Source organism: Colletes latitarsis, unplaced genomic scaffold (assembly GCF_051014445.1).
Source record: "Colletes latitarsis isolate SP2378_abdomen unplaced genomic scaffold, iyColLati1 scaffold0007, whole genome shotgun sequence".
Taxonomy (NCBI): Eukaryota; Metazoa; Arthropoda; class Insecta; order Hymenoptera; family Colletidae; genus Colletes; species Colletes latitarsis.
The window spans coordinates 11,269,457-11,413,635 of NW_027488367.1; positions in this window are offsets into that span (position 1 = coordinate 11,269,457).

The following is a 144,179-nucleotide window of genomic DNA, read 5'->3' on the forward strand; positions in this document are numbered from 1 at the left end:
ATGTGGGACCACACTGAAACAGTCAATTAAACCTGGTTTCGATCAATATTTTAGAGAATAATTCATGTTAGGTCTAGTTTAGGTCCGGGATTTACTCTCATCAGGCTCATTCTTTCGCATATTACTCATACTTGATGGCTAGATCCTGGGTTTTTTCGGGTTTGGATCACGTAGCAATGTGGTACCACACTGAAACAGTCGATTAAACCTGGTTTCGATCAATATTTTAGAGTATAACGCATGTTAGGTCTATGTTAGCCCTGGGATTCTCACTCATCAGACTCATACTTTCGCATTCTTCACATACTTGTTGAACTGATCCTGGGTTTTTTCTGGTTTGGATCACGTAGTAATGTGGTACCGCACTGAAACAGTCGATTAAACCTGGTTTCGATCAATATTTTAGAGGATAACGCAAGTTAGGTCTGGGATAGGTCTGGGATTTGACCTCATCAGACTCATACTTTCGCACACTTCACATACTCCTTGAACAGATCCTGGGTTATTTTCTGGTTTGGATCACATAGTAATGTGGTACCACACTGAAACAGTCGATTAAACCAGGTTTCGATCAATATTTTAGAGGATAACGCATGTTAGGTCTAGGTTAGGCCTGGGATTTTCACTCATCAGACTCATACTTTCGCATTCTTCACATACTTGTTGAACAGATCCTGGGTTTTTTCTGGTTTGGATCACGAAGCAGTGTGGTACCACACTGAAACAGTCCATTAAACCTGGTTTCGCTCAATATTTTAGAGGATAACGCAACTAAGGTCTAGATTAGGTCTGGGATTTGCTCTCATCAGGCTCATTCTTTCGCATATTTCTCATACTTGATGGCTAGATCCTGGGTTTTTTCTAGTTTGGATCACGCAGTAATGTGGTACCACACTGAAACATTCAATTAAACCTGGTCTTGATAAATATTTTAGAGGATAACGCAAGTTAGGTCTGGGATAGGTCTAGGATTTGCCCTCATCAGACTCATACTTTCGCATTCTTCACATACTTGTTGAACGGATCCTGGGTTATTTCAGGTTTGGATCATGTAGTAATGTGGGACCACACTGAAACAGTCAATTAAACCTGGTTTCGATCAATATTTTAGAGAATAATTCATGTTAGGTCTAGGTTAGGTCTGGGATTTGCTCTCATCAGGCTCATTCTTTCGCATATTTCTCATACATGTTGAACAGATCCTGGGTTTTTTCTGGTTTGGATCACGTAGTAATGTGGGACCACACTGAAACAATCAATTAAACCTGGTCTTGATAAATATTTTAGAGGATAACGCATGTTAGGCCTGGGTTAGGTCTAGGATTTGCCCACATCAGGCTCATACTTTCGCATATTTCTCATACTTCAAGGCTAGACCCTGGGCTGTTTCTAGATTGTATCACGTAGTAATGTGGTACCACGCTGAAACAGACGATTAAACCAGGTTTCGATCAATATTTTTGAGGATAACGCATGTTAGGTCTAGGTTAGGCCTGGGATTTTCTCTCATCAGACTCATACTTTCGCATTCTTCACATACTTGTTGAACAGATCCTGGGTTTTTTCTGGTTTGGATCACGAAGCAGTGTGGTACCACACTGAAACAGTCCATTAAACCTGGTTTCGCTCAATATTTTAGAGGATAACGCATGTTACGTCTAGGTTAGGTCTGGGATTTTCACTCATCAGACTCATAATTTCGCATTCCTCACATACTTGTTGAACGGATCCTGGGTTTTTCCTGGTTTGGATCACGTAGTAATGTGGTACCACACTGAAACAGTCGATTAAACCTGGTTTCGATCAATATTTTTGAGGATAACGCAAGTTAGGTCTGGGATAGGTCTGGGATTTGACCTCATCAGACTCATACTTTCGCATTCTTCACATACTTGTTGAACGGATCCTGGGTTTTTTCTAGTTTGGATCACGCAGTAATGTGATACCACACTGAAACATTCAATTAAACCTGGTCTTGATAAATATTTTAGAAGATAACGCAAGTTAGGTCTGGGATAGGTCTAGGATTTGCCCTCATCAGACTCATACTTTCGCATTCTTCACATACTTGTTGAACGGATCCTGGGTTATTTCAGGTTTGGATCATGTAGTAATGTGGGACCACACTGAAACAGTCAATTAAACCTGGTTTCGATCAATATTTTAGAGAATAATTCATGTTAGGTCTAGGTTAGGTCTGGGATTTGCTCTCATCAGGCTCATTCTTTCGCATATTTCTCATACATGTTGAACAGATCCTGGGTTTTTTCTGGTTTGGATCACGTAGTAATGTGGGACCACACTGAAACAATCAATTAAACCTGGTCTTGATAAATATTTTAGAGGATAACGCATGTTAGGCCTGGGTTAGGTCTAGGATTTGCCCTCATCAGGTTCATACTTTCGCATATTTCTCATACTTCAAGGCTAGACCCTAGGCTGTTTCTGGATTGTATCACGTAGTAATGTGGTACCACGCTGAAACAGACGATTAAACCAGGTTTCGATCAATATTTTTGAGGATAACGCATGTTAGGTCTAGGTTAGGCCTGGGATTTTCACTCATCAGACTCATACTTTCGCATTCTTCACATACTTGTTGAACAGATCCTGGGTTTTTTCTGGTTTGGATCACGAAGCAGTGTGGTACCACACTGAAACAGTCCATTAAACCTGGTTTCGCTCAATATTTTAGAGGATAACGCATGTAAGGTCTAGGTTAGGTCTGTGATTTGCTCTCATCAGGCTCATTCTTTCGCATATTTCTCATACTTGATGGCTAGATCCTGGGTTTTTTCTGGTTTGGATCACGTAGTAATGTGGTACCACACTGAAACAGTCGATTAAACCAGGTTTCGATCAATATTTTAGAGGATAACGCATGTTACGTCTAGGTTAGGTCTGGGATTTTCACTCATCAGACTCATAATTTCGCATTCTTCACATACTTGTTGAACGGATCCTGGGTCTTTCCTGGTTTGGATCACGTAGTAATGTGGTACCACACTGAAACAGTCGATTAAACCTGGTTTCGATCAATATTTTTGAGGATAACGCAAGTTAGGTCTGGGATAGGTCTGGGATTTGACCTCATCAGACTCATACTTTCGCACACTTCACAACCTCCTTGAACAGATCCTGGGTTATTTTCTGGTTTGGATCACATAGTAATGTGGTACCACACTGAAACAGTCGATTAAACCAGGTTTCGAACAATATTTTAGAGGATAACGCATGTTAGGTCTAGGTTAGGCCTGGGATTTTCACTCATCAGACTCATACTTTCGCATTCTTCACATACTTGTTGAACGGATCCTGGGTTTTTTCTGGTTTGGATCACGTAGTAATGTGGGACCACACCGAAACATTCAATGCAACCTGGTCTGGATAAATATTTTAAAGGATAACTCATCTTAGGTCTGGGTTAGGTCTAAGATTTGCCCTCATCAGGCTCACAGTTTAGCGTTTTTCACATACTTGTAGAACAGATCCTGGGTTTTTTCTGGTTTGCATCACGAAGTAGTGTGGTACCACACTGAAACAGTCCATTAAACCTGGTTTCGCTCAATATTTTAGAGGATAACGCATGTTAGGTCTAGGTTAGGTCTGGGATTTGCTCTCATCAGGCTCATTCTTTCGCATATTTCTCATACTTGATGGCTAGATCCTGGGCTTTTTCTGGATTGCATCACGTAGTAATGTAGTACCACACTGAAACAGTCGATTAAACCAGGTTTCGATCAATATTTTAGAGGATAACGCATGTTAGGTCTAGGTTAGGTCTGGGATTTTCACTCATCAGACTCATACTTTCGCATTCTTCACATACTTGTTGAACGGATCCTGGGTTATTTCTGGTTTGGATCACATAGTAATGTGGTACCACACTGAAACAGTCGATTAAACCAGGTTTCGATCAATATTTTAGAGGATAACGCATGTTAGGTCTAGGTTAGGCCTGGGATTTTCACTCATCAGACTCATACTTTCGCATTCTTCACATACTTGTTGAACAGATCCTGGGTTTTTTCTGGTTTGGATCACGAAGCAGTGTGGTACCACACTGAAACAGTCGATTAAACCAGGTTTCGATCAATATTTTAGAGGATAACGCATGTTAGGTCTAGGTTAGCCCTGGGAATTTCACTCATCAGACTCATACTTTCGCACTCTTCACATACTTGTTGAACTGATCCTGGGTTTTTTCTGGTTTGGATCACGTAGTAATGTGGTACCACACTGAAACAGTCGATTAAACCTGGTTTCGATCAATATTTTAGAGGATAACGCATGTTAGGTCTATGTTAGCCCTGGGATTCTCACTCATCAGACTCATACTTTCGCATTCTTCACATACTTGTTGAACTGATCCTGGGTGTTTTCTGGTTTGGATCACGTAGTGATGAGGTACCGCACTGAAACAGTCGATTAAACCTGGTGTCGATCAATATTTTAGAGGATAACGCAAGTTAGGTCTGGGATAGGTCTGGGATTTGACCTCATCAGACTCATACTTTCGCATTCTTCACATACTTGTTGAACGGATCCTGGGTTTTTTCTGGTTTGGATCACGTAGTAATGTGGGACCACACTGAAACAGTCAATTAAACCTGGTTTCGATCAATATTTTAGAGAATAATTCATGTTAGGTCTAGTTTAGGTCCGGGATTTACTCTCATCAGGCTCATTCTTTCGCATATTACTCATACTTGATGGCTAGATCCTGGTTTTTTTCGGGTTTGGATCACGTAGCAATGTGGTACCACACTGAAACAGTCAATTAAACCTGGTTTCGATCAATATTTTAAAGTATAACGCATGTTAGGTCTATGTTAGCCCTGGGATTCTCACTCATCAGACTCATACTTTCGCATTCTTCACATACTTGTTGAACTGATCCTGGGTTTTTTCTGGTTTGGATCACGTAGTAATGTGGTACCGCACTGAAACAGTCGATTAAACCTGGTTTCGATCAATATTTTAGAGGATAACGCAAGTTAGGTCTGGGATAGGTCTGGGATTTGACCTCATCAGACTCATACTTTCGCACACTTCACATACTCCTTGAACAGATCCTGGGTTATTTTCTGGTTTGGATCACATAGTAATGTGGTACCACACTGAAACAGTCGATTAAACCAGGTTTCGATCAATATTTTAGAGGATAACGCATGTTAGGTCTAGGTTAGGCCTGGGATTTTCACTCAGCAGACTCATAATTTCGCATTCTTCACATACTTGTTGAACGGATCCTGGGTTTTTCCTGGTTTGGATCACGAAGCAGTGTGGTACCACACTGAAACAGTCCATTAAACCTGGTTTCGCTCAATATTTTAGAGGATAACGCAACTAAGGTCTAGGTTAGGTCTGGGATTTGCTCTCATCAGGCTCATTCTTTCGCATATTTCTCATACTTGATGGCTAGATCCTGGGTTTTTTCTGGTTTGGATCACGTAGTAATGTGGTACCACACTGAAACAGTCGATTAAACCAGGTTTCGATCAATATTTTAGAGGATAACGCAACTAAGGTCTAGGTTAGGTCTGGGATTTGCTCTCATCAGGCTCATTCTTTCGCATATTTCTCATACTTGATGGCTAGATCCTGGGTTTTTTCTGGTTTGGATCACGTAGTAATGTGGTACCACACTGAAACAGTCGATTAAACCAGGTTTCGATCAATATTTTAGAGGATAACGCATGTTACGTCTAGGTTAGGTCTGGGATTTTCACTCATCAGACTCATAATTTCGCATTCTTCACATACTTGTTGAACGGATCCTGGGTTTTTCCTGGTTTGGATCACGAAGCAGTGTGGTACCACACTGAAACAGTCCATTAAACCTGGTTTCGCTCAATATTTTAGAGGATAACGCAACTAAGGTCTAGGTTAGGTCTGGGATTTGCTCTGATCAGGCTCATTCTTTCGCATATTTCTCATACTTGATGGCTAGATCCTGGGTTTTTTCTGGTTTGGATCACGTAGTAATGTGGTACCGCACTGAAACAGTCGATTAAACCTGGTTTCGATCAATATTTTAGAGGATAACGCAAGTTAGGTCTGGGATAGGTCTGGGATTTGCCCTCATCAGACTCATACTTTCGCATTCTTCACATACTTGTTGAACGGATCCTGGGTTATTTCAGGTTTGGATCATGTAGTAATGTGGGACCACACTGAAACAGTCAATTAAACCTGGTTTCGATCAATATTTTAGAGAATAATTCATGTTAGGTCTAGCTTAGGTCTGGGATTTGCTCTCATCAGGCTCATTCTTTCGCATATTTCTCATACATGTTGAACAGATCCTGGGTTTTTTCTGGTTTGGATCACGTAGTAATGTGGGACCACACTGAAACAATCAATTAAACCTGGTCTTGATAAATATTTTAGAGGATAACGCATGTTAGGCCTGGGTTAGGTCTAGGATTTGCCCAAATCAGGCTCATACTTTCGCATATTTCTCATACTTCAAGGCTAGACCCTGGGCTGTTTCTAGATTGTATCACGTAGTAATGTGGTACCACGCTGAAACAGACGATTAAACCAGGTTTCGATCAATATTTTTGAGGATAACGCATGTTAGGTCTAGGTTAGGCCTGGGATTTTCTCTCATCAGACTCATACTTTCGCATTCTTCACATACTTGTTGAACAGATCCTGGGTTTTTTCTGGTTTGGATCACGAAGCAGTGTGGTACCACACTGAAACAGTCCATTAAACCTGGTTTCGCTCAATATTTTAGAGGATAACGCAACTAAGGTCTAGGTTAGGTCTGGGATTTGCTCTCATCAGGCTCATTCTTTCGCATATTTCTCATACTTGATGGCTAGATCCTGGGTTTTTTCTGGTTTGGATCACGTAGTAATGTGGTACCACACTGAAACAGTCGATTAAACCAGGTTTCGATCAATATTTTAGAGGATAACGCATGTTACGTCTAGGTTAGGTCTGGGATTTTCACTCATCAGACTCATAATTTCGCATTCTTCACATACTTGTTGAACGGATCCTGGGTTTTTCCTGGTTTGGATCACGTAGTAATGTGGTACCACACTGAAACAGTCGATTAAACCTGGTTTCGATCAATATTTTTGAGGATAACGCAAGTTAGGTCTGGGATAGGTCTGGGATTTGACCTCATCAGACTCATACTTTCGCATTCTTCACATACTTGTTGAACGGATCCTGGGTTTTTTCTAGTTTGGATCACGCAGTAATGTGATACCACACTGAAACATTCAATTAAACCTGGTCTTGATAAATATTTTAGAAGATAACGCAAGTTAGGTCTGGGATAGGTCTAGGATTTGCCCTCATCAGACTCATACTTTCGCATTCTTCACATACTTGTTGAACGGATCCTGGGTTATTTCAGGTTTGGATCATGTAGTAATGTAGGACCACACTGAAACAGTCAATTAAACCTGGTTTCGATCAATATTTTAGAGAATAATTCATGTTAGGTCTAGGTTAGGTCTGGGATTTGCTCTCATCAGGCTCATTCTTTCGCATATTTCTCATACATGTTGAACAGATCCTGGGTTTTTTCTGGTTTGGATCACGTAGTAATGTGGGACCACACTGAAACAATCAATTAAACCTGGTCTTGATAAATATTTTAGAGGATAACGCATGTTAGGCCTGGGTTAGGTCTAGGATTTGCCCTCATCAGGCTCATACTTTCGCATATTTCTCATACTTCAAGGCTAGACCCTAGGCTGTTTCTGGATTGTATCACGTAGTAATGTGGTACCACGCTGAAACAGACGATTAAACCAGGTTTCGATCAATATTTTTGAGGATAACGCATGTTAGGTCTAGGTTAGGCCTGGGATTTTCACTCATCAGACTCATACTTTCGCATTCTTCACATACTTGTTGAACAGATCCTGGGTTTTTTCTGGTTTGGATCACGAAGCAGTGTGGTACCACACTGAAACAGTCCATTAAACCTGGTTTCGCTCAATATTTTAGAGGATAACGCATGTAAGGTCTAGGTTAGGTCTGTGATTTGCTCTCATCAGGCTCATTCTTTCGCATATTTCTCATACTTGATGGCTAGATCCTGGGTTTTTTCTGGTTTGGATCACGTAGTAATGTGGTACGACACTGAAACAGTCGATTAAACCAGGTTTCGATCAATATTTTAGAGGATAACGCATGTTACGTCTAGGTTAGGTCTGGGATTTTCACTCATCAGACTCATAATTTCGCATTCTTCACATACTTGTTGAACGGATCCTGGGTTTTTCCTGGTTTGGATCACGTAGTAATGTGGTACCACACTGAAACAGTCGATTAAACCTGGTTTCGATCAATATTTTTGAGGATAACGCAAGTTAGGTCTGGGATAGGTCTGGGATTTGACCTCATCAGACTCATACTTTCGCACACTTCACAACCTCCTTGAACAGATCCTGGGTTATTTTCTGGTTTGGATCACATAGTAATGTGGTACCACACTGAAACAGTCGATTAAACCAGGTTTCGATCAATATTTTAGAGGATAACGCATGTTAGGTCTAGGTTAGGCCTGGGATTTTCACTCATCAGACTCATACTTTCGCATTCTTCACATACTTGTTGAACGGATCCTGGGTTTTTTCTGGTTTGGATCACGTAGTAATGTGGGACCACACCGAAACATTCAATGCAACCTGGTCTGGATAAATATTTTAAAGGATAACTCATCTTAGGTCTGGGTTAGGTCTTAGATTTGCCCTCATCAGGCTCACAGTTTAGCGTTTTTCACATACTTGTAGAACAGATCCTGGGTTTTTTCTGGTTTGCATCACGAAGTAGTGTGGTACCACACTGAAACAGTCCATTAAACCTGGTTTCGCTCAATATTTTAGAGGATAACGCATGTTAGGTCTAGGTTAGGTCTGGGATTTGCTCTCATCAGGCTCATTCTTTCGCATATTTCTCATACTTGATGGCTAGATCCTGGGCTTTTTCTGGATTGCATCACGTAGTAATGTAGTACCACACTGAAACAGTCGATTAAACCAGGTTTCGATCAATATTTTAGAGGATAACGCATGTTAGGTCTAGGTTAGGTCTGGGATTTTCACTCATCAGACTCATACTTTCGCATTCTTCACATACTTGTTGAACGGATCCTGGGTTATTTCTGGTTTGGATCACATAGTAATGTGGTACCACACTGAAACAGTCGATTAAACCAGGTTTCGATCAATATTTTAGAGGATAACGCATGTTAGGTCTAGGTTAGGCCTGGGATTTTCACTCATCAGACTCATACTTTCGCATTGTTCACATACTTGTTGAACAGATCCTGGGTTTTTTCTGGTTTGAATCACGAAGCAGTGTGGTACCACACTGAAACAGTCCATTAAACCTGGTTTCGCTCAATATTTGAGAGGATAACGCAACTAAGGTCTAGGTTAGGTCTGGGATTTGCTCTCATCAGGCTCATTCTTTCGCATATTTCTCATACTTGATGGCTAGATCCTGGGTTTTTTCTAGTTTGGATCACGCAGTAATGTGGTACCACACTGAAACATTCAATTAAACCTGGTCTTGATAAATATTTTAGAGGATAACGCAAGTTAGGTCTGGGATAGGTCTAGGATTTGCCCTCATCAGACTCATACTTTCGCATTCTTCACATACTTGTTGAACGGATCCTGGGTTATTTCAGGTTTGGATCATGTAGTAATGTGGGACCACACTGAAACAGTCGATTAAACCTGGTTTCGATCAATATTTTTGAGGATAACGCAAGTTAGGTCTGGGATAGGTCTGGGATTTGACCTCATCAGACTCATACTTTCGCATTCTTCACATACTTGTTGAACGGATCCTGGGTTTTTTCTAGTTTGGATCACGCAGTAATGTGGTACCACACTGAAACATTCAATTAAACCTGGTCTTGATAAATATTTTAGAGGATAACGCAAGTTAGGTCTGGGATAGGTCTAGGATTTGCCCTCATCAGACTCATACTTTCGCATTCTTCACATACTTGTTGAACGGATCCTGGGTTATTTCAGGTTTGGATCATGTAGTAATGTGGGACCACACTGAAACAGTCGATTAAACCTGGTTTCGATCAATATTTTTGAGGATAACGCAAGTTAGGTCTGGGATAGGTCTGGGATTTGACCTCATCAGACTCATACTTTCGCATTCTTCACATACTTGTTGAACGGATCCTGGGTTTTTTCTGGTTTGGATCACGAAGCAGTGTGGTACCACACTGAAACAGTCCATTAAACCTGGTTTCGCTCAATATTTGAGAGGATAACGCAACTAAGGTCTAGGTTAGGTCTGGGATTTGCTCTCATCAGGCTCATACTTTCGCATATTTCTCATACTTCAAGGCTAGACCCTGGGCTGTTTCTAGATTGTATCACGTAGTAATGTGGTACCACGCTGAAACAGACGATTAAACCAGGTTTCGATCAATATTTTTGAGGATAACGCATGTTAGGTCTAGGTTAGGCCTGGGGTTTTCACTCATCAGACTCATACTTTCGCATTCTTCACATACTTGTTGAACAGATCCTGGGTTTTTTCTGGTTTGGATCACGAAGCAGTGTGGTACCACACTGAAACAGTCCATTAAACCTGGTTTCGCTCAATATTTTAGAGGATAACGCAACTAAGGTCTAGGCTAGGTCTGGGATTTGCTCTCATCAGGCTCATTCTTTCGCATATTTCTCATACTTGATGGCTAGATCCTGGGTTTTTTCTGGTTTGGATCACGTAGTAATGTGGTACCACACTGAAACAGTCGATTAAACCAGGTTTCGATCAATATTTTAGAGGATAACGCATGTTACGTCTAGGTTAGGTCTGGGATTTTCACTCATCAGACTCATAATTTCGCATTCTTCACATACTTGTTGAACGGATCCTGGGTTTTTCCTGGTTTGGATCACGTAGTAATGTGGTACCACACTGAAACAGTCGATTAAACCTGGTTTCGATCAATATTTTTGAGTATAACGCAAGTTAGGTCTGGGATAGGTCTGGGATTTGACCTCATCAGACTCATACTTTCGCATTCTTCACATACTTGTTGAACGGATCCTGGGTTTTTTCTAGTTTGGATCACGCAGTAATGTGGTACCACACTGAAACATTCAATTAAACCTGGTCTTGATAAATATTTTAGAGGATAACGCAAGTTAGGTCTGGGATAGGTCTAGGATTTGCCCTCATCAGACTCATACTTTCGCATTCTTCACATACTTGTTGAACGGATCCTGGGTTATTTCAGGTTTGGATCATGTAGTAATGTGGGACCACACTGAAACAGTCAATTAAACCTGGTTTCGATCAATATTTTAGAGAATAATTCATGTTAGGTCTAGGTTAGGTCTGGGATTTGCTCTCATCAGGCTCATTCTTTCGCATATTTCTCATACATGTTGAACAGATCCTGGGTTTTTTCTGCTTTGGATCACGAAGCAGTGTGGTACCACACTGAAACAGTCCATTAAACCTGGTTTCGCTCAATATTTTAGAGGATAACGCATGTAAGGTCTAGGTTAGGTCTGGGATTTGCTCTCATCAGGCTCATTCTTTCGCATATTTCTCATACTTGATGGCTAGAGCCTGGGTTTTTTCTGGTTTGGATCACGTAGTAATGTGGTACCACACTGAAACAGTCGATTAAACCAGGTTTCGATCAATATTTTAGAGGATAACGCATGTTACGTCTAGGTTAGGTCTGGGATTTTCACTCATCAGACTCATAATTTCGCATTCTTCACATACTTGTTGAACGGATCCTGGGTTTTTCCTGGTTTGGATCACGTAGTAATGTGGTACCACACTGAAACAGTCGATTAAACCTGGTTTCGATCAATATTTTTGAGGATAACGCAAGTTAGGTCTGGGATAGGTCTGGGATTTGACCTCATCAGACTCATACTTTCGCACACTTCACAACCTCCTTGAACAGATCCTGGGTTATTTTCAGGTTTGGATCACATAGTAATGTGGTACCACACTGAAACAGTCGATTAAACCAGGTTTCGATCAATATTTTAGAGGATAACGCATGTAAGGTCTAGGTTAGGTCTGGGATTTGCTCTCATCAGGCTCATTCTTTCGCATATTTCCCATACTTGATGGCTAGATCCTGGGTTTTTTCTGGTTTGGATCACGTAGTAATGTGGTACCACACTGAAACAGTCGATTAAACCTGGTTTCGATCAATATTTTAGAGGATAACGCATGTTAAGTCTGGGATTGGTCTGGGATTTGACCTCATCAGACTCATACTTTCGCACACTTCACATACTCGTTGAGCAGATCCTGGGTTATTTTGTGGTTTGGATCACATAGTAATGTGGTACCACGCTGAAACAGACGATTAAACCAGGTTTCGATCAATATTTTTGAGGATAACGCATGTTAGGTCTAGGTTAGGCCTGGGATTTTCACTCATCAGACTCATACTTTCGCATTCTTCACATACTTGTTGAACAGATCCTGGGTTTTTTCTGGTTTGGATCACGAAGCAGTGTGGTACCACACTGAAACAGTCCATTAAACCTGGTTTCGCTCAATATTTTAGAGGATAACGCATGTAAGGTCTAGGTTAGGTCTGGGATTTGCTCTCATCAGGCTCATTCTTTCGCATATTTCTCATACTTGATGGCTAGATCCTGGGTTTTTTCTGGTTTGGATCACGTAGTAATGTGGTACCACACTGAAACAGTCGATTAAACCAGGTTTCGATCAATATTTTAGAGGATAACGCATGTTACGTCTAGGTTAGGTCTGGGATTTTCACTCATCAGACTCATAATTTCGCATTCTTCACATACTTGTTGAACGGATCCTGGGTTTTTCCTGGTTTGGATCACGTAGTAATGTGGTACCACACTGAAACAGTCGATTAAACCAGGTTTCGATCAATATTTTAGAGGATAACGCATGTAAGGTCTAGGTTAGGTCTGGGATTTGCTCTCATCAGGCTCATTCTTTCGCATATTTCTCATACTTGATGGCTAGATCCTGGGTTTTTCCTGGTTTGGATCACGTAGTAATGTGGTACCACACTGAAACAGTCGATTAAACCTGGTTTCGATCAATATTTTTGAGGATAACGCAAGTTAGGTCTGGGATAGGTCTGGGATATGACCTCATCAGACTCATAATTTCGCATTCTTCACATACTTGTTGAACGGATCCTGGGTTTTTCCTGGTTTGGATCACCTAGTAATGTGGTACCACACTGAAACAGTCGATTAAACCTGGTTTCGATCAATATTTTTGAGGATAACGCAAGTTAGGTCTGGGATAGGTCTGGGATTTGACCTCATCAGACTCATACTTTCGCACACTTCACAACCTCCTTGAACAGATCCTGGGTTATTTTCTGGTTTGGATCACATAGTAATGTGGTACCACACTGAAACAGTCGATTAAACCAGGTTTCGATCAATATTTTAGAGGATAACGCATGTTAGGTCTAGGTTAGGCCTGGGATTTTCACTCATCAGACTCATACTGTCGCATTCTTCACATACTTGTTGAACGGATCCTGGGTTTTTTCTGGTTTGGATCACGTAGTAATGTGGGACCACACCGAAACATTCAATGCAACCTGGTCTGGATAAATATTTTAGAGGATAACTCATCTTAGGTCTGGGTTAGGTCTAAGGTTTGCCCTCATCAGGCTCACAGTTTAGCGTTTTTCACATACTTGTTGAACAGATCCTGGGTTTTTTCTGGTTTGCATCACGAAGTAGTGTGGTACCACACTGAAACAGTCGATTAAACCAGGTTTCGATCAATATTTTTGAGGATAACGCAAGTTAGGTCTGGGATAGGTCTGGGATATGACCTCATCAGACTCATAATTTCGCATTCTTCACATACTTGTTGAACGGATCCTGGGTTTTTCCTGGTTTGGATCACGTAGTAATGTGGTACCACGCTGAAACAGACGATTAAACCAGGTTTCGATCAATATATTTGAGGATAACGCATGTTAGGTCTAGGTTAGGCCTGGGATTTTCACTCATCAGACTCATACTTTCGCATTCTTCACATACTTGTTGAACAGATCCTGGGTTTTTTCTGGTTTGGATCACGAAGCAGTGTGGTACCACACTGAAACAGTCCATTAAACCTGGTTTCGCTCAATATTTTAGAGGATAACGCATGTAAGGTCTAGGTTAGGTCTGGGATTTGCTCTCATCAGGCTCATTCTTTCGCATATTTCTCATACTTGATGGCTAGATCCTGGGTTTTTTCTGGTTTGGATCACGTAGTAATGTGGTACCACACTAAAACAGTCGATTAAACCTGGTTTCGATCAATATTTTAGAGGATAACGCATGTTAAGTCTGGGATTGGTCTGGGATTTGACCTCATCAGACTCATACTTTCGCACACTTCACATACTCGTTGAACAGATCGTGGGTTATTTTGTGGTTTGGATCACATAGTAATGTGGTACCACACTGAAACAGTCGATTAAACCAGGTTTCGATCAATATTTTAGAGGATAACGCATGTTACGTCTAGGTTAGGTCTGGGATTTTCACTCATCAGACTCATAATTTCGCATTCTTCACATACTTGTTGAACGGATCCTGGGTTTTTCCTGGTTTGGATCACGTAGTAATGTGGTACCACACTGAAACAGTCGATTAAACCTGGTTTCGATCAATATTTTTGAGGATAACGCAAGTTAGGTCTGGGATAGGTCTGGGATATGACCTCATCAGACTCATAATTTCGCATTCTTCACATACTTGTTGAACGGATCCTGGGTTTTTCCTGGTTTGGATCACGTAGTAATGTGGTACCACACTGAAACAGTCGATTAAACCTGGTTTCGATCAATATTTTTGAGGATAACGCAAGTTAGGTCTGGGATAGGTCTGGGATTTGACCTCATCAGACTCATACTTTCGCACACTTCACAACCTCCTTGAACAGATCCTGGGTTATTTTCTGGTTTGGATCACATAGTAATGTGGTACCACACTGAAACAGTCGATTAAACCAGGTTTCGATCAATATTTTAGAGGATAACGCATGTTAGGTCTAGGTTAGGCCTGGGATTTTCACTCATCAGACTCATACTGTCGCATTCTTCACATACTTGTTGAACGGATCCTGGGTTTTTTCTGGTTTGGATCACGTAGTAATGTGGGACCACACCGAAACATTCAATGCAACCTGGTCTGGATAAATATTTTAGAGGATAACTCATCTTAGGTCTGGGTTAGGTCTAAGATTTGCCCTCATCAGGCTCACAGTTTAGCGTTTTTCACATACTTGTTGAACAGATCCTGGGTTTTTTCTGGTTTGCATCACGAAGTAGTGTGGTACCACACTGAAACAGTCCATTAAACCTGGTTTCGCTCAATATTTTAGAGGATAACACATGTTAGGTCTAGGTTAGGTCTGGGATTTGCTCTCATCAGGCTCATTCTTTCGCATATTTCTCATACTTGATGGCTAGATCCTGGGCTTTTTCTGGATTGCATCACGTAGTAATGTAGTACCACACTGAAACAGTCGATTAAACCAGGTTTCGATCAATATTTTAGAGGATAACGCATGTTAGGTCTAGGTTAGGTCTGGGATTTTCACTCATCAGACTCATGCTTTCGCATTCTTCACATACTTGTTGAACGGATCCTGGGTTATTTCTGGTTTGGATCACGTAGTAATGTGGTACCACGCTGAAACAGACGATTAAACCAGGTTTCGATCAATATTTTTGAGGATAACGCATGTTAGGTCTAGGTTAGGCCTGGGATTTTCACTCATCAGACTCATGCTTTCGCATTCTTCACATACTTGTTGAACGGATCCTGGGTTTTTTCTAGTTTGGATCACGCAGTAATGTGGTACCACACTGAAACATTCAATTAAACCTGGTCTTGATAAATATTTTAGAGGATAACGCAAGTTAGGTCTGGGATAGGTCTAGGATTTGCCCTCATCAGACTCATACTTTCGCATTCTTCACATACTTGTTGAACGGATCCTGGGTTATTTCTGGTTTGGATCACGTAGTAATGTGGTACCACGCTGAAACAGACGATTAAACCAGGTTTCGATCAATATTTTTGAGGATAACGCATGTTAGGTCTAGGTTAGGCCTGGGACTTTCACTCATCAGACTCATACTTTCGCATTCTTCACATACTTGTTGAACGGATCCTGGGTTTTTTCTGGTTTGGATCACGTAGTAATGTGGGACCACACCGAAACATTCAATGCAACCTGGTCTGGATAAATATTTTAGAGGATAATGCATCTTAGGTCTGGGTTAGGTCTAAGATTTGCCCTCATCAGGCTCACAGTTTAGCGTTTTTCACATACTTGTTGAACAGATCCTGGGTTTTTTCTGGTTTGGATCACGAAGCAGTGTGGTACCACACTGAAACAGTCCATTAAACCTGGTTTCGCTCAATATTTTAGAGGATAACGCATGTAAGGTCTAGGTTAGGTCTGGGATTTGCTCTCATCAGGCTCATTCTTTCGCATATTTCTCATACTTGATGGCTAGATCCTGGGTTTTTTCTGGTTTGGATCACGTAGTAATGTGGTACCACACTGAAACAGTCGATTAAACCTGGTTTCGATCAATATTTTAGAGGATAACGCATGTTAAGTCTGGGATTGGTCTGGGATTTGACCTCATCAGACTCATACTTTCGCACACTTCACATACTCGTTGAACAGATCCTGGGTTATTTTGTGGTTTGGATCACATAGTAATGTGGTACCACACTGAAACAGTCGATTAAACCAGGTTTCGATCAATATTTTAGAGGATAACGCATGTTAGGTCTAGGTTAGGCCTGGGATTTTCACTCATCAGACTCATACTTTCGCATTCTTCACATACTTGTTGAACGGATCCTGGGTTTTTTCTGGTTTGGATCACGTAGTAATGTGGGACCACACCGAAACATTCAATGCAACCTGGTCTGGATAAATATTTTAGAGGATAATGCATCTTAGGTCTGGGTTAGGTCTAAGATTTGCCCTCATCAGGCTCACAGTTTAGCGTTTTTCACATACTTGTTGAACAGATCCTGGGTTTTTTCTGGTTTGCATCACGAAGTAGTGTGGTACCACACTGAAACAGTCCATTAAACCTGGTTTCGCTCAATATTTTAGAGGATAACGCATGTTAGGTCTAGGTTAGGTCTGGGATTTGCTCTCATCAGGCTCATTCTTTCGCATATTTCTCATACTTGATGGCTAGATCCTGGGCTTTTTCTGGATTGCATCACGTAGTAATGTAGTACCACGCTGAAACAGTCAATTAAACCTGGACTGGATAAATATTTTAGAGGATAACGCATCTTAGGTCTGGGTTAGGCCTGGGATTTGCCCTCATCAGGCTCATACTTTCGCATATTTCTCATACTTCAAGGCTAGACCCTGGGCTGTTTCTGGATTGTATCACGTAGTAATGTGGTACCACGCTGAAACAGTCAATTAAACCTGGTTTCGATCAATATTTTAGAGGATAACGCAAGTTACGTCTGGGATAGGTCTAGGATTTGCCCTCATCAGGCCCTTACTTTCGCATTCTTCACATACTTGTTGAACGGATCCTGGGTTATTTCTGGTTTGGATCATGTAGTAATGTGGGGCCACACTGAAACAGTCAATGAAACCTGGTTTCCATCAATGTTTTAGAGGACGACGCAAGTTAGGTCTAGGTAAGGCCTGAGATTTTCACTGATCAGACTCATACTTTCGCATTCTTCACATACTTGTTGAACGGATCCTGGGTTATTTCTGGTTTGGATCATGTAGTAATGTGGGGCCACACTGAAACAGTCAATTAAACCTGGTTTCGATCAATATTTTAGAGAATAATTCATGTTAGGTCTAGGTTAGGTCTGGGATTTGCTCTCATCAGGCTCATTCTTTCGCATATTTCTCATACATGTTGAACAGATCCTGGGTTTTTTCTGGTTTGGATCACGTAGTAATCTGGGACCACACTGAAACAATCAATTAAACCTGGTCTTGATAAATATTTTAGAGGATAACGCATGTTAGGTCTGGGTTAGGTCTAGGATTTGCCCTCATCAGGCTCATACTTTCGCATATTTCCCATACTTCAAGACTAGACCCTGGGCTGTTTCTGGATTGTATCACGTAGTAATGTGGTACCACGCTGAAACAGACGATTAAACCAGGTTTCGATCAATATTTTTGAGGATAACGCATGTTAGGTCTAGGTTAGGCCTGGGATTTTCACTCATCAGACTCATACTTTCGCATTCTTCACATACTTGTTGAACAGATCCTGGGTTGTTTCTGGTTTGGATCACGTAGTAATGTGGTACCACACTGAAACAGTCCATTAAACCTGGTTTCGCTCAATATTTTAGAGGATAACGCATGTTAGGTCTAGGTTAGGTCTGGGATTTGCTGTCATCAGGCTCATTCTTTCGCATATTTCTCATACTTGATGGCTAGATCCTGGGCTTTTTCTAGATTGCATCACGTAGTAATGTGGGACCACAGTGAACCAGTCGATTAAACCAGGTTTCGATCAATATTTTTGAGGATAACGCATGTTAGGTCTAGTTTAGGCCTGGGATTTTCACTCATCAGACTCATACTTTCGCATTCTTCACATACTTGTTGAACGGACCCTGGGTTTTTTCTGGTTTGGATCACGTAGTAATGTGGGACCACACTGAAACAGTCAATTAAATCTGGTTTTGATCAATATTTTACAGAATAATTCATGTTAGGTCTAGGTTAGGCCTGGGATTTTCACTCATCAGACTCATACTTTCGCATTCTTCACATACTTGTTGAACGGATCCTGGGTTTTTTCTGGTTTGGATCACGTAGTAATGTGGGACCACACTGAAACAGTCAATTAAACCTGGTTTCGATCAATATTTTAGAGGATAACGCATGTTAGGTCTGGGATAGGTCTGGGGTTAGCCCTCATCAGGGTCATACTGTCGCACACTTGACATACTCGTTGATCAGATCCTGGGTTTTTTTCTGGTTTGGATCACGTAGTAATGTGGTACCACACTGAAACAGTCGATTAAACCTGGTTTCGATCAATATTATTGAGGATAACGCATGTTAGGTCTAGTTTAGGCCTGGGATTTTCACTCATCAGACTCATACTTTCGCATTCTTCACATACTTGTTTAACGGATCCTGGGTTTTTTCTGGTTTGGATCACGTAGTAATGTGGGACCACACTGAAACAGTCAATTAAACCTGGTTTCGATGAATATTATTGAGGATAACGCATGTTAGGTCTAGTTTAGGCCTGGGATTTTCACTCATCAGACTCATACTTTCGCATTCTTCACATACTTGTTTAACGGATCCTGGGTTTTTTCTGGTTTGGATCACGTAGTAATGTGGGACCACACTGAAACAGTCAATTAAACCTGGTTTCGATCAATATTTTAGAGGATAACGCATGTTAGGTCTGGGATAGGTCTGGGGTTAGCCCTCATCAGGGTCATACTGTCGCACACTTGACATACTCGTTGATCAGATCCTGGGTTTTTTTCTGGTTTGGATCACGTAGTAATGTGGTACCACACTGAAACAGTCGATTAAACCTGGTTTCGATCAATATTTTAGAGAATAATTCATGTTAGGTCTAGGTTAGGCCTGGGATTTTCACTCATCAGACTCATACTTTCGCATTCTTCACATACTTGTTTAACGGATCCTGGGTTTTTTCTGGTTTGGATCACGTAGTAATGTGGGACCACACTGAAACAGTCAATTAAACCTGGTTTCGATCAATATTGTAGAGAATAATTCATGTTACGTCTAAGTTAGGTCTGGGATTTGCTCTCATCAGGCTCACAGTTTCGCGTTTTTCACATACTTGTTGAACAGATCCTGGGTTGTTTCTGGTTTGGATCACGTAGTAATGTGGTACCACACTGAAACAGTCCATTAAACCTGGTTTCGCTCAATATTTTAGAGGATAACGCATGTTAGGTCTAGGTTAGGTCTGGGATTTGCTGTCATCAGGCTCATTCTTTCGCATATTTCTCATACTTGATGGCTAGATCCTGGGCTTTTTCTAGATTGCATCACGTAGTAATGTGGGACCACAGAGAAACAGTCGATTAAACCAGGTTTCGATCAATATTTTTGAGGATGACGCATGTTAGGTCTAGGTTAGGCCTGGGATTTTCACTCATCAGACTCATACTTTCGCATTCTTCACATACTTGTTGAACGGATCCTGGGTTTTTTCTGGTTTGGATCACGTAGCAATGTGGGACCACACTGAAACAGTCAATTAAACCTGGTTTCGATCAATATTGTAGAGAATAATTCATGTTACGTCTAGGTTAGGTCTGGGATTTGCTCTCATCAGGCTCACAGTTTCGCGTTTTTCACATACTTGTTGAACAGATCCTGGGTTTTTCCTGGTTTGGATCACGTACTAGTGTGGTACCACACTGAAACAGTCCATTAAACCTGGTTTGGATCAATATTTTAGAGGATAACGCATGTTAGGTCTAGGTTAGGACTGGGATTTTCACTCATCAGACTCATACTTTCGCATTCTTCACATACTTGTTGAACGGATCCTGGGTTTTTTCTGGTTTGGATCACGTAGTAATGTGGGACCATACTGAAACAGTCAATTAAACCTGGTTTCGATCAATATTTTAGAGAACAATTCATGTTAGGTCTAGGTTAGGTCTGGGATTTGCTCTTATCAGGCTCATTCTTTCGCATATTTCTCATACTTGATGGCTAGATCCTGGGCTTTTTCTGGATTGCATAACGTAGTAATGAAGTACAACACTGAAACAGTCAATTAAACCTGGTTTCCATCAATATTTTGGAGGACAACGCATGTTAGGTCTAGGTTAGGCCTGGGATTTGCCCTCATCAGGGTCATACTTTCGCAGTTTTAACATACATGTTGACCTGATCAAGGGTTTTTTCTGCTTTGGATCACGTAGTAAAGTGGTGCCACCCTGAAACAGTCCATTAAACCTGGTTTGGATCGATATTTTAGAGGATAACGCATGTTAGGTCTAGGTTAGCCCTGGGATTTTCACTCATCAGACTCATACTTTCGCATTCTTCACATACTTGTTGAACGGATCCTGGGTTTTTTCTGGTTTGGGTCACGTAGTAATGTGGTACCACACTGAAACAGTCGATTAAACCAGGTTTCGATCAATATTTTAGAGGATAACGCAAGTTAGGTCTGGGATAGGTCTGGGATTTGCCCCCATCAGGCTCATACTTTCGCATTCTTCACATACTTGTTGAACAGATCCTGGGTTGTTTCTGGTTTGGATCACGTAGTAATGTGGTACCACACTGAAACAGTCCATTAAACCTGGTTTCGCTCAATATTTTAGAGGATAACGCATGTTAGGTCTGGGTTAGGTCTAGGATTTGCCCTCATCAGGCTCATACTTTCGCATATTTCTCATACTTCATGGCTAGATCCTGGGCTATTTCTGTATTGGATTACGTAGTAATGAAGTACAACACTGAAACAGTCAATTAAACCTGGTTTCGATCAGTATTTTAGAGGATAACGCAAGTTAGGTCTGGGATAATAATATGGAGTATAAAATTAAAACGGGGATGGGACGGGGTAAGTCAGAGGGGGAGGAGGAAAGCGGTGTTGGGACTGGAGTGACGGCGCTCGCGCCGCCTCCAGCGCCTGGCACGGCTTCGTGGAGGGTGGTGGAAGACGACGAGACTGCGTCAGTCTCGTCCTTCTCCTCCACCAGGAGCCTTATAGGCTCCAAGAGAAAGATGACGGGGCAGGCCGTCATTGAAGTGGGCAGGGCGATTAGCCCGGTTGTCCGGATGAGCTGCCTCAGGGACGAGGTGACCGAGTAGATATCGGAGAGGATATCCTCGTCCCTGAGACGAGTGGAGAAAGTGGCCGCTGCCTGTTCTTTTAAGGGGCAGAAGTGCGGCGGGGCAGAGACTCTGAGGGAGGCTGCCCAAATGATGAGGGACGCGGCGCGGGAGCTAAGCGGGCGGAACGCCCGTCTGCAGCTCCTGTTGGAGGAGGAGCGACGTGGGAGGATGAGGGCAGAGGCGCGCTGGAACAGCGCGGCCCTCCCTCCTGTCCTCCCTCCTCCTACGCCGCGCCCTCCTGCGGCCGTTAGAAAGCGGAGTGCGGCGGAGGTGGTGCGGGCCTCCACGGGCCCTTCCACACGCACTCCGCCCGCGCAGAGATCCCCGTCCTCCTCAGAGGACGATCTCCTGAGGAAGATAGGGGACATGATTGAGAAGAAGCTGGCCGCCTTCCGGGAGGAGCTCCTCCCCGGAAGAGCGGTCGGTGGGAGGGTGGTGCCACCCCGACCAGTGCCAGCACGGCCGGGGAAGGCGAAGGTGGGGGGAGCGATGGCTCCGTCCACCGTGGCGACTGCGGGGCCTCGGATCGTGACCCCCAAGGGGGGAAGCGTACCCGTGGTCCCGGTTCCCGCATCCTCCGCGGCACCGCCCCAAGGGGGGGTGTCGTGGAGCGAGGTGGTGGGGCGAAGGGCGAGGAGGGCGTCGAGGAAGGCCTCGCAGGCGCTGCCTCCGCCCCCGCCACCCGCGGCCAAAGGAAAGGCCGCGAAGGCGCGACTAGGCCGCCCCCCTAAAACAGCAACGGTAGCGCTGACCGCTGCGCAGGGGGGCGACCTGACCCTCGCGGAGGCGATGCTGCTTGCCAGGGACTATGTGTCCCTGAAGTGCTTGGCATCGCTTCCGTCAGGGCGAAGCGGGCCGTGACTGGGGGTCTCCTGCTGGGGATCCCCGGTCCAGACGGCGGCGTGAAGGCCGATCGACTCGCCCAGAGGCTCCGGGAGCAGCTGGGCGAGCGGGGTGTCCGGGTCGCCCGGCCCACGAAGCGCACGGAGATGCGCGTGTGTGGGCTGGCCGGCTCGGCCACCGCGGAGGACGTGGCGCGTGCCCTAGCAAGGGCGGGGGATTGCCCTGAGGGGGATTTGCGGGTCGGGGAGATCCGCAGATCTCCTTCCGGCCTGGGGTCCGTGTGGGCCCGCTGCCCCCTCTCCGTCGCCCATAAATTGGCGGAATCCGGGAGGGTTTTGGTGGGGTGGGTTTCGGCGCGAGTGGAAATCCTCGCGCCGCGCCCGCTCCAGTGTCACCGCTGCCTCGAATTGGGGCGTGTGAGGCAGTGGTGCACCTCGTCGGTGGACCGCAGCGGTCAATGTTACCGTTGCGGGGCAAAGGACCACCGCGCGAGCCAGTGCTCGGCGGCCCTCCACTGCCCGCTATGTGCGGACAGGGGGATGCCAGCCGACCACAGAGTGGGGAGCAGGAAGTGCTCTCCCCCCTCCCGGAAGGAGAGGAAGAGGCGGGCCGTTCTGACTCCGGCGCCGCGGGCGGTGGCATCGTCCACCATAGAGGTGGACGGTGCCACGGGGACGGACAGCCGGGAGGAGGCTGGGGCGGTCGGTAATTAATGGCGCCCCGCCTGGCCTTGGCCTGGCTGTCGCCGCCGAGCCGTACCGCGTCCCTGATCACCCTCATTGGGTGGGCGACGCGGACGGCTTGGTGGCGACGGTATGGGGAGGTGGCGACGGGTCCCCGCCGTTCTCCATGCTGGAACGCGGTCGAGGATTCGTCGCCGTGGTCTGGGGGGGAGTCGCCGTGGTAGGGTGCTACATATCGCCTCGCAGCGGTCACGTCGCTTTCGGGCAGTACCTAGCCGAGGTCGCGGCATGCGTGCAGCGCTGCGCGGCCCGGCCGGTGCTGGTCCTGGGAGACTTCAACGCCAAGTCGGTGGCGTGGTGGTCCCCCAGAACTTCCGTTCGCGGCGGGATCCTGGGCGACTAGGCGGCCGGACTCGACCTTCGGTTACTAAACCGGGGGTCGGAGCACACGTGTGTGCGGCGATATGGGGGGTCTATCGTGGATGTTGGATTCGCGACCCCCAACGCCGTGAGTCGGCCGTCTCCCGGGGAGGGGTGGCGTTGGCGGTATCGCTGGATATTGCCAACGCGTTTAACACCCTTCCCTGGGGGGAGATACGGAGGGGGCTCGAATATCATCGGGTACCCCCGTATCTCAGGGCAGTCGTCGGGCATTATCTCCGCGGCAGGTGGATCGAGTATCCGGGCCGGAATGGTGATATGCGAAGGGAGGTCTACTGCGGGGTTCCGCAGGGGTCGGTCCTTGGGCCACTCCTGTGGAACATCGCGTACGACGCGGTGTTGCGGGCCGACCTCCCCGACGGCGTCAGTGCCGTGTGTTACGCAGATGACACACTGGTGCTGGCCGTCGGGGCTCAGTGGGGGAGGGCCAAGCGCCTCGCCGAGGAGGGGGCTCAACGCGTCGTCGACCGGATCAGGGGGATGGGGATGACGGTGGCGGTCCATAAGACCGAGGTGATAGCGTTCCACTCACCTCGGCAGGATCCGCCACCCCCTCTGATCCGGGTGGGTGGGGCTGATATCGAGGTGAAGCCCCGGATGAGGTTATCTGGGGTTGATCCTCGATAGCCACTGGCGCTTCGAGGAGCATTTCCGCTGCCTAGTTCCCCGGTTGGACAGGATGGTCTCGGCTTTAGGCCGGATCCTCCCCAACCTGGGGGGCCCGGCGGGACGAGTTCGCCGCCTCTATGTGGCAATGGTTCAGTCGGTGGCCCTATACGGGGCCCCCGTCTGGGCGGACGACCTGGCGGCCTCCCGGCGCAGCATGACGATGCTGCGTCGGGTGCAGAGGCAGATGGCGCTGAGGGTCGTCCGCGGCTACCGGACCGTGTCGCATGAGGCGGCGACGGCCCTTGCGGGGATGCCGCCCATGGATCTCCTCGCGCGGTCGCACGCGATGATGTATCGTCATCGTGTCGACCGTCGCGTGGGAGTGGGGGCGGTCCCGGGAGAGCAGGAACCTGCTTGGGGCGATTTGAAGCGCCAGGCCCGGCAGTTCGTGGTGCTCGCGTGGCAGGAGCGGTTGGCCCTGCCAACTGCGGGGCACCGGACAGTCGGGGCTTACTTACCGGATGGCACAGGTATTTTCCGGGCATGGAAGCTTCGGAAGGTACCTGTGCCGGATAGGGAAGGAGCCGACGGCGCGTTGCTGCCATTGTGACGCCGAGCAGGACACGGCTGATCATACCCTCCAGGTATGCCCAGCGTGGGAGGGGGAGCGCCGTGTCCTGGTCGGCGTCATAGGGCGGGATGTCTCGCTGCCGGGTGTGGTGCGCGCCATGCTCGACAGCGAGAGGAAGTGGAGGGCCGTGGCCCTCCTTCTGCGAGACCGTAATGGTGCAGAAGGAGGCCGCGGGAAGGGAGCGCGAGCTTCAGCGGCGCGCTGAGGCTCGCGCTCGTATGGTGGCGCGAGGGCGTCGCCCGGGCGCCAGGCTTCGCGGGCGGCGGCCTTTGCGCGGCGGATGACCCTGGCTGGGAGGGGGGTCCTGAGGGGAGCCTCCTCCCGCCAGGCGGCGATGGGTCGGACCGGGTAGGTTCGGCCCACGGGGAGGCACCCTCGGTGGCCTGGAGCGGCCATGAGCTCCCGGCCGCCGAGGGGTAGAAACGGGGTCGCAGGCGGTTGCGAGTTGGGGCTCGCAGCCCGCCACTAAATGCGGCCCCGGGACGGATCGCGGTGGGATGGAGTGGCCCCGTCCTGCCGCTATGAGACAGAGTGTCTACCGGGTGGACCGTTTGTCCCCCCCCCCCCGGGGATGGGCGCAAAGCGCGGGCACGGGGAGGATACCGGAAGAATGCTTCGAGCGATTCCCGGTATCCTCCCAAATCGTGCGGAAGGGTCACCGTGGGGTTTTTAGTGGGTAGGTACCGTGCCCGTCATTCTACGGGCGCTGGGAATCCCACACAACCTTCCCGCCTCTCCCCAAAGAGGTGGGAGGGAGTCTTTCGAAGATTTTCCCCACGACAAAAAAAAAAAAAAAAAAAAAAAAAAAGTTAGGTCTGGGATAGGTCTGGGATTGGCCCTCATCAGGCTCATACATTCGCGTTTTTCACATACTTGTTGAACTGATCCTGGGTTTCTTCTGGTTTGGATCACGTAGTACTGTGGTACCACACTGAAACAGTCGATTAAACCTGGTTTCGAACAATATTTTAGAGGACAACGCAAGTTAGGTCTGGGATAGGTCTGGGATTTGCCCTCATCAGACTCATACTTTCGCATTCTTCACATACTTGTTGAACGGATCCTAGGTTTTTTCTGGTTTGGATCACGTAGTAATGTGGGACCACACTGAAACAATCAATTACCCCTGGTTTCGATCAATATTTAAGAGAATAATTCATGTTAGGTCTAGTTTAGGTCTGGGATTTGCTCTCATCAGGCTCATTCTTTCGCATATTTCTCAAACTTGATGGCTAGATCCTGGGCTTTTTCTGGATTGCATCACGTAGTAATGAAGTACAACACTGAAACAGTCAATTAAACCTGGTTTCCATCAATATCTTAGAGGACAACGCAAGTTAGGTCTGGGATAGGTCAGGGATTTGCCCTCATCAGGCTCATACTTTCGCGTTTTTCACATCCTTGTTGAACAGATCCTGGGTTTTTTCTGGTTTGGATCACGTAGTAGTGTGGTTCCACACTGAAACAGTCCATTAAACCTGGTTTGCATCAATATTTTAGAGGATAACGCATGTTAGGTCTAGGTTAGGTCTGGCATTTTCACTCATCAGTCCCATACTTTCGCATTCTTCACATACTCGTTGAACAGATCCTGGGTTATTTTCTGGTTTGGATCACATAGTAATGTGGTACCACACTGAAACAGTCGATTAAACCAGGTTTCGATCAATATTTTTGAGGATAACGCATGTTAGGTCTAGGTTAGGCCTGGGATTTTCACTCATCAAACTCATACTTTCGCATTCTTCACATACTTGTTGAACAGATCCTGGGTTTTTTCTGGTTTGGATCACGTAGTAGTGTGGTACCACACAGAAACAGTCCATTAAACCTGGTTGCGATCAATATTTTAGAGGATAACGCATGTTAGGTCTGGGTTAGGTCTAGGATTTGCCCTCATCAGGCTCATTCTTTCGCATATTTCTTATACTTGATGGCTAGATCCTAGGCTTTTTCTGGATTGCATCACGTAGTAATGTGGTACCACACTGAAACATTCAATTAAACCTGGTCTTGATAAATATTTTAGAGGATAACGCATGTTAGGTCTGGGATAGGTGTGGGATTTGCCATCATCAGGCTCATACTTTCGCAGTTTTAACATGCATGCTGACCTGATCGAGGGTTTTTTCTGCTTTGGATCATGTAGTAAAGTGGTACCACACTAAAACTGTCAATTAAACCTAGTTTCGATCAATATTTTAGAGGATATCGCAAGTTAGGTCTGGGATAGGTCTGTGATTTGCCCTCATCAGACTCATACTTTCGCACACTTCACATACTCGTTGATCAGATCCTGGGTTTTTTTCTGGTTTAGTTCACGTAGTAATGTGGTACCAGACTGAAACATTCAATTAAACCTGGTCTTGATAAATATTTTAGAGGATGACGCATGTTAGGTCTGGGTTAGGTCTAGGATTTGCCCTCATCAGGCTCATACTTTCGCATATTTCTCATACTTCATGGCTAGATCCTGGGCTATTTCTGGATTGTATCACGTAGTAATATGGTACCACGCTGAAACATTCAATTAAACCTGGTCTTGATAAATATTTTAGAGGATGACGCATGTTAGGTCTGGGTTAGGTCTAGGATTTGCCCTCATCAGGCTCATACTTTCGCATATTTCTTATACTTGATGGCTAGATCCTAGGCTTTTTCTGGATTGCCTCACGTAGTAATGTGGTACCACACTGAAACATTCAATTAAACCTGGTCTTGATAAATATTTTAGAGGATAACGCATGTTAGGTCTGGGATAGGTGTGGGATTTGCCATCATCAGGCTCTTACTTTCACAGTTTTAACATGCATGCTGACCTGATGGAGGGTTTTTTCTGCTTTGGATCACGTAGTAAAGTGGTACCACACTAAAACTGTCAATTAAACCTGGTTTCGATCAATATTTTACAGGATATCGCAAGTGAGGTCTGGGATAGGTCTGTGATTTGCCCTCATCAGACTCATACTTTCGCACACTTCACATACTCGTTGATCAGATCCTGGGTTTTTTTCTGGTTTGGATCACGTAGTAGTGTGGTACCATACAGAAACAGTCCATTAAACCTGGTTGCGATCAATATTTTAGAGGATAACGCATGTTAGGTCTGGGATAGGTCTAGGATTTGCCCTCATCAGGCTCATTCTTTCGCATATTTCTTATACTTGATGGCTAGATCCTAGGCTTTTTGTGGATTGCATCACGTAGTAATGTGGTACCACACTGAAACATTCATTTAAACCTGGTCTTGATAAATATTTTAGAGGATAACGCATGTTAGGTCTGGGTTAGGTCTAGGATTTGCCCTCATCAGGCTCATACTTTCGCATATTTCTCATACTTCATGGCTAGATCCTGGGCTATTTCTGGATTGTATCACGTAGTAATGTGGTACCACGCTGAAACATTCAATTAAACCTGGTCTTGATAAATATTTTAGAGGATAACGCAAGTTAGGTCTGGGATAGGTCTGGGATTTGCCCTCATCAGACTCATACTTACGCACACTTCACATACTCGTTGAACAGATCTTGGGTTATTTTCTGCTTTGGATCACATAGTGATGTGGTACCAAACTGAAACAGTCGATTAAACCAGGTTTCGATCAATACTTTTGAGGATAACCCATGTTTGGTCTAGGTTAGGCCTGGGATTATCACTCATCAGACTCATACTTTCGCATTCTTCACATACTTGTTGAACGGATCCTGCGTTTTTTCTGGTTTGGATCACGTAGTAAAGTGGGACCACACTGAAACAGTCAATTAAACCTGGTTTCGACCAATATTTTAGAGAATAATTCATGTTAGGTCTAGGTTAGGTCTGGGATTTGCTCTCATCAGGCTCATTCTGTCGCATATTTCTCATACTTGATGGCTAGGTCCTGGGCTTTTTCTGGATTGGATCACATAGTAATGTGGTACCACACTGAAACAGTCGATTAAACCTGGTTTCGCTCAATATTTTAGATGATAACGCAAGTTAGGTCTAGGCCAGGCCTGGGATGTTCACTCATCAGACTCATACTTTCGCATTCTTCACATACTTGTTGAACGGATCCTGGGTTTTTTCTGGTTTGGATCACGTAGTAATGTGGTACCACACTGAAACATTCAATTAAACCTGGTCTTGATAAATATTTTAGAGGATAACGCATGTTAGGTCTGGGTTAGGTCTAGGATTTGCCATCATCAGGCTCATACTTTCGCATATTTCTCATACTTCATGGCTAGATCCTGGGCTATTTCTGGATTGGATCACGTAGTAATATGGTACCACGCTGAAACATTCAATTAAACCTGGTCTTGATAAATATTTTAGAGGATAACGCAAGTTAGGTCTGGGATAGGTCTGGGATTTGCCCTTATCAGACTCATACTTACGCACACTTCACATACTCGTTGAACAGATCCTGGGTTATTTTCTGGTTTGGATCACATAGTAATGTGGTACCAAACTGAAACAGTCGATTAAACCAGGTTTCGAACAATATTTTTGAGGATAACGCATGTTAGGTCTAGGTTAGGCCTGGGATTTTCACTCATCAAACTCATACTTTCGTATTCTTCACATACTTGTTGAACGCATCCTGGGTTTTTTCTGGTTTGCATCACGTAGTAATGTGGGACCACACTGAAACAGTCAATTAAACCTGGTTTCGATCAATATTTTGGAGGATAACGCAAGTTAGGTCTGGGATAGGTCTGGGATTTGCCCTCATCAGGCTCATACTTTCGCGTTTTTCACATACTTGTTGAACAGATCTTGGGTTTTTTCTGGTTTGGATCACGTAGTAGTGTGGTACCACACAGAAACAGTCCATTAAACCTGGTTGCGATCAATATTTTAGAGGATAACGCATGTTAGGTCTGGGTTAGGTCTAGGATTTGCCCTCATCAGGCTCATTCTTTCGCATATTTCTTATACTTGATGGCTAGATCCTAGGCTTTTTCTGGATTGCATCACGTAGTAATGCGGTACCACACTGAAACATTCAATTAAACCTGGTCTTGATAAATATTTTAGAGGATAACGCATGTTAGGTCTGGGATAGGTGTGGGATTTGCCATCATCAGGCTCATACTTTCGCAGTTTTAACATGCATGCTGACCTGATCGAGGGTTTTTTCTGCTTTGGATCACGTAGTAAAGTGGTACCACACTAAAACTGTCAATTAAACCTGGTGTCGATCAATATTTTACAGGATATCGCAAGTGAGGTCTGGGATAGGTCTGTGATTTGCCCTCATCAGACTCATACTTTCGCACACTTCACATACTCGTTGATCAGATCCTGGGTTTTTTTCTGGTTTGGATCACGTAGTAGTGTGGTACCACACAGAAACAGTCCATTAAACCTGGTTGCGATCAATATTTTAGAGGATAACGCATGTTAGGTCTGGGTTAGGTCTAGGATATGCCCTCATCAGGCTCATTCTTTCGCATATTTCTTATACTTGATGGCTAGATCCTAGGCTTTTTCTGGATTGCATCACGTAGTAATGTGGTACCACACTGAAACATTCATTTAAACCTGGTCTTGATAAATATTTTAGAGGATAACGCATGTTAGGTCTGGGTTAGGTCTAGGATTTGCCCTCATCAGGCTCATACTTTCGCATATTTCTCATACTTCATGGCTAGATCCTGAGCTATTTCTGGATTGTATCACGTAGTAATGTGGTACCACGCTGAAACATTCAATTAAACCTGGTCTTGATAAATATTTTAGAGGATAACGCAAGTTAGGTATGGGATAGGTCTGGGATTTGCCCTCATCAGACTCATACTTACGCACACTTCACATACTCGTTGAACAGATCCTGGGTTACTTTCTGCTTTGGATCACATAGTAATGTGGTACCAAACTGAAACAGTCGATTAAACCAGGTTTCGATCAATACTTTTGAGGATAACGCATGTTTGGTCTAGGTTAGGCCTGGGACTATCACTCATCAGACTCATACTTTCGCATTCTTCACATACTTGTTGAACGGATCCTGCGTTTTTTCTGGTTTGGATCACGTAGTAAAGTGGGACCACACTGAAACAGTCAATTAAACCTGGTTTCGACCAATATTTTAGAGAATAATTCATGTTAGGTCTAGGTTAGGTCTGGGATTTGCTCTCATCAGGCTCATTCTGTCGCGTATTTCTCATACTTGATGGCTAGATCCTGGGCATTTTCTGGATTGGATCACATAGTAATGTGGTACCAGACTGAAACAGTCGATTAAACCTGGTTTCGCTCAATATTTTAGATGATAACGCATGTTAGGTCTAGGCCAGGCCTGGGATTTTCACTCATCAGACTCATACTTTCGCATTCTTCACATACTTGTTGAACGGATCCTGGGTTTTTTCTGGTTTGGATCACGTAGTAATGTGGTACCACACTGAAACATTCAATTAAACCTGGTCTTGATAAATATTTTAGAGGATAACGCATGTTAGGTCTGGGTTAGGTCTAGGATTTGCCCTCATCAGGCTCATACTTTCGCATATTTCTCATACCTCATGGCTAGATCCTGGGCTATTTCTGGATTGGATCACGTAGTAAAGTGGTACCACACTGAATCATTCAATGAAACCTGGTCTGGAGAAATATTTTAGAGGATAACTCATCTTTGGTCTGGGTTAGGTCTAAGATTTGCCCTCATCAGGCTCACAGTTTCGCGTTTTTCACATACTTGTTGAACGGATCCTGGGTTTTTTCTGGTTTGGATCACGTAGTAATGTGGGACCAAACTGAAACAGTCAATTAAACCTGGTTTCGACCAATATTTTAGAGAATAATTCATGTTAGGTCTAGGTTAGGTCTGGGATTAGCTCTCATCAGGCTCATTCCTTCGCATATTTCTCATACTTGATGGCTAGATCCTGGGCTTTTTCTGGATTGCATCACGTAGTAATGAAGTGCAACACTGAAACAGTCAATTAAACCTGGTTTCCATCAATATTTTAGAGGACAACGCAAGTTAGGTCTGGGATAGGTCTGGGGTTTGCCCTCATCAGGCTCATACTTTCGCGTTTTTCACATACTTGTTGAACAGATCCTGGGTTTTTTCTGGTTGGGATCCCGTAGTAGTGTGGTACCACACTGAAACAGTCCATTAAACCTGGTTTCGCTCAATATTTTAGAGGATAACGCATGTTAGGTCTAGGTCAGGCCTGGGATTTTCACTCATCGGACTCATACTTTCGCATTCTTCACATACTTGTTGAACGGATCCTGGGTTTTTTCTGGTTTGGATCACGTAGTAATGTGGGACCACACTGAAACAGTCAATTAAACCTGGTTTCGACCAATATTTTAGAGAATAATTCATGTTAGGTCTAGGTTAGGTCTGGGATTTGCTCTCATCAGGCGCATACTTTCGCACACTTCACATACTTGTTGAACGGATCCTGGGTTTTTTCTGGTTTGGATCACGTAGTAGTGTGGTACCACACTGAAACAGTCCATTAACCCTGGTTTCACTCAATATTTTAGACGATAACGCATGTTAGGTCTAGGTCAGGCCTGGGATTTTCACTCATCAGACTCATACTTTCGCATTCTTCACATACTTGCTGAACGGATCCTGGGTTTTTTCTGGTTTGGATCGCGTAGTAATGTGGGTCCACACTGAAACAATCAATTAAACGAGGTCTTGATAAATATTTTAGAGGATAACGCATGTTAGGTCTGGGATAGGTCTGGGATTTGCCCTCATCAGGCTCATACTTTCGCACACTTCACATACTCGTTGAACAGATCCTGCGTTATTTTCTGGTTTGGATCACATAGTAATGTGGTACCACACTGAAACATTCAATTAAACCTTGTCTTGATAAATATTTTACAGGATGACGCATGTTAGGTCTGGGTTACGTCTAGGATTTGCCCTCATCAGGCTCATACTTTCGCATATTTCTCATACATCAAGGCTAGATCCTGGGCTATTTCTGAATTGGATCACGTAGTAATGTGGTACCACGCTGAAACAGTCAATTAAACCTGGTTTCGATCAATATTTTAGAGGATAACGCAAGTTAGGTCTGGGATAGGTCTAGGATTTGCCCTCATCAGGCTCTTACTATCGCATATTTCTCATACGTCATGGCTAGATCCAGGGCTATTTCTGGATTGGATCACGTAGTAAAGTGGTACCACACTGAAACATTCAATGAAACCTGGTCTGGATAAATATTTTAGAGGATAACGCATCTTAGGTCTGGGTTAGGTCTAAGATTTGCCCTCATCAGGCTCACAGTTTCGCGTTTTTCACATACTTGTTGAACAGATCCTGGGATTTTTCTGGTTTGGATCACGTAGTAATGTGGTACCACACTAAAACAGTCAATTAAACCTGGTTTCGATCAATATTTTAGAGGATAACGCAAGTTAGGTCTGGGATAGGTCTGGGATTTGCCCTCATCAGACTCATACTTTCGCATTCTTCACATACTTGTTGAACGGATCCTAGGTTTTTTCTGGTTTGGATCACGTAGTAATGTGGGACCACACTGAAACAATCAATTACACCTGGTTTCGATCAATATTTAAGAGAATAATTCATGTTAGGTCTAGTTTAGGTCTGGGATTTGCTCTCATCAGGCTCATTCTTTCGCATATTTCTCAAACTTGATGGCTAGATCCTGGGCTTTTTCTGGATTGCATCACGTAGTAATGAAGTACAACACTGAAACAGTCAATTAAACCTGGTTTCCATCAATATCTTAGAGGACAACGCAAGTTAGGTCTGGGATAGGTCAGGGATTTGCCCTCATCAGGCTCATACTTTCGCGTTTTTCACATCCTTGTTGAACAGATCCTGGGTTTTTTCTGGTTTGGATCACGCAGTAGTATGGTTCCACACTGAAACAGTCCATTAAACCTGGTTTGCATCAATATTTTAGAGGATAACGCATGTTAGGTCTAGGTTAGGTCTGGCATTTTCACTCATCAGTCCCATACTTTCGCATTCTTCACATACTCGTTGAACAGATCCTGGGTTATTTTCTGGTTTGGATCACATAGTAATGTGGTACCACACTGAAACAGTCGATTAAACCAGGTTTCGATCAATATTTTTGAGGATAACGCATGTTAGGTCTAGGTTAGGCCTGGGATTTTCACTCATCAAACTCATACTTTCGCATTCTTCACATACTTGTTGAACAGATCCTGGGTTTTTTCTGGTTTGGATCACGTAGTAGTGTGGTACCACACAGAAACAGTCCATTAAACCTGGTTGCGATCAATATTTTAGAGGATAACGCATGTTAGGTCTGGGATAGGTCTAGGATTTGCCCTCATCAGGCTCATTCTTTCGCATATTTCTTATACTTGATGGCTAGATCCTAGGCTTTTTCTGGATTGCATCACGTAGTAATGCGGTACCACACTGAAACATTCAATTAAACCTGGTCTTGATAAATATTTTAGAGGATAACGCATGTTAGGTCTGGGATAGGTGTGGGATTTGCCATCATCAGGCTCATACTTTCGCAGTTTTAACATGCATGCTGACCTGATCGAGGGTTTTTTCTGCTTTGGATCATGTAGTAAAGTGGTACCACACTAAAACTGTCAATTAAACCTAGTTTCGATCAATATTTTAGAGGATATCGCAAGTTAGGTCTGGGATAGGTTTGTGATTTGCCCTCATCAGACTCATACTTTCGCACACTTCACATACTCGTTGATCAGATCCTGGGTTTTTTTCTGGTTTAGTTCACGTAGTAATGTGGTACCAGACTGAAACATTCAATTAAACCTGGTCTTGATAAATATTTTAGAGGATGACGCATGTTAGGTCTGGGTTAGGTCTAGGATTTGCCCTCATCAGGCTCATACTTTCGCATATTTCTCATACTTCATGGCTAGATCCTGGGCTATTTCTGGATTGTATCACGTAGTAATATGGTACCACGCTGAAACATTCAATTAAACCTGGTCTTGATAAATATTTTAGAGGATGACGCATGTTAGGTCTGGGTTAGGTCTAGGATTTGCCCTCATCAGGCTCATACTTTCGCATATTTCTTATACTTGATGGCTAGATCCTAGGCTTTTTCTGGATTGCATCACGTAGTAATGTGGTACCACACTGAAACATTCAATTAAACCTGGTCTTGATAAATATTTTAGAGGATAACGCATGTTAGGTCTGGGATAGGTGTGGGATTTGCCATCATCAGGCTCTTACTTTCACAGTTTTAACATGCATGCTGACCTGATCGAGGGTTTTTTCTGCTTTGGATCACGTAGTAAAGTGGTACCACACTAAAACTGTCTATTAAACCTGGTTTCGATCAATATTTTACAGGATATCGCAAGTGAGGTCTGGGATAGGTCTGTGATTTGCCCTCATCAGACTCATACTTTCGCACACTTCACATACTCGTTGATCAGATCCTGGGTTTTTTTCTGGTTTGGATCACGTAGTAGTGTGGTACCACACAGAAACAGTCCATTAAACCTGGTTGCGATCAATATTTTAGAGGATAACGCATGTTAGGTCTGGGTTAGGTCTAGGATTTGCCCTCATCAGGCTCATTCTTTCGCATATTTCTTATACTTGATGGCTAGATCCTAGGCTTTTTGTGGATTGCATCACGTAGTAATGTGGTACCACACTGAAACATTCATTTAAACCTGGTCTTGATAAATATTTTAGAGGATAACGCATGTTAGGTCTGGGTTAGGTCTAGGATTTGCCCTCATCAGGCTCATACTTTCGCATATTTCTCATACTTCATGGCTAGATCCTGGGCTATTTCTGGATTGTATCACGTAGTAATGTGGTACCACGCTAAAACATTCAATTAAACCTGGTCTTGATAAATATTTTAGAGGATAACGCAAGTTAGGTCTGGGATAGGTCTGGGATTTGCCCTCATCAGACTCATACTTACTCACACTTCACATACTCGTTGAACAGATCTTGGGTTATTTTCTGCTTTGGATCACATAGTGATGTGGTACCAAACTGAAACAGTCGATTAAACCAGGTTTCGATCAATACTTTTGAGGATAACGCATGTTTGGTCTAGGTTAGGCCTGGGATTATCACTCATCAGACTCATACTTTCGCATTCTTCACATACTTGTTGAACGGATCCTGCGTTTTTTCTGGTTTGGATCACGTAGTAAAGTGGGACCACACTGAAACAGTCAATTAAACCTGGTTTCGACCAATATTTTAGAGAATAATTCATGTTAGGTCTAGGTTAGGTCTGGGATTTGCTCTCATCAGGCTCATTCTGTCGCATATTTCTCATACTTGATGGCTAGGTCCTGGGCTTTTTCTGGATTGGATCACATAGTAATGTGGTACCACACTGAAACAGTCGATTAAACCTGGTTTCGCTTAATATTTTAGATGATAACGCAAGTTAGGTCTAGGTTAGGCCTGGGATTTTCACTCATCAAACTCATACTTTCGCATTCTTCACATACTTGTTGAACGCATCCTGGGTTTTTTCTGGTTTGCATCACGTAGTAATGTGGGACCACACTGAAACAGTCAATTAAACCTGGTTTCCATCAATATTTTAGAGGACAACGCAAGTTAGGTCTGGGATAGGTCTGGGATTTGCCCTCATCAGGCTCATACTTTCGCGTTTTTCACATACTTGTTGAACAGATCCTGGGTTTTTTCTGGTTGGGATCCCGTAGTAGTGTGGTACCACACTGAAACAGTCCATTAAACCTGGTTTGGCTCAATATTTTAGAGGATAACGCATGTTAGGTCTAGGTCAGGCCTGGGATTTTCACTCATCGGACTCATACTTTCGCATTCTTCACATACTTGTTGAACGGATCCTGGGTTTTTTCTGGTTTGGATCACGTAGTAATGTGGGACCACACTGAAACAGTCAACTAAACCTGGTTTCGACCAATATTTTAGAGAATAATTCATGTTAGGTCTAGGTTAGGTCTGGGATTTGCTCTCATCAGGCGCATACTTTCGCACACTTCACATACTTGTTGAACGGATCCTGGGTTTTTTCTGGTTTGGATCACGTAGTAGTGTGGTACCACACTGAAACAGTCCATTAACCCTGGTTTCGCTCAATATTTTAGACGATAACGCATGTTAGGTCTAGGTCAGGCCTGGGATTTTCACTCATCAGACTCATACTTTCGCATTCTTCACATACTTGCTGAACGGATCCTGGGTTTTTTCTGGTTTGGATCGCGTAGTAATGTGGGTCCACACTGAAACAATCAATTAAACGAGGTCTTGATAAATATTTTAGAGGATAACGCATGTTAGGTCTGGGATAGGTCTGGGATTTGCCCTCATCAGGCTCATACTTTCGCACACTTCACATACTCGTTGAACAGATCCTGCGTTATTTTCTGGTTTGGATCACATAGTAATGTGGTACTACACTGAAACATTCAATTAAACCTTGTCTTGATAAATATTTTACAGGATGACGCATGTTAGGTCTGGGTTACGTCTAGGATTTGCCCTCATCAGGCTCATACTTTCGCATATTTCTCATACATCAAGGCTAGATCCTGGGCTATTTCTGAATTGGATCACGTAGTAATGTGGTACCACGCTGAAACAGTCAATTAAACCTGGATTCGATCAATATTTTAGAGGATAACGCAAGTTAGGTCTGGGATAGGTCTAGGATTTGCCCTCATCAGGCTCTTACTATCGCATATTTCTCATACGTCATGGCTAGATCCAGGGCTATTTCTGGATTGGATCACGTAGTAAAGTGGTACCACACTGAAACATTCAATGAAACCTGGTCTGGATAAATATTTTAGAGGATAACGCATCTTAGGTCTGGGTTAGGTCTAAGATTTGCCCTCATCAGGCTCACAGTTTCGCGTTTTTCACATACTTGTTGAACAGATCCTGGGTTTTTTCTGGTTTGGATCACGTAGTAATGTGGTACCACACTAAAACAGTCAATTAAACCTGGTTTCGATCAATATTTTAGAGGATAACGCATGTTAGGTCTGGGTTAGGTCTAGGATTTGCCCTCATCAGGCTCATTCTTTCGCATATTTCTTATACTTGTTGGCTAGATCCTAGGCTTTTTGTGGATTGCATCACGTAGTAATGTGGTACCACACTGAAACATTCATTTAAACCTGGTCTTGATAAATATTTTAGAGGATAACGCATGTTAGGTCTGGGTTAGGTCTAGGATTTGCCCTCATCAGGCTCATACTTTCGCATATTTCTCATACTTCATGGCTAGATCCTGGGCTATTTCTGGATTGTATCACGTAGTAATGTGGTACCACGCTAAAACATTCAATTAAACCTGGTCTTGATAAATATTTTAGAGGATAACGCAAGTTAGGTCTGGGATAGGTCTGGGATTTGCCCTCATCAGACTCATACTTACTCACACTTCACATACTCGTTGAACAGATCTTGGGTTATTTTCTGCTTTGGATCACATAGTGATGTGGTACCAAACTGAAACAGTCGATTAAACCAGGTTTCGATCAATACTTTTGAGGATAACGCATGTTTGGTCTAGGTTAGGCCTGGGATTATCACTCATCAGACTCATACTTTCGCATTCTTCACATACTTGTTGAACGGATCCTGCGTTTTTTCTGGTTTGGATCACGTAGTAAAGTGGGACCACACTGAAACAGTCAATTAAACCTGGTTTCGACCAATATTTTAGAGAATAATTCATGTTAGGTCTAGGTTAGGTCTGGGATTTGCTCTCATCAGGCTCATTCTGTCGCATATTTCTCATACTTGATGGCTAGGTCCTGGGCTTTTTCTGGATTGGATCACATAGTAATGTGGTACCACACTGAAACAGTCGATTAAACCTGGTTTCGCTCAATATTTTAGATGATAACGCAAGTTAGGTCTAGGTTAGGCCTGGGATTTTCACTCATCAAACTCATACTTTCGCATTCTTCACATACTTGTTGAACGCATCCTGGGTTTTTTCTGGTTTGCATCACGTAGTAATGTGGGACCACACTGAAACAGTCAATTAAACCTGGTTTCCATCAATATTTTAGAGGACAACGCAAGTTAGGTCTGGGATAGGTCTGGGATTTGCCCTCATCAGGCTCATACTTTCGCGTTTTTCACATACTTGTTGAACAGATCCTGGGTTTTTTCTGGTTGGGATCCCGTAGTAGTGTGGTACCACACTGAAACAGTCCATTAAACCTGGTTTGGCTCAATATTTTAGAGGATAACGCATGTTAGGTCTAGGTCAGGCCTGGGATTTTCACTCATCGGACTCATACTTTCGCATTCTTCACATACTTGTTGAACGGATCCTGGGTTTTTTCTGGTTTGGATCACGTAGTAATGTGGGACCACACTGAAACAGTCAACTAAACCTGGTTTCGACCAATATTTTAGAGAATAATTCATGTTAGGTCTAGGTTAGGTCTGGGATTTGCTCTCATCAGGCGCATACTTTCGCACACTTCACATACTTGTTGAACGGATCCTGGGTTTTTTCTGGTTTGGATCACGTAGTAGTGTGGTACCACACTGAAACAGTCCATTAACCCTGGTTTCGCTCAATATTTTAGACGATAACGCATGTTAGGTCTAGGTCAGGCCTGGGATTTTCACTCATCAGACTCATACTTTCGCATTCTTCACATACTTGCTGAACGGATCCTGGGTTTTTTCTGGTTTGGATCGCGTAGTAATGTGGGTCCACACTGAAACAATCAATTAAACGAGGTCTTGATAAATATTTTAGAGGATAACGCATGTTAGGTCTGGGATAGGTCTGGGATTTGCCCTCATCAGGCTCATACTTTCGCACACTTCACATACTCGTTGAACAGATCCTGCGTTATTTTCTGGTTTGGATCACATAGTAATGTGGTACTACACTGAAACATTCAATTAAACCTTGTCTTGATAAATATTTTACAGGATGACGCATGTTAGGTCTGGGTTACGTCTAGGATTTGCCCTCATCAGGCTCATACTTTCGCATATTTCTCATACATCAAGGCTAGATCCTGGGCTATTTCTGAATTGGATCACGTAGTAATGTGGTACCACGCTGAAACAGTCAATTAAACCTGGATTCGATCAATATTTTAGAGGATAACGCAAGTTAGGTCTGGGATAGGTCTAGGATTTGCCCTCATCAGGCTCTTACTATCGCATATTTCTCATACGTCATGGCTAGATCCAGGGCTATTTCTGGATTGGATCACGTAGTAAAGTGGTACCACACTGAAACATTCAATGAAACCTGGTCTGGATAAATATTTTAGAGGATAACGCATCTTAGGTCTGGGTTAGGTCTAAGATTTGCCCTCATCAGGCTCACAGTTTCGCGTTTTTCACATACTTGTTGAACAGATCCTGGGTTTTTTCTGGTTTGGATCACGTAGTAATGTGGTACCACACTAAAACAGTCAATTAAACCTGGTTTCGATCAATATTTTAGAGGATAACGCAAGTTAGGTCTGGGTTAGGTCTAGGATTTGCCCTCATCAGGCTCATTCTTTCGCATATTTCTTATACTTGATGGCTAGATCCTAGGCTTTTTCTGGATTGCATCACGTAGTAATGCGGTACCACACTGAAACATTCAATTAAACCTGGTCTTGATAAATATTTTAGAGGATAACGCATGTTAGGTCTGGGATAGGTGTGGGATTTGCCATCATCAGGCTCTTACTTTCACAGTTTTAACATGCATGCTGACCTGATCGAGGGTTTTTCTGCTTTGGATCACGTAGTAAAGTGGTACCACACTAAAACTGTCAATTAAACCTGGTGTCGATCAATATTTTACAGGATATCGCAAGTGAGGTCTGGGATAGGTCTGTGATTTGCCCTCATCAGACTCATACTTTCGCACACTTCACATACTCGTTGATCAGATCCTGGGTTTTTTTCTGGTTTGGATCACGTAGTAGTGTGGTACCACACAGAAACAGTCCATTAAACCTGGTTGCGATCAATATTTTAGAGGATAACGCATGTTAGGTCTGGGTTAGGTCTAGGATTTGCCCTCATCAGGCTCATTCTTTCGCATATTTCTTATACTTGATGGCTAGATCCTAGGCTTTTTCTGGATTGCATCACGTAGTAATGTGGTACCACACTGAAACATTCATTTAAACCTGGTCTTGATAAATATTTTAGAGGATAACGCATGTTAGGTCTGGGTTAGGTCTAGGATTTGCCCTCATCAGGCTCATACTTTCGCATATTTCTCATACTTCATGGCTAGATCCTGGGCTATTTCTGGATTGTATCACGTAGTAATGTGGTACCACGCTGAAACATTCAATTAAACCTGGTCTTGATAAATATTTTAGAGGATAACGCAAGTTAGGTATGGGATAGGTCTGGGATTTGCCCTCATCAGACTCATACTTACGCACACTTCACATACTCGTTGAACAGATCCTGGGTTATTTTCTGCTTTGGATCACATAGTAATGTGGTACCAAACTGAAACAGTCGATTAAACCAGGTTTCGATCAATACTTTTGAGGATAACGCATGTTTGGTCTAGGTTAGGCCTGGGACTATCACTCATCAGACTCATACTTTCGCATTCTTCACATACTTGTTGAACGGATCCTGCGTTTTTTCTGGTTTGGATCACGTAGTAAAGTGGGACCACACTGAAACAGTCAATTAAACCTGGTTTCGACCAATATTTTAGAGAATAATTCATGTTAGGTCTAGGTTAGGTCTGGGATTTGCTCTCATCAGGCTCATTCTGTCGCGTATTTCTCATACTTGATGGCTAGATCCTGGGCATTTTCTGGATTGGATCACATAGTAATGTGGTACCAGACTGAAACAGTCGATTAAACCTGGTTTCGCTCAATATTTTAGATGATAACGCATGTTAGGTCTAGGCCAGGCCTGGGATTTTCACTCATCAGACTCATACTTTCGCATTCTTCACATACTTGTTGAACGGATCCTGGGTTTTTTCTGGTTTGGATCACGTAGTAATGTGGTACCACACTGAAACATTCAATTAAACCTGGTCTTGATAAATATTTTAGAGGATAACGCATGTTAGGTCTGGGTTAGGTCTAGGATTTGCCCTCATCAGGCTCATACTTTCGCATATTTCTCATACCCCATGGCTAGATCCTGGGCTATTTCTGGATTGGATCACGTAGTAAAGTGGTACCACACTGAATCATTCAATGAAACCTGGTCTGGAGAAATATTTTAGAGGATAACTCATCTTTGGTCTGGGTTAGGTCTAAGATTTGCCCTCATCAGGCTCACAGTTTCGCGTTTTTCACATACTTGTTGAACAGATCCTGGGTTTTTTCTGGTTTGGATCACGTAGTAATGTGGTACCACACTAGAACAGTCAATTAAACCTGGTTTCGATCAATATTTTGGAGGATAACGCAAGTTAGGTCTGGGATAGGTCTGGGATTTGCCCTCATCAGGCTCATACATTCGCATTCTTCACATACTTGTTGAACTGATCCTGGGTTTTTTCTGGTTTGAATCACGTAGTAATGTGGTACCACACTGAAACGGTCAATTAAACCTGGTTTCGATCAATATTTTAGAGGATAACGCAAGTTAGGTCTGGGATAGGTCTGGGATTTGCCCTCATCAGACTCATACTTTCGCACACTTCACATACTCGTTGAACAGATCCTGGGTTATTTTCTGGTTTGGATTACACAGTAATGTGGTACCACACTGAAACAGTCGATTTAACCAGGTTTCGATCAATATTTTTGAGGATAACGCATGTTAGGTCTAGGTTAGGCCTGGGATTTTCACTCATCAGACTCATACTTTCGCATTCTTCACATACTTGTTGAACGGATCCTGGGTTTTTTCTGGTTTGGATCACGTAGTAATGTGGGTCCACACTGAAACAATCAATTAAACCTGGTCTTGATAAATATTTTAGAGGATGACGCATGTTAGGTCTGGGATAGGTCTGGGATTTGCCCTCATCAGACTCATTCTTTCGCATATTTCTCATACTTGATGGCTATATCCTGGGCTTTTTCTGGACTGCATCACGTAGTAATGAAGTACAACACTGAAATAGTCAATTAAACCTGGTTTCCATCAATATCTTAGAGGACAACGCAAGTTAGGTCTGGCATAGGACTGGGATTCGCCCTCATCAGGCTCATACTTTCGCGTTTTTCACATATTTGTTGAACAGATCCTGGGTTTTTTCTGGTTTGTATCACGTAGTAATGAAGTACAACACTGAAACAGTCAATTAAGCCTGGTTTCCATCAATATTTTAGAGGACAACGCAAGTTAGGTCTGGCATAGTTCTGGGATTCGCCCTCATCAGGCTCATACTTTCGCGTTTTTCACATACTTGTTGAACGGATCCTGGGTTTTTTCTGGTTTGGATCACGTAGTAATGTGGCACCACACTGAAACATTCAATTAAACCTGGTCTTCATAAATATTTTAGGGGATAACGCATGTTAGGTCTGGGTTACGTCTAGGATTTGCCCTCATCAGGCTCATATTTTCGCATATTTCTCATACTTCATGGCTAGATCCTGGGCTGTTTCTGCATTGTATCACGTAGTAATGTGGTACCACGCTGAAACAGTCAATTAAACCTGGTTTCGATCAATATTTTAGAGGATAACGCAAGTAAGGTCTGGTATAGGTCTAGGATTTGCCCTCATCAGGCTCTTACTATCGCATATTTCTCATACTTCATGGCTAGATCCTGGGCTATTTCTGGTTTGGATCACGTAGTAAAGTGGTACCATACTGAAACATTCAATGAAACCTGGTCTGGATAAATATTTTAGAGGATAACGCATCTTAGGTCTGGGTTAGGTCTAAGATTTGCCCTCATCAGGCTCACAGTTTCGCGTTTTTCACATACTTGTTGAACAGATCCTGGGTTTTTTCCGGTTTGGATCACGTAACAATGTGGTACCACACTGAAACAGTCAATGAAACCTGGTTTCCATCTATATTTTAGAGGATAACGCATATAAGGTCTAGGTTAGGTCTGGGATTTGCTCTCATCAGGCTCATTCTTTCGCACACTTCACATACTCGTTGAACAGATCCTGGGTTTTTTCTGGTTTGGATCACGTAGTAATGTGGCACCACACTGAAACGGTCAATTAAACCTGGTTTCGATCAATATTTTAGAGGATAACGCAAGTTAGGTCTGGGATAGGTCTGGGATTTGCCCTCATCAGGCTCATACATTCGCATTCTTCACATACTTGTTGAACTGATCCTGGGTTTTTTCTGGTTTGAATCACGTAGTAATGTGGTACCACACTGAAACGGTCAATTAAACCTGGTTTCGATCAATATTTTAGAGGATAACGCAAGTTAGGTCTGGGATAGGTCTGGGATTTGACCTCATCAGACTCATACTTGCGCACACTTCACATACTCGTTGAACAGATCCTGGGTTATTTTCTGGTTTGGATCACATAGTAATGTGGTACCACACTGAAACAGTCGATTAAACCTGGTTTCCATCAATATTTTAGAGGATAACGCATGTCAGGTCTAGGTTAGCCCTGGGAATTTCACTCATCAGACTCATACTTTCGCATTCTTCACATACTTGTTGAACTGATCCTGGGTTTTTTCTGGTTTGGATCACGTAGCAATGTGGTACCACACTGAAACAGTCGATTAAACCTGGTTTCGATCAATATTTTAGAGTATAACGCATGTTAGGTCTATGTTAGCCCTGGGATTCTCACTCATCAGACTCATACTTTCGCATTCTTCACATACTTGTTGAACTGATCCTGGGTTTTTTCTGGTTTGGATCACGTAGTAATGTGGTACCGCACTGAAACAGTCGATTAACCCTGGTTTCGATCAATATTTTAGAGGATAACGCAAGTCAGGTCTGGGATAGGTCTGGGATTTGACCTCATCAGACTCATACTTTCGCACACTTCACATACTCCTTGAACAGATCCTGGGTTATTTTCTGGTTTGGATCACATAGTAATGTGGTACCACACTGAAACAGTCCATTAAACCTGGTTTCGATCAATATTTTAGAGGATAACGCAAGTTACGTCTGGGATAGGTCTGGGATTTGCCATCATCAGGCTCATACTTTCGCGTTTTTCACATACTTGTTGAACAGATCCTGGGTTTTTTCTGGTTTGGGTCACGTAGTAATGTGGTACCACACTGAAACATTCAATGAAACCTGGTCTGGATAAATATTTTAGAGGATAACGCATATTGGGTCTGGGTTAGGCCTGGGAATTGCCCTCATCAGGCTCACACTTTCGCATGTTTCTCATACTTCATGGCTAGATCCTGGGCTGTTTCTGGATTGTATCACGTAGTAATGTGGTACCACGCTGAAACAGTCAATTAAACCTGGTCTTGATAAATATTTTAGAGGATAACGCAAGTTAGGTCTGGGATAGGTCTAGGATTTGCCCTCATCAGACTCATACTTTCGCATTCTTCACATACTTGTTGAACGGATCCTGGGTTATTTCTGGTTTGGATCATGTTGTAATGTGGGACCACACTGAAACAGTCAATTAAACCTGGTTTCGCTCAATATTTTAGAGGATAACGCATGTAAGGTCTAGGTTAGGTCTGGGATTTTCACTCATCAGACTCATACTTTCGCATTCTTCACATACTTGTTGAACAGATCCTGGGTTTGTTCTGGTTTGGATCACGAAGCAGTGTGGTACCACACTGAAACAGTCCATTAAACCTGGTTTCGCTCAATATTTTAGAGGATAACGCATGTAAGGTCTAGGTTAGGTCTGGGATTTGCTCTCATCAGGCTCATTCTTTCGCATATTTCTCATACTTGATGGCTAGATCCTGGGTTTTTTCTGGTTTGGATCACGTAGTAATGTGGTACCACACTGAAACAGTCGATTAAACCTGGTTTCGATCAATATTTTAGAGGATAACGCATGTTATGTCTGGGATTGGTCTGGGATTTGACCTCATCAGACTCATACTTTCGCACACTTCACATACTCGTTGAACAGATCCTGGGTTATTTTCTGGTTTGGATCACATAGTAATGTGGTACCACACTGAAACAGTCGATTAAACCAGGTTTCGATCAATATTTTAGAGGATAACGCATGTTAGGTCTAGGTTAGGTCTGGGATTTGCTCTCATCAGGCTCATTCTTTCGCATATTTCTCATACTTGATGGCTAGATCCTGGGTTTTTTCTGGTTTGGATCACGTAGTAATGTGGTGCCACACTGAAACAGTCGATTAAACCTGGTTTCGATCAATATTTTAGAGGATAACGCATGTTATGTCTGGGATTGGTCTGGGATTTGACCTCATCAGACTCATACTTTCGCACACTTCACATACTCGTTGAACAGATCCTGGGTTATTTTCTGGTTTGAATCACATAGTAATGTGGTACCACACTGAAACAGTCGATTAAACCAGGTTTCGATCAATATTTTAGAGGATAACGCATGTTAGGTCTCGGTTAGGTCTGGGATTTGCTCTCATCAGGCTCATACTTTCGCATATTTCTCATACTTCAAGGCTAGACCCTGGGCTGTTTCTGGATTGTACCACGTAGTAATGTGCTACCACGCTGAAACAGACCATTAAACCTGGTTTCGCTCAATATTTTAGAGGATAACGCATGTAAGGTCTAGGTTAGGTCTAAGATTTGCCCTCATCAGGCTCACAGTTTAGCGTTTTTCACATACTTGTTGAACAGATCCTGGGTTTTTTCTGGTTTGGATCACGTAGTAATGTGGTACCACACTGAAACAGTCGATTAAACCAGGTTTCGATCAATATTTTAGAGGATAACGCATGTTAGGTCTAGGTTAGGTCTGGGATTTGCTCTCATCAGGCTCATACTTTCGCATATTTCTCATACTTCAAGGCTAGACCCTGGGCTGTTTCTGGATTGTACCACGTAGTAATGTGCTACCACGCTGAAACAGACCATTAAACCTGGTTTCGCTCAATATTTTAGAGGATAACGCATGTAAGGTCTAGGTTAGGTCTGGGATTTTCACTCATCAGACTCATACTTTCGCATTCTTCACATACTTGTTGAACTGATCCTGGGTTTTTTCTGGTTTGGATCACGTAGCAATGTGGTACCACACTGAAACAGTCGATTAAACCTGGTTTCGATCAATATTTTAGAGTATAACGCATGTTAGGTCTATGTTAGCCCTGGGATTCTCACTCATCAGACTCATACTTTCGCATTCTTCACATACTTGTTGAACTGATCCTGGGTTTTTTCTGGTTTGGATCACGTAGTAATGTGGTACCACACTGAAACAGTCGATTAAACCTGGTTTCGATCAATATTTTAGAGGATAACGCATGTTATGTCTGGGATTGGTCTGGGATTTGACCTCATCAGACTCATACTTTCGCACACTTCACATACTCGTTGAACAGATCCTGGGTTATTTTCTGGTTTGGATCACATAGTAATGTGGTACCACACTGAAACAGTCGATTAAACCAGGTTTCGATCAATATTTTAGAGGATAACGCATGTTAGGTCTAGGTTAGGTCTGGGATTTTCACTCATCAGACTCATAATTTCGCATTCTTCACATACTTGTTGAACGGATCCTGGGTTTTTCCTGGTTTGGATCACGTAGTAATGTGGGACCACACCGAAACATTCAATGCAACCTGGTCTGGATAAATATTTTAGAGGATAACGCATCTTAGGTCTGGGTTAGGTCTAAGATTTGCCCTCATCAGGCTCACAGTTTAGCGTTTTTCACATACTTGTTGAACAGATCCTGGGTTTTTTCTGGTTTGCATCACGAAGTAGTGTGGTACCTCACTGAAACATTCAATGAAACCTGGTCTGGATAAATATTTTAGAGGATAACGCATCTTAGGTCTGGGTTAGGCCTGGGATTTGCCCTCATCAGGCTCATACTTTCGCATGTTTATCATACTTCATGGCTAGACCCTGGGCTGTTTCTGGATTGTATCACGTAGTAATGTGGTACCACGCTGAAACTGTCAATTAAACCTGGTTTTGATCAATATTTTAGAGGATAACGCATGTTAGGTCTAGGAAAGGCCTGAGATTTTCACTGATCAGACTCATACTTTCGCATTCTTCACATACTTGTTGAACGGATCCTGGGTTTTTTCTAGTTTGGATCACGCAGTAATGTGGTACCACACTGAAACAGACGATTAAACCAGGTTTCGATCAATATTTTTGAGGATAACGCATGTTAGGTCTAGGTTAGGCCTGGGATTTTCACTCATCAGACTCATACTTTCGCATTCTTCACATACTTGTTGAACAGATCCTGGGTTTTTTCTGGTTTGGATCACGAAGCAGTGTGGTACCACACTGAAACAGTCCATTAAACCTGGTTTCGCTCAATATTTTAGAGGATAACGCATGTAAGGTCTAGGTTAGGTCTGGGATTTGCTCTCATCAGGCTCATTCTTTCGCATATTTCTCATACTTGATGGCTAGATCCTGGGTTTTTTCTGGTTTGGATCACGTAGTAATGTGGTACCACACTGAAACAGTCGATTCAACCTGGTTTCGATCAATATTTTAGAGGATAACGCATGTTAAGTCTGGGATTGGTCTGGGATTTGACCTCATCAGACTCATACTTTCGCACACTTCACATACTCGTTGAACAGATCCTGGGTTATTTTCTGGTTTGGATCACATAGTAATGTGGCACCACACTGAAACAGACGATTAAACCAGGTTTCGATCAATATTTTTGAGGATAACGCATGTTAGGTCTAGGTTAGGCCTGGGATTTTCACTCATCAGACTCATACTTTCGCATTCTTCACATACTTGTTGAACGGATCCTGGGTTTTTTCTGGTTTGGATCACGTAGTAATGTGGGACCACACTGAAACAGCGAATTAAACCTGGTTTCGATCAATATTTTAGAGAATAATTCATGTTAGGTCTAGGTCAGGTCTGGGATTTGCTCTCATCAGGCTCACTCTTTCGCATATTTCTCATACTTGATTGCTAGATCCTGGGCGTTTTTTGGATTGCATCACGTAGTAATGAAGTACAACACTGAAACAGTAATTAAACCTGCTTTCCATCAATATTTTAGAGGATAACGCATGTTAGGTCTAGGTTAGGTCTGGGATTTGCTCCCATCAGGCTCATTCTTTCGCATATTTCTCATACTTGATGGCTAGATCCTGGGTTTTTTCTGGTTTGGATCACGTAGTAATGTGGTACCACACTGAAACAGTCGATTAAACCTGGTTTCGCTCAATATATTAGAGGATAACGCATGTAAGGTCTAGGTTAGGTCTGGGATTTGCTCCCATCAGGCTCATTCTTTCGCATATTTCTCATACTTGATGGCTAGATCCTGGGTTTTTTCTGGTTTGGATCACGTAGTAATGTGGTACCACACTGAAACAGTCGATTAAACCTGGTTTCGATCAATATTTTAGAGGATAACGCAAGTTAAGTCTGGGAATGGTCTGGGATTTGACCTCATCAGACTCATTCTTTCGCACACTTCACATACTCGTTGAACAGATCCTGGGTTATTTTCTGGTTTGGATCACATAGTAATGTGGTACCACACGGAAACAGTCGATTAAACCAGGTTTCGATCAATATTTTTGAGGATAACGCATGTTAGGTCTGGGTTAGGCCTGGGATTTGACCTCATCAGACTCATACTTTCGCATTCTTCACATACTTGTTGAACGGATCCTGGGTTATTTCTGGTTTGGATCATGTAGTAATGTGGGACCACACTGAAACAGTCAATTAAACCTGGTTTCGATCAATATTTTAGAGAATAATTCATGTTAGGTCTAGGTTAGGTCTGGGATTTGCTCACATCAGGCTCATTCTTTCGCATATTTCTCATACATGTTGAACAGATCCTGGGTTTTTCTGGTTTGGATCACGTAGTAATGTGGGACCACACTGAAACAATCAATTAAACCTGATCTTGATAAATATTTTAGAGGATAACGCATGTTAGGTTTGGGTTAGGTCTAGGATTTGCCCTCATCAGGCTCATACTTTCGCATATTTCTCATACTTCAAGGCTAGACCCTGGGCTGTTTCTGGATTGTATCACGTAGTAATGTGGTACCACGCTGAAACAGTCAATTAAACCTGGTTTCGATCAATATTTTAGAGGATAACGCAAGTTAGGTCTGGGATAGGTCTAGGATTTGGCCTCATCAGGCTCCTACTTTCGCATATTTCTCATACTTGATGGCTAGAACCTGGGCTTTTTCTGGATTGGATCACGTAGTAAAGTGGTACCACACTGAAACATTCAATGAAACCTGGTCTGGATAAATATTTTAGAGGATAACACATCTTAGGTCTGGGTTAGGTCTAAGATTTGCCCTCATCAGGCTCACAGTTTAGCGTTTTTCACATTCTTGTTGAACAGATCCTGGGTTTTTTCTGGTTTGGATCACGAAGCAGTGTGGTATCACACTGAAACAGTCCATTAAACCTGGTTTCGCTCAATATTTTAGAGGATAACGCATGTAAGGTCTAGGTTAGGTCTGGGATTTGCTCTCATCAGGCTCATTCTTTCGCATATTTCTCATACTTGATGGCTAGATCCTGGGTTTTTTCAGGTTTGGATCACGTAGTAATGTGGTACCACACTGAAACAGTCGATTCAACCTGGTTTCGATCAATATTTTAGAGGATAACGCATGTTAAGTCTGGGATTGGTCTGGGATTTGACCTCATCAGACTCATACTTTCGCACACTTCACATACTCGTTGAACAGATCCTGTGTTATTTTCTGGTTTGGATCACATAGTAATGTGGTACCACACTGAAACAGACGATTAAACCAGGTTTCGATCAATATTTTTGAGGATAACGCATGTTAGGTCTAGGTTAGGCCTGGGATTTTCACTCATCAGACTCATACTTTCGCATTCTTCACATAGTTGTTGAACGGATCCTGGGTTTTTTCTGGTTTGGATCACGTAGTAATGTGGGACCACACTGAAACAGCCAATTAAACCTGGTTTCGATCAATATTTTAGAGAATAATTCATGTTAGGTCTAGGTCAGGTCTAGGATTTGCTCTCATCAGGCTCATTCTTTCACATATTTCTCATACTTGATGGCTAGATCCTGGGCTTTTTCTGGATTGCATCACGTAGTAATGAAGTACAACACTGAGACAGTAATTAAACCTGCTTTCCATCAATATTTTAGAGGATAACGCATGTTAGGTCTAGGTTAGGCCTGGGATTTTCACTCATCAGACTCATACTTTCGCATTCTTCACATACTTGTTGAACGGATCCTGGGTTATTTCTGGTTTGGATCACGAAGTAGTGTGGTACCACACTGAAACAGTCCATTAAACCTGGTTTCGCTCAATATATTAGAGGATAACGCATGTAAGGTCTAGGTTAGGTCTGGGATTTGCTCCCATCAGGCTCATTCTTTCGCATATTTCTCATACTTGATGGCTAGATCCTGGGTTTTTTCTGGTTTGGATCACGTAGTAATGTGGTACCACAGTGGAACAGTCGATTAAACCTGGTTTCGATCAATATTTTAGAGGATAACGCAAGTTAAGTCTGGGAATGGTCTGGGATTTGACCTCATCAGACTCATTCTTTCGCACACTTCACATACTCGTTGAACAGATCCTGGGTTATTTTCTGGTTTGGATCACATAGTAATGTGGTACCACACTGAAACAGTCAATTAAACCTGGTTTCGATCAATATTTTAGAGAATAATTCATGTTAGGTCTATGTTAGGTTTGGGATTTGCTGTCATCAGGCTCATTCTTTCGCATATTTCTCATACTTGATGGCTAGATCCTGGGCTTTTTCTGGTTTGGATCACGTAGTAATGTGGTACCACACTGCAACAGTCGATTAAACCTGGTTTCGATCAATATTTTAGAGGATAACGCAAGCTAGGTCTGGGATAGGTCTGGGATTAGACCTCATCAGACTCATACTTTCGCACACTTCACATACTCCTTGAACAGATCCTGGGTTATTTTCTGGTTTGGATCACATAGTAATGTGGTACCACACTGAAACAGTCGATTAAACCAGGTTTCGATCAATATTTTAGAGGACAACGCATGTTAGGTCTAGGGTAGGCCTGGGATTTTCACCCATCAGACTCATACTTTCGCATTCTTCACATACTTGTTGAACGGATCCTGGGTTTTTTCTGGTTTGGATCACGTAGTAATGTGGTACCACACTGAAACATTCAAGTAAACCTGTTTTCGATCAATATTTTAGAGAATAATTCATGTTAGGTCTAGGATAGGTCTGGGATTTGCACTCATCAGGGTCATACTGTCGCAGTTTTAACATACTTGTTGAACGGATCCCGGGTTTTTTCAGGCTTGGTTCACGTAGTAATGTGGTACCACACTGAAACATTCAATTAATACTGGTCTTGATAAATATTTTAGAGGATAACGCATGTTAGGTTTGGGTTAGGTCTAGGATTTGCCCTCATCAGGCTCATACTTTCGCATATTTCTCATACTTGATGGCTAGATCCTGGGCTGTTTCTGGATTGTATCACGTAGTAATGTGGCACCACGCTGAAACAGTCGATTAAACCTGGTTTCGATCAATATTTTAGAGGATAACGCAATTTAAGTCTGGGATAGGTCTGGGATTTGACCTCATCAGACTCATACTTTCGCGTTTTTCACATACTTGTTGAACAGATCCTGGGTTTTTTCTGGTTTGGATCACGTAGTAATGTGGGGCCACACTGAAACAGTCAAGCAAACCTGGTTTCGATCAATATTTTAGAGAATAATTCATGTTAGGTCTAGGTTAGGTCTGGGATTTGCCCTCGTCAGGCTCATTCTTTCGCATATTTCTCATACTTGATGGCTAGATCCTGGGCTTTTCCTGGATTGCATCACGTAGTAATGAAGTACAACACTGAAACAGTCAATTAAACCTGGTTTCGATCAATATTTTAGAGAATAATACATGCTAGGTCTAGGTTAGGTCTGGGATTTGCCCTCATCAGGCTCATACTTTCGCATATTTCTCATACTGCATGGCTAGATCCTGGGCTGTTTCTGGATTGGATCACGTAGTAATGTGGTACCACGCTGAAACAGTCAATTAAACCTGGTTTCGATCAATATTTTAGAGGATAACGCAAGTTAGGTCTGGGATAGGTCTAGGATTTGCCCTCATCAGGCTCTTACTTTCGCATATTTCTCATACTTCATGGCTAGATCCTGGGCTATTTCTGGATTGGATCACGTAGCAAAGTGGTACCACACTGAAACATTCAATGAAACCTGGTCTGGATAAATATTTTAGAGGATAACGCATCTTATGTCTTGGTTAGGTCTAAGATTTGCCCTCATCAGGCTCACAGTTTAGCGTTTTTCACATACTTGTTGAACAGATCCTGGGCTTTTTCTGGATTGCATCACGTAGTAGCGAAGTACAACACTGAAACAGTCAATTAAACCTGGTTTCGATCAATATTTTAGAGAATAATACATGCTAGGTCTAGGTGAGGTCTGGGATTTGCCCTCATCAGGCTCATACTTTCGCATATTTCTCATACTGCATGGCTAGATCCTGGGCTGTTTCTGGATTGGATCACGTAGTAATGAAGTACAACACTGAAACAGTCAATTAAACCTGGTCTTGATAAATATTTTAGAGGATAACGCTTGTTAGGTTTGGGTTAGGTCTAGGATTTGCCCTCATCAGGCTCATACTTTCGCATATTTCATATACTTCGTGGCTATATCCTGGGCTGTTTCTGGATTGTATCACGTAGTAATGTGGTACCACGCTGAAACAGTCGATTAAACCTGGTTTCGATCAATATTTTAGAGGATAACGCAAGTTACGTCTGGGATAGGTCTAGGATTTGCCCTCATCAGGCTCTTACTTTCGCATATTTCTCATACTTCATGGCTAGATCCTGGGCTGTTTCTGGATTGGATCACGTAGAAATGTGGTACCACGCTGAAACAGTCGATTAAACCTGGTTTCGATCAATATTTTAGAGGATAACACAAGTTAAGTCTGGGATAGGTCTGGGATTTGACCTCATCAGGCACTTACTTTCGCATATTTCTCATACTTCATGGCTAGATCCTGGGCTATTTCTGGATTGGATCACGTAGCAAAGTGGTACCACACTGAAACATTCAATGAAACCTGGTCTGGATAAATATTTTAGAGGATAACGCATTTTATGTCTGGGTTAGGTCTAAGATTTGCCCTCATCAGGCTCACAGTTTAGCGTTTTTCACATACTTGTTGAACAGATCCTGGGCTTTTTCTGGTTTGGATCACGAAGTAGTGTGGTACCTCACTGAAACAGTCCATTAAACCTGGTTTCGCTCAATATTTTAGAGGTTAACGCATGTTAGGTCTAGGTTAGGTCTGGGATTTGCTCTCATCAGGCTCATTCTTTCGCATATTTCTCATACTTGATGGCTAGATCCTGGGCTTTTTCTGGATTGCATCACGTAGTAATGTAGTACCACACTGAAACAGTCAATGAAACCTGGTTTCCATCAATATTTTAGAGGACAACGCAAGTTAGGTCTAGGTAAGGCCTGAGATTTTCACTGATCAGACTCATACTTTCGCGTTTTTCACATACTTGGTGAACAGATCCTGGGTTTTTTCAGGTTTGGATCACATAGTAATGTGGTACCACACTGAAACAGACGATTAAACCAGGTTTCGATCAATATTTTTGAGGATAACGCATGTTAGGTCTAGGTTAGGCCTGGGATTTTCACTCATCAGACTCATACTTTCGCATTCTTCACATAGTTGTTGAACGGATCCTGGGTTTTTTCTGGTTTGGATCACGTAGTAATGTGGGACCACACTGAAACAGCCAATTAAACCTGGTTTCGATCAATATTTTAGAGAATAATTCATGTTAGGTCTAGGTCAGGTCTAGGATTTGCTCTCATCAGGCTCATTCTTTCACATATTTCTCATACTTGATGGCTAGATCCTGGGCTTTTTCTGGATTGCATCACGTAGTAATGAAGTACAACACTGAGACAGTAATTAAACCTGCTTTCCATCAATATTTTAGAGGATAACGCATGTTAGGTCTAGGTTAGGCCTGGGATTTTCACTCATCAGACTCATACTTTCGCATTCTTCACATACTTGTTGAACGGATCCTGGGTTATTTCTGGTTTGGATCACGAAGTAGTGTGGTACCACACTGAAACAGTCCATTAAACCTGGTTTCGCTCAATATATTAGAGGATAACGCATGTAAGGTCTAGGTTAGGTCTGGGATTTGCTCCCATCAGGCTCATTCTTTCGCATATTTCTCATACTTGATGGCTAGATCCTGGGTTTTTTCTGGTTTGGATCACGTAGTAATGTGGTACCACAGTGGAACAGTCGATTAAACCTGGTTTCGATCAATATTTTAGAGGATAACGCAAGTTAAGTCTCGGAATGGTCTGGGATTTGACCTCATCAGACTCATTCTTTCGCACACTTCACATACTCGTTGAACAGATCCTGGGTTATTTTCTGGTTTGGATCACATAGTAATGTGGTACCACACTGAAACAGTCAATTAAACCTGGTTTCGATCAATATTTTAGAGAATAATTCATGTTAGGTCTATGTTAGGTTTGGGATTTGCTGTCATCAGGCTCATTCTTTCGCATATTTCTCATACTTGATGGCTAGATCCTGGGCTTTTTCTGGTTTGGATCACGTAGTAATGTGGTACCACACTGCAACAGTCGATTAAACCTGGTTTCGATCAATATTTTAGAGGATAACGCAAGCTAGGTCTGGGATAGGTCTGGGATTAGACCTCATCAGACTCATACTTTCGCACACTTCACATACTCCTTGAACAGATCCTGGGTTATTTTCTGGTTTGGATCACATAGTAATGTGGTACCACACTGAAACAGTCGATTAAACCAGGTTTCGATCAATATTTTAGAGGATAACGCATGTTAGGTCTAGGGTAGGCCTGGGATTTTCACCCATCAGACTCATACTTTCGCATTCTTCACATACTTGTTGAACGGATCCTGGGTTTTTTCTGGTTTGGATCACGTAGTAATGTGGTACCACACTGAAACATTCAAGTAAACCTGGTTTCGATCAATATTTTAGAGAATAATACATGCTAGGTCTAGGTTAGGTCTGGGATTTGCCCTCATCAGGCTCATACTTTCGCATATTTCTCATACTGCATGGCTAGATCCTGGGCTGTTTCTGGATTGGATCACGTAGTAATGTGGTACCACGCTGAAACAGTCAATTAAACCTGGTTTCGATCAATATTTTAGAGGATAACGCAAGTTAGGTCTGGGATAGGTCTAGGATTTGCCCTCATCAGGCTCTTACTTTCGCATATTTCTCATACTTCATGGCTAGATCCTGGGCTATTTCTGGATTGGATCACGTAGCAAAGTGGTACCACACTGAAACATTCAATGAAACCTGGTCTGGATAAATATTTTAGAGGATAACGCATCCTATGTCTTGGTTAGGTCTAAGATTTGCCCTCATCAGGCTCACAGTTTAGCGTTTTTCACATACTTGTTGAACAGATCCTGGGCTTTTTCTGGATTGCATCACGTAGTAGCGAAGTACAACACTGAAACAGTCAATTAAACCTGGTTTCGATCAATATTTTAGAGAATAATACATGCTAGGTCTAGGTGAGGTCTGGGATTTGCCCTCATCAGGCTCATACTTTCGCATATTTCTCATACTGCATGGCTAGATCCTGGGCTGTTTCTGGATTGGATCACGTAGTAATGAAGTACAACACTGAAACAGTCAATTAAACCTGGTCTTGATAAATATTTTAGAGGATAACGCTTGTTAGGTTTGGGTTAGGTCTAGGATTTGCCCTCATCAGGCTCATACTTTCGCATATTTCATATACTTCGTGGCTATATCCTGGGCTGTTTCTGGATTGTATCACGTAGTAATGTGGTACCACGCTGAAACAGTCGATTAAACCTGGTTTCGATCAATATTTTAGAGGATAACGCAAGTTACGTCTGGGATAGGTCTAGGATTTGCCCTCATCAGGCTCTTACTTTCGCATATTTCTCATACTTCATGGCTAGATCCTGGGCTGTTTCTGGATTGGATCACGTAGAAATGTGGTACCACGCTGAAACAGTCGATTAAACCTGGTTTCGATCAATATTTTAGAGGATAACACAAGTTAAGTCTGGGATAGGTCTGGGATTTGACCTCATCAGGCACTTACTTTCGCATATTTCTCATACTTCATGGCTAGATCCTGGGCTATTTCTGGATTGGATCACGTAGCAAAGTGGTACCACACTGAAACATTCAATGAAACCTGGTCTGGATAAATATTTTAGAGGATAACGCATTTTATGTCTGGGTTAGGTCTAAGATTTGCCCTCATCAGGCTCACAGTTTAGCGTTTTTCACATACTTGTTGAACAGATCCTGGGCTTTTTCTGGTTTGGATCACGAAGTAGTGTGGTACCTCACTGAAACAGTCCATTAAACCTGGTTTCGCTCAATATTTTAGAGGTTAACGCATGTTAGGTCTAGGTTAGGTCTGGGATTTGCTCTCATCAGGCTCATTCTTTCGCATATTTCTCATACTTGATGGCTAGATCCTGGGCTTTTTCTGGATTGCATCACGTAGTAATGTAGTACCACACTGAAACAGTCAATGAAACCTGGTTTCCATCAATATTTTAGAGGACAACGCAAGTTAGGTCTAGGTAAGGCCTGAGATTTTCACTGATCAGACTCATACTTTCGCGTTTTTCACATACTTGGTGAACAGATCCTGGGTTTTTTCAGGTTTGGATCACATAGTAATGTGGTACCACACCGAAACAGTCGATTAAACCAGGTTTCGATCAATATTTTTGAGGATAGCGCATGTTAGGTCTAGGTTAGGCCTGGGATTTTCACTCATCGGACTCATACTTTCGCATTCTTCACATACTTGTTGAACGGATCCTGGTTTTTTTCTGGTTTGGATCACGTAGTAATGTGGGACCACACTGAAACAGTCAATTAAACCTGGTTTCGATCAATATTTCAGAGAATAATTCATGTTAGGTCTAGGTTAGGTCTGGGATTTGCTCTCATCAGGCTCATTCTTTCGCATATTTCTCATACTTGATGGCTAGATCCTGGGCTTTTTCTGGATCGCATCACGTAGTATTGAAGTACAACACTGAGACAGTCAATGAAACCTGGTTTCCATCAATATCTTACAGGACAACGCAAGTTAGGTCTGGGATATGTCTGGGATTTGCCCTCATCAGGCTCATACTTTCGCGTTTTTCACATACTTGTTGAACAGATCCTGGGTTTTTTCTGGTTTGGATCACGTAGTAGTGTGGTACCACCCTGAAACAGTCCATTAAACCTGGTTTGGATCAATATTTTAGAGGATAACGCATGTTAGGTCTAGGTTAGGCCTGGGATTTTCACTCATCAGACTCATACTTTCGCATTCTTCACATACTTGTTGAAGGGATCCTGGGTTATTTCTGGTTTGGATCACGTAGTGATGTGGGACCACACTGAAACAGTCAATTAAACCTGGTTTCGATCAATATTTTAGAGAATAATTCATGTTAGGTCTATGTCAGGTCTGGGATTTGCTCTCATCAGGCTCATTCTTTCGCATATTTCTCATACATGTTGAACAGATCCTGGGTGTTTTCTGGTTTGGATCACGTAGTAATGTGGGACCACACTGAAACAATCAATTAAACCTGGTCTTGATAAATATTTTAGAGGATAACGCATGTTAGGTCTGGGTTAGGTCTAGGATTTGCCCTCATCAGGCTCATACTTTCGCATATTTCTCATACTTCAAGGCTAGATCCTGGGCTGTTTCTGGATTGTATTACGTAGTAATGTGGTACCACGCTGAAACAGTCAATTAAACCTGGTTTCGATCAATATTTTAGAGGATAACGCAAGTTAGGTCTGGGATAGGTCTAGGATTTGCCCTCATCAGGCTCTCAGTTTCGCATATTTCTCATACTTCATGGCTAGATCCTGTGCTATTTCTGGATTGGATCACGTAGTAAAGTGGTACCACACTGAAACATTCAATGAAACCTGGTCTGGATAAACATTTTAGAGGTTAACGCATCTTAGGTCTGGGTTAGGTCTAAGATTTGCCCTCATCAGGCTCACAGTTTAGCGTTTTTCACATACTTGTTGAACAGATCCTGGGATTTTTCTGGTTTGGTTCACGAAGTAGTGTGGTACCACACTGAAACAGTCCATTAAACCTGGTTTCGCTCAATATTTTAGAGGATAACGCATGTAAGGTCTAGGTTAGGTCTGGTATTTGCTCTCACCAGGCTCATTCTTTCGCATATTTCTCATACTTGATGGCTAGATCCTGGGCTTTTTCTGGTTTGGATCACGTAGTAATGTGGTACCACACTGAAACAGTCGATTAAACCTGGTTTCGAACAATATTTTAGAGGATAACGCAAGTTAAGTCCGGGATTGGTCTGGGATTTGACCTCATCAGACTCATACTTTCGCACACTTCACATACCCCTTGAACAGATCCTGGGTTATTTTCTGGTTTGGATCACATAGTAATGTGGTAACACACTGAAACAGTCGATTAAACCGGGTTTCGATCAATATTTTAGAGGATAACGCATGTTAGGTCTAGGTTAGGCCTGGGATTTACACTCATCAGACTCATACTATCGCATTCTTCACATACTTGTTGAACGGATCCTGGGTTTTTTCTGGTTTGGATCACGTAGTAATGTGGGACCACACTGAAACATTCAATGAAACCTGGTCTGGATAAACATTTTAGAGGTTAACGCATCTTAGGTCTGGGTTAGGTCTAAGATTTGCCCTCATCAGGCTCACAGTTTAGCGTTTTTCACATACTTGTTGAACAGATCCTGGGATTTTTCTGGTTTGGTTCACGAAGTAGTGTGGTACCACACTGAAACAGTCCATTAAACCGGGTTTCGATCAATATTTTAGAGGATAACGCATGTTAGGTCTAGGTTAGGCCTGGGATTTTCACTCATCAGGCTCATACTTTCGCATGTTTCTCATACTTCATGGCTAGATCCTGGGCTGTTTCTGGATTGTATCACGTAGTAATGTGGTACCACGCTGAAACAGTCAATTAAACCTGGTTTCGATCAATATTTTGGAGGATAACGCATGTTAGGTCTAGGTTAGGTCTGGGATTTGCTCTCATCAGGCTCATTCTTTCGCATATTTCTCATACTTGATGGCTAGATCCTGGGCTTTTCCTGGATTGCATCACGTAGTAATGTAGTACCACACTGAAACAGTCAATGAAACCTGGTTTCCATCAATGTTTTACAGGACGACGCAAGTTAGGTCTAGGTAAGGCCTGAGATTTTCACTGAACAGACTCATACTTTCGCATTCTTCACATACTTGTTGAACGGATCCTGGGTTTTTTCTAGTTTGGATCACGCAGTAATGTGGTACCACACTGAAACATTCAATTAAACCTGGTCTTGATAAATATTTTAGAGGATAACGCAAGTTAGGTCTGGGATAGGTCTAGGATTTGCCCTCATCAGACTCATACTTTCGCATTCTTCACATACTTGTTGAACGGATCCTGGGTTATTTCTGGTTTGGATCATGTAGTAATGTGGGACCACACTGAAACAGTCAATTAAACCTGGTTTCGATCAATATTTTAGAGAATAATTCATGTTAGGTCTAGGTTAGGTCTGGGATTTGCTCTCATCAGGCTCATTCTTTCGCATATTTCTCATACATGTTGAACAGATCCTGGGTTTTTTCTGGTTTGGATCACGTAGTAATGTGGGACCACACTGAAACAATCAATTAAACCTGGTCTTGATAAATATTTTAGAGGATAACGCATGTTAGGTCTTGGTTAGGTCTAGGATTTGCCCTCATCAGGCTCATACTTTCGCATATTTCTCATACTTCAAGGCTAGACCCGGGGCTGTTTCTGGATTGTATCACGTAGTAATGTGGTACCACGCTGAAACAGTCCATTAAACCTGGTTTCGCTCAATATTTTAGAGGATAACGCATGTAAGGTCTAGGTTGGGTCTGGGATTTTCACTCATCAGACTCATACTTTCGCATTCTTCACATACTTGTTGAACAGATCCTGGGTTTTTTCTGGTTTGGATCACGAAGCAGTGTGGTACCACACTGAAGCAGTCCATTAAACCTGGTTTCGCTCAATATTTTAGAGGATAACGCAAGTAAGGTCTAGGTTAGGTCTGGGATTTGCTCTCATCAGGCTCATTCTTTCGCATATTTCTCATACTTGATGGCTAGATCCTGGGTTTTTTCTGGCTTGGATCACGTAGTAATGTGGTACCACACTGAAACAGTCGATTAAACCTGGTTTCGATCAATATTTTAGAGGATAACGCATGTTAAGTCTGGGATTGGTCTGGGATTTGACCTCATCAGACTCATACTTTCGCACACTTCACATACTCGTTGAACAGATCCTGGTTTATTTTCTGGTTTGGATCACATAGTAATGTGGTACCACACTGAAACAGTCGATTAAACCAGGTTTCGATCAATATTTTAGAGGATAACGCATGTTAGGTCTAGGTTAGGTCTGGGATTTTCACTCATCAGACTCATAATTTCGCATTCTTCACATACTTGTTGAACGGATCCTGGGTTTTTCCTGGTTTGGATCACGTAGTAATGTGGTACCACACTGAAACAGTCGATTAAACCTGGTTTCGATCAATATTTTTGAGGATAACGCAAGTTAGGTCTGGGATAGGTCTGGGATTTGACCTCATCAGACTCATACTTTCGCACACTTCACAACCTCCTTGAACAGATCCTGGGTTATTTTCTGGTTTGGATCACATAGTAATGTGGTACCACACTGAAACAGTCGATTAAACCAGGTTTCGATCAATATTTTAGAGGATAACGCATGTTAGGTCTAGGTTAGGTCTGGGATTTGCTCACATCAGGCTCATTCTTTCGCATATTTCTCATACATGTTGAACAGATCCTGGGTTTTTCTGGTTTGGATCACGTAGTAATGTGGGACCACACTGAAACAATCAATTAAACCTGGTCTTGATAAATATTTTAGAGGATAACGCATGTTAGGTCTGGGTTAGGTCTAGGATTTGCCCTCATCAGGCTCATACTTTCGCATATTTCTCATACTTCAAGGCTAGACCCTGGGCTGTTTCTGGATTGTATCACGTAGTAATGTGGTACCACGCTGAGACAGTCAATTAAACCTGGTTTCGATCAATATTTTAGAGGATAACGCAAGTTAGGTCTGGGATAGGTCTAGGATTTGGCCTTGTCAGGCTCCTACTTTCGCATATTTCTCATACTTGATGGCTAGATCCTGGGCTTTTTCAGGATTGGATCACGTAGTAATGTGGTACCACGCTGAAACAGTCAATTAAACCTGGTTTCGATCAATATTTTAGAGGATAACGCAAGTTAGGTCTGGGATAGGTCTAGGATTTGGCCTTATCAGGCTCCTACTTTCGCATATTTCTCATACTTGATGGCTAGATCCTGGGCTTTTTCTGGATTGGATCACGTAGTAAAGTGGTACCACACTGAAACATTCAATGAAACCTGGTCTGGATAATTATTTTAGAGGATAACGCATCTTAGGTCTGGGTTAGGTCTAAGATTTGCCCTCATCAGGCTCACAGTTTAGCGTTTTTCACATACTTGTTGAACAGATCCTGGGTTTTTTCTGGTTTGGATCACGAAGCAGTGTGGTATCACACTGAAACAGTCCATTAAACCTGGTTTCGCTCAATATTTTAGAGGATAACGCATGTAAGGTCTAGGTTAGGTCTGGGATTTGCTCTCATCAGGCTCATTCTTTCGCATATTTCTCATACTTGATGGCTAGATCCTGGGTTTTTTCTGGTTTGGATCACGTAGTAATGTGGTACCACACTGAAACAGTCGATTAAACCTGGTTTCGATCAATATTTTAGAGGATAACGCATGTTAAGTCTGGGATTGGTCTGGGATTTGACCTCATCAGACTCATACTTTCGCACACTTCACATACTCGTTGAACAGATCCTGGGTTATTTTCTGGTTTGGATCACATAGTAATGTGGCACCACACTGAAACAGACGATTAAACCAGGTTTCGATCAATATTTTTGAGGATAACGCATGTTAGGTCTAGGTTAGGCCTGGGATTTTCACTCATCAGACTCATACTTTCGCATTCTTCACATACTTGTTGAACGGATCCTGGGTTTTTTCTGGTTTGGATCACGTAGTAATGTGGGACCACACCGAAACATTCAATGCAACCTGGTCTGGATAAATATTTTAGAGGATAACGCATCTTAGGTCTGGGTTAGGTCTAAGATTTGCCCTCATCAGGCTCACAGTTTAGCGTTTTTCACATACTTGTTGAACAGATCCTGGGTTTTTTCTGGTTTGGATCACGAAACAGTGTGGTATCACACTGAAACAGTCCATTAAACCTGGTTTCGCTCAATATTTTAGAGGATAACGCATGTTAGGTCTAGGTTAGGTCTGGGATTTGCTCTCATCAGGCTCATTCTTTCGCATATTTCTCATACTTGATGGCTAGATCCTGGGCTTTTTCTGGATTGCATCACGTAGTAATGTAGTACCACACTGAAACAGTCGATTAAACCAGGTTTCGATCAATATTTTAGAGGATAACGCATGTTAGGTCTAGGTTAGGTCTGGGATTTTCACTCATCAGACTCATACTTTCGCATTCTTCACACACTTGTTGAACGGATCCTGGGTTATTTCTGGTTTGGATCATGTAGTAATGTGGGACCACACTGAAACAGTCAATTAAACCTGGTTTCGATCAATATTTTCGAGAATAATTCATGTTAGGTCTAGGTTAGGCCTGGGATTTGCTCTCATCAGGCTCATTCTTTCGCATATTTCTCATACATGTTGAACAGATCCTGGGTTTTTTCTGGTTTGGATCACGTAGTAATGTGGGACCACACTGAAACAATCAATTAAACCTGGTCTTGATAAATATTTTAGAGGATAACGCATGTTAGGTCTGGGTTAGGTCTAGGATTTGCCCTCATCAGGCTCATACTTTCGCATATTTTTCATACTTCAAGGCTAGACCCTGGGCTGTTTCTGGATTGTATCACGTAGTAATGTGGTACCACGCTGAAACAGTCAATTAAACCTGGTTTCGATCAATATTTTAGAGGATAACGCAAGTTAGGTCTGGGATAGGTCTAGGATTTGCCCTCATCAGGCTCCTACTTTCGCATATTTCTCATACTTGATGGCTAGATCCTGGGCTTTTTCTGGATTGGATCACGTAGTAAAGTGGTACCACACTGAAACATTCAATGAAACCTGGTCTGGATAAATATTTTAGAGGATAACGCATCTTAGGTCTGGGTTGGGTCTAAGATTTGCCCTCATCAGGCTCACAGTTTAGCGTTTTTCACATACTTGTTGAGCAGATCCTGGGTTTTTTCTGGTTTGGATCACGAAACAGTGTGGTATCACACTGAAACAGTCCATTAAACCTGGTTTCGCTCAATATTTTAGAGGATAACGCATGTAAGGTCTAGGTTAGGTCTGGGATTTGCTCTCATCAGGCTCATTCTTTCGCATATTTCTCATTCTTGATGGCTAGATCCTGGGTTTTTTCTGGTTTGGATCACGTAGTAATGTGGTACCACACTGAAACAGTCGATTAAACCAGGTTTCGATCAATATTTTAGAGGATAACGCATGTTAAGTCTGGGATTGGTCTGGGATTTGACCTCATCAGACTCATACTTTCGCACACTTCACATACTCGTTGAACAGATCCTGGGTTATTTTCTGGTTTGGATCACATAGTGATGTGGCACCACACTGAAACAGACGATTAAACCAGGTTTCGATCAATATTTTTGAGGATAACGCATGTTAGGTCTAGGTTAGGCCTGGGATATTCACTCATCAGACTCATACTTTCGCATTCTTCACATACTTGTTGAACGGATCCCGGGTTTTTTCAGGCTTGGTTCACGTAGTAATGTGGTACCACACTGAAACATTCAATTAATACTGGTCTTGATAAATATTTTAGAGGATAACGCATGTTAGGTTTGGGTTAGGTCTAGGATTTGCCCTCATCAGGCTCATACTTTCGCATTCTTCACATACTTGTTGAACGGATCCCGGGTTTTTTCAGGCTTGGTTCACGTAGTAATGTGGTACCACACTGAAACATTCAATTAATACTGGTCTTGATAAATATTTTAGAGGATAACGCATGTTAGGTTTGGGTTAGGTCTAGGATTTGCCCTCATCAGGCTCATTCTTTCGCATATTTCTCATACTTGATGGCTAGATCCTGGGCTTTTTCTGGTTTGTATCACGTAGTAGTGTGGTACCACACTGAAACAGTCCATTAAACCTGGTCTTGATAAATATTTTAGAGGATAACGCATGTTAGGTTTGGGTTAGGTCTAGGACTGCCCTCATCAGGCTCATACTTTCGCATATTTCACATACTTCGTGGCTAGATCCTGGGCTGTTTCTGGATTGTATCACGTAGTAATGTGGAGAGATAACACAAGTTAAGTCTGGGATAGGTCTGGGATTTGACCTCATCAGACTCATACTTTCGCGTGTTTCACATACTTGTTGAACAGATCCTGGGTTATTTTCAGGTTTGGATCACATAGTAATGTGGTACCACACTGAAACAGTCGATTAAACCAGGTTTCGATCAATATTTTTGAGGATAACGCATGTTGGGTCTAGGTTAGGCCTGGGATTTTCACTCATGAGACTCATACTTTCGCATTCTTCACATACTTGTTGAACGGATCCTGGGTTATTTCCGGTTTGGATCACGTAGTAATGTGGGACCACACTGAAACAGTCAATTAAACCTGGTTTCGATCAATATTTTAGAGAATAATTCATGTTAGGTCTATGTTAGGTTTGGGATTTGCTGTCATCAGGCTCATTCTTTCGCATATTTCTCATACTTGATGGCTAGATCCTGGGCTTTTTCTGGATTGCATCACGTAGTAATGTAGTACCACACTGAAACAGTCAATGAAACCTGGTTTCCATCAATATCTTAGAGGACAGCGCAAGTTAGGTCTGGGATATGTCTGGGATTTGCCCTCATCAGGCTCATACTTTCGCGTTTTTCACATACTTGTTGAACAGATCCTGGGTTTTTTCTGGTTTGGATCACGTAGTAGTGTGGTACCACGCTGAAACAGTCCATTAAACCTGGTTTGGATCAATATTTTAGAGGATAACGCATGTTAGGTCTAGGTTAGGCCTGGGATTTTCACTCATCAGACTCATACTTTCGCATTCTTCACATACTTGTTGAACGGATCCTGGGTTATTTCTGATTTGGATCACGTAGTAATGTGGGTCCACACTGAAACAGTCAATTAAACCTGGTTTCGATCAATATTTTAGAGAATAATTCATGTTAGGTCTATGTTAGGTCTGGGATTTGCTCTCATCAGGCTCATTCTTTCGCATATTTCTCATACTTGATGGCTAGATCGTGGGCTGTTTCTGGATTGTATCACGTAGTAATGTGGCACCACGCTGAAACAGTCGATTCAACCTGGTTTCGATCAATATTTTAGAGGATAACGCAAGCTAAGTCTGGGATAGGTCTGGGATTTGACCTCATCAGACTCATACTTTCGCGTTTTTCACATACTTGGTGAACAGATCCTGGGTTTCTTCTGGTTTGGATCACGTAGTAATGTGGGACCACACTGAAACAGTCAAGTAAACCTGGTTTCGATCAATATTTTAGAGAATAATTCATGTTAGGTCTAGGTTAGGTCTGGGATTTGCTCTCATCAGGCTCATTCTTTCGCATATTTCTCATACTTGATGGCTAGATCCTGGGCTTTTTCTGGATTGCATCACGTAGTAATGTAGTACCACACTGAAACAGTCAATGAAACCTGGTTTCCATCAATATTTTAGAGGACAACGCAAGTTAGGTCTAGGTAAGGCCTGAGATTTTCACTGATCAGACTCATACTTTCGCATTCTTCACATGCTTGTTGAACGGATCCTGGGTTTTTTCTGGTTTGTTTCTCGTAGTAATGTGGTACCACACTGAAACATTCAATTAAACCTGGTCTTGATAAATATTTTAGAGGATAACGCAAGTTAAGTCTGGGATAGGTCTGGGATTTGACCTCATCAGACTCATACTTTCGCGTTTTTCACATACTTGTTGAACAGATCCTGGGTTTTTTCTGGTTTGGATCACGTAGTAGTGTGGTACCACGCTGAAACAGTCCATTAAACCTGGTTTGGATCAATATTTTAGAGGATAACGCATGTTAGGTCTAGGTTAGGCCTGGGATTTTCACTCATCAGACTCATACTTTCGCATTCTTCACATACTTGTTGAACGGATCCTGGGTTATTTCTGGTTTGGATCACGTAGTAATGTGGGACCACACTGAAACAGTCAATTAAACCTGGTTTCGATCAATATTTTAGAGAATAATTCATGTTAGGTCTATGTTAGGTCTGGGATTTGCTCTCATCAGGCTCATTCTTTCGCATATTTCTCATACATGTTGAACAGATCCTGGGTTTTTTCTGGTTTGGATCACGTAGTAATGTGGGACCACACTGAAACAATCAATTAAACCTGGTCTTGATAAATATTTTAGAGGATAATTCATGTTAGGTCTAGGTTAGGTCTGGGATTTGCCCTCATCAGGCTCATACTTTCGCATATTTCTCATACTTCAAGGCTAGATCCTGGGCTGTTTCTGGATTGTATTACGTAGTAATGTGGTACCACGCTGAAACAGTCAATTAAACCTGGTTTCGATCAATATTTTAGAGGATAACGCATGTTAGGTCTGGGTTAGGTCTAGGATTTGCCCTCATCAGGCTCATTCTTTCGCATATTTCTCATACATGTTGAACAGATCCTGGGTTTTTTCTGGTTTGGATCACGTAGTAATGTGGGACCACACTGAAACAATCAATTAAACCTGGTCTTGATAAATATTTTAGAGGTTATCGCATCTTAGGTCTGGGTTAGGTCTAAGATTTGCCCTCATCAGGCTCATAGTTTAGCGTTTTTCACATACTTGTTGAACAGATCCTGGGATTTTTCTGGTTTGGATCACGAAGTAGTGTGGTACCACACTGAAACAGTCCATTAAACCTGGTTTCGCTCAATATTTTAGAGGATAACGCAAGTTAGGTCTGGGATAGGTCTAGGATTTGCCCTCATCAGGCTCATACTTTCGCATATTTCTCATACTTCAAGGCTAGACCCTGGGCTGTTTCTGGATTGTATCACGTAGTAATGTGGTACCACGCTGAAACAGTCAATTAAACCTGGTTTCGATCAATATTTTAGAGGATAACGCAAGTTAGGTCTGGGATAGGTCTAGGATTTGGCCTTATCAGGCTCCTACTTTCGCATATTTCTCATACTTGATGGCTAGATCCAGGGCTTTTTCTGGATTGGATCACGTAGTAATGTGGTACCACGCTGAAACAGTCAATTAAACCTGGTTTCGATCAATATTTTAGAGGATAACGCAAGTTAGGTCTGGGATAGGTCTAGGATTTGGCCTTATCAGGCTCCTACTTTCGCATTCTTCACATACTTGTTGAACGGATCCTGGGTTTTTTCTGGTTTGGATCACGTAGTAATGTGGGACCACACCGAAACATTCAATGCAACCTGGTCTGGATAAATATTTTAGAGGATAACGCATCTTAGGTCTGGGTTAGGTCTAAGATTTGCCCTCATCAGGCTCACAGTTTAGCGTTTTTCACATACTTGTTGAACAGATCCTGGGTTTTTTCTGGTTTGCATCACGAAGTAGTGTGGTACCACACTGAAACAGTCCATTAAACCTGGTTTCGCTCAATATTTTAGAGGATAACGCATGTTTGGTCTAGGTTAGGTCTGGGATTTGCTCTCATCAGGCTCATTCTTTCACATATTTCTCATACTTGATGGCTAGATCCTGGGCTTTTTCTGGATTGCATCACGTAGTAATGTAGTACCACACTGAAACAGTCGATTAAACCAGGTTTCGATCAATATTTTAGAGGATAACGCATGTTAGGTCTAGGTTAGGTCTGGGATTTTCACTCATCAGACTCATACTTTCGCATTCTTCACACACTTGTTGAACGGATCCTGGGTTATTTCTGGTTTGGATCATGTAGTAATGTGGGACCACACTGAAACAGTCCATTAAACCTGGTTTCGCTCAATATTTTAGAGGATAACGCATGTGAGGTCTAGGTTAGGTCTGGGATTTGCTCTCATCAGGCTCATTCTTTCGCATATTTCTCATTCTTGGTGGCTAGATCCTGGGTTTTTTCTGGTTTGGATCACGTAGTAATGTGGTACCACACTGAAACAGTCGATTAAACCAGGTTTCGATCAATATTTTAGAGGATAACGCAAGTTAGGTCTGGGATAGGTCTAGGATTTGCCCTCATCAGGCTCCTACTTTCGCATATTTCTCATACTTGATGGCTAGATCCTGGGCTTTTTCTGGATTGGATCACGTAGTAAAGTGATACGACACTGAAACATTCAATGAAACCTGGTCTGGATAAATATTTTAGAGGATAACGCATCTTAGGTCTGGGTTGGGTCTAAGATTTGCCCTCATCAGGCTCACAGTTTAGCGTTTTTCACATACTTGTTGAACAGATCCTGGGTTTTTTCTGGTTTGTATCACGTAGTAGTGTGGTACCACACTGAAACAGTCCATTAAACCTGGTCTTGATAAATATTTTAGAGGATAACGCATGTTAGGTTTGGGTTAGGTCTAGGACTGCCCTCATCAGGCTCATACTTTCGCATATTTCACATACTTCGTGGCTAGATCCTGGGCTGTTTCTGGATTGTATCACGTAGTAATGTGGAGAGATAACACAAGTTAAGTCTGGGATAGGTCTGGGATTTGACCTCATCAGACTCATACTTTCGCGTGTTTCACATACTTGTTGAACAGATCCTGGGTTATTTTCAGGTTTGGATCACACAGTAATGTGGTACCACACTGAAACTGTCGATTAAACCAGGTTTCGATCAATATTTTTGAGGATAACGCATGTTGGGTCTAGGTTAGGCCTGGGATTTTCACTCATCAGACTCATACTTTCGCATTCTTCACATACTTGTTGAACGGATCCTGGGTTATTTCTGGTTTGGATCACGTAGTAATGTGGGACCACACTGAAACAGTCAATTAAACCTGGTTTCGATCAATATTTTAGAGAATAATTCATGTTAGGTCTATGTTAGGTTTGGGATTTGCTGTCATCAGGCTCATTCTTTCGCATATTTCTCATACTTGATGGCTAGATCCCGGGCTTTTTCTGGATTGCATCACGTAGTAATGTAGTACCACACTGAAACAGTCAATGAAACCTGGTTTCCATCAATATCTTAGAGGACAGCGCAAATTAGGTCTGGGATATGTCTGGGATTTGCCCTCATCAGGCTCATACTTTCGCGTTTTTCACATACTTGTTGAACAGATCCTGGGTTTTTTCTGGTTTGGATCACGTAGTAGTGTGGTACCACGCCGAAACAGTCCATTAAACCTGGTTTGGATCAATATTTTAGAGGATAACGCATGTTAGGTCTAGGTTAGGCCTGGGATTTTCACTCATCAGACTCATACTTTCGCATTCTTCACATACTTGTTGAACGGATCCTGGGTTATTTCTGGTTTGGATCACGTAGTAATGTGGGTCCACACTGAAACAGTCAATTAAACCTGGTTTCGATCAATATTTTAGAGAATAATTCATGTTAGGTCTATGTTTGGTCTGGGATTTGCTCTCATCAGGCTCATTCTTTCGCATATTTCTCATACTTGATGGCTAGATCGTGGGCTGTTTCTGGATTGTATCACGTAGTAATGTGGCACCACGCTGAAACAGTCGATTAAATCTGGTTTCGATCAATATTTTAGAGGATAACGCAAGCTAAGTCTGGGATAGGTCTGGGATTTGACCTCATCAGACTCATACTTTCGCGTTTTTCACATACTTGGTGAACAGATCCTGGGTTTCTTCTGGTTTGGATCACGTAGTAATGTGGGACCACACTGAAACAGTCAAGTAAACCTGGTTTCGATCAATATTTTAGAGAATAATTCATGTTAGGTCTAGGTTAGGTCTGGGATTTGCTCTCATCAGGCTCATTCTTTCGCATATTTCTCATACATGTTGAACAGATCCTGGGTTATTTCTGGTTTGGATCACGTAGTAATGTGGGACCACACTGAAACAATCAATTAAACCTGATCTTGATAAATACTTTAGAGGATAACGCATGTTAGGTCTGGGTTAGGTCTAGGATTTGCCCACATCAGGCTCATACTTTCGCATATTTCTCATACTTCATGGCTAGATCCTGGGCTATTTCTGGATTGGATCACGTAGCAAAGTGGTACCACACTGAAACATTCAATGAAACCTGGTCTGGATAAATATTTTAGAGGATAACGCATCTTATGTCTGGGTTAGGTCTAAGATTTGCCCTCATCAGGCTCACAGTTTAGCGTTTTTCACATACTTGTTGAACAGATCCTGGGCTTTTTCTGGTTTGGATCACGAAGTAGTGTGGTACCTCACTGAAACAGTCCATTAAACCTGGTTTCGCTCAATACTTTAGAGGATAACGCATGTTAGGTCTAGGTTAGGTCTGGGATTTGCTCTCATCAGGCTCATTCTTTCGCATATTTCTCATACTTGATGGCTAGATCCTGGGCTTTTTCTGGATTACATCACGTAGTAATGTAGCACCACACTGAAACAGTCAATGAAACCTGGTTTCCATCAATATTTTAGAGGACAACGCAAGTTAGGTCTAGGTAAGGCCTGAGATTTTCACTGATCAGACTCATACTTTCGCATTCTTCACATGCTTGTTGAACGGATCCTGGGTTTTTTCTGGTTTGTTTCTCGTAGTAATGTGGTACCACACTGAAACATTCAATTAAACCTTGTCTTGATAAATATTTTAGAGGATAACGCAAGTTAAGTCTGGGATAGGTCTGGGATTTGACCTCATCAGACTCATACTTTCGCGTTTTTCACATACTTGGTGAACAGATCCTGGGTTTTTTCAGGTTTGGATCACATAGTAATGTGGCACCACACTGAAACAGTCGATTAAACCAGGTTTCGATCAATATTTTTGAGGATAGCGCATGTTAGGTCTAGGTTAGGTCTGGGATTTGCTCTCATCAGGCTCATTCTTTCGCATATTTCTCATACTTGATGGCTAGATCCTGGGCTTTTTCTGGATCGCATCACGTAGTATTGAAGTACAACACTGAGACAGTCAATGAAACCTGGTTTCCATCATTATCTTAGAGGACAACGCAAGTTAGGTCTGGGATATGTCTGGGATTTGCCCTCATCAGGCTCATACTTTCGCATTCTTCACATACTTGTTGAACGGATCCTGGGTTATTTCTGGTTTGGATCACGTAGTAATGTGGGACCACACTGAAACAGTCAATTAAACCTGGTTTCGATCAATATTTTAGAGAATAATTCATGTTAGGTCTATGTTAGGTCTGGGATTTGCTCTCATCAGGCTCATACTTTCGCATATTTCTCATACTTCAAGGCTAGATCCTGGGCTGTTTCTGGTTTGGATCACGTAGTAATATGGGACCACACTGAAACAATCAATTAAACCTGGTCTTGATAAATATTTTAGAGGATAACGCATGTTAGGTCTGGGTTAGGTCTAGGATTTGCCCTCATCAGGCTCATTCTTTCGCATATTTCTCATACATGTTGAACAGATCCTGGGTTTTTTCTGGTTTGGATCACGTAGTAATGTGGGACCACACTGAAACAATCAATTAAACCTGGTCTTGATAAATATTTTAGAGGTTAACGCATCTTAGGTCTGGGTTAGGTCTAAGATTTGCCCTCATCAGGCTCACAGTTTAGCGTTTTTCACATACTTGTTGAACAGATCCTGGGATTTTTCTGGTTTGGATCACGAAGTAGTGTGGTACCACACTGAAACAGTCCATTAAACCTGGTTTCGCTCAATATTTTAGAGGATAACGCATGTAAGGTCTAGGTTAGGTCTGGTATTTGCTCTCACCAGGCTCATTCTTTCGCATATTTCTCATACTTGATGGCTAGATCCTGGGCTTTTTCTGGTTTGGATCACGTACTAATGTGGTACCACACTGAAACAGTCGATTAAACCTGGTTTCGATCAATATTTTAGAGGATAACGCAAGTTAAGTCTGGGATTGGTCTGGGATTTGACCTCATCAGACTCATACTTTCGCACACTTCACATACTCCTTGAACAGATCCTGGGTTATTTTCTGGTTTGGATCACATAGTAATGTGGTAACACACTGAAACAGTCGATTAAACCGGGTTTCGATCAATATTTTAGAGGATAACGCATGTTAGGTCTAGGTTAGGCCTGGGATTTTCACTCATCAGACACATACTATCGCATTCTTCACATACTTGTTGAACGGATCCTGGGTTTTTTCTGGTTTGTATCACGTAGTAATGTGGGACCACACTGAAACATTCAATGAAACCTGGTCTGGATAAATATTTTAGAGGATAACGCAAGTTAGGTCTGGGATAGGTCTGGGATTTGACCTCATCAGACTCATACTTTCGCACACTTCACATGCTCCTTGAACAGATCCTGGGTTATTTTCTGGTTTGGATCACATAGTTATATGGTACCACACTGAAACAGTCGATTAAACCGGGTTTCGATCAATATTTTAGAGGATAACGCATGTTGGGTCTAGGTTAGGCCTGGGATTTTCACTCATCAGGCTCATACTTTCGCATGTTTCTCATACTTCATGGCTAGATCCTGGGCTGTTTCTGGATTGTATCACGTAGTAATGTGGTACCACGCTGAAACAGTCAATTAAACCTTGTTTCGATCAATATTTTGGAGGATAACGCATGTTAGGTCTAGGTTAGGTCTGGGATTTGCTCCCATCAGGCTCATTCTTTCGCATATTTCTCATACTTGATGGCTAGATCCTGGGCTTTTCCTGGATTGCATGACGTAGTAATGTAGTACCACACTGAAACAGTCAATGAAACCTGGTTTCCATCAATGTTTTAGAGGACGACGCAAGTTAGGTCTAGGTAAGGCCTGAGATTTTCACTGAACAGACTCATACTTTCGCATTCTTCACATACTTGTTGAACGGATCCTGGGTTTTCTCTAGTTTGGATCAGGCAGTAATGTGGTACCACACTGAAACATTCAATTAAACCTGGTCTTGATAAATATTTTAGAGGATAACGCAAGTTAGGTCTGGGATAGGTCTAGGATTTGCCCTCATCAGACTCATACTTTCGCATTCTTCACATACTTGTTGAACGGATCCTGGGTTATTTCTGGTTTGGATCATGTAGTAATGTGGGACCACACTGAAACAGTCAATTAAACCTGGTTTCGATCAATATTTTAGAGAATAATTCATGTTAGGTCTAGGTTAGGTCTGGGATTTGCTCTCATCAGGCTCATTCTTTCGCATATTTCTCATACATGTTGAACAGATCCTGGGTTTTTTCTGGTTTGGATCACGTAGTAATGTGGGACCACACTGAGACAATCAATTAAACCTGGTCTTGATAAATATTTTAGAGGATAACGCATGTTAGGTCTGGGTTAGGTCTAGGATTTGCCCTCATCAGGCTCATACTTTCGCATATTGCTCAGACTTCATGGCTAGATCCTGGGCTGTTTCTGGATTGTATCACGTAGTAATGTGGCACCACGCTGAAACAGTCAATTAAACCTGATTTCGATCAATATTTTAGAGGATAACGCAAGTTAGGTCTGGGATAGGTCTAGGATTTGCCCTCATCAGGCTCTTACTTTCGCATATTTCTCATACTTCATGGCTAGATCCTGGGCTATTTCTGGATTGCATCACGTAGTAATGTGGTACCACACTGAAACATTCAATTAAACCTGGTCTTGATAAATATTTTAGAGGATAACGCATGTTAGGTCTGGGTTAGGTCTAGGATCTGCCCTCATCAGGCTCATACTTTCGCATATTTCTCATACTTCATGGCTAGATCCTGGGCTATTTCTGGATTGCATCACGTAGTAATGCGGTACCACACTGAAACATTCAATTAAACCTGGTCTTGATAAATATTTTAGAGGATAACGCATGTTAGGTCTGGGTTAGGTCCAGGATTTGCCCTCATCAGGCTCATACTTTCGCATATTGCTCAGACTTCATGGCTAGATCCTGGGCTGTTTCTGGATTGTATCACGTAGTAATGTGGCACCACGCTGAAACAGTCAATTAAACCTGATTTCGATCAATATTTTAGAGGATAACGCAAGTTAGGTCTGGGATAGGTCTAGGATTTGCCCTCATCAGGCTCTTACTTTCGCATATTTCTCATACTTCATGGCTAGATCCTGGGCTATTTCTGGATTGCATCACGTAGTAATGTGGTACCACACTGAAACATTCAATTAAACCTGGTCTTGATAAATATTTTAGAGGATAACGCATGTTAGGTCTGGGTTAGGTCTAGGATCTGCCCTCATCAGGCTCATACTTTCGCATATTTCTCATACTTCATGGCTAGATCCTGGGCTATTTCTGGATTGCATCACGTAGTAATGCGGTACCACACTGAAACATTCAATTAAACCTGGTCTTGATAAATATTTTAGAGGATAACGCATGTTAGGTCTGGGTTAGGTCCAGGATTTGCCCTCATCAGGCTCATACTTTCGCATATTGCTCAGACTTCATGGCTAGATCCTGGGCTGTTTCTGGATTGTATCACGTAGTAATGTGGCACCACGCTGAAACAGTCAATTAAACCTGATTTCGATCAATATTTTAGAGGATAACGCAAGTTAGGTCTGGGATAGGTCTAGGATTTGCCCTCATCAGGCTCTTACTTTCGCATATTTCTCATACTTCATGGCTAGATCCTGGGCTATTTCTGGATTGGATCACGTAGTAAAGTGGTACCACACTGAAACATTCAATGAAACCTGGTCTGGATAAATATTTTAGAGGATAACGCATGTTAGGTTTAGGTTAGGTCTAAGATTTGCCCTCATCAGGCTCACATTTTCGAATTTTTCACATACTTTTTGAACAGATCCTGGGTTTTTTCTGGTTTGGTTTACGTAGTACTGTGGTACCATACTGAAACTGTCCATTAAACCAGGTTTCGCTCAATATTTTAGAGGATAACGCATGTTAGGTCTAGGTTAGGTCTGGGATTTGCTGTCATCAGGCTCATTCTTTCGCATATTTCTCATACTTGATGGCTAGATCCTGGGCTTTTTCTAGATTGCATCACGTAGTAATGTAGTACCACACTGAAACAGTCAATGAAACCAGGTTTCTATCAATATTTTAGAAGACAACGCAAGTTAGGTCTAGGTAAGGCCTGAGATTTTCACTGCTCAGACTCATACTTTCGCATTCTTCGCATACCTGTTGTACGGATCCTCGGTTTTTTCTGGTTTGGATCACGTAGTAATGTGGTACCACACTGAAACATTCAATTAAACCTGGTCTTGATAAATATTTTAGAGGATAACGCATGTTAGGTTTGGGTTAGGTCTAGGATTTGCACTCATCAGGCTCATCCTTTCGCATATTTCTCATACTTCATGGCTAGATCCTGGGTATTTTCTGGCTTGGATCACGTAGTAATGTGGTACCACACTGAAACAGTCGATTAAACCTGGTTTCGATCAATATTTTTGAGGATAACGCAAGTTAGGTCTGGGATAGGTCTGGGATTTGACCTCATCAGACTCATACTTTCGCACACTTCACAACCTCCTTGAACAGATCCTGGGTTATTTTCTGGTTTGGATCACATAGTAATGTGGTACCACACTGAAACAGTCGATTAATCCAGGTTTCGATCAATATTTTAGAGGATAACGCATGTTAGGTCTAGGTTAGGTCTGGGATTTGCTCACATCAGGCTCATTCTTTCGCATATTACTCATACATGTTGAACAGATCCTGGGTTTTTCTGGTTTGGATCACGTAGTAATGTGGGACCACACTGAAACAATCAATTAAACCTGGTCTTGATAAATATTTTAGAGGATAACGCATGTTAGGTCTGGGTTAGGTCTAGGATATGCCCTCATCAGGCTCATACTTTCGCATATTTCTCATACTTCAAGGCTAGACCCTGGGCTGTTTCTGGATTGTATCACGTAGTAATGTGGTACCACGCTGAAACAGTCAATTAAACCTGGTTTCGATCAATATTTTAGAGGATAACGCAAGTTAGGTCTGGGATAGGTCTAGGATTTGGCCTTATCAGACTCCTACTTTCGCATATTTCTCATACTTGATGGCTAGATCCTGGGCTTTTTCTGGATTGGATCACGTAGTAAAGTGGTACCACACTGAAACATTCAATGAAACCTGGTCTGGATAATTATTTTAGAGGATAACGCATCTTAGGTCTGGGTCAGGTCTAAGATTTGCCCTCATCAGGCTCACAGTTTAGCGTTTTTCACATACTTGTTGAACAGATCCTGGGTTTTTTCTGGTTTGGATCACGAAGCAGTGTGGTATCACACTGAAACAGTCCATTAAACCTGGTTTCGCTCAATATTTTAGTGGATAACGCATGTAAGGTCTAGGTTAGGTCTGGGATTTGCTCTCATCAGGCTCATTCTTTCGCATATTTCTCATACTTGATGGCTAGATCCTGGGTTTTTTCTGGTTTGGATCACGTAGTAATGTGGTACCACACTGAAACAGTCGATTAAACCTGGTTTCGATCAATATTTTAGAGGATAACGCATGTTAAGTCTGGGATTGGTCTGGGATTTGACCTCATCAGACTCATACTTTCGCACACTTCACATACTCGTTGAACAGATCCTGGGTTATTTTCTGGTTTGGATCACATAGTAATGTGGCACCACACTGAAACAGACGATTAAACCAGGTTTCGATCAATATTTTTGAGGATAACGCATGTTAGGTCTAGGTTAGGCCTGGGATTTTCACTCATCAGACTCATACTTTCGCATTCTTCACATACTTGTTGAACGGATCCTGGGTTTTTTCTGGTTTGGATCACGTAGTAATGTGGGACCACACCGAAACATTCAATGCAACCTGGTCTGGATAAATATTTTAGAGGATAACGCATCTTAGGTCTGGGTTAGGTCTAAGATTTGCCCTCATCAGGCTCACAGTTTAGCGTTTTTCACATACTTGTTGAACAGATCCTGGGTTTTTTCTGGTTTGCATCACGAAGTAGTGTGGTACCACACTGAAACAGTCCATTAAACCTGGTTTCGCTCAATATTTTAGAGGATAACGCATGTTAGGTCTAGGTTAGGTCTGGGATTTGCTCTCATCAGGCTCATTCTTTCGCATATTTCTCATACTTGATGGCTAGATCCTGGGCTTTTTCTGGATTGCATCACGTAGTAATGTAGTACCACACTGAAACAGTCGATTAAACTAGGTTTCGATCAATATTTTAGAGGATAACGCATGTTAGGTCTAGGTTAGGTCTGGGATTTTCACTCATCAGACTCATACTTTCGCATTCTTCACATACTTGTTGAACGGATCCTGGTTTTTTTCTGGTTTGGATCACGTAGTAATGTGGGACCACACTGAAACAGTCAATTAAACCTGGTTTCGATCAATATTTTAGAGAATAATTCATGTTAGGTCTAGGTTAGGTCTGGGATTTGCTCTCATCAGGCTCATTCTTTCGCATATTTCTCATAGATGTTGAACAGATCCTGGGTTTTTTCTGGTTTGGATCACGTAGTAATGTGGGACCACACTGAAACAATCAATTAAACCTGGTCTTGATAAATATTTTAGAGGATAACGCATGTTAGGTCTGGGTTAGGTCTAGGATTTGCCCTCATCAGGCTCATACTTTCGCATATTTCTCATACTTCAAGGCTAGATCCTGGGCTGTTTCTGGATTGTATTACGTAGTAATGTGGTACCACGCTGAAACAGTCAATTAAACCTGGTTTCGATCATTATTTTAGAGGATAACGCAAGTTAGGTCTGGGATAGGTCTAGGATTTGCCCTCATCAGGCTCATAGTTTAGCGTTTTTCACATACTTGTTGAACAGATCCTGGGTTTTTTCTGGTTTGGATCACGTAGTAATGTGGTACCACACTGAAACAGTCGATTAAACCAGGTTTCGATCAATATTTTAGAGGATAACGCATGTTAAGTCTGGGATTGGTCTGGGATTTGACCTCATCAGACTCATACTTTCGCACACTTCACATACTCGTTGAACAGATCCTGGGTTATTCTCTGGTTTGGATCACATAGTAATGTGGCACCACACTGAAACAGACGATTAAACCAGGTTTCGATCAATATTTTTGAGGATAACGCATGTTAGGTCTAGGTTAGGCCTGGGATTTTCACTCATCAGACTCATACTTTCGCATTCTTCACATACTTGTTGAACGGATCCTGGGTTTTTTCTGGTTTGGATCACGTAGTAATGTGGGACCACACTGAAACAGCGAATTAAACCTGGTTTCGATCAATACTTTAGAGAATAATTCATGTTAGGTCTAGGTCAGGTCTGGGATTTGCTCTCATCAGGCTCATACTTTTGCATATTTCTCATACTTCAAGGCTAGACCCTGGGCTGTTTCTGGATTGTATCACGCAGTAATGTGGTACCACGCTGAAACAGTCAATTAAACCTGGTTTCGATCAATATTTTAGAGGATAACGCAAGTTACGTCTGGGATAGGTCTAGGATTTGCCCTCATCAGGCTCTTACTTTCGCATATTTCTCATACTTCATGGCTAGATCCTGGGCTTTTTCTGGATTGCATCACGTAGTAATGAAGTACAACACTGAAACAGTCAATTAAACCTGGTTTCCATCAATATTCTAGAGGACAACGCATGTTAGGTCTAGGTTAGGCCTGGGATTTGCCCGCATCAGGGTCATACTGTCGCAGTTTTAACATACTTGTTGAACGGATCCTGGGTTTTTTCAGGCTTGGTTCACGTAGTAATGTGGTACCACACTGAAACATTCAATTAAACCTGGTCTTGATAAATATTTTAGAGGATAACGCATGTTAGGTTTGGGTTAGGTCTAGGATTTGCCCTCATCAGGCTCATACTTTCGCATATTTCTCATACTTAATGGCTAGATCCTGGGCTGTTTCTGGATTGTATCACGTAGTAATGTGGCACCACGCTGAAACAGTCGATTAAACCTGGTTTCGATCAATATTTTAGAGGATAACGCAATTTAAGTCTGGGATAGGTCTGGGATTTGACCTCATCAGACTCATACTTTCGCGCTTTTCACATACTTGTTGAACAGACCCCGGGTTTTTCTCTGGTTTGGATCACGTAGTAATGTGGGGCCACACTGAAACAGGCAAGTAAACCTGATTTCGATCAATATTTTAGAGAATAATTCATGTTAGGTCTAGGTTAGGTCTGGGATTTGCCCTCGTCAGGCTCATTCTTTCGCATATTTCTCATACTTGATGGCTAGATCCTGGGCTTTTTCTGGATTGCATCACGTAATAATGAAGTACAACACTGAAACAGTCAATTAAACCTGGTTTCGATCAATATTTTAGAGAATTATACATGCTAGGTCTAGGTTAGGTCTGGGATTTGCCCTCATCAGGCTCTTACTTTCGCATATTTCTCATACTGCATGGCTAGATCCTGGGCTTTTTCTGGATTGCATCACGTAGTAATGAAGTACAACACTGAAACAGTCAATTAAACCTGGTTTCCATCAATATTTTAGAGGACAACGCATGTTAGGTCTAGGTTAGGCCTGGGATTTGCCCTCATCAGGGTCATACTGTCGCAGTTTTAACATACTTGTTGAACGGATCCTGTGTTTTTTCTGGTTTGGTTCACGTAGTACTGTGGTACCGCACTGAAACATTCAATTAAACCTGGTCTTGATAAATATTTTAGAGGATAACGCATGTTAGGTTTGGGTTAGGTCTAGGATTTGCCCTCATCAGGCTCATAATTTCGCATATTTCTCATAGTTCATGGCTAGATCCTGGGTTGTTTCTGGATTGGATCACGTAGTAATGTGGTACCACACTGAAATAGTCAAATAAACCTGGTTTTGATCAATATTTTAGAGAGTAATTCATGTTAGGTCTAGGTTAGGTCAGGGATTTGCTCCCATCAGGCTCATTCTTTCGCATATTTCTCATACTTGATGGCAAGATCCTGGGCTTTTTCTGGATTGCATCACGTAGTAATGAAGTACAACACTGAAACAGTCAATTAAACCTGGTTTCGATCAATATTTTAGAGAATAATTCATGTTAGGTCTAGGTTAGGTCTGGGATTTGCTCTCATCAGGTTCATTCTTTCGCATATTTCTCATACTTGATGGCTAGATCCTGGGCTTTTTCTGGATTGCATCACGTAGTAATGAAGTACAACACTGAAACAGTCAATTAAACCTGGTTTCCATCAATATTCTAGAGGACAACGCATGTTAGGTCTAGGTTAGGCCTGGGATTTGCCCTCATCAGGGTCATACTGTCGCAGTTTTAACATACTTGTTGAACGGATCCTGGGTTTTTTCTGGTTTGGTTCACGTAGTAATGTGGTTTCACACTGAAACATTTTATTAAACCTGGTCTTGATAAATATTTTAGAGGATAACGCATGTTAGGTTTGGGTTAGGTCTAGGATTTGCCCTCATCAGGCTCATACTTTCGCATATTTCTCATACTTCATGGCTAGATCCTGGGCTGTTTCTGGATTGTATCACGTAGTAATGTGGCACCACGCTGAAACAGTCGATTAAACCTGGTTTCGATGAATATTTTAGAGAATAATTCATGTTAGGTCTAGGTTAGGTCCGGGATTTGCTCTCATCAGGCTCTTACTTTCGCATATTTCTCATACTTCGTGGCTAGATCCTGGGCTATTTCTGGATTGGATCACGTAGGAAAGTGGTGCCACACTGAAACATTCAATGAAACCTGGTCTGGATAAATATTTTAGAGGATAACGCATCTTATGTCTGGGTTAGGTCTAAGATTTGGCCCCATCAGGCTCACAGTTTAGCGTTTTTCACATACTTGTTGAACAGATCCTGGGTTTTTCTGGTTTGGATCACGCAGTAATGTGGTACCGCACTGAAACAGTCGATTAAACCTGGTTTCGATCAATATTTTAGAGGATAACGCAAGTTAGGTCTGGGATAGGTCTGGGATTTTCACTCATCAGACTCATACTTTCGCATTCTTCACATACTGGTTGAACGGACCCTGGGTTATTTCTGGTTTGGATCACGTAGTAATGTGGGACCACACTGAAACAGTCCATTAAACCTGGTTTCGCTCAATATTTTAGAGGATAACGCATGTAAGGTCTAGGTTAGGTCTGGGATTTGCTCTCATCAGGCTCACAGTTTAGCGTTTTTCACATACTTGTTGAACAGATCCTGGGCTTTTTCTGGTTTGGATCACGAAGTAGTGTGGTACCTCACTGAAACAGTCCATTAAACCTGGTTTCGCTCAATATTTTAGAGGATAACGCATGTTAGGTCTAGGTTAGGTCTGGGATTTGCTCTCATAAGGCTCATTCTTTCGCATATTTCTCATACTTGATGGCTAGATCCTGGGCTATTTCTGGATTGGATCACGTAGGAAAGTGGTGCCACACTGAAACATTCAATGAAACCTGGTCTGGATAAATATTTTAGAGGATAACGCATCTTAGGTCTGGGTTAGGTGTAAGATTTGCCCTCATCAGGCTCACAGTTTAGCGTTTTTCACATACTTGTTGAACAGATCCTGGGTTTTTTCTGGTTTGGATCACGTAGTAGTGTGGTACCACGCTGAAACAGACCATTAAACCTGGTTTGGATGAATATTTTAGAGAATAATTCATGTTAGGTCTAGGTTAGGTCTGGGATTTGCTCTCATCAGGCTCATTCTTTCGCGTTTTTCACATACTTGTTGAACAGATCCTGGGTTTTTTCTGGCTTGGATCACGAAGTAGTGTGGTACCACACTGAAACAGTCCATTAAACCTGGTTTCGCTCAATATTTTAGAGGATAACGCATGTTAGGTCTAGGTTAGGTCTGGGATTTGCTCTCATAAGTCTCATTCTTTTGCATATTTCTCATACTTGATGGCTAGATCCTGGGCTTTTTCTGGATTGCATCACGTAGTAATGTAGTACCATACTGAAACAGTCAATGAAACCTGGCTTCCATCAATATTTTAGAGGACAACGCAAGTTGGGTCTAGGTAAGTCCTGAGATTTTCACTGATCAGACTCATACTTTCGCATTCTTCACATACTTGTTGAACGGATCCTGGGTTTTTTCTGGTTTTGATCACGCAGTAATGAGGTACCACAATGAATCATTCAATTAAACCTGGTCTTGATAAAAATTTTACAGAATAACGCATGTTAGGGCTGGGTTAGGTCTAGGATCTGCCCTCATCAGGCTCATACTTTCGCATATTTCTCATACTTCATGGCTAGATCCTGGGCTATTTCTGGATTGCATCGCGTAGTAATGCGGTACCACACTGAAACATTCAATTAAACCTGGTCTTGATAAATATTTTAGAGGATAACGCATGTTAGGTCTGGGTTAGGTCCAGGATTTGCCCTCATCAGGCTCATACTTTCGCATATTGCTCAGACTTCATGGCTAGATCCTGGGCTGTTTCTGGATTGTATCACGTAGTAATGTGGCACCACGCTGAAACAGTCAATTAAACCTGATTTCGATCAATATTTTAGAGGATAACGCAAGTTAGGTCTGGGATAGGTCTAGGATTTGCCCTCATCAGGCTCTTACTTTCGCATATTTCTCATACTTCATGGCTAGATCCTGGGTTATTTCTGGATTGGATCACGTAGTAAAGTGGTACCACACTGAAACATTCAATGAAACCTGGTCTGGATAAATATTTTAGAGGATGCCGCATGTTAGGTTAAGGTTAGGTCTAAGATTTGCCCTCATCAGGCTCACATTTTCGAATTTTTCACATACTTTTTGAACAGATCCTGGGTTTTTTCTGGTTTGGTTTACGTAGTACTGTGGTACCATACTGAAACTGTCCATTAAACCAGGTTTCGCTCAATATTTTAGAGGATAACGCATGTTAGGTCTAGGTTAGGTCTGGGATATGCTGTCATCAGGCTCATTCTTTCGCATATTTCTCATACTTGATGGCTAGATCCTGGGCTTTTTCTAGATTGCATCACGTAGTAATGTAGTACCACACTGAAACAGTCAATGAAACCAGGTTTCCATCAATATTTTAGAAGACAACGCAAGTTAGGTCTAGGTAAGGCCTGAGATTTTCACTGCTCAGACTCATACTTTCGCATTCTTCGCATACCTGTTGTACGGATCCTCGGTTTTTTCTGGTTTGGATCACGTAGTAATGTGGTACCACACTGAAACATTCAATTAAACCTGGTCTTGATAAATATTTTAGAGGATAACGCATGTTAGGTTTGGGTTAGGTCTAGGATTTGCACTCATCAGGCTCATCCTTTCGCATATTTCTCATACTTCATGGCTAGATCCTGGGCTGTTTCAGGATTGTATCACGTAGTAATGTGGTACCACACTGAAACAGTCCATTAAACATGGTTTCGCTCAATATTTTAGAGGATAACGCAAGTTAGGTCTGGGATAGGTCTGGGATTCGCCCTAATCAGGCTCATACATTCGCGTTTTTCACGTACTTGTTGAACTGATCCTGGGTTTTTTCTGGTTTGGATCACGTAGTAATGTGGTACCACACTGAAACAGTCGATTAAACCTCGTTTCGATCAATATTTTGGAGGATAACGCAAGTTAGGTCTGGGATAGGTCTGGGATTTGACCTCATCAGACTCATACCTTCGCACCCTTCACATACTCGTTGAACAGATCCTGGGTTATTTTCTGGTTTGGATCACATAGTAATGTGGTACCACACTGAAACAGTCGATTAAACCAGGTTTCGATCAATATTTTTGAGGATAACGCATGTTAGGTCTAGGTTAGGCCTGGGATTTTCACTGATCAGACACATACTTTCGCATTCTTCACATACTTTTTGAACGGATCCTGGGTTTTTTCTGGTTTGGATCACGTAGCAATGTGGGACCACACTGAAACAGTCAATTAAACCTGGTTTCGATCAATATTTTAGAAAATAGTTCATGTTAGGTCTAGGTTAGGTCTGGGATTTGCTCTCATCGGGCTCATTCTTTCGCATATTTCTCATACATGTAGAACAGATCCTGGGTTTTTTCTGTTTTGTATCACGTAGTAATGTGGGACCACACTGAAACAATCAATTAAACCTGGTCTTGATAAATATTTTAGAGGATAACGCATGTTAGGTCTGGGTTAGGTCTAGGATTTGCCCTCATCAGGCTCATACTTTCGCATATTGCTCAGACTTCATGGCTAGATCCTGGGCTGTTTCTGGATTGTATCACGTAGTAATGTCGTACCACGCTGAAACTGTCAATTAAACCTGATTTCGATCAATATTTTAGAGGATAACGCAAGTTAGGTCTGGGATAGGTCTAGGATTTACCCTCATCAGGCTCTTACTTTCGCATATTTCTCATACTTCATGGCTAGATCCTGGGCTTTTTCTGGATTGCATCACGTAGTAATGAAGTACAACACTGAAACAGTCAATTAAACCTTGTTTCCATCAATATTTTAGAGGACAACGCATGTTAGGTCTAGGTTAGGCCTGGGATTTGCCCTTATCAGGGTCATACTGTCGCAGTTTTAACATACTTGTTGAACGGATCCTGGGATTTTTCTGGTTTGGTTCACGTAGTAATGTGGTACCACACTGAATCATTCAATTACACCTGGTCTTGATAAATATTTTAGAGGATAACGCATGTTAGGTTTGGGTTAGGTCTAGGATTTGCCCTCATCAGGCTCATACTTTCGCATATTTCTCATACTTCATGGCTAGATCCTGGGCTGTTTCTGGATTGTACCACGTAGTAATGTGGTACCACGCTGAAACAGTCGATTAAACCTGGTTTCGATCAATATTTTAGATGATAACGCAAGTTAAGTCTGGGATAGGTCTGGGATTTGACCTCATCAGACTCATACTTTCGCAGTCTTCACATACTTGTTGAACGGATCCTGGGTTTTTTCTGGTTTGGTTCTCGTAGTAATGTGGTACCACACTGAAACGTTCAATTAAACCTGGTCTTGATAAATATTTTAGAGGATAACGCATGTTAGGTTTGGGTTAGTTCTAGGATTTGCCCTCATCAGGCTCATACTTTCGCATATTTCACATACTTCATGGCTAGATCCTGGGCTTTTTCTGGATTGCATCACGTAGTAAAGTGGTACCACACTGAAACATTCAATGAAACCTGGTTTCGATCATTATTTTAGAGGATAACACAAGTTAAGTCTGGGATAGGTCTGGGATTTGACCTCATCAGACTCATACTTTCGCGTTTTTCACATACTTGTTGAACAGATCCTGGGTTTTTTCTGGTTTGGATCACGTAGTAGTGTGGTACCACACTGAGAGAGTCCATTAAACCTGGTTGCGATCAATATTTTAGAGGATAACGCATGTTAGGTCTGGGTTAGGTCTAGTATTTGCCCTCATCAGGCTCATTCTTTCGCATATTTCTCAAACTTGATGGCTTGGTACTGGGCTTTTTCTGGATTGCATCACGTAGTAATGTGGTACCACACTGAAACATTCAATTAAACCTGGTCTTGATAAATATTTTAGAGGATAACGCATGTTAGGTCTGGGTTAGGTCTAGGATCTGCCCTCATCAGGCTCATACTTTCGCATATTTCTCATACTTCATGGCTAGATCCTGGGCTATTTCTGGATTGCATCACGTAGTAATGCGGTACTACACTGAAACATTCAATTAAACCTGGTCTTGATAAATATTTTAGAGGATAACGCATGTTAGGTCTGGGTTAGGTCCAGGATTTGCCCTCATCAGGCTCATACTTTCGCATATTGCTCAGACTTCATGGCTAGATCCTGGGCTGTTTCTGGATTGTATCACGTAGTAATGTGGCACCACGCTGAAACAGTCAATTAAACCTGATTTCGATCAATATTTTAGAGGATAACGCAAGTTAGGTCTGGGATAGGTCTAGGATTTGCCCTCATCAGGCTCTTACTTTCGCATATTTCTCATACTTCATGGCTAGATCCTGGGCTATTTCTGGATTGGATCACGTAGTAAAGTGGTACCACACTGAAACATTCAATGAAACCTGGTCTGGATAAATATTTTAGAGGATAACGCATGTTAGGTTAAGGTTAGGTCTAAGATTTGCCCTCATCAGGCTCACATTTTCGAATTTTTCACATACTTTTTGAACAGATCCTGGGTTTTTTCTGGTTTGGTTTACGTAGTACTGTGGTACCATACTGAAACTGTCCATTAAACCAGGTTTCGCTCAATATTTTAGAGGATAACGCATGTTAGGTCTAGGTTAGGTCTGGGATTTGCTGTCATCAGGCTCATTCTATCGCATATTTCTCATACTTGATGGCTAGATCCTGGGCTTTTTCTAGATTGCATCACGTAGTAATGTAGTACCACACTGAAACAGTCAATGAAACCAGGTTTCCATCAATATTTTAGAAGACAACGCAAGTTAGGTCTAGGTAAGGCCTGAGATTTTCACTGCTCAGACTCATACTTTCGCATTCTTCGCATACCTGTTGTACGGATCCTCGGTTTTTTCTGGTTTGGATCACGTAGTAATGTGGTACCACACTGAAACATTCAATTAAACCTGGTCTTGATAAATATTTTAGAGGATAACGCATGTTAGGTTTGGGTTAGGTCTAGGATTTGCACTCATCAGGCTCATCCTTTCGCATATTTCTCATACTTCATGGCTAGATCCTGGGCTGTTTCAGGATTGTATCACGTAGTAATGTGGTACCACACTGAAACAGTCCATTAAACATGGTTTCGCTCAATATTTTAGAGGATAACGCAAGTTAGGTCTGGGATAGGTCTGGGATTCGCCCTAATCAGGCTCATACATTCGCGTTTTTCACGTACTTGTTGAACTGATCCTGGGCTTTTTCTGGATTGGATCACGTAGTAATGTGGTACCACACTGAAACATTCAATTAAACCTGGTCTTGATAAATATTTTAGAGGATAACGCATGTTAGGTCTGGGTTATGTCTGGGATTTGCCCTCATCAGACTCATACTTTCGCAGTCTTCACATACTTGTTGAACAGATCCTGGGTTATTTTCTGGTTTGGTTCACGTAGTAATGTGGTACCACACTGAAACAGTCAATGAAACCAGGTTTCCATCAATATTTTAGAAGACAACGCAAGTTAGGTCTAGGTAAGGCCTGAGATTTTCACTGATCAGACTCATACTTTCGCATTCTTCACATACCTGTTGTACGGATCCTCGGTTTTTTCTGGTTTGGATCACGTAGTAATGTGGTACCACACTGAAACATTCAATTAAACCTGGTCTTGATAAATATTTTAGAGGATAACGTATGTTAGGTTTGGGTTAGGTCTAGGATTTGCACTCATCAGGCTCATCCTTTCGCATATTTCTCATACTTCATGGCTAGATCCTGGGCTGTTTCTGGATTGTATCACGTAGTAATGTGGTACCACACTGAAACAGTCCATTAAACCTGGTTTCGCTCAATATTTTAGAGGATAACGCAAGTTAGGTCTGGGATAGGTCTGGGATTCGCCCTAATCAGGCTCATACATTCGCGTTTTTCACGTACTTGTTGAACGGATCCTGGGCTTTTTCTGGATTGGATCACGTAGTAATGTGGTACCACACTGAAACATTCAATTAAACCTGGTCTTGATAAATATTTTAGAGGATAACGCATGTTAGGTCTGGGTTATGTCTGGGATTTGCCCTCATCAGACTCATACTTTCGCAGTCTTCACATACTTGTTGAACAGATCCTGGGTTATTTTCTGGTTTGGTTCACGTAGTAATGTGGTACCACACTGAAACATTCAATTAAACCTGGTCTTGATAAATATTTTAGAGGATAACGCATGTTAGGTCTGGGTCATGTCTAGAATTTGCCCTCATCAGACTCATACTTTCGCATTCTTCACATACTTGTTGAACGGATCCTGGGTTTTTTCTGGTTTGGATCACGTAGTAATGTGGGACCACACTTGAAACAGTCAATTAAACCTGGTTTCGATCACTATTTTAGAGAACAATTCATGTTAGGTCTAGGTTAGCCCTGGGGTTTTCACTCATCAGACTCATACTTTCGCATTCTTCACATACTTGTTGAACTGATCCTTGTTTTTTTCTGGTTTGTTTCACGTAGTAATGTGGTACCACACTGAAACATTCAATTAAACCTGGCCTTGATAAATATTTTAGAGGATAACGCATGTTAGGTTTGGGTTAGGTCTAGGATTTGCCCTCATCAGGCTCATACTTTCGCATATTTCTCATACTTCATGGCTAGATCCTGGGCTGTTTCTGGATTGTATCAGGTAGTAATGTGGTACCACGCTGAAACAGTCAATTAAACCTGGTTTCGATCAATATTTTAGAGGATAACGCAAGTTAGGTCTGGGATAGGTCTGGGATTCGCCCTAATCAGGCTCATACTTTCGCGTTTTTCACATACTTGTTGAACTGACCCTGGGTTTTTCCTGGTTTGGATCACGTAGTAATGTGGTACCACACTGAAACATTCAATTAAAACTGGTCTTGATAAATATTTTAGAGAATAACGCATGTTACGACTGGGTTAGGTCTAGGATTTGCCCTCATCGGGCTCTTACTTTCGCATATTTCTCATACTTCATGGCTAGATCCTGGGCTATTTCTGGATTGGATCACGTAGTAAAGTGGTACCACACTGAAACATTTAATGAAACCTGGTCTGGATAAATATTTTAGAGGATAACGCATGTTAGGTCAAGGTTAGGTCTAAGATTTGCCCTCATCAGGCTCACATTTTCGCGTTTTTCACATACTTGTTGAACAGATCCTGGGTTGTTTCTGGTTTGGATCACGTAGTAATGTGGTACCATACTGAAACAGTCCATTAAACCTGGTTTCGCTCAATATTTTAGAGGATAACGCATGTTAGGTCTAGGTTAGGTCTGGGATTTGCTGTCATCAGGCTCATTCTTTCGCATATTTCTCATACTTGATGGCTAGATCCTGGGCTTTTTCTAGATTGCATCACGTAGTAATGTGGGACCACAGTGAAACAGTCGATTAAACCAGGTTTCGATCAATATTTTTGAGGATAACGCAAGTTAGGTCTGGGATAGGTCTGGGATTTGCCCTCATCAGACTCATACTTTCGCACACTTCACATACTCGTTGAACAGATCCTGGGTTTTTTTCTGGTTTGAATCACGTAGTAATGCGGTACCACACTGAAACATTCAATTAAACCTGGTCTTGATAAATATTTTAGAGGATAACGCATGTTAGGTCTGGGTTAGGTCCAGGATTTGCCCTCATCAGGCTCATACTTTCGCATATTGCTCAGACTTCATGGCTAGATCCTGGGCTGTTTCTGGATTGTATCACGTAGTAATGTGGCACCACGCTGAAACAGTCAATTAAACCTGATTTCGATCAATATTTTAGAGGATAACGCAAGTTAGGTCTGGGATAGGTCTAGGATTTGCCCTCATCAGGCTCTTACTTTCGCATATTTCTCATACTTCATGGCTAGATCCTGGGCTATTTCTGGATTGGATCACGTAGTAAAGTGGTACCACACTGAAACATTCAATGAAACCTGGTCTGGATAAATATTTTAGAGGATAACGCATGTTAGGTTAAGGTTAGGTCTAAGATTTGCCCTCATCAGGCTCACATTTTCGAATTTTTCACATACTTTTTGAACAGATCCTGGGTTTTTTCTGGTTTGGTTTACGTAGTACTGTGGTACCATACTGAAACTGTCCATTAAACCAGGTTTCGCTCAATATTTTAGAGGATAACGCATGTTAGGTCTAGGTTAGGTCTGGGATATGCTGTCATCAGGCTCATTCTTTCGCATATTTCTCATACTTGATGGCTAGATCCTGGGCTTTTTCTAGATTGCATCACGTAGTCATGTAGTACCACACTGAAACAGTCAATGAAACCAGGTTTCCATCAATATTTTAGAAGACAACGCAAGTTAGGTCTAGGTAAGGCCTGAGATTTTCACTGCTCAGACTCATACTTTCGCATTCTTCGCATACCTGTTGTACGGATCCTCGGTTTTTTCTGGTTTGGATCACGTAGTAATGTGGTACCACACTGAAACATTCAATTAAACCTGGTCTTGATAAATATTTTAGAGGATAACGCATGTTAGGTTTGGGTTAGGTCTAGGATTTGCACTCATCAGGCTCATCTTTTCGCATATTTCTCATACTTCATGGCTAGATCCTGGGCTGTTTCAGGATTGTATCACGTAGTAATGTGGTACCACACTGAAACAGTCCATTAAACATGGTTTCGCTCAATATTTTAGAGGATAACGCAAGTTAGGTCTGGGATACGCGGCCCGGCCGGTGCTGGTCCTGGGGGATTTTAATGCCAAGTCGGTGGCTTGGGGATCCCCCAGGACCTCCGTTCGCGGCGGGATCCTGGGCGATTGGGCGGCGGGGCTCGACCTCCGGGTATTGAACCGGGGGTCGGAGCACACATGCGTGCGGCGATATGGGGGGTCCATCGTGGATGTTGGATTCGCGACCCCCAACGCCGTGCGCATGGTGTCGGGTTGGCACGTGGTCGCGGGGGCAGAGACACTCTCCGATCACCGGTACATCCGGATGGAGGTCTCTGCCGCCGCGAGTGCATCGCGACACGGCCGCCTGCGTGGCACCCCACCACGCCGCTGGGCGCTTCGGCGCCTGGACAAGGACGCCCTGATGGCAGCTGCCCTCGCTGCAACTTGGCCGCAGGGAGCGGCCGAGTTGCCGAGCATAGAGGAGGAGGTCGCCCGGCTCGGAGCATTGGTCACGGGCATTTGCGAGGTGGGGATGCCTCGGGTCGGGCGGGCTTCTCCTCGCCGGGCGGTGTACTGGTGGTCGGACGCGATCGCGGAGTTGCGAGTCGCGACTGTCCGCGCCCGACGCCAGTACACCCGCGCGCGCCGTCGTCAACGTACAGGCGACGGCGTGGCGCGAGCGAGGGCAGCTGATGACCTGTATGGAGCATACCGCGTGGCGCGGGTTGCTCTGCAGGTCGCCATCAAACGGGCCAAGACCCAGGCATGGAAGGAGCTCCTCCAGACCCTTGATGACGATCCATGGGGGCGCCCATATAAGGTGGTGCTGAATAAGCTCCGCCCGTGGGCGCCCCCCGTCACCGAGGGTCTTGACCCCCGGCTGCTGGAGGACGTGGTCAATACACTCTTCCCAATTGGGGAGAGGGGACCGCGTCCTCCGGCGGCGGCGGCTGTCCCAGTGGAGTGGACGGTCGAGCTGGGGGTCACGCAGGAGGAGCTGGCAGCGGCCATCAGACGGCTCGGGGTTCGTAACACGGCCCCGGGTCCGGATGGTGTGCCCGGCCGGGTTTGGGTCTTGACCCAGGGCGTCCTTGGGGCCGACCTCAGGCGGTTGTTCGACCGCTGCCTGAGGGACGGGCGATTCCCCCCCAGTTGGAAGGTGGCGAGGATGGTCCTCCTCCGGAAGGAGGGTCGGCCCGCGGAGTCTCCCTCCGCATACCGGCCCATTTGTCTCCTCGACGAGGTGGGCAAGCTCTTCGAGCGTGTGATTGCTGCCCGCCTCGTCGAGCACCTGTCGCGGGGTGATCCCGGTCTGGCCGACTGCCAGTTCGGTTTCCGGGGGGGCCGATCGACTATCGACGCGATAGGTCGTGTGAGGGCCCTCTCGGAGGCGGCCGTCTCCCGGGGAGGGGTGGCATTGGCAATATCCTTGGATATTGCCAATGCCTTTAACACCCTCCCCTGGGAAGAGATAAGGAGGGGACTCGAATATCATCGAGTCCCCCCTTGTCTCAGGGCGGTCGTCGGGGATTATCTCCGCGGCAGGTGGATCGAGTATCCGGGCCGGGATGGTGATATGCGGAGGGAGGTGTACTGCGGTGTTCCGCAGGGGTCGGTCCTCGGGCCACTCCTGTGGAACATCGCGTACGACTCGGTGTTGCGGGCCGGCCTCCCCGACGGCGTCAGCACGGTGTGTTATGCGGATGACACACTGGTGCTGGCCGTCGGGGCGCACTGGGGGATGGCCATGCGTCGCGCGGAGGAGGGGTCGCAACGCGTCGTCGACCGGATCAGGGGGATGGGGATGACGGTGGCGGTCCATAAGACCGAGGTGATTGCGTTTCATTCACCTCGGCAGGATCCGCCACCCCCTCTGATCCGGGTGGGTGGGGCTGACATCGAGGTGAAGCCCCAGATCAGGTATCTAGGGCTGATCCTCGATAGCCACTGGCGTTTCGAGCAGCATTTCCGCTGCCTGGTCCCCCGGTTGGAAAGGATAGTTGCGGCTCTGGGCCGGATCCTGCCCAACCTGGGGGGCCCGGCGGGCCGAGTTCGTCGCCTCTATGTGGCAATGGTCCAGTCGGTGGCCCTATACGGGGCCCCCGTCTGGGCGGACGACCTGGCTGCCTCCCGGCGCAGCATGACTATGCTGCGTCGGGTGCAGAGGCGCATGGCGCTCAGGGTCGTCCGCGGGTATCGGACCATGTCACATGAGGCGGCGACGGTTCTAGCGGGGATGCCGCCCATGGACCTGCTCGCGCGGTCGCACGCGGTGATGTACCGGCACCGCGTCGACCGTCGCGCGGGGGTGGGGGCGGTCCCGGGCGGGCAGGAACCTGCTTGGGGCGATTTGAAGCGCCAGGCCCGGCAGTCCGTGTTGCTCGCGTGGCAGGAGAGGCTGGCTCTGCCAACCGCGGGGCACCGGACTGTCGGGGCTGTTCGGCCACTCCTGAAGGAGTGGCTGGACAGAGGCCATGGCAGCCTCACCTACCGGCTGGCACAGGTATTTTCCGGGCATGGCAGCTTCGGAAGATACCTGTGCCGGATAGGGAAGGAGCCGACGGCGCGTTGCTGCCACTGCGACGCTGAGCAGGACACGGCGGATCATACCCTGGAGGTATGCCCCGCGTGGGAGGGGGAGCGCCGTGTCCTGGTCGGCGTCGTCGGGCGGGATGTCTCGCTGCCGGGCGTGGTGCGCGCCATGCTCGGCAGCGAGGAGAAGTGGAGGGCCGTGGCCTCCTTCTGCGAGAACGTAATGTTGCAGAAGGAGGCCGCGGGGAGGGAGCGCGAGCTTCAGCGGCGCGCTGAAGCTCGCGCTCGTGCGGTGGCCCGAGGTCGTCGCCCGGTCGCGAGGCGTCGCGGGCGGCCGCCTCGGCGTGGCGGATGACCTAGGCTGGGAGGGGGGTCCTGAGGGGACCTTCCTCCCGCCAGGCGGCGCCGGGTCGGACCGGTTGGGGGTAGGAGTGCCTCCCCCTACCGGTCCGACGCAAGGGGAGGCACCCTCGGCGGTCTGGTGCGGCCATGAACGCCCGGCCGCCGAGGGGTGGAAACGGGGTCGCGGGCGGTTGCGAGTTGGGGCTCGCAGCCGCCACTAAACGCGGCCCCGGGACGGATAGCGGCGGGATGGAGTGGCCCCGTCCCGCCGCTATGAGGCAGTGTGTCTACTGGGGGGACCGATTGTCCTCCCGGGGGATGGGCGCGAAAGCGCGGGCACGGGGAGGATACCGGAAGAATGCTTCGAGCGATTCCCGGTATCCTCCCAAAGCGTGCCGAAGGGTCACCGTGGGGTTTTTAGTGGGTAGGTCCCGCGCCTGTCGTTGTACGGGCGCGGGGAATCCCACACACCCCTCCCACCTCTCCCCAAGGAGGTGGGAGGGAGTCTTTCGAAGATTTTCCCCACGATAAAAAAAAAAAAAAAAAAAAAAAAAAAGTTAGGTCTGGGATAGGTCTGGGATTCGCCCTAATCAGGCTCATACATTCGCGTTTTTCACGTACTTGTTGAACTGATCCTGGGTTTTTTCTGGTTTGGATCACATAGTAATGTGGTACCACACTGAAACAGTCGATTAAACCAGGTTTCGATCAATATTTTTGAGGATAACGCATGTTAGGTCTAGGTTAGGCCTGGGATTTTCACTGATCAGACACATACTTTCGCATTCTTCACATACTTTTTGAACGGATCCTGGGTTTTTTCTGGTTTGGATCACGTAGCAATGTGGGACCACACTGAAACAGTCAATTAAACCTGGTTTCGATCAATATTTTAGAAAATAGTTCATGTTAGGTCTAGGTTAGGTCTGGGATTTGCTCTCATCGGGCTCATTCTTTCGCATATTTCTCATACATGTAGAACAGATCCTGGGTTTTTTCTGTTTTGTATCACGTAGTAATGTGGGACCACACTGAAACAATCAATTAAACCTGGTCTTGATAAATATTTTAGAGGATAACGCATGTTAGGTCTGGGTTAGGTCTAGGATTTGCCCTCATCAGGCTCATACTTTCGCATATTGCTCAGACTTCATGGCTAGATCCTGGGCTGTTTCTGGATTGTATCACGTAGTAATGTGGTACCACGCTGAAACTGTCAATTAAACCTGATTTCGATCAATATTTTAGAGGATAACGCAAGTTAGGTCTGGGATAGGTCTAGGATTTACCCTCATCAGGCTCTTACTTTCGCATATTTCTCATACTTCATGGCTAGATCCTGGGCTTTTTCTGGATTGCATCACGTAGTAATGAAGTACAACACTGAAACAGTCAATTAAACCTTGTTTCCATCAATATTTTAGAGGACAACGCATGTTAGGTCTAGGTTAGGCCTGGGATTTGCCCTTATCAGGGTCATACTGTCGCAGTTTTAACATACTTGTTGAACGGATCCTGGGATTTTTCTGGTTTGGTTCAGGTAGTAATGTGGTACCACACTGAATCATTCAATTACACCTGGTCTTGATAAATATTTTAGAGGATAACGCATGTTAGGTTTGGGTTAGGTCTAGGATTTGCCCTCATCAGGCTCATACTTTCGCATATTTCTCATACTTCATGGCTAGATCCTGGGCTGTTTCCGGATTGTACCACGTAGTAATGTGGTACCACGCTGAAACAGTCGATTAAACCTGGTTTCGATCAATATTTTAGATGATAACGCAAGTTAAGTCTGGGATAGGTCTGGGATTTGACCTCATCAGACTCATACTTTCGCAGTCTTCACATACTTGTTGAACGGATCCTGGGTTTTTTCTGGTTTGGTTCTCGTAGTAATGTGGTACCACACTGAAACGTTCAATTAAACCTGGTCTTGATAAATATTTTAGAGGATAACGCATGTTAGGTTTGGGTTAGTTCTAGGATTTGCCCTCATCAGGCTCATACTTTCGCATATTTCACATACTTCATGGCTAGATCCTGGGCTTTTTCTGGATTGCATCACGTAGTAAAGTGGTACCACACTGAAACATTCAATGAAACCTGGTTTCGATCATTATTTTAGAGGATAACACAAGTTAAGTCTGGGATAGGTCTGGGATTTGACCTCATCAGACTCATACTTTCGCGTTTTTCACATACTTGTTGAACAGATCCTGGGTTTTTTCTGGTTTGGATCACGTAGTAGTGTGGTACCACACTGAGAGAGTCCATTAAACCTGGTTGCGATCAATATTTTAGAGGATAACGCATGTTAGGTCTGGGTTAGGTCTAGTATTTGCCCTCATCAGGCTCATTCTTTCGCATATTTCTCAAACTTGATGGCTTGGTACTGGGCTTTTTCTGGATTGCATCACGTAGTAATGTGGTACCACACTGAAACATTCAATTAAACCTGGTCTTGATAAATATTTTAGAGGATAACGCATGTTAGGTCTGGGTTAGGTCTAGGATCTGCCCTCATCAGGCTCATACTTTCGCATATTTCTCATACTTCATGGCTAGATCCTGGGCTATTTCTGGATTGCATCACGTAGTAATGCGGTACCACACTGAAACATTCAATTAAACCTAGTCTTGATAAATATTTTAGAGGATAACGCATGTTAGGTCTGGGTTAGGTCCAGGATTTGCCCTCATCAGGCTCATACTTTCGCATATTGCTCAGACTTCATGGCTAGATCCTGGGCTGTTTCTGGATTGTATCACGTAGTAATGTGGCACCACGCTGAAACAGTCAATTAAACCTGATTTCGATCAATATTTTAGAGGATAACGCAAGTTGGGTCTGGGATAGGTCTAGGATTTGCCCTCATCAGGCTCTTACTTTCGCATATTTCTCATACTTCATGGCTAGATCCTGGGCTATTTCTGGATTGGATCACGTAGTAAAGTGGTACCACACTGAAACATTCAATGAAACCTGGTCTGGATAAATATTTTAGAGGATAACGCATGTTAGGTTAAGGTTAGGTCTAAGATTTGCCCTCATCAGGCTCACATTTTCGAATTTTTCACATACTTTTTGAACAGATCCTGGGTTTTTTCTGGTTTGGTTTACGTGGTACTGTGGTACCATACTGAAACTGTCCATTAAACCAGGTTTCGCTCAATATTTTAGAGGATAACGCATGTTAGGTCTAGGTTAGGTCTGGGATTTGCTGTCATCAGGCTCATTCTTTCGCATATTTCTCATACTTGATGGCTAGATCCTGGGCTTTTTCTAGATTGCATCACGTAGTAATGTAGTACCACACTGAAACAGTCAATGAAACCAGGTTTCCATCAATATTTTAGAAGACAACGCAAGTTAGGTCTAGGTAAGGCCTGAGATTTTCACTGCTCAGACTCATACTTTCGCATTCTTCACATACCTGTTGTACGGATCCTCGGTTTTTTCTGGTTTGGATCACGTAGTAATGTGGTACCACACTGAAACATTCAATTAAACCTGGTCTTGATAAATATTTTAGAGGATAACGTATGTTAGGTTTGGGTTAGGTCTAGGATTTGCACTCATCAGGCTCATCCTTTCGCATATTTCTCATACTTCATGGCTAGATCCTGGACTGTTTCTGGATTGTATCACGTAGTAATGTGGTACCACACTGAAACAGTCCATTAAACCTGGTTTCGCTCAATATTTTAGTGGATAACGCATGTTAGGTCTAGGTTAGGTCTGGGATTTGCTGTCATCAGGCTCATTCTTTCGCATATTTCTCATACTTGATGGCTAGATCCTGGGCTTTTTCTAGATTGCATCACGTAGTAATGTGGGACCACAGTGAAACAGTCGATTAAACCAGGTTTCGATCAATATTTTTGAGGATAACGCAAGTTAGGTCTGGGATAGGTCTGGGATTTGCCCTCATCAGACTCATACTTTCGCACACTTCACATACTCGTTGAACATATCCTGGGTTACTTTCTGGTTTGGATCACATAGTAATGTGGTACCACACTGAAACAGTCGATTAAACCAGGTTCCGATCAGTATTTTTGAGGATAACGCATGTTAGGTCTAGGTTAGGTCTGGTATTTTCACTCATCAGACTCATACTTTCGCATTCTTCACATACTTGTTGAACGGATCCTAGGTTTTTTCTGGTTTGGATCACGTAGTAATGTGGGACCACACTGAAACAATCAATTACACCTGGTTTCGATCAATATTTAAGAGAATAATTCATGTTAGGTCTAGTTTAGATCTGGGATTTGCTCTCATCAGGCTCATTCTTTCGCATATTTCTCAAACTTGATGGCTAGATCCTGGGCTTTTTCTGGATTGCATCACGTAGTAATGAAGTACAACACTGAAACAGTCAATTAAACCTGGTTTCCATCAGTATCTTAGAGGACAACGCAAGTTAGGTCTGGGATAGGTCAGGGATTTGCCCTCATCAGGCTCATACTTTCGCGTTTTTCACATCCTTGTTGAACAGATCCTGGGTTTTTTCTGGTTTGGATCACGTAGTAGTGTGGTTCCACACCGAAACAGTCCATTAAACCTGGTTTGGATCAATATTTTAGAGGATAACGCATGTTAGGTCTAGGTTAGGTCTGGGATTTTCACTCATCAGACCCATACTTTCGCATTCTTCACATACTCGTTGAACAGATCCTGGGTTTTTTCTGGTTTGGATCACGTAGTAGTGTGGTACCACACAGAAACAGTCCATTAAACCTGGTTGCGATCAATATTTTAGAGGATAACGCATGTTAGGTCTGGGTTAGGTCTAGGATTTGCCCTCATCAGGCTCATTCTTTCGCATATTTCTTATACTTGATGCCTAGATCCTAGGCTTTTTCTGGATTGCATCACGTAGTAATGTGGTACCACACTGAAACATTCAATTAAACCTGGTCTTGATAAATATTTTAGAGGATAACGCATGTTAGGTCTGGGATAGGTGTGGGATTTGCCATCATCAGGCTCATACTTTCGCAGTTTTAACATGCATGCTGACCTGATCGAGGGTTTTTTCTGCTTTGGATCACGTAGTAAAGTGGTACCACACTAAAACTGTCAATTAAACCTGGTTTCGATCAATATTTTAGAGGATATCGCAAGTTAGGTCTGGGATAGGTCTGTGATTTGCCCTCATCAGACTCATACTTTCGCACACTTCACATACTCGTTGATCAGATCCTGGGTTTTTTTCTGGTTTAGTTCACGTAGTAATGTGGTACCACACTGAAACATTCAATTATACCTGGTCTTGATAAATATTTTAGAGGATAACGCATGTTAGGCCTGGGTTAGGTCTAGGATTTGCCCTCGTCAGGCTCATACTTTCGCACACTTCACATACTCGTTGACAAGATCCTGGGTTTTTTTCTGGTTTGAATCACGTACTAATGTGGTTCCACACTGAAACAGTCGATTAAACCTGGTTTCGATCAATATTTTAGAGGATAACGCAAGTTAGGTCTGGGATAGGTCTGGGATTTGCCCTCATCAGGCTCATACTTTCGCGTTTTTCACATACTAGTTGAACAGATCCCGGGTTTTTTCTGGTTTGGATCCCGTAGTAGTGTGGTACCACACTGAAACAGTCCATTAAACCTGGTTTCGCTCAATATTTTAGAGGATAACGCATGTTAGGTCTAGGTCAGGCCTGGTTTTTTCACTCATCAGACTCATACTTTCGCATTCTTCACATACTTGTTGAACGGATCCTGGGTTTTTTCTGGTTTGTATCACGTAGTAGTGTGGTACCACACTGAAACAGTCCATTAAACCTGGTTTGGATCAATATTTTAGAGGATAACGCATGTTAGGTCTAGGTTAGCCCTGGGATTTTCACTCATCAGACTCATACTTTCGCATTCTTCTGATACTTGTTGAACTGATCCTGGGTTTTTTCTGGTTTGGATCACGTAGTAATGTGGTACCACACTGAAACAGTCGATTAAACCTGGTTTCGATCAATATTTTAGAGGATAACGCAAGTTAAGTCAGGGATTGGTCTGGGATTTGACCTCATCAGACTCATACTTTCGCACACTTCACATACTCGTTGAACAGATCCTGGGTTATTTTCTGGTTTGGATCACATAGTAATGTGGTACCACACTGAAACAGTCGATTAAACCTGGTTTCGATCAATATTTTAGAGAATAATTCATGTTAGGTCTAGGTTAGGTCTGGGATTTGCTCTCATCAGGCTCGTTCTTTCGCATATTTCTCATACTTGATGGCTAGATCCTGGGCTTTTTCTGGATTGCATCACGTAGTAATGAAGTACAACACTGAAACAGTCAATTAAACCTGGTTTCCATCAATATCTTAGAGGACAACGCAAGTTAGGTCTGGGATTAGTCTTGGTTTTGCCCTCATCAGGCTCATACTTTCGCGTTTTTCACATACTTGTTGAACAGATCCTGGGTTTTTTCTGGTTTGGATCACGTAGTAGTGTGGTACCACACTGAAACAGTCCATTAAACCTGGTTTGGATCAATATTTTAGAGGATAACGCATGTTAGGTCTAGGTTAGGTCTGGGATTTTCGCTCATGAGACTCATACTTTCGCATTCTTCACATACTTGCTGAACGGATCCTGGGTTTTTTCTGGTTTGGTTTAGGTAGTAATGTGGTACCACACTGAAACATTCAATTAAACCTGGTCTTGATAAATATTTTAGAGGATAACGCAAGTTAGGTCTGGCATAGGTCTGGGATTCGCCCTCATCAGGCTCATACTTTCGCGTTTTTCACATACTTGTTGAACAGATCCTGGGTTTTTTCTGGTTTGGATCACGTAGTAATGTGGTACCACACTGAAACAGTCGATTAAACCTGGTTTCGATGAATATTTTAGAGAATAATTCATGCTAGGTCTAGGTTAGGTCTGGGATTTGCTCTCATCAGGCTCGTTCTTTCGCATATTTCTCATACTTGATGGCTAGATCCTGGGCTTTTTCTGGATTGCATCACGTAGTAATGAAGTACAACACTGAAACAGTCAATTAAACCTGGTTTCCATCAATATCTTAGAGGACAACGCAAGTTAGGTCTGGGTTAGGTCTGGGATTTGACCTCATCAGACTCATACTTTCGCACAATTAACATACTTGTTGAACAGATCCTGGGTTTTTTCTGGTTTGGATCCCGTAGTAGTGTGGTACCACACTGAAACAGTCCATTAAACCTGGTTTCGCTCAATATTTTAGAGAATAACGCATGTTAGGTCTAGGTCAGGCCTGGGATTTTCACTCATCAGACTCATACTTTCGCATTCTTCACATACTTGTTGAACGGATCCTGGGTTTTTTCGGGTTTGGATCACGTAGTAATGTGGGTCTACAATGAAACAATCAATTAAACCTGGTCTTGATAAATATTTTAGAGGATAACGCGTGTTAGGTTTGGGTTAGGTCTAGGATTTGCCCTCAGCAGGCTCATACTTTCGCACACTTCACATACTCGTTGAACAGATCCTGCATTATTTTCTGGTTTGGATCACGTAGTAATGTGGTACCACACTAAAACAGTCAATTAAACCTGGTTTCGATCAATATCTTACAGGATCACGCAAGCTAGGTCTGGGATAGGTCTGGGATTAGCCCTCATCAGACCCATACTTTCGCACACTTCACATACTCCTTGACAAGATCCTGGGTTTTTTTCTGGCTTGGATCACGTAGTAATGTGGTTCCACACTGATACAGTCGATTAAACTTGGCTTCGATCAATATTTTAGAGGATAACGCAAGTTAGGTCTGGGACAGGTCTGGGATTTGCCCTCATCAGGCTCATACTTTCGCGTTTTTCACATACTTGTTGAACGGATCCTGGGTTTTTTTCTGGTTTGGTTCACGTAGTAATGTGGGTCCACACTGAAACAATCAATTAAACCTGGTCTTGATAAATATTTTAGAGGATAACGTATGTTAGGTCCGGGATAGGTCTGGGATTTGCCCTCATCAGACTCATACTTTCGCACACTTCACGTACTCGTTGAACAGATCCTGCATTATTTTCTGGTTTGGATCACATAGTAATGTGGTACCACACTGAAACATTCAATTAAACCTGGCCTTGATAAATATTTTGGAGGTTAACGCAAGTTAGGTCTGGGATAGGTCTGGGATTTGCTCTCATCAGGCTCATTCTTTCGCATATTTCTCATACTTGATGGCTAGATCCTGAGCTTTTTCTGGATTGCATCACGTAGTAATGTAGTACCACACTGAAACAGTCAATGAAACCTGGTTTCCATCAATATTTTAGAGGACAACGCAAGTTAGGTCTAGGTAAGGCCTGAGATTTTCACTGATCAGACTCATACATTCGCATTCTTCACATACTTGTTGAACGGATCCTGGGTTTTTTCTGGTTTGGATCACGTAGTTATGTGGGTCCACACTGAAACAATCAATTAAACCTGGTCTTGATAAATATTTTAGAGGATAACGCGTGTTAGGTCTGGGATAGGTCTGGGATTTGCCCTCATCAGACTCATACTTTCGCACACTTCACATACTCGTTGAACAGATCCTGGGTTATTTTCTGGTTTGGATCACATAGTAATGTGGTACCACACTGAAACAGTCGATTAAACCAGGTTTCGATCAATATTTTTGAGGATAACGCATATTAGGTCTAGGTTAGGCCTGGGATTTTCACTCATCAGACTCATACTTTCGCATTCTTCACATACTTGTTGAACGGATCCTGGGTTTTTTCTGGTTTGGATCACGTAGTAATGTGGGTCCACACTGAAACAATCAATTAAACCTGGTCTTGATAAATATTTTAGAGGATAACGCATGTTAGGTCTGGGATAGGTCTGGGATTTGCCCTCATCAGACTCATACTTTCGCACACTTCACATACTCGTTGAACAGATCCTGGGTTATTTTCTGGTTTGGATCACATAGTAATGTGGTACCACACTGAAACTGTCGATTCAACCAGGTTTCGATCAATATTTTTGAGGACAACGCATGTTAGGTCTAGGTTAGGCCTGGGATTTTCACTCATCAGACTCATACTTTCGCATTCTTCACATACTTGTTGAACTGAAACTGGGTTTTTTTCTGGTTTGGATCACGTAGCAATGTGGTTCCACACTGAAACAGTCGGTTAAACCTGGTTTCGATCAATATTTTAGTGGATAACGCAAGTTAGGTCTGGGATATGTCTGGGATTTGCCCTCATCAGACTCATACTTTCGCACACTTCACATACTCGTTGAACAGATCCTGGGTTATTTTCTGGTTTGGATCACATAGTAATGTGGTACCACACTGAAACAGTCGATTAAACCAGGTTTCGATCAATATTTTTGAGGATAACGCATATTAGGTCTAGGTTAGGCCTGGGATTTTCACTCATCAGACTCATACTTTCGCATTCTTCACATACTTGTTGAACGGATCCTGGGTTTTTTCTGGTTTGGATCACGTAGTAATGTGGGTCCACACTGAAACAATCAATTAAACCTGGTCTTGATAAATATTTTAGAGGATAACGCATGTTAGGTCTGGGATAGGTCTGGGATTTGCCCTCATCAGACTCATACTTTCGCACACTTCACATACTCGTTGAACAGATCCTGGGTTATTTTCTGGTTTGGATCACATTGTAATGTGGTACCACACTGAAACTGTCGATTAAACCAGGTTTCGATCAATATTTTTGAGGACAACGCATGTTAGGTCTAGGTTAGGCCTGGGATTTTCACTCATCAGACTCATACTTTCGCATTCTTCACATACTTGTTGAACTGAAACTGGGTTTTTTTCTGGTTTGGATCACGTAGCAATGTGGTTCCACACTGAAACAGTCGGTTAAACCTGGTTTCGATCAATATTTTTGAGGATAACGCATATTAGGTCTAGGTTAGGCCTGGGATTTTCACTCATCAGACTCATACTTTCGCATTCTTCACATACTTGTTGAACAGATCCTGGGTTATTTTCTGGTTTGGATCACATAGTAATGTGGTACCACACTGAAACAGTCGATTAAACCAGGTTTCGATCAATATTTTTGAGGATAACGCATGCTAGGTCTAGGTTAGGCCTGGGATTTTCACTCATCAGACTCATTCATTCGCATTCCTCACATACTTATTAAACGGATCCTGGGTTTTTACTGGTTTGGATCACGTAGTAATGTGGTACCACACTGAAACAGTCGATTAAACCTGGTGTCGAACAATATTTTAGAGAATAATTCATGTTAGGTCTAGGTTAGGTCTGGGATTTGCTCTCATCAGGCTCATTCTTTCGCATATTTCTCATACTTGATGGCTAGATCCTGGGCTGTTTCTGGATTGTATGACGTAGTAATGTGGTACCACGCTGAAACAGCGAATTAAACCTGGTTTCGATCAATATTTTAGAGGATAACGCAAGTTAGGTCTAGGTTAGGCCTGGGATTTGCCCTCATCAGGGCCATACTTTCGCAGTTTTAACATACATGTTGACCTGATCGAGGGTTTTTTCTGCTTTGGATCACGTAGTAATGTGGTGCCACACTGAAACAGTCGATTCAACCTGGTTTTGATCAATATTTTAGAGGATGACGCATAGTTAGGTTTGGGATAGGTCTGGGATTTGACCTCATCAGACTCATACTTTCGCACACTTCACATACTCGTTGAACAGATCCTGGGTTATTTTCTGGTTTGGATCACATAGTAATGTGGTACCACACTGAAACAGTCGATTAAACCTGGTTTCGATCAATATTTTAGAGAATAATTCATGTTAGGTCTAGGTTAGGTCTGGGATTTGCTCTCATCAGGCTCGTTCTTTCGCATATTTCTCATACTTGATGGCTAGATCCTGGGCTTTTTCTGGATTGCATCACGTAGTAATGAAGTACAACACTGAAACAGTCAATTAAACCTGGTTTCCATCAATATCTTAGAGGACAACGCAAGTTAGGTCTGGGATTGGTCTTGGTTTTGCCCTCATCAGGCTCATACTTTCGCGTTTTTCACATACTTGTTGAACAGATCCTGGGTTTTTTCTGGTTTGGATCACGTAGTAGTGTGGTACCACACTGAAACAGTCCATTAAACCTGGTTTGGATCAATATTTTAGAGGATAACGCATGTTAGGTCTAGGTTAGGTCTGGGATTTTCGCTCATGAGACTCATACTTTCGCATTCTTCACATACTTGCTGAACGGATCCTGGGTTTTTTCTGGTTTGGTTTAGGTAGTAATGTGGTACCACACTGAAACATTCAATTAAACCTGGTCTTGATAAATATTTTAGAGGATAACGCAAGTTAGGTCTGGCATAGGTCTGGGATTCGCCCTCATCAGGCTCATACTTTCGCGTTTTTCACATACTTGTTGAACAGATCCTGGGTTTTTTCTGGTCTGTATCACGTAGTAGTGTGGTACCACACTGAAACAGTCCATTAAACCTGGTTTGGATGAATTGTTTAGAGGATAACGCATGTTAGGTCTAGGTTAGCCCTGGGATTTTCACTCATCAGACTCATACTTTCGCATTCTTCACATACTTGTTGAACGGATCCTGGGTTTTTTCTGGTTTGGATCACGTAGTAGTGTGGTGCCACACTGAAACAGTCGATTCAACCTGGTTTTGATCAATATTTTAGAGGATAACGCATAGTTAGGTTTGGGATAGGTCTGGGATTTGACCTCATCAGACTCATACTTTCGCACACTTCACATACTCGTTGAACAGATCCTGGGTTATTTTCTGGTTTGGATCACATAGTAATGTGGTACCACACTGAAACAGTCGATTAAACCTGGTTTCGATCAATATTTTAGAGAATAATTCATGTTAGGTCTAGGTTAGGTCTGGGATTTGCTCTCATCAGGCTCGTTCTTTCGCATATTTCTCATACTTGATGGCTAGATCCTGGGCTTTTTCTGGATTGCATCACGTAGTAATGAAGTACAACACTGAAACAGTCAATTAAACCTGGTTTCCATCAATATCTTAGAGGACAACGCAAGTTAGGTCTGGGATAGGTCTGGGATTTGCCCTCATCAGGCTCATACTTTCGCGTTTTTCACATACTTGTTGAACAGATCCTGGGTTTTCTCTGGTTTGGATCACGTAGTAGTGTGGTACCACACTGAAACAGTCCATTAAACCTGGTTTGGATCAATATTTTAGAGGATAACGCATGTTAGGTCTAGGCTAGGTCTGGGATTTTCACCCTTCAGACTCATACTTTCGCATTCTTCACATACTTGTTGAACGGATGCTGGGTTTTTTCTGGTATGGATCACGTACTAATGTGGTACCACACTGAAACAGTCCATTAAACGTGGTTTTGATCAATATTTTAGAGGATAACGCATAGTTAGGTTTGGGATAGGTCTGGGATTAGCCCTCATCAGACCCATACTTTCGCACACTTCACATACTCCTTGACAAGATCCTGGGTTTTTTTCTGGCTTGGATCACGTAGTAATGTGGTTCCACACTGATACAGTCGATTAAACTTGGCTTCGATCAATATTTTAGAGGATAACGCAAGTTAGGTCTGGGACAGGTCTGGGATTTGCCCTCATCAGGCTCATACTTTCGCGTTTTTCACATACTTGTTGAACGGATCCTGGGTTTTTTTCTGGTTTGGTTCACGTAGTAATGTGGGTCCACACTGAAACAATCAATTAAACCTGGTCTTGATAAATATTTTAGAGGATAACGTATGTTAGGTCCGGGATAGGTCTGGGATTTGCCCTCATCAGACTCATACTTTCGCACACTTCACGTACTCGTTGAACAGATCCTGCATTATTTTCTGGTTTGGATCACATAGTAATGTGGTACCACACTGAAACATTCAATTAAACCTGGCCTTGATAAATATTTTGGAGGTTAACGCAAGTTAGGTCTGGGATAGGTCTGGGATTTGCTCTCATCAGGCTCATTCTTTCGCATATTTCTCATACTTGATGGCTAGATCCTGAGCTTTTTCTGGATTGCATCACGTAGTAATGTAGTACCACACTGAAACAGTCAATGAAACCTGGTTTCCATCAATATTTTAGAGGACAACGCAAGTTAGGTCTAGGTAAGGCCTGAGATTTTCACTGATCAGACTCATACATTCGCATTCTTCACATACTTGTTGAACGGATCCTGGGTTCTTTCTGGTTTGGATCACGTAGTTATGTGGGTCCACACTGAAACAATCAATTAAACCTGGTCTTGATAAATATTTTAGAGGATAACGCGTGTTAGGTCTGGGATAGGTCTGGGATTTGCCCTCATCAGACTCATACTTTCGCACACTTCACATACTCGTTGAACAGATCCTGGGTTATTTTCTGGTTTGGATCACATAGTAATGTGGTACCACACTGAAACAGTCGATTAAACCAGGTTTCGATCAATATTTTTGAGGATAACGCATATTAGGTCTAGGTTAGGCCTGGGATTTTCACTCATCAGACTCATACTTTCGCATTCTTCACATACTTGTTGAACGGATCCTGGGTTTTTTCTGGTTTGGATCACGTAGTAATGTGGGTCCACACTGAAACAATCAATTAAACCTGGTCTTGATAAATATTTTAGAGGATAACGCATGTTAGGTCTGGGATAGGTCTGGGATTTGCCCTCATCAGACTCATACTTTCGCACACTTCACATACTCGTTGAACAGATCCTGGGTTATTTTCTGGTTTGGATCACATAGTAATGTGGTACCACACTGAAACTGTCGATTCAACCAGGTTTCGATCAATATTTTTGAGGACAACGCATGTTAGGTCTAGGTTAGGCCTGGGATTTTCACTCATCAGACTCATACTTTCGCATTCTTCACATACTTGTTGAACTGAAACTGGGTTTTTTTCTGGTTTGGATCACGTAGCAATGTGGTTCCACACTGAAACAGTCGGTTAAACCTGGTTTCGATCAATATTTTAGTGGATAACGCAAGTTAGGTCTGGGATATGTCTGGGATTTGCCCTCATCAGACTCATACTTTCGCACACTTCACATACTCGTTGAACAGATCCTGGGTTATTTTCTGGTTTGGATCACATAGTAATGTGGTACCACACTGAAACAGTCGATTAAACCAGGTTTCGATCAATATTTTTGAGGATAACGCATATTAGGTCTAGGTTAGGCCTGGGATTTTCACTCATCAGACTCATACTTTCGCATTCTTCACATACTTGTTGAACGGATCCTGGGTTTTTTCTGGTTTGGATCACGTAGTAATGTGGGTCCACACTGAAACAATCAATTAAACCTGGTCTTGATAAATATTTTAGAGGATAACGCATGTTAGGTCTGGGATAGGTCTGGGATTTGCCCTCATCAGACTCATACTTTCGCTCACTTCACATACTCGTTGAACAGATCCTGGGTTATTTTCTGGTTTGGATCACATTGTAATGTGGTACCACACTGAAACTGTCGATTAAACCAGGTTTCGATCAATATTTTTGAGGACAACGCATGTTAGGTCTAGGTTAGGCCTGGGATTTTCACTCATCAGACTCATACTTTCGCATTCTTCACATACTTGTTGAACTGAAACTGGGTTTTTTTCTGGTTTGGATCACGTAGCAATGTGGTTCTACACTGAAACAGTCGGTTAAACCTGGTTTCGATCAATATTTTAGTGGATAACGCAAGTTAGGTCTGGGATAGGTCTGGGATTTGCCCTCATCAGACTCATACCTACGCACACTTCACATACTCGTTGAACAGATCCTGGGTTATTTTCTGGTTTGGATCACATAGTATTGTGGTACCAAACTGAAACAGTCGATTAAACCAGGTTTCGATCAATATTTTTGAGGATAACGCATGTTAGGTCTAGGTTAGGCCTGGGATTTTCACTCATCAGACTCATACTTTCGCATTCTTCTTATACTTGTTGAACTGATCCTGGGTTTTTTCTGGTTTGGATCACGTAGTAATGTGGTACCACACTGAAACAGTCGATTAAACCTGGTTTCGATCAATATTTTAGAGGATAACGCAAGTTAAGTCTGGGATTGGTCTGGGATTTGACCTCATCAGACTCATACTTTCGCACACTTCACATACTCGTTGAACAGATCCTGGGTTATTTTCTGGTCTGTATCACGCAGTAGTGTGGTACCACACTGAAACAGTCGATTAAACCTGGTTTCGATGAATATTTTAGAGAATAATTCATGTTAGGTCTAGGTTAGGTCTGAGATTTGCTCTCATCAGGCTCATTCTTTCGCATATTTCTCATACTTGATGGCTAGATCCTGGGCTTTTTCTGGATTGCATCAGGTAGTAATGAAGTACAACACTGAAACAGTCAATTAAACCTGGTTTCCATCAATATCTTAGAGGAAACGCAAGTTAGGTCTGGGATTGGTCTGGGATTTGCCCTCATCAGGCTCATACTTTCGCGTTTTTCACATACTTGTTGAACAGATCCTGGGTTTTTTCTGGTTTGGATCACGTAGTAGTGTGGTACCACACTGAAACAGTCCATTAAACCTGGTTTGGATCAATATTTTAGAGGATAACGCATGTTAGGTTTGGGATAGGCCTGGGATTTGACCTCATCAGACTCATACTTTCGCACACTTCACATACTCGTTGAACAGATCCTGGGTTATTTTCTGGTTTGGATCACGTAGTAATGTGGTACCACACTGAAACAGTCGGGTAATCCTGGTTTCGTATAATATTTTTGAGGATAACGCATGTTAGGTCTGGGATAGGTCTGGGCTTTGCCCTCATCAGGCTCATACTTTCGCAGTTTTAAAATGCATGTTGACCTGATCGATGGTTTTTTCTGCTTTGGATCACGTAGTAAAGTGGTACCACACTAAAACAGTCAATTAAACCTGGTTTCGGTCAATATTTTAGAGGATAACGCAAATTAGGTCCGGGATAGGTCTGAGATTTTCCCTCATCAGACTCGTACTTTCGCAGTCTTGACATACTTGTTGAACGGATCCTGCGTTTTTTCTGGTTCGGATCACGTAGTAGTGTGGTACCACACTGAAACAGTCCATTAAACCTGGTTTCGATCAATATTTTAGAGGACAACGCAAGTTAGGTCTGGGATAGGTCTGGGATTTGCCCTCATCAGGGTCATACTTTCGCATATTTCTCATACTTCATGGCTATGTCCTGGGCTATTTCTGGATTGGATCACGTAGTAATGTGGTACCACACTGAAGCGGTCAATTAAACCTGGTTTCGATCAATATTTTAGAGGATAACGCAAGTTAGGTCAGGGATAGGTCTGGGATTTGCCCTCATCAGGCTCATACTTTCGCGTTTTTCACATACATGTTGAACAGATCCTGGGTTTCTTCTGGTTCGGATCACGTAGTAATGTGGTACCTCACTGAAACAGTCCACTAAACCTGGCTTCGGTCAATATTTTAGAGGATAACGCATGTTATGTCCTGGTTAGGCCTGGGATTTTCCCTCATCAGACTCATACTTTCGCATACTTCACATACTTGTTGATCAGATCCTGGGTTTTTTCTACTTTGGATCACGTAGTATAGTGGTACCACACTGAAACAGTCAATTAAACCTGTGTTCGATCAATATTTTGGAGGAAAACGCATGTTAGGTCTGGGTTAGATCTGGGATTTGCGCTCATCAGTGTAATACTTCCGCATATTTCTCATACTTGATGGCCAGATCCTGGGCTTTTTCTGGGTTGGATCACGTAGTAATGTGGTACAACACTGAAGCAGGCAATTAAACCTGGTTTCGATCAATATTTTAGAGAATAACGTGTGTTAGGTCTGTGTTACGTCTAGGATTTGCCCTCATCAGGCTCATACTTTCGCATATTTCTCATACTTCATGGCTAGATCCTGGGCTATTTCTGGATTGTATCACGTAGTAATGTGGTACCACGCTGAAACAGTGAATGAAACCTGGTTTCCATCAATATTTTAGAGGACAACGCAAGTTAGGTCTGGGATAGGTCTGGGACTTGCCCTCATCAGACTCATACTTTCGCACACTTCACATACTCGTTGAACAGATCCTGGGTTATTTTCTGGTGTGGTTCACGTAGTAATGTGGTACCACACTGAAACATTCAATTACACCTGGTCTTGATAAACATTTTAGAGGATAACGTAAGTTAGGTCTGGGTTACGTCTAGGATTTACCCTCATCAGGTTCATACTTTCGCATATTTCTCATACTTCATGGCTAGATCCTGGGCTATTTCTGCATTGGATCACGTAGTAATGTGGTACCACGCTGAAACAGTCAATTAAACCTGGTTTCGATCAATATTTTATAGGATAACGGAAGTTAGGTCTGGGATAGGTCTGGGATTTGCCCTCATCAGGCTCATACTTTCGCGTTTTTCACATACATGTTGAACAGATCCTGGGTTTCTTCTGGTTCGGATCACGTAGTAATGTGGTACCTCACTGAAACAGTCCACTAAACCTGGCTTCGGTCAATATTTTAGAGGATAACGCATGTTATGTCCTGGTTAGGCCTGGGATTTTCCCTCATCAGACTCATACTTTCGCGTTTTTCACATACTTGTTGAACCGATCCTGGGTTTTTTCTGGTTTGGTTCACGTAGTATTGTGGTACCACACTGAAACAGTCCAGTAAACCTGGTTTCGATCAATATTTTAGAGGATATCGCATGTTAGGTCTGGGTTAGGTCTAGGATTTGCCCTCATCAGGCTCATACTTTCGCGTTTTTCACATACATGTTGAACCGATCCTGGGTTTTTTCTGGTTTGGTTCACGTAGTAGTGTGGTACCACACTGAAACAGTCCAGTAAACCTGGTTTCGATCAATATTTTAGAGGATATCGCATGTTAGGTCTGGGTTAGGTCTAGGATTTGCCCTCATCAGGCTCATACTTTCACATATTTCTCATACTTCATGGCTAGATCCTGGGCTATTTCTGGATTATATCACGTAGTAATGTGGTACCACGCTGAAACAGTCAATTAAACCTGGTTTCGATCAATATTTTAAAGGATAACGCAAGTTAGGTCTGAGATAGGTCTGGGATTCGCCCTCATCAGGCTCATACTGGTTTCGATCAATATTTTAGAAGACAACGCAAGTTAGGTCTGGGATAGGTCTGGGATTTGCCCTCATCAGGGTCATACTTTCGCAAATTTCTCATACTTCATGGCTAGATCCTGTGTTTCTTCTGGTTTGGATCACGAAGTAGTGTGGTACTACACTGAAACAGTCCATTAAACCTTGTTTCGCTCAATATTGTAGAAGATAACGCATGTTAGGTCTAGGTTAGGCCTGGGATTTGCCCTCATTAGGGTCATACTTTCGCAGTTTTAACATGCATGTTGACCTGATCGAGGGTTTTTTCTTTTTTGGATCACGTAGTAAAGTGGTACCACAAATAAAACAGTCAATTAAACCTGGTTTCGATCAATATTTTAGAGGATAACGCAAGTTAGGTCTGGGATAGGTCTGGGATTAGCCCTCACCAGACTCATACTTTCGCACACTTCACATACTCGTTGACAAGATCCTGGGTTTTTTTCCGGTTTGGATCACGTAGTAATGTGGTACCACACTGAAACAGTCGGGTAATCCTGGTTTCGTATAATATTTTTGAGGATAACGCATGTTAGGTCTGGGATAGGTCTGGGCTTTGCCCTCATCAGGCTCATACTTTCGCAGTTTTAAAATGCATGTTGACCTGATCGATGGTTTTTTCTGCTTTGGATCACGTAGTAAAGTGGTACCACACTAAAACAGTCAATTAAACCTGGTTTCGATCAATATTTTAGAGGATAACGCAAGTTAGGTCCGGGATAGGTCAGAGATTTGCCCCCATCAGACTCATACTTTCGCACACTTCACATACTCGTTGAACAGATCCTGGATTTTTTTCTGGTTTGGATAACGTAGTAATGTGGTACCACACTGAAACTGTCGATTAAACCTGGTTTCGATCAATATTATTGAGGAAAACGCATGTTAGGTCTAGGTTAGGCCTGGGATTTTCACTCATCAGGCTCGTACTTTCGCGTTTTTCACATACCTGTAGAACAGGTCCGGGGTTTTTTCTGGATTGGATCACGCAGTAATGTGGTACCACACCGAAGCGGTCAATTAAACCTGGTTTCGATCAATATTTTAGAGGATAACGCAAGTTAGGTCAGGGATAGGTCTGGGATTTGCCCTCATCAGGCTCATACTTTCGCGTTTTTCACATACATGTTGAACAGATCCTGGGTTTCTTCTGGTTCGGATCACGTAGTAATGTGGTACCACACTGAAACAGTCCACTAAACCTGGCTTCGGTCAATATTTTAGAGGATAACGCATGTTATGTCCTGGTTAGGCCTGGGATTTTCCCTCATCAGACTCATACTTTCGCATACATCACATACTTGTTGATCAGATCCTGGGTTTTTTCTACTTTGGATCACGTAGTATAGTGGTACCACACTGAAATAGTCAATTAAACCTGTGTTCGATCAATATTTTGGAGGAAAACGCATGTTAGGTCTGGGTTAGATCTGGGATTTGCGCTCATCAGTGTAATACTTCCGCATATTTCTCATACTTGATGGCCAGATCCTGGGCTTTTTCTGGGTTGGATCACGTAGTAATGTGGTACAACACTGAAACAGGCAATTAAACCTGGTTTCGATCAATATTTTAGAGAATAACGTGTGTTAGGTCTGTGTTACGTCTAGGATTTGCCCTCATCAGGTTCATACTTTCGCATATTTCTCATACTTCATGGCTAGATCCTGGGCTATTTCTGGATTGTATCACGTAGTAATGTGGTACCACGCTGAAACAGTCAATTAAACCTGGTTTCGATCAATATTTTATAGGATAACGGAAGTTAGGTCTGGGATAGGTCTGGGATATGCCCTCATCAGGCTCATACTTTCGCGTTTTTCACATACTTGTTGAACAGATCCTGGGTTTTTTCTGGTTTGGTTCACGTAGTAGTGTGGTACCACACTGAAACAGTCCAGTAAACCTGGTTTCGATCAATATTTTAGAGGATATCGCATGTTAGGTCTGGGTTAGGTCTAGGATTTGCCCTCATCAGGCTCATACTTTCGCGTTTTTCACACACTTGTTGAACAGATCCTGGTTTTTTTCTGGTTTGGATCACGTAGTAATGTGGTACCACACTGAAACAGTCCATTAAACCTGGTTTCGATCAATATTTTAGAGGATAACGCAAGTTAGGTCTGAGATAGGTCTGGGATTCGCCCTCATCAGGCTCATACTGGTTTCGATCAATATTTTAGAAGACAACGCAAGTTAGGTCTGGGATAGGTCTGGGATTTGCCCTCATCAGGGTCATACTTTCGCATATTTCTCATACTTCATGGCTAGATCCTGTGTTTCTTCTGGTTTGGATCACGAAGTAGTGTGGTACTACACTGAAACAGTCCATTAAACCTTGTTTCGCTCAATATTTTAGAAGATAACGCATGTTAGGTCTAGGTTAGGCCTGGGATTTGCCCTCATTAGGGTCATACTTTCGCAGTTGTAACATGCATGTTGACCTGATCGAGGGTTTTTTCTTTTTTGGATCACGTAGTAAAGTGGTACCACAAATAAAACAGTCAATTAAACCTGATTTCGATCAATATTTTAGAGGATAACGCAAGTTAGGTCTGGGATAGGTCTGGGATTAGCCCTCACCAGACTCATACTTTCGCACACTTCACATACTCGTTGACAAGATCCTGGGTTTTTTTCCGGTTTGGATCACGTAGTAATGTGGTACCACACTGAAACAGTCGGGTAATCCTGGTTTCGTATAATATTTTTGAGGATAACGCATGTTAGGTCTGGGATAGGTCTGGGCTTTGCCCTCATCAGGCTCATACTTTCGCAGTTTTAAAATGCATGTTGACCTGAACGATGGTTTTTTCTGCTTTGGATCACGTAGTAAAGTGGTACCACACTAAAACAGTCAATTAAACCTGGTTTCGATCAATATTTTAGTGGATAACGCAAGTTAGGTCCGGGATAGGTCAGAGATTTGCCCCCATCAGACTCATACTTTCGCACACTTCACATACTCGTTGAACAGATCCTGGATTTTTTTCTGGTTTGGATCACGTAGTAATGTGGTACCACACTGAAACTGTCGATTAAACCAGGTTTCGATCAATATTATTGAGGAAAACGCATGTTAGGTCTAGGTTAGGCCTGGGATTTTCACTCATCAGGCTCGTACTTTCGCGTTTTTCACATACCTGTAGAACAGATCCGGGGTTTTTTCTGGATTGGATCACGCAGTAATGTGGTACCACACCGAAACATTCAATTAAACCTGGTCTGGATAAACATTTTAGGGGGTATCGCATGTTAGGTCTAGGTTAGGCCTGGGATTTGCCCTAATCAGGGTCATACTTTCGCAGTTTTAACATACATGTTGACCTGATCGAGGGTTTTTTCTACTTTGGATCACGTAGTAAAGTGGTACCACACTAAAACAGTCAATTAAACCTGGTTTCGGTCAATATTTTAGTGGATAACGCAAGTTAGGTCCGGGATAGGTCAGAGATTTGCCCCCATCAGACTCATACTTTCGTATTCTTCACATACTTGTTGAACGGATCCTGCGTTTTTTCTGGTTCGGATCACGTAGTAGTGTGGTACCACACTGAAACAATCCATTAAACCTGGTTTCGATCAATATTTTAGAGGACAACGCAAGTTAGGTCTGGGATAGGTCTGGGATTTGCCCTCATCAGGGTCATACTTTCGCATATTTCTCATACTTCATGGCTATGTCCTGGGCTATTTCTGGATTGGATCACGTAGTAATGTGGTACCACACTGAAGCGGTCAATCAAACCTGGTTTCGATCAATATTTTAGAGGATAACGCAAGTTAGGTCTGGGATAGGTCTGGGATTTGCCCTCATCAGGCTCATACTTTCGCGATTTTCACATACATGTTGAACAGATCCTGGGTTTCTTCTGGTTCGGATCACGTTGTAGCGTGGTACCACACTGAAACAGTCCATTAAACCTGGTTTCGATCAATATCTTAGTGGATAACGCAAGTTAGGTCTGGGTTAGGTCTGGGATTTGCCCTCATCAGGCTCGTACTTTCGCGTTTTTCACATACCTGTAGAACAGATCCGGGGTTTTTTCCGGATTGGATCACGCAGTAATGTGGTACCACACCGAAACATTCAATTAAACCTGGTCTGGATAAATATTTTAGGGGGTATCGCATGTTAGGTCTGAGATAGTTCTGGGATTCGCCCTCATCAGGCTCATACTTTCGCGTTTTTCACATACTTGTTGAACTGTTCCCGGGTTTTTTCTGGATTGGATCACGCAGTAATGTGGTACCACACCGAAACATTCAATTAAACCTGGTCTGGATAAATATTTTAGGGGGTATCGCATGTTAGGTCTAGGTTAGGCCTGGGATTTGCCCTAATCAGGGTCATACTTTCGCAGTTTTAACATACATGTTGACCTGATCGAGGGGTTTTTCTACTTTGGATCACGTAGTAATGTGGTACCACACTGAAACAGTCAATTAAACCTGGTTTCGATCAATATTTTAGAGGATAACGCATGTCAGGTCTGGGTTAGGTCTGGGATTTGCCCTCATCAGGCTCATTCTTTCGCATATTTCTCATACTTGATGGCTAGATCCTGGACTTTCTCTGGACTGGATCACGTAGTAATGTGGTACCACACAGAAACAGTCCATTGAACCTGGTTTCGATCATTATTTTAGAGGATAACGCATGTTAGGTCTAGGATAGGTCTGGGATTTGCTCTCATCAGGCTCGTACTTTCGCATATTTCTCATAGTTGATGGCTAGATCCTGGACTTTTTCTGGATTGGATCACGTAGTAATGTGGTACCACACTGAAACAGTCCACTAAACCTGGCTTCGGTCAATATTTTAGAGGATAACGCATGTTATGTCCTGGTTAGGCCTGGGATTTTCCCTCATCAGACTCATACTTTCGCATACTTCACATACTTGTTGAACAGATCCTGGGTTTTTTCTACTTTGGATCACGTAGTATAGTGGTACCACACTGAAACAGTCAATTAAACCTGTGTTCGATCAATATTTTGGAGGAAAACGCATGTTAGGTCTGGGTTAGATCTGGGATTTGCGCTCATCAGTGTAATACTTCCGCATATTTCTCATACTTGATGGCCAGATCCTGGGCTTTTTCTGGATTGGATCACGTAGTAATGTGGTACAACACTGAAACAGTCAATTAAACCTGGTTTCGATCAATATTTTAGAGAATAACGTATGTTAGGTCTGGGTTACGTCTAGGATTTGCCCTCATCAGGCTCATACTTTCGCATATTTCTCATACTTCATGGCTAGATCCTGGGCTATTTCTGGATTGTATCACGTAGTAATGTGGTACCACGCTGAAACAGTGAATGAAACCTGGTTTCCATCAATATTTTAGAGGACAACGCAAGTTAGGTCTGGGATAGGTCTGGGATTTGCCCTCATCAGACTCATACTTTCGCACACTTCACATACTCGTTGAACAGATCCTGGGTTATTTTCTGGTTTGGTTCACGTAGTAATGTGGTACCACACTGAAACATTCAATTACACCTGGTCTTGATAAACATTTTAGAGGATAACGTAAGTTAGGTCTGGGTTACGTCTAGGATTTACCCTCATCAGGTTCATACTTTCGCATATTTCTCATACTTCATGGCTAGATCCTGGGCTATTTCTGCATTGGATCACGTAGTAATGTGGTACCACGCTGAAACAGTCAATTAAACCTGGTTTCGATCAATATTTTATAGGATAACGGAAGTTAGGTCTGGGATAGGTCTGGGATATGCCCTCATCAGGCTCATACTTTCGCCTTTTTCACATACTTGTTGAACAGATCCTGGGTTTTTTCTGGTTTGGTTCACGTAGTAGTGTGGTACCACACTGAAACAGTCCATTAAACCTGGTTTCGATCAATATTTTAGAGGATATCGCATGTTAGGTCTGGGTTAGGTCTAGGATTTGCCCTCATCAGGCTCATACTTTCGCGTTTTTCACATACTTGTTGAACAGATCCTGGGTTTTTTCTGGTTTGGATCACGTAGTAATGTGGTACCACACTGAAACAGTCCATTAAACCTGGTTACGATCAACATTTTAGAGAATAATTTATGTTAGGTCTAGGTTAGGTCTGGGATTTGCTCTCATCAGGCTCATTCTTTCGCATATTTCTCATACTGGATGGCTAGATCCTGGTCTTTTTCTGGATTGCATCACGTAGTAATGTGGTACCACACTGAAACAGTCCATTAAACCTGGTTTCGATCAAGATTTTAGAGGACAACGCAAGTTAGGTCTGGTATAGGTCTGGGATTTGCTCTCATCAGGCTCATTCTTTCGCATATTTCTCATACATGATGGCTAGATCCAGGGCTTTTTCTGGATTGCATCACGTAGTAATGAAGTACGACACTGAAACAGTCAATTAAACCTGGTTTCCATCAATATTTTAGAGGACAACGCATGTTAGGTATAAGTTAGGCCAGGGATTTGCCCTCATCAGTGTCATGCTTTCGCAGTTTTAACATACTTGTTGAACGGATCCTGGGTTTTTTCCGGTTTGGTTCACGTAGTAATGTGGTACCACACTGAAACATTCAATTAAACCTGGTCTTGATAAATATTTTAGAGGATAACGTATGTTAGGTCGGGGTTACGTCTAGGATTTGCCCTCATCAGGCTCATACTTTCACATATTTCTCATACTTCATGGCTAGATCCTGGGCTATTTCTGGATTGTATCACGTAGTAATGTGGTACCACGCTGAAACAGTCAATATACCTGGTTTCGATCAATATTTTAGAGGATAACGCATGTTAGGTCTAGGTTAGGCCTGGGATTTGCCCTCATCAGGGTCATACTTTCGCAGTTTTAACATGCATGTTGACCTGATCGAGGGTTTTTTCTGCTTTGGATCACGTAGTAATGTGGCACCACACTGAAACATTCAATTAAACCTGGTCTTGATAAATATTTTAGAGGATAACGTATGTTAGGTCGGGGTTACGTCTAGGATTTGCCCTCATCAGGCTCATACTTTCGCATATTTCTCATACTTCATGGCTAGATCCTGTGCTATTTCTGGATTGAATCACGTAGTAATGTGGTACTACACTGAAACAGTCCATTAAACCTTGTTTCGCTCAATATTTTAGAAGATAACGCATGTTAGGTCTAGGTTAGGCCTGGGATTTGCCCTCATTAGGGTCATACTTTCGCAGTTTTAACATGCATGTTGACCTGATCGAGGGTTTTTTCTTTTTTGGATCACGTAGTAAAGTGGTACCACAAATAAAACAGTCAATTAAACCTGGTTTCGATCAATATTTTAGAGGATAACGCAAGTTAGGTCTGGGATAGGTCTGGGATTAGCCCTCATCAGACTCATACTTTCGCACACTTCACATACTCGTTGACAAGATCCTGGGTTTTTTTCTGGTTTGGATCACGTAGTAATGTGGTACCACACTGAAACAGTCGGGTAAACCTGGTTTCGTATAATATTTTTGAGGATAACGTATGTTAGGTCCGGGATAGGTCTGGGCATTGCCCTCATCAGGCTCATACTTTCGCAGTTTTAAAATGCATGTTGACCTGATCGATGGTTTTTTCTGCTTTGGATCACGTAGTAAAGTGGTACCACACTAAAACAGTCAATTAAACCTGGTTTCGATCAATATTTTAGAGGATAACTCATGATAGGTCCGGGATAGGTCAGAGATTTGCCCCCATCAGACTCATACTTTCGCACACTTCACATACTCGTTGAACAGATCCTGGATTTTTTTCTGGTTTGGATCACGGAGTAATGTGGTACCACACTGAAACTGTCGATTAAACCAGGTTTCGATCAATATTATTGAGGAAAACGCATGTTAGGTCTAGGTTAGGCCTGGGATTTTCACTCATCAGGCTCGTACTTTCGCGTTTTTCACATACCTGTAGAACAGATCCGGGGTTTTTTCTGGATTGGATCACGTAGTAATGTGGTACCACACTGAAACATTCAATTAAACCTGGTCTTGATAAATATTTTAGAGGACAACGTATGTTAGGTCGGGGTTACGTCTAGGATTTGCCCTCATCAGGCTCATACTTTCGCATATTTCTCATACTTCATGGCTAGATCCTGGGCTATTTCTGGATTGTATCACGTAGTAATGTGGTACCACGCTGAAACAGTCAATTAAACCTGGTTTCGATCAATAATTTAGAGGATAACGCAAGTTAGGTCTGAGATAGGTCTGGGATTTGCCCTCATCAGGCTCGTACTTTCGCGTTTTTCACATACTTGTTGAACTGTTCCCGGGTTTTTTCTGGATTGGATCACGCAGTAATGTGGTACCACACCGAAACATTCAATTAAACCTGGTCTGGATAAATATTTTAGGGGGTATCGCATGTTAGGTCTAGGTTAGGCCTGGGATTTGCCCTAATCAGGGTCATACTTTCGCAGTTTTAACATACATGTTGACCTGATCGAGGGTTTTTTCTACTTTGGATCACGTAGTAAATTGGTACCACACTGAAACAGTCAATTAAACCTGGTTTCGGTCAATATTTTAGAGGATAACGCAAGTTAGGTCCGGGATAGGTCAGAGATTTGCCCTCATCAGACTCATACTTTCGCATACTTCACATACTTGTTGAACGGATCATGAGTTTTTTCCGGTTTGGTTCACGTAGTAATGTGGTACCACACTGAAACATACAATTAAACCTGGTCTTGATAAATATTATTGCGGATAACGCATGTTAGGTCTAGGTTAGGCCTGGGATTTGCCCTCATCAGGCTCATACTTTCGCGTTTTTCACATACATGTTGAACAGATCCCGGGTTTTTTCTGGATTGGATCACGCAGTAATGTGGTACCACACCGAAACATTCAATTAAACCTGGTCTGGATAAATATTTTAGAGGATATCGCATGTTAGGTCTAGGTTAGGTCTGGGATTTGCCCTAATCAGGGTCATACTTTCGCAGTTTTAACATACATGTTGACCTGATCGAGGGTTTTTTCTACTTTGGATCACGTAGTAAAGTGGTAACACACTGAAACAGTCAATTAAACCTGGTTTCGATCAATATTTTAGAGGATAACGCATGTTAGGTCTGGGTTAGGTCTAGGATTTGCCCTCATCAGGCTCATTCGTTCGCATATTTCTCATACTTCATGGCTAGATCCTGGGCTATTTCTGGATTGTATCACGTAGTAATGTGGTACCACGCTGAAACAGTCAATTAAACCTGGTTTCGATCAATATTTTAGAGGACAACGCATGTTAGGCCTGGGTTATGTCTAGGATTTGCCCTCATCAGGCTCATTCGTTCGCATATTTCTCATACTTCAGGGCTAGATCCTGGGCTATTTCTGGATTGTATCACGTAGTAATGTGGTACCGCGCTGAAACATTCAATTAAACCTGGTCAGGATAAATATTTTAGAGGATATCGCATGTTAGGTCTAGGTTAGGCCTGGGATTTGCCCTAGTCAGGGTCATACTTTCGCAGTTTTAACATACATGTTGACCTGATCGAGGGTTTTTTCTACCTTGGATCACGTAGTAAAGTGGTAACACACTGAAACAGTCAATTAAACCTGGTTTCGATCAATATTATTGAGGATAACGCATGTTAGGTCTAGGTTAGGCCTGGGATTTTCACTCATCAGACTCATACTTTCGCATTCTTCACATACTTGTTGAACGCATCATGGGTTTTTTCTGGTTTGGTTCACGTAGTAATGTGGTACCACACTGAAACATTCAATTACACCTGGTCTTGATAAACATTTTAGAGGATAACGTAAGTTAGGTCTGGGTTACGTCTAGGATTTGCCCTCATCAGGTTCATACTTTCGCATATTTCTCATACTTCATGGCTAGATCCTGGGCTATTTCTGCATTGGATCACGTAGTAATGTGCTACCACGCTGAAACAGTCAATTAAACCTGGTTTCGATCAATATTTTATAGGATAACGGAAGTTAGGTCTGGGATAGGTCTGGGATATGCCCTCATCAGGCTCATACTTTCGCGTTTTTCACATACTTGTTGAACAGATCCTGGGTTTTTTCTGGTTTGGATCACGTAGTAGTGTGGTACCACACTGAAACAGTCCATTAAACCTGGTTTCGATCAAAATTTTAGAGGATATCGCATGTTAGGTCTGGGTTAGGTCTAGGATAGCCCTCATCAGGCTCATACTTTCGCGTTTTTCACATACTTGTTGAACAGATCCTGGGTTTTTTCTGGTTTGGATCACGTAGTAATGTGGTACCACACTGAAACAGTCCATTAAACCTGGTTTCGATCAAGATTTTAGAGGACAACGCAAGTTAGGTCTGGGATAGGTCTAGGATTTGCCCTCATCAGGATCATACTTTCGCATTTTTCACATACTTGTTGAACAGGTCCTGGGCTTTTTCTGGATTGGATCACGTAGTAATGTGGTACCACACCGAAACAGTCAATTAAACCTGGTTTCGATCAATATTTTAGAGGATAATGCAAGATATGTCTGGTATAGGTCTGGGATTTGCTCTCATCAGGCTCATTCTTTCGCATATTTCTCATACATGATGGCTAGATCCAGGGCTTTTTCTGGATTGCATCACGTAGTAATGAAGTACGACACTGAAACAGTCAATTAAACCTGGTTTCCATCAATATTTTAGAGGACAACGCATGTTAGGTATGAGTTAGGCCAGGGATTTGCACTCATCAGTGTCATGCTTTCGCAGTTTTAACATACATGTTGACCTGATCGAGGGTTTTTTCTGCTTTGGATCACGTAGTAAAGTGTTACCACACTGAGACAGTCCATTAAACCTGGTTTCGATCAATATGTTAGAGGATAACGCATGTTAGGTCTAGGTTAGGCCTGGGATTTTCACTGATCAGACTCATACTTTCGCATTTTTCACATACTTGTTGAACGGATCCTGGGTTTTTTCTGGTTTGGATCACGTAGTAATGTGGTACCACACTGAAACAGTCGGGTAAACTTGGTTTCGTATAATATTTTTGAGGATAACGCATGTTAGGTCTGGGATAGGTCTGGGCTTTGCCCTCATCAGGCTCATACTTTCGCAGTTTTAAAATGCATGTTGACCTGATCGATGGTTTTTTCTGCTTTGGATCACGTAGTAAAGTGGTAACACACTGAAACAGTCAATTAAACCTGGTTTCGATCAATATTTTAGAGGATAACGCATGTTAGGTCTGGGTTAGGTCTAGGATTTGCCCTCATCAGGCTCATTCGTTCGCATATTTCTCATACTTCATGGCTAGATCCTGGGCTATTTCTGGATTGTATCACGTAGTAATGTGGTACCACGCTGAAACAGTCAATTAAACCTGGTTTCGATCAATGTTTTAGAGGATAACGCATGTTAGGTCTGGGTTAGGCCTGGGATTTGCCCTAATCAGGGTCATACTTTCGCAGTTTTAACATACATGTTGACATGATCGAGGGTTTTTTCTACTTTGGATCACGTAGTAAAGTGGTAACACACTGAAACAGTCAATTAAACCTGGTTTCGATCAATATTTTAGAGGATAACGCATGTTAGGTCTGGGTTAGGTCTAGGATTTGCCCTCATCAGGCTCATACTTTCGCTTTTTTCACATACTTGTTGAACAGATCCTGGGGTTTTTCTGCTTTGGATCACGTAGTAAAGTGGTAACACAGTGAAACAGTCAATTAAATCTGGTTTCGATCAATATTTTAGAGGATAACGCATGTTAGGTCTGGGTCAGGTCTAGGATTTGCCCTCATCAGGCTCATACTTTCGCATTCTTCACATACTTGTTGAACGGATCCTGGGTTTTTTCCGGTTTGGTTCACGTAGTAAAGTGGTACCACACTGAAACATTCAATTAAACCTCGTCTTGATAAATATTTTAGAGGATAACGTATGTTAGGTCTGGGTTATGTCTAGGACTAGCCCTCATCAGGCGCATACTTTCGCATATTTCTCATACTTCATGGCTAGATCCTGGGCTATTTCTGGATTGTATCACGTAGTAATGTGGTACCGCGCTGAAACATTCAATTAAACCTGGTCTGGATAAATATTTTAGAGGATATCGCATGTTAGGTCTAGGTTAGGCCTGGGATTTGCCCTAATCAGGGTCATACTTTCGCAGCTTTAACATACATGTTGACCTGATCGAGGGTTTTTTCTACTTTGGATCACGTAGTAAAGTGGTAACACACTGAAACAGTCAATTAAACCTGGTTTCGATCAATATTATTGAGGATAACGCATGTTAGGTCTAGGTTAGGCCTGGGATTTTCACCCATCAGACTCATACTTTCGCATTCTTCACATACTTGTTGAACGGATCCTGCGTTTTTTCTGGTTCGGATCACGTAGTAATGTGGTAACACAGCGAAACATTCAATTAAACCTGGTCTGGATAAATATTTTAGAGGGTATCGCATGTTAGGTCTAGGTTAGGCCTGGGATTTGCCCTAATCAGGGTCATACTTTCGCATATTTCTCATACTTCATGGATAGATCGTGGGCTGTTTCTGGATTGGATCACGTAGTAATGTGGTACCACACCGAAACAGTCAATTAAACCTGGTTTCGATCAATATTTTAGAGGATAACGCAAGTTATGTCTGGTATAGGTCTGGGATTTGCTCTCATCAGGCTCATTCTTTCGCATATTTCTCACACTTGATGGCTAGATCCACGGCTTTTTCTGGATTGCATCACGTAGTAATGAAGTACGACACTGAAACAGTCAATTAAACTTGGTCTCCATCAATACTTTAGAGGACAACGCATGTTAGGTATAGGTTAGGCCTGGGATTTGCCCTCATCAGGGTCACGCTTTCGCAGTTTTAACATACATGTTGACCTGATCGAGGGTTTTTTCTGCTTTGAATCACTTAGTAAAGTGGTACCACACTGAAGCAGTCCATTAAACCTGGTTTGGAACAATATTTTAGAGGATAACGCATGTTAGGTTTGGTTTAGGTCTAGGATATGCCCTCATCAGGCTCATACTTTCGCATATTTCTCATACTTCATGGCTAGATCCTGGGCTGTTTCTGGATTGTATCGCGTAGTAATGTGGTACCACGCTGAAACAGTAAATTAAACCTGGTTTCGATCAATATTTTAGAGGATAACGCAAGTTAGGTCTGGGACAGGTCTGGGATTCGCCCTCATCAGGCTCATACTTTCGCGTTTTTCACATACTTGTTGAACTGATCCTGGGTTTTTTCTGGTTTGGATCACGTAGCAATGTGGTACCACGCTGAATCAGTCGATTAAACCTGGTTTCGAACAATATTTTAGAGGATAACGCATGTGAGGTCTAGGTTAGGCCTGGGATTTTCACTCATCAGACTCATACTTTCGCATTCTTCACATACATGTTGAACGGATCCTGGGCTTTTTCTGGTTTGGATCACGTAGTAATGTGGTACCACACTGAAACAGTCAATTAAACCTGGTTTCGATCTATATTTTAGAGGATAACGCAAGTTAGGTCTGGGACAGGTCTGGGATTTGCCCTCATCAGGCTCATACTTTCGCGTTTTTCACATACTTGTTGAACTGATCCTGGGTTTTTTCTGGTTTGGATCACGTAGTAGTGTGGTACCACACTGAAACAGTCCATTAAACCTGGTTTGGATCAATATTTTAGAGGATAACGTATGTTAGGTTTGGGTTAGGCCTGGGATTTGCGCTCATCAGGGTCATACTTTCGCAGTTTTAACACGCATGTTGACCTGATCGAGGGTTTTTCCTGCTTTGGATCACGTAGTAAAGTGGTACCACAACGAAAACAGTCAATTAAACCTGGTTTCGATCATTATTTTAGAGGATAACGCAAGTTAGGTCTGGGATAGGTTTGGGATTAGCCCTCATCAGACTCATACTTTCGCACACTTCACATACTCGTTGACAAGATCCTGCGTTTTTTCTTGTTTGGATCACGTATTAATATGGTACCACACTGAAACAGTCGATTAAACCTGGTTTCGATTAATATTTTTGAGGATAACGCATGTTAGGTCTGGGATAGGTCTGGGATTTGCCCTCATCAGGCTCATTCTTTCGCAGTTATAACATGCATGTTGACCTGATCGAGGGTTTTTTCTGCTTTGGATCACGTAGTAAAGTGGTACCACACTAAAACAGTCAATTAAACCTGGTTTCGATCAATATTTTAGAGGATAACGAAAGTTATGTCTAGTTTAGGTCTGGGATTTGCCCTCATCAGACTCATACTTTCGCATACTTCACATACTTGTTGAACAGATCCTGGGTTTTTTTCTGGTTTGGATCACGTAGTAATGTGGTACCACACTGAAACAGTCGATTAAACCTGGTTTCGATCAATATTTTTGAGGATAACGCATGTTAGGTCTAGGTTAGGCCGAGGATTTTCACTCATCAGACTCATACTTTCGCATTCTTCACATACTTGTTGAACGGATCCTAGGTTTTTACTGGTTTGGATCACGTAGTAATGTGGTACCACACTCAAACAGTCAATTAAACCTGGTTTCGATCAATAGTTTAGAGAATAATTCATGTTAGGTCTAGGTTAGGTCTGGGATTTGCTCTCATCAGGCTCATTCTTTCGCATATTTCTCATACTTCATGGCTATGTCCTGGGCTATTTCTGGATTGGATCACGTAGTAATGTGGTACCACACTGAAGCGGTCCATTAAACCTGGTTTCGATCAATATTTTAGTGGATAACGCAAGTTAGGTCTGGGATAGGTCTGGGATTTGCCCTCATCAGGCTCATACTTTCGCGTTTGTCACATACATGTTGAACATATCCTGGAATTTTTCTGGTTCGGATCACGCAGTAATGTGGTAACACAGCGAAACATTCAATTAAACCTGGTCTGGATAAATATTTTAGAGGATATCGCATGTTAGGTCTAGGTTAGGCCTGGGATTTGCCCTAATCAGGGTCATACTTTCGCAGTTTTAACATACATGTTGACCTGATCGAGGGTTTTTTCTACTTTGGATACGTAGTAAAGTGGTACCACAACTAAAACAGTCAATTAAACCTGGTTTCGATCATTATTTTAGAGGATAACGCAAGTTAGGTCTGGGATAGGTCTGGGATTAGCCCTCATCAGACTCATACTTTCGCACACTTCACATACTCGTTGACAAGATCCTGGGTTTTTTTCTGGTTTGGATCACGTAGTAATGTGGCACCATACTGAAACAGTCGATTGAACCTGGTTTCGATTAATATTTTTGTGGATAACGCATGTTAGGTCTAGTTTAGGCCTGGGATTTGCCGTCATCAGACTCATACTTTCGCACACTTCACATACTTGTTGAACAGATCCTGGGTTTTTTTCTGGTTTGGATCACGTTGTAATGTGGTACCACACTGAAACAGTCGATTAAACCTGGTTTCGATCAACATCTTTGAGGATAACGCATGTTAGGTTTGGGTTAGGTCTAGGATTTGCCCTCATCAGGCTCATACTTTCGCATATTTCTCATACTTCATGGCTAGATCCTTGGCTCTTTCTGGATTGGATCACGTAGTAATGTGGTACCACACTGAAACAGTCAATTAAACCTGGTTTCGATCAATATTTTAGAGGATAACGCAAGTTAGGTCTGGGACAGGTCTGGGATTTGCTCTCATCAGGCTCATACTTTCGCGTTTTTCACATACATGTTGAACTGATCCTGGGTTTTTTCTGGTTTGGATCACGTAGTAGTGTGGTACCACACTGAAACAGTCCATTAAACCTGGTTTGGATCAATATTTTAGAGGATAACGTATGTTAGGTTTGGGTTAGGCCTGGGATTTGCGCTCATCAGGGTCATACTTTCGCAGTTTTAACATGCATGTTGACCTGATCGAGGGTTTTCCTGCTTTGGATCACGTAGTAAAGTGGTACCACAACGAAAACAGTCAATTAAACCTGGTTTCGATCATTATTTTAGAGGATAACGCAAGTTAGGTCTGGGATAGGTTTGGGATTAGCCCTCATCAGACTCATACTTTCGCACACTTCACATACTCGTTGACAAGATCCTGGGTTTTTTCTGGTTTGGATCACGTATTAATATGGTACCACACTGAAACAGTCGATTAAACCTGGTTTCGATTAATATTTTTGAGGATAACGCATGTTAGGTTTGGGATAGGTCTGGGATTTGCCCTCATCAGGCTCATTCTTTCGCAGTTAAGACATGCATGTTGACCTGATCGAGGGTTTTTTCTGCTTTGGATCACGTAGTAAAGTGGTACCACACTAAAACAGTCAATTAAACCTGGTTTCGATCAATATTTTAGAGGATAACGAAAGTTATGTCTAGTTTAGGTCTGGGATTTGCCCTCATCAGACTCATACTTTCGCATACTTCACATACTTGTTGAACAGATCCTGGGTTTTTTTCTGGTTTGGATCACGTAGTAATGTGGTACCACACTGAAACAGTCGATTAAACCTGGTTTCGATCAATATTTTTGAGGATAACGCATGTTAGGTCTAGGTTAGGCCGAGGATTTTCCCTCATCAGACTCATACTTTCGCATTCTTCACATACTTGTTGGACGGATCCTGGGTTTTTACTGGTTTGGATCACGTAGTAATGTGGTACCACACTGAAACAGTCAATTAAACCTGGTTTCGATCAATAGTTTAGAGAATAATTCATGTTAGGTCTAGGTTAGGTCTGGGATTTGCTCTCATCAGGCTCATTCTTTCGCATATTTCTCATAGTTGATGGCTAGATCCTGGGCTTTTTCTGGATTGCATCACGTAGTAATGAAGTACAACACTGAAACTGTCAATTAAACCTGGTTTCCATCAATATTTTTGAGGATAACGCATGTTAGGTCTAAGTTAGGTCTGGGATTTGCCCTCATCAGACTCATACTTTCGCACACTTCACATACTCGTTGACAAGATCCTGGGTTTTTTTCTGGTTTGGATCACGTAGTAATGTGGTACCACGCTGAAACAGTCAATTAAACCTGGTTTCGATCAATATTTTAGAGGATAACGCAAGTTAGGTCTGGGAAGTCCGTGTTGCTCGCGTGGCAGGAGCGGCTGGCTCTGCCAACCGCGGGGCACCGGACTGTCGGGGCTGTTCGGCCACTCCTGAAGGAGTGGCTGGACAGAGGCCATGGCAGCCTCACCTACCGGCTGGCACAGGTATTTTCCGGGCATGGCAGCTTCGGAAGATACCTGTGCCGGATAGGGAAGGAGCCGACGGCGCGTTGCTGCCACTGCGACGCTGAGCAGGACACGGCGGATCATACCCTGGAGGTATGCCCCGCGTGGGAGGGGGAGCGCCGTGTCCTGGTCGGCGTCGTCGGGCGGGATGTCTCGTTGCCGGGCGTGGTGCGCGCCATGCTCGGCAGCGAGGAGAAGTGGAGGGCCGTGGCCTCCTTCTGCGAGAACGTAATGTTGCAGAAGGAGGCCGCGCTGAAGCTCGCGCTCGTGCGGTGGCCCGAGGTCGTCGCCCGGTCGCGAGGCGTCGCGGGCGGCCGCCTCGGCGTGGCGGATGACCTAGGCTGGGAGGGGGGTCCTGAGGGGACCCTCCTCCCGCCAGGCGGCGCCGGGTCGGTCCGGTTGGGGGTAGGAGTGCCTCCCTCTACCGGTCCGACGCAAGGGGAGGCACCCTCGGCGGTCTGGTGCGGCCATGAACGCCCGGCCGCCGAGGGGTGGAAACGGGGTCGCGGGCGGTTGCGAGTTGGGGCTCGCAGCCGCCACTAAACGCGGCCCCGGGACGGATACCGGCGGGATGGAGTGGCCCCGTCCCGCCGCTATGAGGCAGTGTGTCTACTGGGGGGACCGATTGTCCCCCCGGGGGATGGGCGCGAAAGCGCGGGCACGGGGAGGATACCGGAAGAATGCTTCGAGCGATTCCCGGTATCCTCCCAAAGCGTGCCGAAGGGTCACCGTGGGGTTTTTAGTGGGTAGGTCCCGCGCCTGTCGTTGTACGGGCGCGGGGAATCCCACACACCCCTCCCACCTCTCCCCAAGGAGGTGGGAGGGAGTCTTTCGAAGATTTTCCCCACGACAAAAAAAAAAAAAAAAAAAAAAAAAAAGTTATGTCTGGGATAGGTCTGGGATTTGCCCTCATCAGGCTCATACTTTCGCGTTTTTCACATACTTGTTGAACGGGTCTTGGGTTTTTTCTGGTGTGTATCACGTAGTAATGTGTTACCACACTGAAACAATCAATTAAACCTGGTCTTGATAAATATTTTATAGGATAACGTAGATTTGGTCTGGGTTAGGTCTAGGATTTGCCCTCATCAGGCTCATACTTTCGCATATTTCTCATACTTCATGGCTGGATCCTGGGCTATTTCTGGATTGGATCACGTAGTAATGTGGTACCACACTGAAACAGTCAATTAAACCTGGTTTCGATCAATATTTTAGAGAATAATTCATGTTAGGTCTAGGTTAGGTCTGGGATTTGCTCTCATCAGGCTGATTCTTTCTCATATTTCTCATACTTGATGGCTAGATCCTGGGGTTTTTCTGGATTGCATCACGTAGTAATGAAGTACAACACTGAAACAGTCAATTAAACCTGGTTTCTATCAATATTTCAAAGGACAAAGCATGTCAGGTCTAGGTTAGGCCTGGGATTTGCCCTGATCAGGGTCATACTTTCGCAGTTTTAACATACATGTTGACCTGATCGAGGGTTTTTTCTGCTTTGAATCACGTAGTAAAGTGGTACCACACTGAAGCAGTCCATTAAACTTGGTTTGGATGAATATTTTAGAGGATAACGCATGTTAGGTTTGGGTTAGGTCTAGGATATGCCCTCATCAGGCTCATACTTTCGCATATTTCTCATACTTCATGGCTAGATCCTGGGCTGTTTCTGGATTGTATCGCGTAGTAATGTGGTACCACGCTGAAACAGTAAATTAAACCTGGTTTCGATCAATATTTTAGAGGATTACGCAAGTTAGGTCTGGGATAGGTCTGGGATTCGCCCTCATCAGGCTCATACTTTCGCGTTTTTCACATACTTGTTGAACTGATCCTGGGTTTTTTCTGGTTTGGATCACGTAGCAATGTGGTACCACACTGAAACAGTCGATTAAACCTGGTTTCGATCAATATTTTAGAGGATAACGCAAGTTAGGTCTGGGATAGGTCTGGGATTCGCCCTCATCAGGCTCATACTTTCGCGTTTTTCACATACTTGTTGAACTGATCCTGGGTTTTTTCTGGTTTGGATCACGTAGCAATGTGGTACCACGCTGAAACAGTCGATTAAACCTGGTTTCGATCAATATTTTAGAGGATAACGCATGTTAGGTCTAGGTTAGGCCTGGGATTTTCACTCATCAGACTCATACTTTCGCATTCTTCACCTACTTGTTGAACGGATCCTGGGCTTTTTCTGGATTGGATCACGTAGTAATGTGGTACCACACTGAAACAGTCAATTAAACCTGGTTTCGATCAATATTTTAGAGGATAACGCAAGTTAGGTCTGGGACAGGTCTGGGATTTGTCCTCATCAGGCTCATACTTTCGCGTTTTTCACATACTTGTTGAACTGATCCTGGGTTTTTTCTGGTTTGGATCACGTAGTAGTGTGGTACCACACTGAAACAGTCCATTAAACCTGGTTTGGATCAATATTTTGGAGGATAACGTATGTTAGGTTTGGGTTAGGCCTGGGATTTGCGCTCATCAGTGTCATACTTTCGCAGTTTTAACATGCATGTTGACCCAATCGAGGGTTTTTCCTGCTTTGGATTACGTAGTAAAGTGGTACCACAACGAAAACAGTCAATTAAACCTGGTTTCGATCATTATTTTAGAGGACAACGCAAGTTAGGTCTGGGATAGGTTTGGGATTAGCCCTCATCAGACTCATACTTTCGCACACTTCACATACTCGTTGACAAGATCCTGGGTTTTTTCTGGTTTGGATCACGTATTAATATGGTACCACACTGAAACAGTCGATTAAACCTGGTTTCGATTAATATTTTTGAGGATAACGCATGTTAGGTCTGGGATAGGTCTGGGATTTGCCCTCATCAGGCTCATTCTATCGCAGTTATAACATGCATGTTGACCTGATCGAGGGTTTTTTCTGCTTTGGATCACGTAGTAAAGTGGTACCACACTAAAACAGTCAATTAAACCTGGTTTCGATCAATATTTTAGAGGATAACGAAAGTTATGTCTAGTTTAGGTCTGGGATTTGCCCTCATCAGACTCATACTTTCGCATACTTCACATACTTGTTGAACAGATCCTGGGTTTTTTTCTGGTTTGGATCACGAGGTAATGTGGTACCACACTGAAACAGTCGATTAAACCTGGTTTCGATCAATATTTTTGAGGATAACGCATGTTAGGTCTAGGTTAGGCCGAGGATTTTCACTCATCAGACTCATACTTTCGCATACTTCACATACTTGTTGAACAGATCCTGGGTTTTTTTCTGGTTTGGATCACGTAGTAATGTGGTACCACACTAAAACAGTCAATTAAACCTGGTTTCGATCAATAGTTTAGAGAATAATTCATGTTAGGTCTAGGTTAGGTCTGGGATTTGCTCTCATCAGGCTCATTCTTTCGCATATTTCTCATAGTTGATGGCTAGATCCTGGGCTTTTTCTGGATTGCATCACGTAGTAATGACGTACAAAACTGAAACAGTCAATTAAACCTGGTTTCCATCAATATTTTAGAGGACAACGCAAGTTAGGTCTTGGTTAGGCCTGGGATATGCCCTCATCAAGGTCATACTTTCGCAGTTTTAACATACATGTTGACCTGATCGAGGGTTTTTTCTGCTTTGGATCACGTAGTGAAGTGGTACCACACTGAAGCAGTCCATTAAACCCGGTTTGGATCAATATTTTAGAGTATAACGCATGTTAGGTTTGGGTTAGGTCAAGGATTTGCCCTCATCAGGCTCATACTTTCGCATATTTCTCATACTTCATGGCTAGATCCTGGGCTGTTTCTGGATTGTATCACGTAGTAATGCGGTACCACGCTGAAACAGTCAATTAAACCTGGTTTCGATCAATATTTTAGAGGATAACGCAAGTTAGGTCTGGGATAGGTCTGGGATTCGTCCTCATCAGGCTCATACATTCGCGTTTTTCACATACTCGTTGAACTGATCCTGGGTTTTTTCTGGTTTGGATCACGTTGCAATGTGGTACCACACTGAAACAGTCGATTAAACCTGGTTTCGATCAATATTTTAGAGGATAACGCATGTTAGGTCTAGGTTAGGCCTGGGATTTTCACTCATCAGACTCATACTTTCGCATTCTTCACATACTCGTTGGACGGATCCAGGGTTTTTTCTGGTTTGGATCTCGTAGTAATGTGGGACTACACTGAAACAATCAATTAAACCTGGTCATGATAAATATTTTAGAGGATAACGCAGGTTAGGTCTGGGTTAGGTCTAGGATTTGCCCTCGTCAGGCTCATACTTTCGCATATTTCTCATACTTCATGGCTAGATCCTGGGCTATTTCTGGATTGGATCACGTAGTAATGTGGTACCACACTGAAGCAGTCAAATAAACCTGGTCTTGATAAATATTTTATAGGATAACGTAGATTTGGTCTGGGTTAGGTCTAGGATTTGCCCTCATCAGGCTCATACTTTCGCATATTTCTCATACTTCATGGCTGGATCCTGGGCTATTTCTGGATTGGATCACGTAGTAATGTGGTACCACACTGAAACAGTCAATTAAACCTGGTTTCGATCAATATTTTAGAGAATAATTCATGTTAGGTCTAGGTTAGGTCTGGGATTTGCTCTCATCAGGCTCATTCTTTCGCATATTTCTCATACTTGATGGCTAGATCCTGGGCTTTTTCTGGATTGCATCACGTAGTAATGAAGTACAACACTGAAACAGTCAATTAAACCTGGTTTCTATCAATATTTCAAAGGACAAAGCATGTCAGGTCTAGGTTAGGCCTGGGATTTGCCCTCATCAGGGTCATACTTTCGTAGTTTTAACATACATGTTGACCTGATCGAGGGTTTTTTCTGCTTTGAATCACGTAGCAAAGTGGTACCACAGTGAAGCAGTCCATTAAACTTGGTTTGGATGAATATTTTAGAGGATAACGCATGTTAGGTTTGGGTTAGATCTAGGATATGCCCTCATCAGGCTCATACTTTCGCATATTTCTCATACTTCATGGCTAGATCCTGGGCTGTTTCTGGATTGTCTCGCGTAGTAATGTGGTACCACGCTGAAACAGTAAATTAAACCTGGTTTCGATCAATATTTTAGAGGATAACGCAAGTTAGGTCTGGGATAGGTCTGGGATTCGCCCTCATCAGGCTCATACTTTCGCGTTTTTCACATACTTGTTGAACTGATCCTGGGTTTTTTCTGGTTTGGATCACGTAGCAATGTGGTACCACACTGAAACAGTCGATTAAACCTGGTTTCGATCAATGTTTTAGAGGATAACGCAAGTTAGTTCTGGGATAGGTCTGGGATTTGCCCTCATCAGGCTCATACTTTCGCGTTTTTCACATACTTCTTGTACAGATCCTGGGTTTGTTCTGGTTTGGGTCACGTAGTAATGTGGTACCACACTGAAACAGTCGATTAAACCAGGTTTCGATCAATATTTTTGAGGATAACGCATGTTAGGTCTAGGTTAGGCCTGGGATTTTCACTCATCAGACTCATACTTTCGCATATTTCTCATACTTGATGGCTAGATCCTGGGCTTTTTCTGGATTGCATCACGTAGTAATGAAGTACAACACTGAAACAGTCAATTAAACCTGGTTTCGATCATTATTTTAGAGGATAACGCACGTTAGGTCTGGGATAGGTTTGGGATTAGCCCTCATCAGGCTCATACTTTCGCGTTTTTCACATACTTGTTGAACTGATCCTGGGTTTTTTCTGGTTTGGATCACGTAGCAATGTGGTACCACACTGAAACAGTCGATTAAACCTGGTTTCGATCAATGTTTTAGAGGATAACGCAAGTTAGTTCTGGGATAGGTCTGGGATTTGCCCTCATCAGGCTCATACTTTCGCGTTTTTCACATACTTCTTGTACAGATCCTGGGTTTGTTCTGGTTTGGGTCACGTAGTAATGTGGTACCACACTGAAACAGTCGATTAAACCAGGTTTCGATCAATATTTTTGAGGATAACGCATGTTAGGTCTAGGTTAGGCCTGGGATTTTCACTCATCAGACTCATACTTTCGCATATTTCTCATACTTGATGGCTAGATCCTGGGCTTTTTCTGGATTGCATCACGTAGTAATGAAGTACAACACTGAAACAGTCAATTAAACCTGGTTTCGATCAATATTTTAGAGGATAACGCAAGTTAGGTCTGGGATAGGTCTGGGATTTGCCCTCATCAGGCTCATACTTTCGCGTTTTTCACATACTTGTTGAACTGATCCTGGGTTTTTTTCTGGTTTGGATCACGTAGTAGTGTGGTACCACACTGAAACAGTCCATTAAACCTGGTTTGGATCAATATTTTAGAGGATAACGTATGTTAGGTTTGGGTTAGGCTTGGGATTTGCGCTCATCAGGGTCATACTTTCGCAGTTTTAACATGCATGTTGACCTGATCGAGGGTTTTTCCTGCTTTGGATCACGTAGTAAAGTGGTACCACAACGAAAACAGTCAATTAAACCTGGTTTCGATCATTATTTTAGAGGATAACGCACGTTAGGTCTGGGATAGGTTTGGGATTAGCCCTCATCAGACTCATACTTTCGCACACTTCACATACTCGTTGACAAGATCCTGGGTTTTTTCTGGTTTGGATCACGTATTAATGTGGTACCACACTGAAACAGTCGATTAAACCTGGTTTCGATTAATATTTTTGAGGATAACGCATGTTAGGGCTGGGATAGGTCTGGGATTTGCCCTCATCAGGCTCATTCTTTCGCAGTTATGACATGCATGTTGACCTGATCGAGGGTTTTTTCTGCTTTGGATCACGTAGTAAAGTGGTACCACACTAAAACAGTCAATTAAACCTGGTTTCCATCAATATTTTAGAGGATAACGAAAGTTATGTCTAGTTTAGGTCTGGGATTTGCCCTCATCAGACTCATACTTTCGCATACTTCACATACTTGTTGAACAGATCCTGGGTTTTTTTCTGGTTTGGATCACGTAGTAATGTGGTACCACACTGAAACAGTCGATTAAACCTGGTTTCGATCAATATTTTTGAGGATAACGCATGTTAGGTCTAGGTTAGGCCAAGGATTTTCACTCATCAGACTCATACTTTCGCATTCTTCACATACTTGTTGAACGGATCCTGGGTTTTTACTGGTTTGGATCACGTAGTAATGTGGTATCACACTGAAACAGTCAATTAAACCTGGTTTCGATCAATAGTTTAGAGAATAATTCATGTTAGGTCTAGGTTAGGTCTGGGATTTGCTCTCATCAGGCTCATTCTTTCGCATATTTCTCATACTTGATGGCTAGATCCTGGGCTTTTTCTGGATTGCATCACGTAGTAATGTGGTACAACACTGAAACAGTCAATTAAATCTGGTTTCCATCAGTATTTTAGAGGACAACGCATGTTAGGTCTAGGTTAGGCCTGGGATATGCCCTCATCAGGCTCATACTTTCGCACACTTCACATACTCGTTGAACAGATCCTGGGTTATTTTCTGGTTTGGATCACATAGTAATGTGGTACCACACTGAAACAGTCGATTAAACCAGGTTTCGATCAATATTTTAGAGGATAACGCATGTTAGGTTTGGGTTAGGTCTAGGATTTGCCCTCATCAGGCTCATACTTTCGCATATTTCTCATACTTCATGGCTAGATCCTGGGCTGTTTCTGGATTGTATCACGTAGTAATGCGGTACCACGCTGAAACAGTCAATTAAACCTGGTTTCGATCAATATTTTAGAGGATAACGCAAGTTAGGTCTGGGATAGGTCTGGGATTTGCCCTCATCAGGCTCATACTTTCGCGTTTTTCACATACTTGTTGAACAGATCCTGGGTTTTTCCTGGTTTGGGTCACGTAGTAATGTGGTACCACACTGAAACAGTCGATTGAACCAGGTTTCGATCAATAATTTTGCGGATAACGCATGTTAGGTCTAGGTTAGGCCGGGGATTTTCACTCATCAGACTCATACTTTCGCATTCTTCACATACTTGTTGGACGGATCCTGGGTTTTTTCTGGTTTGGATCACGTAGTAATGTGGGACCACACTGAAACAATCAATTAAACCTGGTCATGATAAATATTTTAGAGGATAACGCATGTTAGGTCAGGGTTAGGTCTAGGATTTGCCCTCATCAGGCTCATACTTTCGCATATTTCTGATACTTCATGGCTAGATCCTGGGCTATTTCTGGATTGGATCACGTAGTAATGTGGTACCACACTAAAACAGTCAATTAAACCTGGTTTCGATCAATATTTTAGAGGATAACGAGAGTTATGTCTAGTTTAGGTCTGGGATTTGCCCTCATCAGACTCATACTTTCGCATACTTCACATACTTGTTGAACAGATCCTGGGTTTTCTTCTGGTTTGGATCACGTAGTAATGTGGTACCACACTGAAACAGTCGATTAAACCTGGTTTCGATCATTATTTTAGAGGATAACGCAAGTTAGGTCTGGGATAGGTCTGGGATTCGCCCTCATCAGGCTCATACTTTCGCGTTTTTCACATACTTGTTGAACTGATCCAGGGTTTTTTCTGGTTTGGATCACGTAGCAATGTGGTACCACACTGAAACAGTCGATTAAACCTGGTTTCGATCAGTATTTTAGAGGATAACGCAAGTTAGGTCTGGGATAGGTCTGGGATTTGCCCTCATCAGGCTCATACTTTCGCGTTTTTCACATACTTGTTGTACAGATCCTGGGTTTGTTCTAGTTTGGGTCACGTAGTAATGTGGTACCACACTGAAACAGTCGATTAAACCAGGTTTCGATCAATATTTTTGAGGATAACGCATGTTAGGTCTAGGTTAGGCCTGGGATTTTCACTCATCAGTCTCATACTTTCGCATTCTTCACATAATTGTTGAACGGATCCTGGCCTTTTTCTGGTTTGGGTCACGTAGTAATGTGGGACCACACTGAAACAGTCAATTAAACCTGGTTTCGATCAATATTTTAGAGAATAATTCACGTTAGGTCTAGGTTAGGTCTGGGATTTGCTCTCATCAGGCTCATTCTTTCGCATATTTCTCATAGTTGATGGCTAGATCCTGGGCTTTTTCTGGATTGCATCACGTAGTAATGAAGTACAACACTGAAACAGTCAATTAAACCTGGTTTCCATCAATATTTTAGAGGACAACGCATGTTAGGTCTAGGTTAGGCCTGGGATATGCCCTCATCAGGGTCATACTTTCGCAGTTTTAACATGCATGTTGACCTGATCGAGGGTTTTTCCTGCTTTGGATCACGTAGTAAAGTGGTACCACAACGAAAACAGTCAACTAACCCGGTTTCGATCATTATTTTAGAGGATAACGCAAGTTAGGTCTGGGATAGGTTTGGGATTAGCCCTCATCAGACTCATACTTTCGCACACTTCACATACTCGTTGACAAGATCCTGGGTTTTTTCTGGTTTGGATCACGTATTAATATGGTACCACACTGAAACTGTCGATTAAACCTGGTTTCGATTAATATTTTTGAGGATAACGCATGTTAGGTCTGGGATAGGTCTGGGATTTGCCCTCATCAGGCTCATTCTTTCGCAGTTATAACATGCATGTTGACCTGATCGAGGGTTTTTTCTGCTTTGGATCACGCAGTAAAGTGGTACCACACTAAAACAGTCATCTAAACCTGGTTTCGATCAATATTTTAGAGGATAACGAAAGTTATGTCTAGTTTAGGTCTGGGATTTACCCTCATCAGACTCATACTTTCGCATACTTCACATACTTGTTGAACAGATCCTGGGTTTTTTTCTGGTTTGGATCACGTAGTAAAGTGTTACCACACTAAAACAGTCATTTAAACCTGGTTTCGATCAATATTTTAGAGGATAACGAAAGTTATGTCTAGTTTAGGTCTGGGATTTGCCCTCATCAGACTCATACTTTCGCATACTTCACATACTTGTTGAACAGATCCTGGGTTTTTTTCTGGTTTGGATCACGTAGTAATGTGGTACCACACTAAAACAGTCAATTAAACCTGGTTTCGATCAATAGTTTAGAGAATAATTCATGTTAGGTCTAGGTTAGGTCTGGGATTTGCTCTCATCAGGCTCATTCTTTCGCATATTTCTCATAGTTGATGGCTAGATCCTGGGCTTTTTCTGGATTGCATCACGTAGTAATGACGTACAAAACTGAAACAGTCAATTAAACCTGGTTTCCATGAATATTTTAGAGGACAACGCAAGTTAGGTCTTGGTTAGGCCTGGGATATGCCCTCATCAGGGTCATACTTTCGCAGTTTTAACATACATGTTGACCTGATCGAGGGTTTTTTCTGCTTTGGATCACGTAGTAAAGTGGTACCACACTGAAGCAGTCCATTAAACCCGGTTTGGATCAATATTTTAGAGTATAACGCATGTTAGGTTTGGGTTAGGTCAAGGATTTGCTCTCATCAGGCTCATACTTTCGCATATTTCTCATACTTCATGGCTAGACCCTGGGCTGTTTCTGGATTGTATCACGTAGTAATGCGGTACCACGCTGAAACAGTCAATTAAACCTGGTTTCGATCAATATTTTAGAGGATAACGCAAGTTAGGTCTGGGATAGGTCTGGGATTCGTCCTCATCAGGCTCATACATTCGCGTTTTTCACATACTCGTTGAACTGATCCTGGGTTTTTTCTGGTTTGTATCACGTTGCAATGTGGTACCACACTGAAACAGTCGATTAAACCTGGTTTCGATCAATATTTTAGAGGATAACGCATGTTAGGTCTAGGTTAGGCCTGGGATTTTCACTCATCAGACTCATACTTTCGCATTCTTCACATACTCGTTGGACGGATCCTGGGTTTTTTCTGGTTTGGATCTCGTAGTAATGTGGGACTACACTGAAACAATCAATTAAACCTGGTCATGATAAATATTTTAGAGGATAACGCAGGTTAGGTCTGGGTTAGGTCTAGGACTTGCCCTCGTCAGGCTCATACTTTCGCATATTTCTCATACTTCATGGCTAGATCCTGGGCTATTTCTGGATTGGATCACGTAGTAATGTGGTACCACACTGAAGCAGTCAAATAAACCTGGTCTTGATAAATATTTTATAGGATAACGTAGATTTGGTCTGGGTTAGGTCTAGGATTTGCCCTCATCAGGCTCATACTTTCGCATATTTCTCATACTTCATGGCTGGATCCTCGGCTATTTCTGGATTGGATCACGTAGTAATGTGGTACCACACTGAAACAGTCAATTAAACCTGGTTTCGATCAATATTTTAGAGAATAATTCATGTTAGGTCTAGGTTAGGTCTGGGATTTGCTCTCATCAGGCTCATTCTTTCGCATATTTCTCATACTTGATGGCTAGATCCTGGGCTTTTTCTGGATTGCATCACGTAGTAATGAAGTACAACACTGAAACAGTCAATTAAACCTGGTTTCTATCAATATTTCAAAGGACAAAGCATGTCAGGTCTAGGTTAGGCCTGGGATTTGCCCTCATCAGGGTCATACTTTCGTAGTTTTAACATACATGTTGACCTGATCGAGGGTTTTTTCTGCTTTGAATCACGTAGCAAAGTGGTACCACAGTGAAGCAGTCCATTAAACTTGGTTTGGATGAATATTTTAGAGGATAACGCATGTTAGGTTTGGGTTAGATCTAGGATATGCCCTCATCAGGCTCATACTTTCGCATATTTCTCATACTTCATGGCTAGATCCTGGGCTGTTTCTGGATTGTCTCGCGTAGTAATGTGGTACCACGCTGAAACAGTAAATTAAACCTGGTTTCGATCAATATTTTAGAGGATAACGCAAGTTAGGTCTGGGATAGGTCTGGGATTCGCCCTCATCAGGCTCATACTTTCGCGTTTTTCACATACTTGTTGAACTGATCCTGGGTTTTTTCTGGTTTGGATCACGTAGCAATGTGGTACCACACTGAAACAGTCGATTAAACCTGGTTTCGATCAATGTTTTAGAGGATAACGCAAGTTAGTTCTGGGATAGGTCTGGGATTTGCCCTCATCAGGCTCATACTTTCGCGTTTTTCACATACTTCTTGTACAGATCCTGGGTTTGTTCTGGTTTGGGTCACGTAGTAATGTGGTACCACACTGAAACAGTCGATTAAACCTGGTTTCGATCAATATTTTAGAGGATAACGCATGTTAGGTCTAGGTTAGGCCTGGGATTTTCACTCATCAGACTCATACTTTCGCATTCTTCACATACTCGTTGGACGGATCCTGGGTTTTTTCTGGTTTGGATCTCGTAGTAATGTGGGACTACACTGAAACAATCAATTAAACCTGGTCATGATAAATATTTTAGAGGATAACGCAGGTTAGGTCTGGGTTAGGTCTAGGATTTGCCCTCGTCAGGCTCATACTTTCGCATATTTCTCATACTTCATGGCTAGATCCTGGGCTATTTCTGGATTGGATCACGTAGTAATGTGGTACCACACTGAAGCAGTCAAATAAACCTGGTCTTGATAAATATTTTATAGGATAACGTAGATTTGGTCTGGGTTAGGTCTAGGATTTGCCCTCATCAGGCTCATACTTTCGCATATTTCTCATACTTCATGGCTGGATCCTGGGCTATTTCTGGATTGGATCACGTAGTAATGTGGTACCACACTGAAACAGTCAATTAAACCTGGTTTCGATCAATATTTTAGAGAATAATTCATGTTAGGTCTAGGTTAGGTCTGGGATTTGCTCTCATCAGGCTCATTCTTTCGCATATTTCTCATACTTGATGGCTAGATCCTGGGCTTTTTCTGGATTGCATCACGTAGTAATGAAGTACAACACTGAAACAGTCAATTAAACCTGGTTTCTATCAATATTTCAAAGGACAAAGCATGTCAGGTCTAGGTTAGGCCTGGGATTTGCCCTCATCAGGGTCATACTTTCGTAGTTTTAACATACATGTTGACCTGATCGAGGGTTTTTTCTGCTTTGAATCACGTAGCAAAGTGGTACCACAGTGAAGCAGTCCATTAAACTTGGTTTGGATGAATATTTTAGAGGATAACGCATGTTAGGTTTGGGTTAGATCTAGGATATGCCCTCATCAGGCTCATACTTTCGCATATTTCTCATACTTCATGGCTAGATCCTGGGCTGTTTCTGGATTGTCTCGCGTAGTAATGTGGTACCACGCTGAAACAGTAAATTAAACCTGGTTTCGATCAATATTTTAGAGGATAACGCAAGTTAGGTCTGGGATAGGTCTGGGATTCGCCCTCATCAGGCTCATACTTTCGCGTTTTTCACATACTTGTTGAACTGATCCTGGGTTTTTTCTGGTTTGGATCACGTAGCAATGTGGTACCACACTGAAACAGTCGATTAAACCTGGTTTCGATCAATGTTTTAGAGGATAACGCAAGTTAGTTCTGGGATAGGTCTGGGATTTGCCCTCATCAGGCTCATACTTTCGCGTTTTTCACATACTTCTTGTACAGATCCTGGGTTTGTTCTGGTTTGGGTCACGTAGTAATGTGGTACCACACTGAAACAGTCGATTAAACCAGGTTTCGATCAATATTTTTGAGGATAACGCATGTTAGGTCTAGGTTAGGCCTGGGATTTTCACTCATCAGACTCATACTTTCGCATTCTTCACATACTTGTTGAACGGATCCTGGGCTTTTTCTGGTTTGGATCACGTAGTAATGTGGTACCACACTGAAACAGTCAATTAAACCTGGTTTCGATCAATATTTTAGAGAATAATTCATGTTAGGTCTAGGTTAGGTCTGGGATTTGCTCTCATCAGGCTCATTCTTTCGCATATTTCTCATACTTGATGGCTAGATCCTGGGCTTTTTCTGGATTGCATCACGTAGTAATGAAGTACAACACTGAAACAGTCAATTAAACCTGGTTTCGATCAATATTTTAGAGGATAACGCAAGTTAGGTCTGGGATAGGTCTGGGATTTGCCCTCATCAGGCTCATACTTTCGCGTTTTTCACAAACTTGTTGAACTGATCCTGGGTTTTTTTCTGGTTTGGATCACGTAGTAGTGTGGTACCACACTGAAACAGTCCATTAAACCTGGTTTGGATCAATATTTTAGAGGATAACGTATGTTAGGTTTGGGTTAGGCTTGGGATTTGCGCTCATCAGGGTCATACTTTCGCAGTTTTAACATGCATGTTGACCTGATCGAGGGTTTTTCCTGCTTTGGATCACGTAGTAAAGTGGTACCACAACGAAAACAGTCAATTAAACCTGGTTTCGATCATTATTTTAGAGGATAACGCATGTTAGGTCTAGGTTAGGTCTGGGATTTGCTCTCATCAGGCTCATTCTTTCGCATATTTCTCATACTTGATGGCTAGATCCTGGGCTTTTTCTGGATTGCATCACGTAGTAATGAAGTACAACACTGAAAAAGTCAATTAAACCTGGTTTCCATCAATATCTT